This window comes from Chiloscyllium punctatum, chromosome 27 (assembly GCF_047496795.1).
Source record: "Chiloscyllium punctatum isolate Juve2018m chromosome 27, sChiPun1.3, whole genome shotgun sequence".
Lineage (NCBI taxonomy): Eukaryota > Metazoa > Chordata > Chondrichthyes > Orectolobiformes > Hemiscylliidae > Chiloscyllium > Chiloscyllium punctatum.
This window is the reverse complement of record NC_092765.1, coordinates 6,312,648-6,456,826: the sequence shown is the minus strand read 5'-3', so window position 1 is coordinate 6,456,826 and position 144,179 is coordinate 6,312,648. Positions and strand designations below refer to the sequence as shown.

Genomic DNA, 144,179 nt, shown 5'->3' with positions numbered 1-144,179 from the left:
TGTTTTGGGGCAAAGGATCCTTTGATTTCTCAACCTGAAATTGTCATGTTTATAGGGATATTTCCTGTAGCTATATATTACTTTTACTGCAGTATACTGCCAGCTCACTCATTCTCCGTTAGACAAGACAATCCATACTAGGGTTGACAATTATTTTTATTCAACTGTACAACACATGCCAATACTACTGTTACAACATGTTAACTCTCCTGCTTAATTTACAATCAGCAATACAGAAAAGACTTATCCCATGCAGTAATCTGTGAAAATTCAATAAGCCAAGAACTAGTTAAAGTGAAAATTAACAAATTTATTTCTTAAAATATAACAGCATAATTAACGAACAACTATTTACAATTCTAATCTTCCCTTCTATAATACTAGTCTGATAAAATTCCAACTATGATTTCAAAATAAAACTTCTTATCTCAAAACTAGCCAGCTTTTATTTTTTCTGAATTCTGGTCTTCTTTTCTTCTACTTATGGATTTCTGCATCTCAGGTTACTGATCGATAAAGGTACCGTTAAGAGAGCTATTTTTCAGGCTGTCTTTTTACATGCTGGGGCTTGGCAGTTCACCTCTTAACTGTTCAATTTTCCCCAGCCTTATACCGTCAAAGCATTGGATCATGTCATGGACTTTTAAGATTGCCATTTTGCAAAATTCAAACTGGATTGGAGTTTAGTATTTTTTTCAGGGTATAATTTAAACTGATTGGCCTAATTTGAATCTGTTTTGTTGTCTCCAGGCAACCAGCTAATCGAGTTGTTCGACCAAATGTTAGATTTTATTTCTTTTCAGAACACTTAGTTCCATCAGGTAGTTCTGTTGTTTTTAACTCTCTTAAAGGTAGAGTACACCCACATCTTCATAACACTACTAATATTGAACAAGTAAACTATTTAGAAAATAAACATTTTCTCAACAACTCAAAAAATAACAGTGTCAGTCTTTGTTGGGCTTTGATTGATTGCAGATCAGAGATGGGGCAAAAGCCTTGGGGCTCCAATTTTCTGATCCAATTTTCTTATCTGATTTTCTGTCTATTCAAGCGTCACTTTTGTGGAGGAAGATGTATTAAACCTCAAAATCGCAGCTATTATACAGTTTGGAAATTGACATTTATCATACCAAGCTAAAGATCATGGGCAAGATACAGTGTTCTGTTTTAGCCCTTTTTTTCTGTCAGTTATAGATGCAGATCTAAGTATAATTCCACATTTCTTTCTTTGTTAAATATACAAATTAAAAGTGTTCTGAGCAAAATGAACATGTTATTATGCAAGTTATTGTAAAGGATTTCACAGCTTAACAGGGACAGAGATTTATTGCATTCACTTTAACAACAAGTACTCAATAAAGAGATGGGTCCACTGGACAAGAGGATGAGCTTTTATCCTGATTGACAGTAAGCCAAAACTCAAAGAAAGAGATTACATTTTTTTACATTTATCTTCTTCAGTAAACAATAAATGTCCTCAAAGTTCTCCTCCTTACGCAAGGTAACTAAATTCAGGATTCTTTAACTTAAATTCCCTCATTCCTCACTTGAATACTGACATGGCCATTCCAGGAATCATTTTCAACATTAAACTGAAAATGTTCCTGCTTTTAAACCAAAAGAACTGCAGATGCTGTAAATCAGAAACAAAAACAGAAATTACAGGAGAAGCTCAGCAGCTGTAGAGAGAAGTCAGAGTTAACGTTTCGGGTCCAGTGACCTTTCCTCAGAACTCCTAGTGATTTCTCTCCACAGATGCTTCCAGACCTCTGAGCTTTTCCAGCAATTTCTGATTTTGTTTTTCCAGCTTTTGTTGGTTTTATGTTCTTGCTCAAGATCAGAGATGAATACAACAAATTCAAGGAGACCCAGCCTTAAAGAGTAGATTCTAAAATTTTAACAAAGGCAATAAGAATATGCAGTAGCAAAACATTGGTTCGGGTGATTCAGCATCCAAATTAATCAGCTGGAGATGTGAGTTCAAATCTCACCATAGTAGCTGGGAAATTTAAGTTGTGAACATTTAGTTATATTTCATGTTTTAGGATATGACATTTTGTTTTAGGAATTAAGTTTGGAATTGGAACTTTGGTAAAGGAACTGGTAAAAGCACTCCTCAAGTGAATTCGGTTACAGTATACCTGGGCTTTATTACACATAACAGTGTGGGAAATTTTGCATTCAGAGGTTAACATCTAGAAATGTAAGATCATAAAACAGTATCATAAAACTTAGCTCAAGTACAAGATACATAACATCTGAAATCCTCACAATAATAGCAGTCCTAAGAGATGTTTTTGTTTTGGGATTTACAGAGAAATCAGTTTAAAGTATCTTGAAATGTGTAAGTATTGTACAATCCATTATTTTCAAACAGGAATTTTAAATGAGGTATACTTAACCACATGAACTGTTCAAGGACTTTCTAGAGAATGTTCCACCATTGTGTACATAAATAGATGTTAGCAAAATGTTCTGGTCTCAATTTGTCAGGGTGTTTGCTGACAGAGTTTATTTGCAACTTAGACCTGGTGTGTATAGTTTGCAGCTCACTTAGAGAAGATAGCCAAAGGGAAATTATTGTCAATAGGCCTGCAGCATAAGCAGAGAAAGTGCAAACTTCATTATTTTCAATGTGGGTTGCAGAAAGAGCTTAACCTCAAGATGGATTACAAGAAGGTAAAATACCTGAAAGACTGTCTAATTTGAAGCTAGCATAAACATCTACAATGGTCCTTACAGACTCTTGTGGGAAAAGGAAACACCCAGCAGATTGGTTTGGAAGTATTGAGAAAGTTACCAACGCAAGGCACTGAGGCATCTGCTGTCAAGCTGTAGTAAATGGAAGTGTGAGAATAATTGGAATTAAGGAGAATCAAAGTAGTTTCCAGAGAATTGGTGTTCCAACAATAATCTGAGAAAGCTTATGGGCGTGCATGTTGCAGACATGTAATTGAAGATGGGCAGTGGAACTGTGTGGAGATTCTGGCATGCAGACCTTTGTGGGAATTGGCAGAGAAATTTAATCTTGTCATAGATGATTCCCCTGCTCTTCAGTACCATCTGCAAATATCTCCTACTCTGAATTAGAGACTTTAGATAGTACCACAATATTTTCCTTGGTTGTTATTAGATCCTCGTTGAATTCCTGAGTAACTTCACAACTAGCTCCCTGTCACCACCACCCCACACCTCCAAGCTCCTGCCTGCTACCTTAACACCCCCAACTACCCCCCGTCTACCTTTCCAACATGACTAGACCCCCTTCACCTAACAGTACACTGACAGACCTGTCTAATGACCTAACCTGATGATCCTTCCCCAGCCAATTCAACCATGCACACTCCCAATCGATCCCTCTGCATTGTTTACCTCAAACCAAAGTAGAAGTGATCTCAATGCAAACAAAATAATAAAACTAAAAATAAGCTGTAAGGGCTTTAAAGGTGGTTTCATGGCAATAAATTTCCAAGTTCCACTCTTACAATTTCATTAGAACTTGGGGCTGAGACAGGTCTACAACAGTAAGATATAAGTGGCTTATGAAAGATTTTGCACAGCACCTGAGTTTCTTACCCATTACCTTCAATTGCTGGGTGTCTGGGTTGATATTCATCAAGCAATCAACACTGCAGAAGTCTGGTCAGTGTCACATTAATGCTTGTGGGAGCTTCCTGTGTGCAAATTGACAGTTGAGTTTCCCAAATAAGAACAATGATGCTACCTCAAAAGAATTTTATTTGTGGTAAAGGGCTTGAGATTACCAAAGTGGTGAACATGCTTAACAAATGCAAATTTTTCTGATAAATTACCAATTTGCTCTGAGCCAATATTGACCAGTTTCATCTTCATTGCCCCTTCACAATCATCAAACTCATTTAGTGTCCTGTGCATATTTTTCTGTTGCATTTTTCTTTTTGATTTCACAACAGACAACAAACCTGTGGCCACAGTTTATAATAAAATTGTATCGTTGCCATGGTTTTAGAAAGAGGTATGACACCTGAGTCTTGGCAGTTTTTCTTCAGAAAGACTATACCTTGTGACGGAAGTGAGAGTAAGTCATTTGCATATCATATTCATTGCTAGATATTTTGCTCAGAATATTGGCTCACAAATTGGCTAGTTGTCAAATGTTAAAGGCTCGTTATTTTGTAGTTTGGTCATGTGGTTATACAGATACAGACACATGTATCATTAGCAGACACACCTAACATGGATATTGTTCCTTGTCTGTCATCGTTGAAGTTGGTATGATGACATATACTTTGCATTGTGAGCTTGATTAGGATTTTAAAAAAGAAAATTCTCTTTGCCAGCAATCTAAGTGCACCATTTTATAACAGTATCCCTCACATAGCTGAGTGCAAGTCTTGGTTTCAGTGAGACAAATTAATTTGTGATTAATTTGAACAGAGGTTGGTTCAGCATTGAACAGATTACCTGCGAATAATTATAAAACTACAATCTGATTGATGTATTCAGTTGATGTCACAAATTGCAAGACTGAAGCTCAGCATCTTCCAAACCCCTAAGGTTATATTCTGTCTTAAAAACAGTGCTGCTCATTAAATAATACCTACTGCAAACGTATGGGATAATTTTATTCAGTTTTAGGTCATCTTTGTGCTGTCAGAATCTATCACACTGAAGAATTAATGATTAGCATTAGGTCCTGTATTAGAGTATTTGACAGAGAATTAATCAAAGCTTCAGTTGATGGTTAAGCATTTGAATCAATTCAAGGTCTTCTCTTTCACTACTACATTCCTGGAAACAGTTGGAATTTTAAAGCATGCAGTTCCTTTAAAGAGATTATAAGATAGACATTTTGTGACTTGGCATTGAGTTCAGCTCATTTTTAAGAATTTAGCTGAGTGGCGCGGCAGAGGGAAGACCTGCCAAAGTTTAGTCAGTGAGATGACTCCAGTTTTAATTCTTAATACAAAAGATAATTGGTTTTATCTTTGTAAATTGTACGGAGTATGGTAGGAACCATTTTGGTTCGGCAAGTAGCGCTCTCATGTCAAAAGATTCTGGGTTTGAAGTTCACTCCTGGACTTGGAAGCAAGGGTCAAGGCTGATACTGCAGTGAATTATTCAGGGCAGTATTTAGGTAGAGTTACTCTGCTGGAGGTGTTAGTTTTTTGATGGTGATAAACTGAGATGGTAACATGAAGTGAGAAACTGAGGTCCTGCTTCCTCTCTCAGATGGATGTAAAAAAGTCTTGAGACCCCATTTTTAACACAAAAGCTTTATAATTCCAATATCTGGCTGATATTTATCACTCAATCAATATATACAAATGGATTATCCCATAGCCTTTTATTTTTCTGGAAGCTCACCCTTCTTCCCTTATTAAATAGTCTGTTGGGATCGAGGATGTCTTGCTTCCACTCTGGTTCAATGGGTTCCGAGATGGTCAAGAAGTCCAATGTGTTACCACTTGAGCAATTGGTCTTTGAAATACTGGGGTGAGAAGGTATTTGGAGATTTGTACATGCTTTCCAACACTCAATGGAGTATCTCCATCTCAAAGCAAGGTGAGATGATGGCATTGTTGTATTGCCACTGGACTAATAAAACAGAGACCATAGCTAATGGTCTGAGGACACAGATTTGAATCAATGAAAACCTGGAATTAAAAGCTAGCTTAATGATCGCCCTATAACAAACATGAATGGTTGTAAAATCACATCTGGTTTACTCCTGTACTTTAGGGAAGGAAATCTGCTATTCTTACTTGATCTGACCTACATGTGACTCCAGACCTTTGGTAATGTGGCTGCTCTCTGAAATAGCCTAGAAAGATCAAGTAGCAATTAGTGATGGATAATAAATGAGTCTGGATGAAAGGCTGTGACCTAAAATGTTGACTTCCCCTCTCCTCTGATGCTTCTTGGCCTGCTGTGCTCTTTCCAGCTCCTCTCATTATCCACTTGAATAAATGCTGGCCCAGCCAGTGATGCTGACATCCTATACATGAATAAATAAACAAGAAATGTCAGTCAGTTGCCAGTCAGGTACTCTGATGTGTCAGTGGGGATGTTTGATCTCTTCTGAGACGCTTTGAGGACATTCCTTGTGTTTTTCCACTGTTCTCCTTGGAATCTCCTGCCTTACTGGGTCCCATGTAGAGCATTGGCTTCAGGAGTCCAGTCTGAACACATGACTAATTTTCCCACTAAGGAGAGCTGGCTTCGAGTGATTAACTCTTGTTGTTAGCAAGTGGTTTGGGAAAGGACACGACTGTTGAATTGTCTTCCTAGCCACAAGATTTGCAGGACATTCCAAAGACATCTCAGGTGATATGTCTCCAGTCCACAATCTATAGCAGGCATCTTAAAGCTCTGGGAGCTTGCTCTGTGTGTCGACAGCCATGTTTCCTACATTACACAGCGGTTACACTTCAAACATATTTCATCAGCTGTAAGGTACTTTAAAATATGTATTGTGAAAGATTCTATATAAATACAAGTCTTTATTTTTTAACCTAAGATAATAAATTAATGCAATGCAGGTTTTTATCATAACTTTTTGGGTAAAAGTTTTAACAATGGTTCAAGTGATGATTAATTGATGTTTATAGCACCAGTTCTCACCTTCAATTTGCTCCCTCTACAACACGTTATTTGACCTCTGTATGTCATTGCTTACAATAGAGAAGGGTGGAGAAAAAACAATGCTAACTACAAAGAAGATACTAACTGACCCAAAGTCTTTGATCAACCTATTGATGACCTGGGCTCATTTAGCTCAAGGCAATGATAGCCAATTTTCAGACACAGGTTTCATAATTCAGAAAAATGATCAGATACATTCCTAGGATTACTATTAAATTCAAGGAATGTCAGTCCCTCTTGCAGCCTTAATGATTAAAATCATTGTCCAATCTGACACTACACTGTACATATCTAGGATTTCAAGGTAGGAATCTTGGCCAGTCTTATGTAAACTAATAAGACCATAAAATGGTACAAAATGGGAACAGGAGTACGCCATTCAGCCCCTTGAGCCTGTTCCACCATTCAATATGATCACGGCTGATCCAACATTCCTCGTGTCCATTTCCTGCCCTTGCCCCAGGACCTGACTAATCAAGAATCTATCTATCTCAGTCTTAAATGTATACAAGGATTCTGTCCCCACAGCTCTCTGTGTCAATGACTTCCAAAGATTCACAACCCTCTGAAGGAAGAACTTCCTCCTCATTTCAGTCTTAAATTGGCACCCCTTTGTTCTGATTCTGTGTCCACTGGTCCTAAGACTCTCCCATGAGGGGGAAAAAAAATCCTCTCAGCGAATAAACTTTCAAGCCCCTGAAGAATCCTATATGTTTCAATGAGATCACTTCTCATTCTCCTAAACTTCACTGAGTACACTCCCAATCTGTTTAGCCTTTGCTCACAATCCCTCCATACTGGAAATCATCACGGTGAACATTTGCTAAATGGCCACCAATACAATGATATCTTTCCTTATATAAGGGGAACAAGACTGCCCACAGTGCTCCAGATGTGGTCTCAGCAGCACCTTGTACAATTGCAGTAAACATTTCCCTACTCTTAATCACCAACCCCTTTGTAATAAAGGCCAACATTCCATTAACCTTCCTGATTACCTGCTGCACCTGTGTGCTAGCTCTTTGCGTTTCATCCACAAGTTCCCCCAAGTCTCTTTGTGTTACCGGTTTCTGCAATTTTTCTCCATTTAAATAATATTCTGTTCTTTTGTTTCTTCTTCCAAAATAAAGAACTTTGCATTTCCCAAATTATATTCCATTTGTCAACTCTTTGCCCACTCACTTAACCTAAATATTTTTTTCTGTAAACTGTTTTTATCCCTCTCACAGCCTGCCTTTCCACATTTTAGTCATCTGCAAATTTGGCTACAGTACATTCTCTTACTTCCTCGAAGTCATTAATATATATTGTGAACAGTTGCAGTCCCAACAATGGTCTTGTGGAACCCCACTGATCAAGAGTTACCAACCTAAAAAAGATACTCTACCCCCACTCACTGTTTCCTTCCCGTTAAGAGAATTAGATTAGATTAGATTACTTACAGTGTGGAAACAGGCCCTTCGGCCCAACAAGTCCACACTGCCCCGCCGAAGCGTAACCCACCCATACCCCTACATCTACATTTACCCCTTACCTAACACTATGGGCAATTTAGCATGGCCAATTCACCTGGCCTGCACATCTTTGGACTGTGGGAGGAAACCGGAGCACCCGGAGGAAACCCACGAAGACACGGGGAGAACGTGCAAACTCCACACAGTCAGTCGCCTGAGGCGGGAATTGAACCCGGGTCTCAGGCGCTGTGAGGCAGCAGTGCTAACCACTGTGCCATCGTGCCGTCCACGCCAATGTACTACCTCCAAGATTGTTGGAACATACTTTACTACTTAACCTTTTGTAAGGTACCTTGTCAGACGCTTTCTAGAAGTCCAAATGCAACACATCTGCTGGTTCACCTCTATCCATTCTGGTCGAGATTTCCTCAATAAAACTCTAATAAATTAGTCCTTTTCATAAAGTCTTTCTAACTCTGCTTGATTCAGTTTCACTTTCCCAACGTTATGCTATTACTGCCTTAATATTGATTCTAATGCTTTTCCAACAATAGATGTTAGGCCAAGTAGCCTTTATTGCACACTTTTTTTTAACCTTCCTCCTATTGCTCCATTGGCAGTTTTCCAATCCTCTGGTACTTCTCTGGAATCCAGCAATTTTGAACAGTTAAAACCGATACATTCATTATCTTTGTCGTTATTTTGTTTAGGATTCGAAGATGTGAACCTTCAGGAGATTTATCTGCCTTTAGCCCCATTAATTTGTCTGATACTACATTTCTTGTAACATTGATGGCATTTGATTTCTACCCCAGATTCTTTAGTACTAATTGAATGCTTGAAGTATCTTCCAACATAAAGATTGGTGCAAAATATCTGTTTAACCCTTCTGGTATTTCCTTGTTTCACAAAATTGTCCAGCCAGATTCATTTTCTTTGTCCCCATGACTTGTCCAGACTTGTCCTACCTGCCTATCTCCTTTTCCACCTATCCACTCCACCCTCTCCTCCCTGACCTATCACCTTCATCCCCTCCCCCACTCACCCATTGTACTCTATGCTACTTTCTCCCCACCCCCACCCTCCTCTAGCTTATCTCTCCACGCTTCAGGCTCACTGCCTTTATTCCTGATGAAGGGCTTTTGCCCGAAACGTTGATTTCGAAGCTACGTGGATGCTGCCTGAACTGCTGTGCTCTTCCAGCACCACTAATCCAGAATCATTTTCGAAGGGGTCTATGTGTATTTTGAACTCTCTTCTTTTGGAGATGTTTAAAGAAGCTCTTATTGTCAGTTTTTATGTTCAATTCTAGTTTCTTTAAGCCCTTAAGGCTTATTTTGACTTGTCTCTGTTAACCTTTTAGTCCTGCTTTTAAATTTATTCTAGTTTTCAGCACTGTCACTGACATCTGCCTCCTTATATGCCTTTTCTTTCAACAAAATACCTTCCTTTACTTCCTTAGTTAGTCATGGTTGGTTTATCCCTCTCTTAGGGTTTTCTCCCTCCTTACTGGGATGTATTGGCTTTGGCAGCTATTGGTCTATTACAATGGCTCTCAGCAACCTTAGGCTTGATGGGCCAAATGGCCTTATCCTGTTCCAAAGTCCTGTTGTCACATGCTGGTAAATAGTGAAAAATTTGACCAGCACTTCCTTTTGTGGTTTTCAACCACCAGCAGACTCTGAATCTCATCATAACACAGGACCTAAAACAGAGCAGATAACCTAACTGTCTGGGAATTAATGCTGGGATCACGATGCTATTTTGCTGACTCAGTAGGTTTTGTCAGGTGAGAAGCTGAGTCATTTCACATAGTAAGATCCCAGGATGGATCTCCAATCTGCAGTCATTCATTTCAGCTGGAGGCCGTGCACTGAATTTGGTGATGGGAAGGGAGCAGTTGGCATATTCTTGATCTCCTCAGTTACTAAAGAGATAAAGAAAGACTTGCATTTATAATGCACCTTTCATGCCATGAGCAAAAGTTCAAAGAGTGTATTCAGGATATATTCCTAGAACAATTTGTTGTGGATCCAACCAAGGACCAGGCAGTTTTGGATCTGATAATGGGTACTGAGGCAGGTTTACCAGGGAAGTTCATGGTGGTGGGGTGGGGGCGGTTTGGGGGGGCGGTGGGAAAGGGGCTAAAGGTTGGTCATCCCTATCGACCTGAAGCATTGCATATTTGAATATTAAAGAAAGTAGTTACAGAAGTAGGGGATGACTTAGGAATCTTCCAAATGTCCTTAATTCCTGGGATTAGAGATGTAACACCTTTATTCAAAAAGAGAGGGATACGGAAAACAGCGAAATATGAACATCTGTTATGGGAAAATATAAGAGTCTACTAAAAAGGATGTAATAGCAGAGTATTTAGAAACATATAATATGATCAAGTGGAATCAGCATGGCTCCAGGAAGGGAAATTCATGCCCGACAAATATATCAGAATTCTTTGAAGAGATAATAAGCAGAATAGATAAGAGGGAAGCATCAGATGTAATATATTTGGAATTTCAGAAAGTATTAGATTAGGTACCAAACATTAGGCTCCTACCTCATTAAGTAGCCTATGTAGTTGTGGGTAGTATATTAGCAAGAATTGAGAGGATATGCTAACTAATAGTAGACAGAGAGTTGGGGTAAGCGTAACATGAATGGAAACCTGTGACTAGTGGAATGCCACAGGAAAAAGTGACGGGGCTTTAATTATTTACAATATATGTTTGTGACTTGGATGAGGAAAATGAATGTACAATAGCCAAGTTTGCAGAGGATACAAAATATTGGGGAGGCAAGTAGTGGGAATGACAGAGTCTATAGAAGGATCGAAACAGGTCAAGTGAATGGCAAATAAAATTTAATGTGGGAAAATGTGAGGTTATGTACTTAGACAAAAAGAACAGAGGAGCCTGAATATTATATAAACAATGAAAAACTGCTGAAAGCTATAGCACATAGTGATTTGAGTGTCTTGATGCACAAAACACAGAAAGCTAGGACACGAGTTCAATCGGTAATTCTGAAGGCAAATGCAATGTTGGTCTTTATTTCAAAGGGAGTGGAGTATAAAAATAGGCAATAAGAACAGAACTTGCTGAAGAAACTCAGCAGGTCTGACATTGTCTATGGAAAGAAAAAATGGTTTTAATGTTTTAGTCCAGTACAACTCTTCTGCAGAACCAAGGAAGCAAAGTATTAACTCTGTTTCTCTCTTCACAGATGCTGCCAGACTTGTTGAGTTTCTCCGGATTTTGAACAACTACAATATTTTTCTTTTGTAAAAATAGAGCTGTTTTGGCAAAACTATACAAAGCACTAGTCAGACCATAGCCTGGAGTACTATGAACAGTTTTGGTCATGATATGTAAGGAAATATATCCTGGCATTGTAGAGCAGGCTCACTAAACTGATCCTTGTTATAGAGGGATTTTCTAATGAGGAGAGGTTGAGTAGATTGGCCTGTACTGATTGGAGCTTTAAAAACTGAAAGGCAACCTTATTGAAACAAACAGAGAGGTTGTTTCCACTTGAGGGAAAGTCTAAAACTAGAGGCCATCACCTCAGAATAAGGGGAGTACATTTAAAACAGAGATGAAGAGGAATTTCTTCACTGAGAGGGTATTGGATCTGAGGAATTCTTTGCTGCAGAGTGTTGTTCAGTCTGGGTCATTATGAATATTCAAGGCTGAGATAGACAGATTTTTAATCTATAAAGGAATCAAGGGTTATGGGGAAAAGGCAGTAAAGTGGAGTTGAGGATTATCAGGTCACCCATGATCACATTGAATGGCAGAGCAGATTCAATGGGCTGAATGGCCTACTCCTGCTCCTATAACTTCTGACCAATGACCACAGATTCTCAAAGTGCTTTATAGCCAGTTAACTATGTTTGATAGTGTAGCCATTGCTATAACATATGAACCAAGGAAAGCGTGTGAATCCAAGGAAAGTGATGGGACCAGATGGTGTACCAGGCTGTGCACTCAGAGCATGAGCAGATCAACTGGCAGAGGTTGTCTCAGACATCTGCAACCTCTCCCTGCAGCAGACCACTGTCCCTGCCTGTTTCAAGAGGGTCAACATCATCCCTGTGCCTAAGAGGGCTCATGCAGCATGTCTCAATGACCACCGCCCAGTGGCCCTAACTTCAGTGGTCATGAAGTGCTTTAAAAAGCTATTCATGGCATTAATCAATTCCAGCATCCCCACTACTCTTGACCCACTCCAATTTGCCTATCAAACCAATAGATCCATGTCAAATGCCATATCACTTGCCCTTCACTCCTCCCTCGAACATCTTGACACCAAGAGCAGCTCCGTAAGAACCCTATTCATTGACTACAGTTCAGCTTTCAACACTATTATCCCCTTGAGACTGATTACTAAGCTTAGTGATCTCAGACTAAGCCCCACTTTCTGCAATTGGATCCTCAGTTTCCTGACCCACAGGCCACAATCAGTGAAGATTGGGGACAATATTTCATCCTCACTAACACTCAACACTGGAGCTCCCCAGAGGTGTGTACTCACCCACTACTGTACTCACTGTATACACATGAATGCATCACCAAATACCAGACTAATGCCATTTACAACTTCACTGATGACACCACCCTGGTCATTCGAATCTCAGTTGGCAAAGAAACAGACTGCCAGGAGATGGAAGACCTGGAAGAATGCTACACTGAGAACAACCTAACTGTCAATGCCGGCAAAACCAAGGAGCTCGTTATTGACTTTCAGCAGATGTTACTCATGCCCTCTACACATTAACAGCACAGAGATGTAACAAATGGAGAGTGTCACCATCCTGGGAGTGGTCATCCACAACAAGCTTTCTTGGACTCTTCATGTGGACACACTGGTTACAAAGTCAAGATTAGAGTGGTGCTGGAAAAGCACAGCAGGTCAGGCAGCATCCGAGGAGCTGGAAAATCGACACTTCAGGCAGGAATCCTTCATCAGGAATGAGGCTAGGACCCTCTGGGGTGGAGAGATAAATGGGAGGGGCGTGGAGCTGGGGAGAAGGTAGGTAAGAGTACAATAGGTGGATGAAGGCGGGGATAAAGATGATAGGTTGGAGAGGAGGGTGGAGTGGATAGGTGGGAGGGAATATTGGCAGATAGGACAGGCCATAAGGATGGTGCTGAGCTGGAAGGTTGGAACTGGGGTAAGGTGGGGGAAGGGGAAATGAGGAAACTGGTGAAGTCCACATTGATGTCATGGGGTTGAAGTGTTCCGAGGCAGAAGATGAGGTGTTCTTCCTCCAGACATCGGGTGGTGAGGGAGCGGTGGTGGAGGAGGCCCAGGACCTGCATGTCCTTGACAGAGTGGGAGGGGGAGTTGAAATGTTGGGCCACAGGGCGGTGGGGTTGATTGGTACAGGTGTCCCAAAGATGTTCCCAAAAGCGCTCTGCGAGAAGGCACCAGTCTCCCACATGTAAAGGAGACCGCATCGGGAGCAACGGATACAATAAATGATATTGGTGGAAGTGCATGTGAAACTTTGATGGATGTGGAAAGCTCCTTTGGGGCCTTGGATGGAGGTGAGGGAGGAGGTGTGGGCGCAGGTTTTGCAATTCCTGCGGTAGCAGGGAAAGGTGCTAGGATGGGAGGGTGGGTTGTTGGGGGGCTTGGACCTGATCAGCTAGTCACGGAGAGAATGGTCTTTGCAGAAAGGGGTGAGGAGGGAAATATATCCCTGGTGGTGGGGTGCGTTTGGAGATGGCGGAAATGTTGGGGGACGATGCGGTTTATGTGAAGGTTGGTAGGGTGGAAGGTGAGGACCATGGGCATTCTGTCCTTGTTGCAGTTGGAGGGGTGGGGTTTGAGGGCAGAGGTGCAGGATGTGGATGAGATGCGTTGGAGGGTATCTTCAACCACGTGGGAAGGGAAATTATGGTCTTTAAAGAAGGAGGCCATCTGGTGTGTTCTGTGGTGGAACTGGTCCTCCTGGGAGTAGATACGGTGGAGGCAGAGGAATTGGGAATACGGGATGGCATTTTTGCAGGAGGTAGGGTGGGAAGAGGTGTAATCCAGTTAGCTATGGGAGTCGGTGGATTTGTAAAAAATGCCAGTGTTTAGTTAGCCATCGTTGATGGAGATGGCGAGGTCCAGGAAGGGGAGAGAGGTGTCAGAGATGGTCCAGGTGAATTTAAAATCGGGGTGGAATGTGTTGGTGAAGTTGATGAACTGCTCAACCTCCTCGCGGGAGCACGAGGCGCCAATGCAGTCACCAATGGAGGAAGAGGTGGGGAGTTGTGCCGATGTGACTACAGAAGATGGACTGTTCTACGTAGCCAGCAAAGAGTCAGGCATAGCTGGGGCCCATGCAGGTGCCCTTAGCTACCTCTTTCATCTGGAGGAAGTGGGAGGATTCGAAGGAGAAATTGTTAAGGGTCAAGTTTCCTGCTCCTCGGATGCTGCCTGACCTGCTGTGCTTTTCCAGCACCACTCTAATCTTGACTCTGATCTCCAGCATCTGCAATCCTCACTTTTACACTGGCTACAAAGGCCCGACAATGTCTTCTTCTTCAGGCAGCTGAGGAAATTTGGCATGACACAAATATCCTCGCTAACTCTTATAGATGCGCCATCGAGAGCCAATGTATCACCTGGTATGGCAACTGTCCCATTCAAGATTGGAGATAGTTACAGAGAGTGATGAACTCAGCCCAGACAATCACAAAGGCCAACCTCCCATCTGTAGAATCCATCTACCAGGCCCTCTGTCAAGGAAAGGCCGCCAGCATTCTCAAAGATCCCTCACATCCTGGCAATGTTTTTCTACAACCTCTACCATCGGGGAGAAGGTACAGAAGCCTGAACACATGCATCAGCCGGTTTTGAAACAGTTTCTACCCTACTGTTAGAATACTGAATGGACTCACAAACTCTTAGCAGTCGCCTGTACCTGTGTTTTTGTTTTTGCTGCTGTTTACCTATTATTTACTGATCTATGCGACTTAACTCTGTGATCTGCCTGTATTGCTCGCAAGACAAAGCTTTTCACTTTGCCTCGGTACACGTGACAATAAATTCAATTCAATTCAAATCAATTCAGAGGTTGTGCACAGCAAGCTCCCACAAGTAATTGTTCACAGAGGCTTTTGTCCTTTTATCTCAGTGATTCATAACCATTCTCCGAGCCCTTTTGAACAAGCAACCACATTACTGAGACTTTCAGGAAAAAGATAATTATCAGGTACAAAATTATTGGCGTTCTGCTGAATAGAATAAAGGTGTCACAGAAATAGATAACATAAAAAATAGGAACAATAAAGAGAGGGCAATAAATCATAAACCATTGTGCATCTGAACCAATAAAATGTATCCAGCCTCTGACTCATTGTGCGACTGCAGTGCTGAGGTAGCTTTGCTTTATTTGAAGAATATAAATTCGTCAATTTTCAGCCTTTTATAACACTTTCCCTGCTTGTGGTTTGTAATGTGCAGCCACAATGATACTGAGAAGCTACCCTAGGCCTTTCAACAGTGTCTTGAGATGAAAATGTTTGAGAATATGCAGGTGATCTCTCACAATGCAATAGCAATGATTCATCAGACAGCTGACAGGTAGAGATCATAAAACACCCAAATTAACCAAAATTAGTTCATCAAATCTAAAAGAAAACGTAACATAGTCCTACAGGACCATGGAGCTGCTCTCTCATTCAAGAGAGATGATTGGTGGTGGCTCAACCTGGGGGTCACCACGCCCCATGTGAGGGGTAAGGTTGAGAAGGAGAGTCCTTCTTAGTGACCTCAGCCAGAACAGGAATTGAGCCCACTGGGTTAGCATCACTCTGCATTGCGATCCAGCTGTCCAGCAACTGAGCTAACTGACATTAATGGCAACAAAGATGGCGTAAGCGCAAAAGAGCAAACCACTGGGATGTTGTAGACCAAGTAGACAGAAATTCATGGAAACGATCACATGACTAACATCAGTAAGAGAGAAATCACCACTCCCGACTGAGCATGTGAAGAGAGGCGTCTTAGACACTGCACTAGAAAGCTACATTTGATAACCAAGTCTGCATAGATGTAAACAAAGGAGTGTTACAGTACATAAGGAGTTGAAGAGGCTTATTTAGTAATAAGGAGCAAGCAGCCTCAACGACAGTGTATGTTTAAACACCAAGCTGTGCTAAACTGACATTCAATGTACAGGTAGTGGCATTGGCTTCAAACACAAGATAATTGGGGATGGCTAGCATGAGGGGACATAGTTTTAATTTGAGGGGTGAGAGATATGTCCAGATTACAGAGGAGGAAGTGCTGGATGTCTTGAAATGGTTAAAAGTGGATAAATCCCCAGGACTTGATCAGGTGTACCCGAGAACTCTATGGAAAGCTAGGGAAGTGATTGCTGGGCCTCTTACTGAGATATTTGTATCATCGATAGTCACAGGTGAGGTGCCAGAAGACTGGAGGTTGGTAAACGTGGTGCCACTGGTTAAGAAGGGTGGTAAGGACAAGCTAGGGAACTATAGACCAGTGAGCCTGACCTCGGTGGTGGGCAAATTGTTGGAGGGAATCCTGAGAGACAGGATCTACATGTATTTGGAAAGGGATAGTCAACATGGCTTTGTGCGTGGGAAATCATGTCTCACAAACTTGATTGAGTTTTTTGAAGTAACAAAGAGAATTGATGAAGGCAGAGCAGTAGATGTGATCTATATGGACCTCAGTAAGGCGTCCAACAAGGTTCCCCATGGGAGACTGATTAGCAAGGTTAGATCTCATGGAATACAGGGAGAACTAGCCATTTGGATACAGAACTGGCTCAAATGTAGAAGACAGAGTGTGGTGGTGGAGAGTTGTTTTTCAGACCGGAGGCCTGTGACCAGTGGCATGCCACAAGGATCAGTGCTGGGTCCTCTACTTTTTGTCATTTACATAAATGATTTGGATGTGAGCATAAGAGGTACAGTTAGTAAGTTTGCAGATGACACCAAAATTGGAGGTGTACTGGACAACGAAGAGGGTTACCTCAGATTACAGCAGGATCTTGACCAGATGGGCCAATGGGCTGAGAAGTGGCAGATGGAGTTAAATTCCGATAAATGTGAGGTGCTGCATTTTGGGAAAGCAAATCTTAGCAGGACTTATACACTTAATGGTAAGTTCCGAGGTAGTGTTGCTGAACAAAGAGACCTTGGAGTGCAGATTCATAGCTCCTTGAATGTGGAGTCATAGGTAGATAGGATAGTGAAGACGGCGTTTGGTATACTTTTCTTTATTGGTCAGAGTATTGAGTACAGGAGTTGGGAGGTCATGTTGCAGCTGTATAGAACATTGGTTAGGCCACTGTTGGAATATTGCATGTAATTCTGGTCTCCTTCTTATCGGAAAGATGTTGTGAAACTTGAAAGGGCTCAGAGAAGATTTACAAGAAAGTTGCCAGGGTTGGAGGATTTGAGCTACAGGGAGAGGCTGAACAGGCTGGGGCTGTTTTCCCTGGAGTGTCGGAGGCTGAGGGGTGTCTTTATCGAGGTTTACAAAATTATGAGGGGCATGGATAGGGTAAATAGGCAAAGTCTTTTCCCTGGGGTCGGGGAGTCCAGAACTAGAGGGCATAAGTTTAAGGTGAGAGGGGAAAGATATAAAAGAGACCTAAGGGGCAACGTTTTCAGACAGAGGGTGGTACGTGTATGGAATGAGCTACCAGTGGAAGTGGTGGACGCTGGTACAATTGCTTCATTTAAAAGGCAGTTGGATGGGTATATGAATAGGAAGGGTTTGGAGGGATGTGGGCCGGGTGCTAGCAGGTAGGACTAGATAGGGTTGTGATATCTGGTCGGCGTGGAAGGGTCTGTTTCCATGCTGTACATCTCTATGACTCTATATAGAACAGATGTCAGAGGTAGTTTCTCTACTCAGAGTAGTAGGGGTGTGGAACACACTGTCTGCAACAGTAGAAGACTCGCCAACTTTAAAGGCATTTAAATAGTCATTGGATAAACATATGGATGAAAATGGAATAGTGTGGGATTGATGGAATTCAGATTAGTTCTGGAGATTGGTGCAGAATCAAGGGCCGAAGGGCCTGTACTGCACTGTAATGTTCTATGTTCTAAAACAGTTAAGCTTTAGGTGAAACATTCTGCAAGACTCTGGATTCAGTGTTAATCCCTGTTACTAAGCTAACACCAAGTCAGGATACCTAAAGTGGAATAAGGGACCCAGTCACTACATTTCTGTTTCAGTCTAACCAACAATAATTTTATCTGGCAAACAGCAAGGATACTCAGCCCAGACTGGTGGATCATCCTCTTTAAATATGTAAAATGGGCTTCAAAGATGACACCTGAAGCCCAAGAACAAGTCAGTAATGGGTCCCCCACCAGCCAAAAATTGCTTCCAACAGTAACCAGGGTCAGAAGAAACCAATTACTCTCATTTTGTAAAGCTTGCCTGTGAATGACAAGGAGGAGTCTCTCCAAACTGCATAAGGAAATCTTGGACCTCTGCCGTTTTCCCCACCTTTCCAACCCTCAACTCTCCTCTTGAGTACACTCTCTCACCCTGACCCAAAGCCCTTCAGGCTGGTTCACCATGCTTCAGTTCCCACTGCTGGATTTTGCCAATCAGACAATTGCTTCACCCTGAGATTTCAGAGCAACGACCTCAAATAAACTCCAAAAATTAAACAAAGGACTGCAGATACTGGAGATCTGAAACAAATAGAAATTGCTGGGGAAATTCAACAGAGCTAATTAGGTGTCACAGGGCTCAAAACTAACTGTTTTTTTTAGGTAAAAATAAGGACTGCAGATGCTGGAAACCAGAGTCTAGATTAGAGTGGTGCTGGAAAAGCACAGCAGATCAGGCAGCATCCAAGGAGCAGGAAAATCAATGTTTCAGGTTCTCCCCACCCTGCAGGCACCCTGCCTCTATTCCTGATGAAGGCCTTTTGCCTGAAACCTTGATTTTCCTGCTCCTCAGGTGCTGCCTGACCTCCAGCACCACTCTAATCTAGATTCTGGTTTTTTTTGCCTAAACTGCTAAATCTCTCCAACAATTTCTGCTCAAATGAACTCTGCTGCAGTTGAGAACCCAAAAGATAGGGATTCAAAGGGCATAGGAAAAAAGAAAGACTCGAATGTTAACAGCTAATGAAGTATTTCTGAAGAATAGTCATTGCTGTAAAGTAGGAAGAGGAGACAAGTTGCTTGACATTTTCTGAAGGCATGTAAGCTCAGCAGATGTTGTCCAGAGAGACAATTGGACTTTTACAATGTGTGGTAAGCAGTTTCTGACACATATGTGGTGAAATCATGTCAATAAAGAATAAATTTGACTACAGAGCTGCTCCAAGTGAGCCACAGAGACTGTCAGTATATCTTTGGAGGAGAAGGAGATCTTTTCAAGCATATTTTGCATTCTTTCACAGCACTATAGGAGTTTACCTCCATCACCTATCTGTTCTGGGATTCAGAGATAAATTATTGAGCTGCCAGTAAGAAAGATTTAATTTCACAGTGCTGCCTTTCCACATATTAATGTGTCAAATGAAAACATTTTACCGAGAAGGATTTATTGAGTTGTCTTTGACCAAGGGATAATCTGAAGCTTTTTGGAAAAACTGAGACCCCACTTTACATCTTTTTTGAGTCCAGCAGTGCACCCAGTAAATAGTTATATCCTTCAATGCTGTATTAAAAAATGAATATGTTTATATAATTCTATGTCTTCATTTGAATATTTTAAAATGAGGAGCAGATATCCCCCCCCCTTATTTCCCTCTTGAGATGCTTGGCGCAGAGCATCCCAGGCTTCAGCTCTTAGGCTGTCACAATTAGATGTCTTAAGAATGACACTTTGCAAATAGACTACTAATTGTGTGAAATGTGCTTTTAAGTGCCTAGAGCTCAAGTTGATTCTGATTATTTTAGAACAAATGCAATCTCTATTGAAGGGAAGCTTCACTGTAAGAAAGAGAAAGAGAGAAATAACTGCATCAATTATGCTGTTGTATCACAACCAGAATATAATCACTCACATCAAAGTGAACCATAGAAAATTTAAGGTAGAACCTATGGGATTCTGATCATGCTCTTTATCTAGGTAGAATTTTCTTAAATTCTAAATAAAAGATTTGAGAGTACAATTGATTGTGCCACAAATCTCACCAAATGTAACGGTTACGTGATCTAAATCAATGACACAGCTGCAGTTTTGTTTAATTCCTGACAGTTGGCAGACATCTTTTTAGCATTAGCATCAGTTTATGTGCTTAGAAGTTTTTAAAAAAATCGAGAACCTACTCCCTACCTTTGTTACCAACATCATCTTCTTCCTAATTGAATTGGCTGAGATATTGATTGAAAGATCATCCATCCTGTTCATCACATCCATTTGAAACACTGTCACTGAACCATTACAATTAATAACTGGCCCTGAATGATTAATGAAATACAGACAGAACTTCCCCCAGCACTCTGAGAGCTGGGAAATACTCAATAGAGAGAGAGCGGCCAGTTCGCATGTTCCTGTCTCGAGGTGTGGGCAAGGACTGAGAGTTGCCAACAATCATGTTCGCCCAGAAGGTCAATCATCATTGTTGAGGGGGCATTTGCTAACCACCATGGAAGTTTTACCAGCTTTGCATTACCCCAGCCCCCACATCCACATCCCACCCATCCACCCAAATTATCTCAACACTTCTATAAGACAGGGTTGACAGCTGGGCAGCAGGAAGTGGGAGTCATGTGAGATTGCAAGGATGTGTTATGTTTGCCATCAGAAAATGGCAAGGCTGGTGTGTCGCCACTTGGTTACTGAGTGAGGGTTTTCAGCAGAATGATGTCTCCCCTAGTGCTGGGACTGATGCAGTGGTAGGCACTTCTCTGATCAGCATGGCCCTGCCATTTCTGCTGCCTGCCCCCACAGCACTCTCACCTTCCCTATTGAAGCTGCCACCCCACCTCACAGTGGGCCATGCTGTTTTCATCTCCAGCTTCATTAGACTCGGAATTCCAGATTTTGATTGAATTCAAATTCCATCATCTGCCATGGCAAGATTCATACCTGTGTCCTCAGGACATTACCTGGGTCCCTGGATTAACAGTCCAGTGATCATACCACTAGCCCATCACCTCCCTTAAAAAGGAAATAGACTCCAGTGATATACCTCAGCTCCCTCGATAGCACCTTCCAAACCAGTTGCCTCTACCACCTAGTGCTCAGGCAGCTGACACATGGGCACACCACCATCTGCAAGCTCCCCTCCAAGTCATACACCATCCTGACTTAGAAATGCATTCAGTGTCATTAGCTTAAACTCCATAACCTTCCTATGTATAAACTGTGGGTGTAACAGACCTACGGCAGCTCACTACCGCCTTCTCCAGGGCAAATAGGAATGGACAATAAATGTTGCACTTTCCAGCGATACTCACATCCCATAAATAAATGCAACAGTTCTAAAATTCCACTTTACAACACCAAATTTAAATCCATCGAAAAACAGGTTGCAATAAATTCCAGTGTATAGATTCAAAATTTTAAATCTAATTTTCACATTTGCATAACCATTTATAGGTTCCTCGTGCAGTTAAATTATAACTTTTTTGTTTGGATGCTACATGCACTATTTACATGCCTACTTATGTATTCAATGCTTTAATTGCAGTTTTGTCTTTAAGTAAGCTATTTAAATGTAAAAAACGGCATATCTTTACATGGATAAATTATAATTAGCTGTTTTGATATGCTGTAAATCCATAAACCACTCAAGGGATTAGAATACAAACCATGCAAATGAATCTGGAGTTAGAACTTGCTTTACATATTTGAATGAACACAATTGTTTCAGAATTAGATGGAAAAGGTACCTTCTTAATTACAGTCTCATCTCCTCTCATGTGGAAGTTACAGGTCTGGTTTTTGTGAGAAAATAATTTGCATCAGAGGTCACAATGAACTGCCCCACTCTTTCCTGTCTACTCATACAGCAAGTGTAGTGTTTATAAGGAGGTCAGTCAACTGGATCTCATAGAACATGAGCTCCCTGATTGCAGCTGCTGATCCGGTCCAATCAGGGAGCCCTGGCTGACAGATATAAACAGGAATGTCAAAGGTTCTGTTCACTCTGAGAGCTGGCTCTGAGGACACCAGACCAGTTTCAAGTACTATGCACTAGTAAATAAAGAGTGACATAGTGACAGGAAATCGACTTCCTGTCGAGAGAAAAATATGCTCCTGGCGAAATTCACCCTCAATAGTCGTCTTTGAGTTGGGGTAAGCATTTCTGGCATTGTGCTGTAATTTGGGAAGTTTGACTTGTTTGATCCTGCCTTCGAAAGCTCGGCCCAGTATGTGGAAAGAATGCATTATTTTTTCAGGGCAAATGACATCAAAGCAGATGAAAAGTGACAAGTAATTCTGCTGACAGCTTGTTGACCTTTTTCAGTTATTAGTAGCCTAATGTTTCCTGAGGTATCTGATAATAAAATCTTTCAGGAGTTGACGGATTTAGTTAAGGAATATTAAGACCCCCAAGCCTCCTCTAATTCTGGGACATGATCATAGAGATGTACAGCATGGAAACAGACCCTTCAGTCCAACCCGTCCATGCCGACCAGATATCCCAACCCAATCTAGTCCCAACTGCCAGCACCCGGTCCATATCCCTCCAAACCCTTCCTACTCATATACCCATCCAGATGCCTTTTAAATGTTGCAATTGTACCAGCCTCCACCACATCCTCTGGCAGCTCATTCCATACCCACACCACCCTCTGTGTGAAAACGTTGCCCCTTAGGTCTCTCACCCTAATCCTATGCCCTCTAGTTCTGGACTCCCCCACCCCAGGGAAAAGACTTTGACTATTTACCCTATCCATGCCCCTCATAATTTTGTAAGCCTCTGTAAGGTCACCCCTCAACCTCCGAAGCTCCAGGGAAAACAGCCCCAGCCTGTTCAGCCTCTCCCTATAGCTCAAATCCTCCAACCTTGGCAACATCCTTGTAAATCTTTTCTGAACCCTTTCAAGTTTCACAACATCTTTCTGATAAGAAGGAGACCAGAATTGTATGCAATATTCCAACAGTGGCCTAACCAATGTTCTGTACAGCTGCAACATGATCTCCCAACTCCTGTACTCAATACTCTGACCAATAAAAGAAAGTATACCAAATGTCATCTTCACTATCCTATCTATCTGCGATTCCACTTTCAAGGAGCTATGAACCTGTACTCCAAGGTCTCTTTGTTCAGCAACACTCCCTAGGACCTTACCATTAAGTGTATAAGTCCTGCTAAGATTTGTTTTCCCAAAATGTAACACCTCGCATTTATCTGAATTAAACTCCATCTGCCACTTCTCAGCCCATTGGCCCATCTCAACAGTTCAAGAACCAGGGGAATCCAAGTCAGGATTTTTGACGGGATAAGAAGAATGGCAGAGACATGTGACTTTGATTTAATGCTTAATAAGATGCCGAGAGACATTTGTTTTGTGGGATTAATGATGTAACTAGGCAATAGCACTTGCTAGCTGAAGCCCAACTGATCTTCAAACAAGCACTACAACTGGTTTTTTCAGTAGAAAGTGCAGAAAGTGGAGCATATGAGTCACAGGGTATGCCGATGGAAGTGGAAATCCTCATCAGGCTGACTGAGCTTGGGAAACACCACTTGAGTGAAGGTAATTGCACAGCCTCAGTTAAGACATACCCTGAACAGAGGGGCTCTAGGTCAGCCCACAGCAAAACTCCCAAAAAAAGCCAAGCTTCAGCCAAATGATTAAGGTTTTCTCCAGGATCAGGGCCAGCAAAAGATGATAGTTGTTGCCAGCTTATGGACTCAGAACAGCAAAAGAGTCCCACGAAGCATAAATTGAGTAAGGGAACTCATGTGCTGGTATCCAGGAGAATGCACACCATGGAATGTTCATCTGCATCTGGTTCGGAACAGTTAAGTCGCTTTGCAACATCCAAACCAGAACTAATCAGAATAAATGTCTGGTGAAACAGCCACCTTGTTCCCATGGAGGGCAATATTGGTGCAACTGTGTCAGTGAGCATAGAACCAGTCTTTAACAAAATTCGCTCTGACCTCCAATCCTTAAGTTTGTGTAAGATCTCGGCTAGACTGAGAACATATACCGGGGAATCTTTCCAGATTAAGGATACAACTTCAGTTCTGGTCTACCCCAGGTTTCCATTTATCTGGATGATGTGCTAATAATCGGGAAGATCAACAAAGAGAATTTAGAGAACTTGGACAGAGTGTTTCTTCCAGGTGGGTGAATACCTTAGAAGAAAAGCATGTGTGTTTTAGGTACTCCAATGACTCTCTTGGGCCACAGAGTCAGGAAGACCAGGTCACACCCATTGAAAGATAAAGTGAGGGAAATCAAGGGTGGTCTGCCTGGCTCCCACTTCCCTTACTGGAGCTTAGGTCTTTCCTTGGGCTGTGAATTATGACAGAAAATTCATACATAACCTGGCCTCTGTCCTGGCACCCTTACATCTGCTATTGGAAAAGGGTCAGCCTTGGAAATAGTTTTGTCGCCAAGATGCAGCCTTTAGGGAATTGAAGAAGTAGCTATCACCCTCTAAGGTGTGTGATCCCAAGCAAGATCTGGTGCTGACAGGTGATGGCACCCCATAGAATATCGGGATAGCTTTGGCTCACAGATGGCCCAATGGAGAGAACGCCCAATAGCGGAAGCTTCACAGACTTTGGCTGTTGCAGAGCACAAATAGAGAAGCAAGGTTTGGTGGTCATCTTTGCTGTGAGGAAGTTTCCCGCAATGCCTTTACGGCTGCAAATTTTTAAAAGAAACAGACGACAAACACCTGCTCAGGCTACTCAAAAAGGTTAGGGGTGTGCTACCCACAGCTTCAGGTCAAATTCAGCCGTGGGCTCTCACTCTAAGTGTGAACAATTCCAGGTTGGAACACTATGACCATGCGTTCAGGCAGCATCCAACGAGCAGCGAAATCGACGTTTCGGGCAAAAGCCCTTCATCAGGACTTTTCCCGAAGGGCTTTTGCCCGAAATGTCGATTTCGCTGCTCGTTGGATGCTGCCTGAACTGCTGTGCTCTTCCAGCACCACTAATCCAGTATTTGCTTTCCAGCATCTGCAGTCATTTTACCACTATGACCATGAGGCCAAGTAGTAAAAGCGGATGCTTTGAGTCGTGTTGCGATGGCAGATACACAGCAATAGTACCACCACTGGAAGGACCTGTTCTGGTTTTAAACCTTCTGGACACCCTTCCGGTCACCACTGACAATATCAGACTGTGGACTCAAAAAGATCCGGTCCTGACAAAACTAAAACAGCTGGTGGTGATGGGGGAAACCAAAGAGCCATCATAACCAGAAATCAAACCTTTGTAGATCTGGAGAGACCAGATTACGTACTATTATGGGGAGCAAGAGTGATTGTCTGAAGCAAACACCACCCTCAGATACTGGCTGAACTCCACTAGGATCATCCAAGGGTGTCCAAAATGAACATGTTGTCAAGAAGCCATTTCTGGTGGATTGGACATAGCCACCTTGCTGGGGTAGTGCCCAGAGTGCCAATAAGGACAAAAATTACTGCCAGTGGCTCCCCCACATTCGTGAGAATGGCTGGGTGCACCCTAGTTATACATTGACTAATCAGCTCCTTTTGTAGGATTAATGCACTTAGTCATCGTGGACAGCCATTCAAAGTCATTGGATGTGCATAGATTTCATTCATCAAACATAGAGGCAACAATAGAAAGGCTGTGTGCATCTGTTGTGATATGTGTGCTCCCAGAAATATTGCTCACAGATAATAGGCTATCATTTACCAGCAGGGACTTTGAATATTTCCTAAATGTCATTCGGCATAAAAGGATAGCTCCTTATACCAGGCATCATCCAATGGTCTGGTGGAAACATCAGTCCCAACATTTTGAAGACAGGTTTAAAGAATAAACCTACGCTTCACTCAATTCCAAACTGTCCCAGTTCCTGTTTGATTATCAGACCACACTCATGCAACCGCAGGGATAGCTCCAGCAGATTGGCTAATGGGGAGAAGACTCCGCACCAGGTTAAATCTGATCTTCCTGAATCTTGGGGAGACAGTGAAACAGTATCGGGAACAGCAATGCTGGGCACAAGACTCCTTTACGAGAGAGAGAGCTGATTTAATTCAGTGTTGAAACCATAGAAATGGGTAACAGGCATGGTAGTTGTGAGATCATGTCTTGTGATGTACAAAGTTCAGGTAGGTGAGGCAGTCCTGAAACAGTACGTGGACCACATGGAAGCTGCAAACGTACAAACAGGACAGAAGGAAAACACACCCAGCCCTACAGAACAGCCAGGAAGGCTGTCCAATCCTGTGGGATCTCCCCCTCCAGCTCATGTTGAAGAAACTTCTGAGATGGACATGACAGATGTCACATCCCTGACCCCTCTACTACCTGAAGAAGAGGATGAATTTCTTTCAGGGTGCTCTGACAAGTTACAGTCAAGTTCACGGTGCCCATATCTGAGGCTGAGTCAGAGAAGCTGGATCCCAGGAGATGCTAAAAGAGACAAATCAGGCCCACATCCCTGGACCTAGAGGGGGAAGGATGTCATGATTGTAACAGGGTCAGCCAGCTGGACTTTATAGAATCTGAGTTCCCTGATTTGGAGCTGTAACCTGGTCCAATCCGGGAGCCCTGACTGACAGATATAAACAGGAGTGTCTGAGAGAGCCTGATCAGTGCGTATGTGTAACTAAAGAGTGACTTGGTGATGGAATACCAGCATCTGTAATTTCTTCAGAAAGAAAACATAATGCTGGCAGAGCATATGTTCTCGCTAAAATTACTAGTCAAGTCTTTTTACAAAGTGTTTGACTAAGAAAACAATAGCTGCAAATATGCAATAACACCACAACTTATTGTGTTAAACTTGCTCATGGTCATAATGGACTAATCAATCATTCATCAGAAATTCATGAACTTCATGAGCTGTTTTTTTTAAAAGTAAAGCACATTGTAAGTCACAAAGCAGACATGATATTAAACTATCTTATTTCTGAGTGTGTACTTTGCAAATAGAGAGCAGTCTAACTGCCAGGCAGAGTCATAACGTTGTATACACACTGCATGTGGAGTTCTTAAAGGTGAACTCACTTAAAGGCAAGGTACACATGCAACACATACAACTCTTTAAGCAACTTCCAAGGATAATATCCATTTCAGGATATTACACTAAACCTTTGTCGGTTGTAATGTAAGTACTGCAGTTTATGGACCCCTCTAAAAACCTGCCAATAAGGTTTTAGATCAAATAGTAGAATCTTACATATTCCACTTTCTGAGAAAATCTAGAATTGGGAAATCCAGTGGCAAAACAAAGGTATTTAAGCTGAAAATGAGGAGAAATGTTTTCTCCCAGAGGGTTACAATTGGTGGATTGATGAAATTCTCTTTCCCAGAGAGTGGTGGAAGAAGAAGAATTAAACTGTGACTTAACAGCAGTTCTGAGATTTACGTATTAATCAATCGAAACTTGACTCCCCCATTCTAAGTGTTTAAAGACTTAACGGCAATCTCGGTTTGTTCAATACATTGCATCAGTTGTATGACACTTTGATCTTTTAGTATAAATTCTGTGTCCTATGATTCTGCCCCACTAGCTACCTGATGAAGGAGCAGTGCTCTGAAAGGTTGAATTTCCAAATAAATCTGTTGGACTATAACCTGGGGTTTTGCGAATTTAACTTTAAACATTTTAAGGAAGAAGTAGATAGATTCTCAACCAACAGAGGAGTCAAAGGGAGTATGTAGGAAAGTGGAGTTGGGGCCAGATGTGGATCAACCATGATCCAGTTGATTGGTGGCAAAGCTTGAGGAACTGAATGGCCTAATTCAACTCTTAACTGGTGTGTTTGTACGTACATTAGTAGTAGCCCAGCCATTCTTCATCCTGAGCCTGTAGCTGGGCTGGCAGTTGTCCTATGTTTACTAATTGTCTGAAAACTCACTTTGGTAACTCACACATGAGCCCAATACTTTTCTTGCTTTTCATCCTCTCCAAATTCACTGTTGCATGTAAGTCACTCATAGAGTCATAGAGTCAAATAGGACAGAAACAAGCCCTTCGGCCCAACTCATCCATGCTGACCAGGTTTCTTAAACTGAGCTAGTCATATTTGCTTATGTTTAGCCCATATCCCTCTAAATCCTTCCTATCCATGTATCTGTCCAAATCTCTTTTAAATGTTATATTTGTACCGCCTCCACAACTTCCCCTGGCAGCCTGTTCCATATACGCACCAACATCTGCATGAAAAAGTTTCCCCTCAGGCCCCTTTTAAATCTTTCATCAATACTTTCACTCACGACTTGACCCATGAACTGGGGCTGCCCAGTGATTTAGAACCTACGGTTGCACCATTCTGTTGGTAGCCTGGAAACAAAAATGGTGCCCCCACTGCTATTACAAACATTATTTACATTTCTAGTGCTCTGGCCTCCAGAGACAAGACCATACCTTCCAATGGGTTTTAATCCACCAGGCCATTTATCTTCTAGCACCATCAGTGAAATGAAGAGAAAGTGGGGACTGCAGATGCTGGAGAGTCGAGTCAAAAAGGGTGGCGCTGGAAAAGTACAGCAGGTCAGGCAGCATCCGAGGAGCAGGAGAATTGCCCTTTTGGGCCTAAGATCTTCATCAGGAAATGACTCACACCCTGATGAAGGTCCTATGCCTGAAACGTTGATTCTCCTACTCCTGACCTGCTGTGCTTTTCCAGCACCACACTTTTCGATTCATCAGTGAAATGAGCATTCCAATAGGGCTGTGCTATAAAGGACATGCACCAATGCTGCCTTATCAAATAAAAGAAAGACTGAATGGTTGCTGTTTGGCATGGAAGTTCTATCTGCTACTCACTTAGCCCTTCTTCAGATTCAGGTAAATCAATTTAAAAGCTCTTATCCTTAATCAATCAAGCCCTTGAGATTGCTGTTTTGCTCTCTGTTGCCTGTCATTCTGAGTTTGCTTATCGCACACTGTGCTGTTTGTATAGGCTCCATCTGCCATTCACAACTGCCTATCAAGAGGTCATCAGCTGGTTTCAGCAGATCTTGCAATGAGAGTTCACTGATACCTACCAGCTTATCAGCTTTCAGTTAAACAGAAGGTAATCATCACCTGACACATCCTGTCGCGTTTAAAGGTGCTCAATTTCCCAAAAGGCAATACCTTGACAGCTACAAAATAAAGAATGGAATTTACAACAGCAAGAATTCAAATCTCCTGAATACACATCTCCCACGCTTAGCAACACAAAACAAATAATCGTCAACCTCCTACAGATGTGCTGACGGAAACATCAATTGCATCAGAGTCATCCCGCCTCCTCTCCCAGTAAGGGTTAACATTGTAGGTTTGTAAAATTTGCCTTTTTTGAATATTTATCTAAATCAGGAATGAAATTACCAGTGTAAGTGATTATTTTGAAAAAGATAGATGATGTGCAAGTCTCACAGTAGCAGAAGGTATAATTATCTGTGCATGTTTCAAATGAGACACCTTGAGGGATTTTTGCAACAGAACTGGAATCTTAATTGGTTGCTAACTTTAGCACTGCTTGGTATAGCACCTTTTTTTGGATTGACTGAAGAGAGCAGAGAAGCTGCATGTCAGTGGCAGTTTGAATCACTTTGGACCAATTTATGTTATAGTAATTGACCCTGGGAATGAAATATTATGATACTGAACTGTCAGACCTACTTTATCTGTGTGTTGAATACTTAATATAATATCCTCTGCCGTCAGAAATGATATCTTGTAGAAGGCTTGTGAGTCCTAAAAATGAATTTATGACCAATCTTACTTTTTTGTATCAAATTGCTGCATTGTTCAATAATTTAAATGTTGAAGTCCACTTGGTTAAAAATTAGTTTTAAATTCTGTATAAAATCTCAATAGAAGAAGAAAGTATTGGCCGTGCATCGTGTTTGCCAGCATTTGAAAGAATAGAGTAGGTTAGCAGTTCACATTGGATGTGAAACCATCATCAGTCAGAATCTTATGTAGGGTTACAGTAAAGATATTAACCTACTTTTGTCGACAGGTATTGAGGGATGTCTCAAATCATATTATTTTTCGTGTACTTTCGATAAAAAAAAACTGTGAGACAATTATCCAGATCACTCTCTATTCTCATTAATAAAGTCCCCCAATCTAATTCCCCAGATCGCAAGTTCAACAAATGCTTCAGACCCCAGTGCCCTGAGATGTCCTTTGATAGTCAACAGCATTGTTTTTTTGTCACTTCAGCAGCAGGATTCTAAAGGAGAACAAATACAAGCTTCCATTCCTGACTTAAAGTCCAGTCTCCTCTGGTTTGGCACCAGTCTAGTTTCAACTTAAGCTGTACTCTACAGGGAAGAGCAATAGAATAATTTATTATGAGCACACATTTACATAATTTGATTAATTGGATCATATTTGACCTCCAGGAAATCCAAGCATGGAAGCTCTGCTACATTTAAATCTATAGAAGGCAGATCTCAACCAACAAATTTGGTGGTATAGTTGACAGTAAAGCAGGTTATTTAAGTGTAGAAAGGGATTGTGGTCAACTGGACCAATGGGCCGTGGAATGGTAGATGGAGTTTAATTTTGATTAATGTGAGCTGATGCACTTTGGTAAGATAAACCAAAGCAGGACCTACATAGTCAATGATAAAGCCCTGGGGGGTATTCTCCGATAGACCCGAGGGTTCAGGTACATAGTTCCTTGAAAGTAGCAACACTGGTAGACAGGGTGGTTAAGAAGGTATTCAGCACATTTGCCTTCATTGCTCAGACCTTTTGAGAATAGTAGTTGGGACATCAGGTTGAAGATGTACAGGATGTTGGTGAAGCCTCTTCTGGAGTATTGTGTACAATTCTGGTCATCCTGTTTTACAAAGGGTATTATTATTAAATTGGAGAGGATGGAGAACAGATTTACAAGAATGTTACCGGAACTGCAAGGTTTGAGTTACAAGGATAGGCTGGATAGGATGGGACATTTTTCACTGGAGTGTAGCAGATTGAGGGGTGATCTTATAGAGGTTCATAAAATCATGAGGGACATAGATAGGGTGAATAGCAAAGATCTTTTCCCTCGCACTGGTGAGTTCAAACCTAGAAGGCATAACTTTAAGATGAGAAGAGAAAGATTTAAAAGGGACCTGAGAGGCAATGTTTTCACACAGGGTGTGGTTTGAATGTGGAATGAGCTGCCAGAAGAAGTGGTGGATGAAGGTACAGTTAGAATATTTAAAAGACATTTGGACAAGTACATGAATAGGAAAGGTTTAGAGGAATATGGATCATATTCAGGCCAATGGGACTAATTTAGTTATGATAGTTAGTTGGCATAGACAAGTTGGGCCAAAAAATCTCTTTCCCTGCTTTATGAGTGTATGACTCTCTGACTCTATGTCATGACCTCTCTAGTGATAACTGAGCTATTAGGAGCGTTGCACTGCTGAACACACTAATGTGCTCGTGTGGGTTAGTACACACAGTTTCAATGTCAAACACATTGGAACTAATTTACACCTTCACTACCAAATCAGTTTGGAAGGAAGGCATGATGGCCTGTTATATTTTCATTCAATTAAAAAGCATGAATCAGGCAGATTGCACAATGGAAAGGCAAGCCAGCTTACCAAAGTAGTAAGTGGAAAACGCAGCCGTAGCTGCAATATTGAAAATCATTTTGACAAGTACAGGAATAAGAAAAGTTTAGAAGGATATGGGTCAAATGCAGGCAAATGGGACGGTTTAACTTGGGAAACTTGGTCAGTATGGACGAGTTGGACCGAAGGGTCTGTTTCTGTGCTGAATGACTCTATGACTCTATGGCTCTTGATGGGAGCACCACCACTGCAGTGTAAATACAGGAAAAAGGATGAGGATCACCCAGCCAGTCTCTGCTTTTTCTCACAAACTAAACATGTGTCAGCAGAAATATTCAACAATAGGGCAAGTGTCTTTGAGTCTGGGAAAGATTCTGCAACATTTCGAAGGTTATAATTCTGGAGGTGCTATTGTTTATACAGCTCATAATCCTCTCACTTTTCTTGAAAGATTTCATACCAAGAAATTGAGGCTGTTTCATCAGAGTCCAAAGCCACAAGGATATCATTTGAAAATCATTCACATTGCAGGAAAAGGCAACTGCATTATTAAGAACAAATATGGAAAACCAATGTCAGGATCAAAATTGGCTTCTGTAGATTATGATCGTTCTGGAAAGTCTTTATGCCTTTAATATAAACATTATTACATGTAAAATCTGTATAAATAGAACTGATATTGTCATGAGGTAATTGTAACAGAGAATTGACAACCTCTTAAAAATTCATTTCTTTTTTTTCTTCAGGGAGATATGATGAAGACTCATGATGCTGTATTATTATTTGGAAACTCAGCTCCTAGCGTAGACACAACTATAAATAGCTTAGCTTGATTTATATATCTGTATTGTTATAATTCCAGCTGATGTTACTACTGGAGAGATCAGATCCCAGAATGAAATTTGGACTGTTAGCTCACATTTTGTTTTTTTTTCATTAACAAGGGAGGTTTTTCACTGAAACATAAGCACACAAGGCAACAGATTTGGTTTTAACAATGAGACAGAAGTTTACTACACAGAAGGAATAAAGTTTTTTTTTTAAAAATCAAGCTATCCAAATATACCTAAAAACTGAGTAAAGAAGTAAAAAACAGATGCCGGGCCAGGTGATGTGTTGTAACTGCATGAAGCGGGAGCTGGTGGACCCATTGTCGACTCACTGTCTCAGCCTGCTCCTGTCCCACTGAACTCACCCCTGCATACCTGGAAACCGTCCTGTCCCCCTCGGTCCGGAAACTCCCAACCTACGTTCAGGACACTACACACACCCATCACCTCCTCCAAGACTTTCGTTTCCACAGTACCCCAATGCCTCATCTTCACCATGGACATCCAGTCCCTGTACACACCTATCCGCCAGGACGACAGCCTCTAAGCCCTCAGTTTCTTCCTCTCGTGCTGTCCCAACCAGTACCCTTCCACCGACACCCTCATCCACTTGGCTGAACTGGTCCTCAACCTTAACAAATTCTCCTTCCAATCCTCCCACTTCCTCCAAACCAAAGGGTTAGCCATGGGCACCCACATGGGCCCCAGCTATGCCTGCCTCTTTGTTGGGTATGTGAAACAGTCCATCTTCCGCAGTTATGCCGGCAACAACCCCCACCCGTTCTTCCACTATATCGATGATTGTATAGATGCTAACTTGTGCTCCCATGAGGAGGTTGAACAGTTCATCAGCTTCACTAACACCTTTCATCCCAACCTCAAATTCACCTGGACCATCTCAGACACCTCCCTAACCTTCCTGGACCACTCCATCTCCATCTCTGGTGACCAACTAACCACGGATATCTACTATAAACACACAAACTCCCACAGCTACCTGGACTACACCTCTTCTCACCCTACCTCTTGTAAAAAACGCCATCCCTTATTCCCAATTCCTCTGCCTCCGACGCATCTCTTGCCAGGATGACCAATTCCACCTTAGAAAATCCCAAATGTCCTCCTTCTTCCAAGAACACAATTTCCCTTCCCACATGGTCGACAATGCCCTCCAGCGCATCTCCTCCACTTCCTGCACTTCCACCCTTGAACCCCACCTCTCCAAACACAAGGACAGAACCACCCCTGTCCTCAACTTTCACCCTACCAACCTCCACATACAACGCATCATCCTCCACCACTTCCGCTACCTACAAATGGACCCCAGCACCCGAGACATATTTCCCACGCCACTCCTATCAGTATTCCAGAGAGACCATTCCCTCCACGACTCCCTTGTCAGATCCACACCCAGCTCCCACCAGTGCATGCCCCACTCCCAGCACCTTCCCCTGCCACCACAGAAAATACAAAACCTGTGCCCACATCTCACCCTCATTTCTGTCCTAGGCTCCAAAGGATCTTTCCACGTCTGACAGAAATTTACCTGTACCTTCTCCAATGTCACCTACTGCATCCGTTGGACCCAATGTGGTCTCCTCTACATTGGGGAGACAGGACGCCAACTTGCGGATCGTTTTAGAGGACATCTCTGGGACACCCACACCAACCGATCCCACCGCACCGTGGCTGAATACTTCAACTCCTCTCCCACTCCGCCAAGGACATGCAGGCCCTGGGCAGCCTCCATTGCCATCGCCTTTACCAACAGACGCCTGGAAGAAGAACGCCTCATCTTCCGCCTTGGGAACCTCCAACCACACGGGATCAATGTGAATTTCAACAGTTTTCTCATTTCCCCTCCCTCCACATTATTCAAGTCCCAAGCCTCCAACTCGGCACCACCCTCTTGACCTGTCCATCACCTTTCCCATCTATCTGCTCCACTCCCTCTCCTCCGACCTATCACCTTCTCCCTCACCTTCATCCACCTATCGCATTCTCAGCTACCTTCCCCCCCCAACTCCACCCCCTCCCACTTATCTCTCAGCCCCCCGGCCCACAAGCCTCATTACTGATGAAGGGTGTGTGCCTGAAATATCGATTCTCCTGCTCCTCGGATGCCATCTGACCTGCTATGCTTTTCCAGCTCCACATTCTCGACCCCCATTGTGACTACATCTGTAGCAGGTGTTAGTTACTGGAGGAAATCTGGCTCAGAGTTGATGAACTGGAATCTGAGCTTCAAATTCTGTGACACATCAGGAAGGAGGAGAGTTCCCTGGATGCTGTGTTTCAGGAGGCAATCAAATGCCTTCAATCAACTAACTCGAATTCGGTCCGTGGTCAGGGACAGGAGAGTGTGAATACGAGGGAGGCAGGTGAAGGGATTCAGGAGGTAGTGCTGAGAGAGCCTCAGCCCTTGAGCTTGTCTAACAGGTTTGAAATGCTTGCTCCCTATAGGGATGAGAGTGTGGTCTGCAGGGAGGATGAGCAAACTGACCAGAGTACTGTTCAACAGATAGCCATTCAAGAGAGGGAAGAAAAGAGACATGTTATTGTAAACAAGGATTGTATCATTAAGGAAATAGACACTGTTGTCTGTGGCCAGAGTTGAGAGTCTTGAAAGCTGTGTTCCCTCCTGGTGCCCAGATTCAGGATATCCCATCAAGGCTGCAGAGGAACGTGGAGTGAGAGGGGAAAGATCAGGGACAGGTCAGGAGTGTGATGGAATATGCTGCACTTGCTTGGATGGGTGCAACTGTAGCAACACTCAAGAAGCTTGACACAATCCAGGACAAAGCAGGTCAGTTGAATGGCACCACATCCAGAAGCATTGACTCCCTCCACCACAAACACTCAGTACCAGAAGTGTGTCCAACTTACAAATGCATTACAGAAATTCACCAAAGATCCTTCCGAATCTGTAACCATCTAGAAGGAAATGGGCAGCAGATAAACGGGAACACTACCACCTCAAGTTTCCCTCTAAGCCCCTTACCATCCTGACTTGGAAATATATTGCCATTCCTTCAGTGTCATTGAGTCAAAATCCTGTAATTCCAAAAGGGTATTGTACATCTATCTACAGCACATGCACTACTGTTGTTTAAGAAGGCAGCTCATAATTGCCTTCTCAAGGACAACTAGGGATGGGCTATAAATTCTGACTAACCAGCAACACCCATGACTCACGTGTAAGTAGAAAAATTGAAATATTTAAATGGAGAGAAACTGCAGAAAGATGCAACACAAAGGATCTTGGAGCAACTTGTGTACAAGACACAGAAGCTAGCACACAGGTACAGCAGGTAATCAAGAAGGCTAATGGGATGTTGACTTTTATTTCAAGAGGGTTGGAGTATAAGAGTAGGAAAGTCTGACTGCAACTGTTCAAAGTGTTGGTGAGACCATATCTGGAGTGCTGTCAGCAGTTCTAGGCTCCTTATTTAAGGAAAGCCATCATTTCCATTGGCAGCATTTCAGAGAAGGTTCACTAGGAGGATCCCTGGTGTGGAAGGACTGTCTGATGAGCAAAGGTTAAACAAGTTGGATTCGGCTCACTGGAGTTGACAGGATAAATATTGAGAGGATGATTCTCAACCTGGGAGAAGCTAGGATCAGAGGTTGTAGTCTCATAATTAAGACTGAGAATGTGGAGAAATTGTTTCTCACAGAGTTATGAGTCTTTAGAACTCCTTGCTACAGAGAGCTGTTGGGGCAGAATCCTTGTGAATATTTAAGGCTGAGATCGATAGATTCTTGATCAATCAGGGAACCAAAGGTTACAGAAAAAGAGCTGAAATGTGGATATGAGAAATGTCATATCAGCCAAGATTCCATTGAATGGCTTACTCTTGTTCCTATGTCTCACAGCCTGAAAACTCACTTTGAATGTTAATCTTGCTTTGTGTACCTCCTGTGCAGTGTAACTCTGTCTAAGCACCCTATGATCTGTATGTCCTTGTTTACTACGATTTACCTGTACTACTCGCAAAACAAAGCTTTTCACTGTACTTGGGTACACTTGACTACAATAAATCAAATCCAATCAAAATACAAATTGAATGATTTCAAAACTCATGGCACAATGAAATTCCATCCATTTCCAAACACCATTACATTACAGATGATTGAATGCCTCTTCCCAGTTCCTGTTCTATGAGTTGTGAAGTATTTAACCTGGAATGCTTATACACATGAGAGCTCAGATTTTCTCAGTCTTTCAATAATCTGCAGAGTTCTAACCAAACACTCCTGGCTCAGCGGTTAGCACTGCTGCCTCACAGCATCAGGATACCAGGGTCGATTCCGGCCTCGGGAAACTGTCTGTGTGGAGCTTGCACATTCTCCCTGTGTCTGTGTGGGTTTCCTCCGGGTGCTCTGGTTTCCTCCCACAGTCACAAAGATGTGCAGACCAGGTGAACTGGCCGTGCTAAATTGCCCATAGTGTTAGGTGCATTAGTCAGAGGGAAATGGGTCTTTGGAGGGTTGGTATGGACTTGTTGGGCCGAAGAGCATGTTTCCACACTGTAGGGAATCTAATCTTAAAAAAAGCAGAAGGTTTTGCCTGAGCTAGTGATTGTAAACAATATCCTTCCTGGGTAAGACATACCTGCAACTGACATTAAATCAAACTCCGAAGTTACACAACACCAGGTTGTGGTCCAACAGATTTAATTCAAATCACAAACTTCAAACAAACCTGTTGGACTATGACCTGATGTCATGTGACTTCTGACGTTGGAGAAAATGAGGGCTGCAGATGCTGGAAATCAGGAATTCCTGATGAAAGGCTTATGCCTGAAGCATCGATTCTCCTGCTCCTCAGATGCTGCCTGACAGGCTGTGCTTTTCCAGCACCACTCTCTTGACTCTCTCTTCTGACTTTGTCTGCCCCAATCCAACAGCAACACCTCCACATCATGACATTTAATCAGGTTTCCTTCAAACTGAAACAGAGTTTTTGAACTTTTTTTTATTGCTGATCATAGCTTCTGCCATAGCTGATGACTTAATGCTTTCTCTCTCCTGTCACAGTCTGCCCAATTGTCAACAATTTCTTTTAACGCTCCAGAGGCATTTCCTGTCAGCTACTCTCTAACACATAATGATATAAAATCATGTTTATCTGTTTCTGTGCTGTGACCTATCTCAAACAGATTTCTCCAAGATTTAGTTGTGAATTTCACTGTTCGTTAATTTTCCTCGATGCAGTCCGATATTCAAACAGCAAAGGCAGAGACTGTGCAGGTTCAAGGCTATGTCAGGGAGCAGCGTGGAAAAGATTCACAAAGATGATGCCAAGGTTGGAGGATTTGAGCTACAGGGGGAGGTTGAATAGGCTGGGGCAATTTTCCTGGAGTGTCAGAGGCTGAGGGGTGACCCTGTTGAGGGTTTATAAAATCATGAGGGGCATGGATAGGGTAAATAGACAAAGTCTCTTCCCTGGTGTGGGGGAGTCCAGAACTAGAGGGCATAGGTTTAGGGTGAGAGGGGTAAGATATAAAAGAGATCTAAGGGGCAACGTTTTCACGTAGAGAGTGATATGTATATGGAATGAGCTGCCAGAGGAAGTGGTGGAGGCTAGTACTATTGCAACATTCAAAAGGCACCTGAATAGGAAGGGTTTGGAAGGATGAGGCTGGGTCTGGCAGGTGGGACTAGATTGGGTTGGGATATCTAGTCAGCATGGATGATTTGGACTGTGCTAAATGGAAATAAAGGTTCAGTCTCACTCAAGTCACCATCCCTCACAGTCAGGCTGTGATTATTTGAGAGAATTTTCAAAAACATCACCCATCAGCACTTTCTAACCTGTACTTGGTTTTCGAATAACTGAGAGTGATGACACTTTGAGGGAGTGCAGTGCAGACAATGGTACCAGTGGGCAAGGAACTGCATAAGGATAACAGCGAAGATTGGAAACGTGGTCATCTCAGGAGATTCCATAGCTGCGGTTCAGATGGTTGTTAATGTAACTGCCATGGTGTATCACAGTATCACAGAATCAGACAGCACAGATGAGAGCCTTCAGCCTGTGACCAGTGGTGCGCCACAAGGATCGGTGCTGGGTCCACTGGTTTTGTGTCATTTATGTAATTGATCTGGATGTGAACGTAGGAGGTATAGTTAGTAAGTTTGCAGATGACAGCAAAATTGGAGGTGTAGTGGACAGCAAAGAAGGTTACCTCAGAGTACAATGGGATCTTGATCAGCTGGGCCAATGGGCCAAGGAGTGGCAGACGGAGTTTAATTCAGATAAATGTGAGATGCTGCATTTTGGAAAGGTAAATCAGAGCAGGACTTATACACTTAATTGTAAGGTCCCAGGGAGTGTTGCTGAATAGAGAGACCTTGGAGTGCAGGTTCATAACTCCTTAAAGTGCAGTCGCAGGTTACTAGGATAGTGAAGAAGGTATTTGCAGCAGTGTGCTGGGCGGAAGTGAAGTCGGAGCACAAAGCCGGTCAGGAAGGTAAGTGATTGTTATTTAAGAACTTACCTCGACACCAACGGTCTTTTTGCAGCAGAGAATGGCGGGAGCTGGGCGGAAGTGAAGTCGGAGTGCAAAGCCAGTCAGGAAGGTAAGTGATTGTTATTTGAGTAGGTGTGTTCAGACCCCAGGTCCTACAAAGTAGGGCCTCCCTCCCACCCTCCTCCTCTAACCTAAATTAAAAGTCCATAGACTTGCCCCAAAAAGAGGGTCCAAGGAAGTTCCTGTGGAGTGAAGAGTGAGGCTATAGCTCAGGAGTCTTTGACAAGGAGGTTGAGTGAAGTGATTACGCCACAGTTGAAGAGGGTGAAGACATGACTGCCCAGCTGGTTCAGTGTGCTACGTGCTTGATGTGGGAGGTCAACGACTCCGGTGTGTCTGGCTCGTATATGTGTGGAAAGTGTGTGCACATTCAGCTATTGACCGAGCATATTGCAGCGCTGATGAAAGAACTCGAGGACCTTAGGCTCATCCGAGAGAACGAGATCTTTCTGGACAAGACCATCAGTGAGGTTATTACACCAACCATACCAGAAGAGAGCAGAAGAGAGCAGACGATGAGGAAGGCAGAGAGGAGACAGGTGCAAGAGATCTCGGGGGAAGTACCTGTCAGGAACAAGTTGAATCTTTTGGAAACAGTAGAGACAGATGACACTGCCAGTCCGTGAGGCGGCCAGGTCTGTCAATCAAAAGGTGGCGTGGAGGCAGAGCGGAAGAGTTGGACATCGCACAGAGCCGTGGTAATAGGGGACTCCATAGTGAGAGGAACTGACCAGGGTTTTTGTGGCAGCAGGTGGGACTTAAGGGTGGTGTGTTGCCTTCCTGGTGCCAGGGTTAAAGACATCACTGACAGAGTGCAGGAGTGTGGGCGGCACGGTGGCACAGTGGCTAGCACTGCTGCCTCACAGCGCCAGAGACCCGGGTTCAATTCCCGCCTCAGGCGACTGACTGTGTGGAGTTTGCACGTTCTCCCCGTGTCTGCGTGGGTTTCCTCCGGGTGCTCCGGTTTCCTCCCACAGTCCAAAGATGTGCAGGTCAGGTGAATTGGCCATGCTAAATTGCCCCTAGTGTTAGGTAAGGGGTAGATGTAGGGGTATGGGTGGGTTGCGCTTTGGCGGGGCGGTGTGGACTTGTTGGGCCGAAGGGCCTGTTTCCACACTGTAAGTAATCTAATTCCTCAAGGACGAGGGTGAAGAGCCAGAGGTGGTGGTACATGTCGGCACAAATGATATTGGGAAGAAGAGGAGGAACATACTACAGCGGGACTTCGGAGAACTAGGAAGAAGGCTGAAAAGCAGGACGTCCAAGGTGGCTATCTCTGGTTTGCTTCCAGTTCCTCGGGCTGGTGAGGCAAGATACAGGGAGATAATGGACTTGAACGTGTGGCTAGGGTGAAGCAAGGATTTCAATTCTTGGATCTTTGGGGTATGTTTTGTGGTAAGCATAAATTATACAAGAGAGATGGTTTGCACCTTAATAGGTTAGGGACCAGCATTCTGGCAGGCAGGTTTGCTACTGCAACACAGCTACGTTTAAACTAAGTAGCGGGGATGGGAGGGGACAAACTGGATGTTTAAGAAGGAAATTGAAGGGAAAGTTAGAACAAGGGAAGTCAAGAAAGACAACTGTATCGATGCGGCAGAAAACTCAAAAAGGGATCATGCTGTAAGGTTGAGTGAAATAGGAGTTGATGGGAAGGGTCAGGGCAGTAACAAATTACAAATACTATATATGAATGCACGAAGCATTAGACATAAGATGGATGAGCTTGAGGCTGTTTTGGAAATTGGCAGATACAATATTGTGGGGATAACTGAGATGTGGCTTCAAGTGGACAGGGCCTGGGAAATGAATATTCAAGGCTACACGTGCTATCGTAAGGACAGACTGACAGGCAGAGGGGGTGGGGTGGCCATGTTGGTAAGGGATGATATTCAGTCCCTTGCGCGGGGGGACCTAGAATCAGGGGACCTAGAGTCAGTGTGGATAGAGCTGAGAAATTCTAAGGGTAAAAAGACCCTCTTGGGAGTTATCTACAGGCCCCCAAACAGTAGTCTGGATGTCGGATGTAAGTTGAATCAGGAGCTGAAATTGGCCTGTCGCAAAGATGTTACTACAGTTGTTATGGGGGATTTCAACATGCAGGTAGACTGGGAGAATCAGGATGGTATTGAACCTCAAGAAAGAGACTTTGTGGAGTGCGTCCGAGATGGATTCTTAGAACAGCTGGTGATGGAGCCTACCAGGGAGAAGGCAATTCTGGATCTGGTATTGTGCAACGAACCAGAATTGATCAGGGACCTTGAAGTGAAGGAGCCATTGGGAAGTAGTGACCATAATACAATAAGCTTCAATCTGCAATTTGAGAGGGAGAGGTTACAATTGGTAGTGACAATATTTCAGTTGAATAAAGCGAACTATGGAGCTATGAGGGAGGAGCTGGCCAAAGTTCAACAGTGCAATACCTTAGCAGGGATGACAGTGGAGGAACAATGGCGGATATTTCTGTGTATAATGCAGAAGTTACAGAATCAGTTCATTCCAAAAAGGAAGAAAGATCCTAGGAGGAGGCAGGGGTGGCCATGGCTGACGAGGAAAGTTAAGAAACATATAAAGTTAAAAGAGAAAAAGTATAACATAGCCAAAGATAAGTGGGAAAACAGAGGATTGGGAAGCTTTTAAAGAACAACAGAGGATTACTAAGAAGGAAATACGCAGAGAAAAAATGAGGTACGAAGGTAAACTGGCCAAAAATATAAAGGAGGATAGTAAAAGCTTTTTTAGATATGTGAAAGGCAAAAAAATGGTTAAGACTAAAATTGGGCCCTTGAAGACAGAAACAGGGGAATATATTATGGGGAACAAAGAAATGGCAGAAGAATTGAATTAGTACTTCAGATCTGTGTTCACTGGGGAAGACACAAGCAATCTCCCTGAGGTAACAGTGGCTGAAGGACCTGAACTGAAGGGAATTTATATTTGCCAGGAATTGGTGTTGGAGAGACTGTTAGGTCTGAAGGTTGATAAGTCCCTGGGGCCTGATGGTCTACATCTCAGGGAACTGAAGGGGGTGGCTTGAGAAATCGTGGATGCGGTGGTGATTATTTTCCAGAGTTCGATAGATTCGGAATCAGCTCCTGCGGATTGGAGGGTGGCTAATGTTGTACCACTTTTTAAGAAAGGTGGGAGAGAGAAAACAGGAAATTATAGACCAGTTAGTCTGACCTCAGTGATGGGAAAGATGCTGGAGTCAGTTATAAAGGATGAAATTACAACACATCTGGATAGTAGAAACAGGATAGGTCAGAGTCAGCATGGATTTATGAAGGGGAAATCATACTTGACTAATCTTCTGGAATGTTTTGAGGATGTAACTCTGAAGAGGGACGCGGGAGATCCAGTAGATGTAGTGTACCTGGACTTTCAGAAAGATTTTGATAAAGTCCCACATAGGAGGTTAGTGAGCAAAATTAGGGTGCATGGTATTGGGGACAAAGTACTAACTTGGATTGAAAGTTGGTTGGCTGATAGGAAACAAAGAGTAGTGATAAACGGCTCCATTTCAGAATGGCAGGTAGTGACCAGTGGGGTACCGCAAGGATCAGTGCTGGGACCGCAGCTTTTTACAATATATATTAATGATACAGAAGATGGTATTAGTAATAACATTAGCAAATTTGCTGATGATACTAGGCTGGATGGCAGGGTGAAATGTGAGGAGGATGTTAGGAGATTACAGGGTGACCTGGACAAATTAGGTGAGTGGTCAGATGCATGGCAGATGCAGTTTAATGTGGATAAATGTATGGTTATCCACTTTGATGGCAAGAACAGGAAGGCAGATTACTACCTAAATGAAATCAATTTAGGTAAAGGGGCAGTACAAAGAGATCTGGGTGTCCTTGTACACCAATCAATGAAGGTAAGCATGCAGGTACAGCAGGTAGTGAAGAAGGCTAATAGCATGCTGGCCTTCATAACAAGAGGGATTGAGTATAGAAGCAAAGAGGTTCTTCTGCAGCTGTACAGGGCCCTGGTGAGACCATACCTGGAGTATTGTGTGCAGTTCTGGTCTCCAAATTTGAGGAAAGACATTCTGGCTATTGAGGGAGTGCAGCGTAGGTTCACAAGGTCAATTCCTGGAATGGCGGGACTACCTTATGCTGAAAGACTGGAGCGACTGGGCTTGAATACCCTTGAGTTTAGAAGACTGAGAGGGGATCTGATTGACACATATAAGATTATTAAAGGATTGGACACTCTGGAGGCAGGAAACATGTTTCTGCCGATGGGTGAGTGCCGAATCAGAGAACACAGCTTAAAAATACGGGGTAGACAATTTAGGACAGAGATGAGGAGAAACTTCTTCACCCAGAGAGTGGTGGCTGTGTGGAATGCTCTGCCCCAGAGGGCAGTGGAGACGCAATCTCTGGATTCACTTAAGAAAGAGTTGGATCAAGCTCTCAAGGATAGTGGAATCAATGGTTATGGAGATAAGGCAGGAACAGGATACTGATTAAGGATGATCAGCCATGATCATATTGAATGGTGGTGCAGGCTCGAAGGGCAGAATGACCTATTCCTGCACCTATTGTCTATTGTCTATTTGGTATGCCTGCCTTTATTGGTCAGTGCATTGAGTATCGGAGTTGGGAGGTCATGTTGTGGATGTGCGGGACGTTGGTTAGGTCACTTTTGGAATATTGTGTACAAGGATGCGGTGAAATCTGAAAGGGTTCAGAAAAGATTTACAAGGATGTTGCCAGAGTTGGAAGGTTTGAGCTATAGGGAGGGATTGAATAGGGTGGGGCTATTTTCCCTGAAGTGTCAGAGGCTGTGGGGTTACCTTATAGAGTTTTATAAGATCATGAGCGGCACGGGTAGGATACATAGACAAGGTATTTTCCTTGGGGTCGGGGAGTCCAGCATTAGAGGGCATAGGTTTAAGATGAGAGGGGAAAGATTTAAAAGGGATCTAAGGGGCAACATTTTCATGCAGAAGATGTGCATGTATGGAATGAGCTGCCAGAGGAAGTGATGGAGGCTGGTACAATTACAACATCTAAAAGGTGTCTGGATGGTTCCATGAACAGGAAGGGTTCAGAGGGATATGGAGGAAGTGGGTACTGCAGATGCTGGAGATCATAGTCAAGATTAGATTGGTGCAGGAAACCTGATGAAGGGCTTATGCCCGAAACGTTGATTCTCCTGCTCCTCAGATGCTGCCTGAATTGCTGTGCTTTACCAGCACCACTCTACTCTCAGAGGGATATAAGCCAAGTGCTGGAAAATGGGACTAGATTAATTTAAGATATCTGGTTGGCATGGACGGTTGGACTGAAGAGTCTGTTTCCGTGCTGTATATCTCTATACTATTTGACTCTAAGGCTCGTACAATTGTAATATTTAAAAGGCATCTGGATGGATATATGAATAGGAAGGATTGGGAAGGATATGGGCCGGGTGCTGGCATGTGGGACTAGATTGGGTTGGGATATTTGGTCAGCATGGACGGGTTGGGCTGAAGGTTCTGTTTCCATGCTGTACATCTCTCTGACTCTATGTTTCTGGATTGACTGACCTAGTTACTTTTAGATCTCTTCAGCAAAAATAAACTAACACTCACATGCCACTAATTTAAAATCCAAGCTCAAGCAAAAAATGGCGTTAACTTACATTAATCACACAAACATTCATCACAATATTCTGTGTGTTAATAGGGGGAGACATAATTTTAGTTTCATTTTTGAGTTCTGTGAGTCAGGGCAGTTTGGCTGGAATTTGTTTCCAAGCAATTGAATGAGCTTCTAGATCACTGGACATAAATGGTCGGTGCTTAAGAAACAAAATAAAAGGTCTATTGCCTCACAGTAAGATGTCCTGTGACACAGGAAGATAGAAATAAAATCAAGTTATTTTTGATTAACAATATCATCCAGAAGCACAAACAGTATGCAGGTTTCTTTCAGAGACAAAAACTGTTCATTTGGAGAGAGAAAGCCTTGTAACAACAGCAAGGCCGTTTTCAAGTGTCCAGAACAGTTAGGACAGAACTAAAGAAGCAAAGAAGTAAAGAAATGAGTGGTTTATTATCATTCAGAGAAAAATCTCCAGAATCAGACGGCTGTGGAAGTGGAATTTAAGGAACCCATGTAAGAATTAAGTGAGCTGTGTTAGCAGTTTATTTAAAGGTCGCAATTCATTTACATCCACATCCACTGAACAGGTGACCCTGCACTGAGGTTTGAGTATCTGTAAGATTGTTGTTGAGGGTAAAAGGAGAAAGTGAGGACTGCCGACGCTGAAGATCAGAGCTGAAAGTGTGTTGGTGGAAAAGCGCAGCAGGTCAGGCAGCATCCAAGGAGCAGGAGAATCAACGTTTCGGGCATGAGCCCTTCTTCAGGAATGGGTAAAAGGTTTGAAACTTTATTTATGACCATTGAATTATGATTATTTCAATGAGCTCTTGTTGAGTGTAAAAGAGTTTTTTTCTTTTTGTGCGTAATATTTTTTATAATCACTCATGGGAACATTCATGCACTTTAGCAGTCAAACTGGAGAAATCCCATCTTTTGCTGTGAAAATTGATAATTACTGTCTATTGCAAGTAGAATCAAGGATTCCCATTTCTTGTGAGTGAAATTTGTACTGTTTTTTATATGCAGCTTCTTTGCATGAATCCTGCTAATCATGGCCTTAATAAATAATTCCTATTCTCTGTGCCTCTATAAAAATGAATCCTTTCATTTAATGGTTTTACAGTGGGCTCAATAATCTCCCAATTTCTTAGTATTTTAATTTACTCATGGAATATGGGCAGTTCTGACTGGGTTGCTTGTATTGCCCATCCCTATTTGTTTCTGAGAAGGTGATGAGCTGCCTTCTTGAGCCTCTGCAGTCCACCTGCTGTGGGTTGACCCACAAAGCCCTCAGGAGAGAATTCTGGGATTTTGACCGAGCGACAATGAAGGAATGCGATATATTTCTAAGTCAGGTTGCTGAGTAGCTTGGAGGGCAACTTGAAGGTGGTGGTGTTCCCATGTATCTACTGCCCTTGTCTTTATAGATGGAAGTGGTTGTGGATTTGGAGAGCGCTGTCTAAGGCTGTTTTGTGAATTTCTGCAGTGCATCTTTTAAATAGTACACACTGCTGCTACTGAGCATCAGCGATGGAGGAAGTGGATGTTTATGGATGTGGTGCCAATCAGGCAGGCTGCTTAGTCCTGGATGGTGTCAAACCTCATGAGGTTTTTGGAGTTGCACCCATCCAGATAAGTGAGAAGTATTCCAATACACTCTTGACTTGTACCTTGTAGATGGTGGACAGGCTTTGAGGAGTCAGGAGGTGAGTTACCCACCACAATATTCCTAGCCTCTGACCTGCTCTTGTAGCCACTGTGTTTATGTGGCAAGTTTGGTTGAGCTTCTGGTCAAGAGTAACCTTAAGAATGTTGATAATGGGAGATTAATAAGCTTTGAAGTTCTTTTGTTCGAAGTCTCTTGGAAATATATTCAGTGATTGAACAAATTGAAGATGTCTCATGGTCTATACACCAGGTTTGACTCTAGGATCAGATTTTTCCAGTATTCCCAATAGCAGAGATCATAACCCTTTCGGAACTTCCAAGCAGTGAGCTCCAGATCTCAACAATTAACTACATTGAAAAACAATCTCCTTGTATTCCCTTTGCCACTTTTACCTTAAATCCATGTCCTTCCTTTATTAGCTGTTCTACCATGGGGAACAATTTATTCTTTTTTAATCTAGCAAGCTTAAGAATATCCTTTATTGTCACATGTACTCCAGTACAGAAGTACAAGAGTACAGTGAGACATCTCTAAAATGGCTGCTTGTGATGGCACCATCTTAGGTACAAGTACCTCAGTACAAATCTTAGATACATAAGGGGAATAAAAGGAAAAGTAGTAGCATTATCTATAGTATTTAAAAAATGAATTTGGTTCTTAAACACTTCCTTTAACCCTTTAACCAACTTAACCTTTTCCACTCTGGGGGGAGCAAAAGTGAAGTTTGTGAGTCTTAAATGTGAACTCACTTGTTGATGTTTTCCAACTTCAGAATTTGCTGCTTTCTTGTCAATGTAGCAATTATCTCTAATTCCATTTTCCTGGCTCCAGCTGGATTATTCTGACCGACCAACTTTGTGAACGGCTCAGGCACAGAAACTGCTGCTCTCCCTCCAGTCTTAAGGCCATCAGAGGCGGAAGGGGCATCCAGCCTAATTCTTCAGGCCCGTAAAGTTCAAAATGTCATGTCCAAAGAAGGAAGCGTGGTCACAGAAACGTACAAACAGTAAATAGTCAGCGTGTATCATTGAGGCACATGTGAGAGCTTGTGAATTACATCAGGCCTACAGCCCATGTTCTGGACATCTGAAACCTTAAGGCATGCTTTTGTAATGAAAAAGCTTGAATCAGATTGTGCATTCCCCACAAAGCACTGCAGGAAGGCTGCATGACCCATCTTCATACAACCCTGCAGTCTTCCCATTGCAAAATGTAATTTTTTCTTAAATGTTTCCAAAGATATTGAGAAATCAACTCCAAATGTTGATATTATCTGCATCTAAAAGATTGTCCAAAATTATCTTTATTTAATTTATACATGTGTCCACTTGTGCTGTTCCCACTGTTTACATTAAAGTAATAATCCACATGATTTGATGTCTTATATGCCTCTTTTTATATTGTCACTCCTCAGATGGTTCCTTTAAAGGATACATCCATTTTTGTCTGATACTGACTCCTGTCATTAGGATCAGTTTTTTTCCACAATGCCTCCAGAACTTCAATGCCTCTGTTGCATCTGTGGAAATCAGAAATAGGAGAAGCACTGGCCAGAACATTGTACTGTTTGATCATGTCTTATTGTGGCTAATGGCCTGCTATTTTGGCTATGTGAATTCAACACTATCAGTTTTAATTGGTTGCAGTTTTAGATATTGTTCCAATCAACCTGTTCAGAGATTCTGTTACGCATCTCTGGAGTATGTGGGATTTGAACCCTGATCCAGAGGGAAGGATATTTGCAGTGCACTACAAGATGTCCTTTGGTACCTGGTTGACACTGTTTGGACATATTAAGCTTTATTAGATCAGAGTGGTGCTGGAAAAGCACAGCAGGTCAGGCAGCCTTCGAGGAGCAGGAAACTCGACGTTTCAGGCAAAAGCCCTTCATCAGGAATATTCTAAACTCTGATCTAAACTCTGGTTTCCAGCATCTGCAGTCCTCACTTTTGTTTATACTAAGCTTTATTAGTTGAGTGCGTCATTGAGAAATGAACATGTGTGGTGGTGTCGTGGGACTAGTAATCGAAAGGCCTGACTAATGAGATACAAAGGATGAGTTCAAATCCTTCCACAGCAGCTGGGGAAGTTAAATTCTGATAAGCCAACCTGAAGTAAAAAGGTGACGTCAGGAATGCTGCCAATGGGTGGTACCGTGGGGAGAGTTAACGGTAAATTTGGTGTCAAAATGTGACAAGGAATGAAAAATTCGTGAAACAGTCCCACAGAGAGTAGTAAGGGTATGGAATGCTTTGCCTGCAACGGTAGTAGATTCGCCAACTTTAAGTGCATTTAAGTCATCGTTGGACAAGCATATGGACGTTTATAGAATAGTATAGGTGAGACGGGCTTCAGATTGGTATGACTGGTCAGTGCAACATTGAGGGCCAAAGGGCCCGTACTGCACTGTAATGCTCTATGTTCACATTTCTTCTCTTAAGCTTTTAGTGCTGACATCAGAACACTGCACTAAAGCGGCAACAAGCTTCTATCCAGCAACTTGAATCTCATTAAAACCCCAGCACCCCCTTACTTACATCCAATTCACCTCTCCCCTACTGAGAAACAAGCACAAAGCTATCTCAATAGGGTCAGAAGAATAGGGGGCTGCAACTGACCACTTGCTGGCCCCACTCTCCCCACCCCACCCTCACTCCCCATCAGACATCTTCTTCAGCACAACATCCCCTACAGGGCCAACATCCTACTTGACCCTTCACCCACACAACATCAAATTGGCAAGCCACCAATCTTATTGTTCCTGCTCTTGGACCCGCTCAGTCATCCCCTCAGACCCTTAACACTCTGGAACTGGCCAACACCTATAAGCTGTATGGTTTTGCCAGAGCACAGAGCACACTGACATGGGCATGTGCATCTTATAGATTGGGGCTTGTTTTCTTAGCTCATTAACTCTTGTGCTAACTTGACATCTAGCAGCCTCCGTCCAGGTCATTTTGCTTTCCTAGATCAATCTGACCTTAGCACTGAGTGACAGGCTGCTAACCCCTCTGTATGGGGCGGTTGTTAGGCAGAAGGCTGAAGTTAGGCCATGTGGATGCTAGCAAGATGGAGAGAAGGATGTGGAATACTATTAGAGAGTAGCACTTTGTAAAACAGTATTTCAGGAATGTAACTATAAGATAAGCACCTGGAATATCCGTGATTATCATTGCAATAAATATTGCAGCACTTAATTATAAAATGTAAGAAATAGTGTTGTAAAAAAGTCATCTTACCTTCTCCTTGACCAGTCTGAACCCAAACTTTTGGTTATGGGCATAAAATTGCATAAAGAAATATGGTGGGTCAACAAAATTTATTGTTTAGAAAATTGTGGCAGAATCAAAGAACAGACCTGGAATTGTTTGGAGAAGGGAATAAGTCAAAAATAATTTTCATTTGTCCAGGATATAACTGCTTCTTTCTCGATGTTGTTAACATTCTGAATGGATCTCTCAAACCTTAAATTTAATGTTGATCTCACTCCTTGTGCATCTTCTCTCTGCAACCATAGCATTGTAGTCTTTGCTTTGTTCTATTACCCTAACGCACTTTGTATGGCATGATCTGCCTGTGTTGCATGCAAAACAAAACTTTTCACTGTAACTAGATACATGTGACAATAATGAATCAAATCAAATCAAGAAAAAAAATAAAGTTTCAGATCCATTAGCAAGCATGGAAATCACGTTGGCAAGAGTTCAGACAGCTTCAGGATTGTATGCCAGATCATGTTAGCACCCTTCTCTAGTACATTAGATTAGATTCCCTACAGTGTGGAAACAGGCCCTTCGGCCCAACCAGTCCACACCGACTCTCCGAAGAGTAACCCACCCAGACCTATTTCCCTCTGACTAATGCACCTAACACTATGGGCAATTTATCATGGCCAATTTACCTGACCTGTACATTTTTGGACTGTGGGAGGAAACCGGAGCACCCGGAGGAAACCCACACAGACATAGGGAGAATGTGCAAACTCCACACAGACAGTCACCCAAGGCTGGAATCAAACCTGGGACCCCGGTACTGTGAGGCAGCAGTGCTAACCACTGAGCCACCATGCGTATATAGGAGGGACATCAGGTCATGTATTGAATGAACAACAGATCAATGAGAAATAAATAACTTTTGACAGCCTCCTAATAACTTTTGATCAATATTTCACTTCAAGAACAAATGATATTTCATTGGTGGAAACCAATGCCCAGGCATTTCAGTAGGTACCTTCATTGATGACCTGTATGTACTATCTGAACCATGCAACAATAGAAACTTACAACAAGGGTTCATGTGCAACAGAACTGTCATGGCAAGGATGCTACAACTGCACCATCAGATCTCCCACTGTTGTTGCACAGATAGCCAGTAACTCAAGCTAGCAACATAGCAATTGCTAGAAGTTAAACCACTAAAGGTCAACCCAGTAGACAATGGCTCATTTATCTTCCTGGTAGTTGCATGATACAATTTCAATGTCTCATATCAATTGATCTGTATCAATGAATTTGGAACATATCTCAAAAAACACAGGGAACATCACATCAAGTTTAAAAGCCATAAATCCAAAGTCACCATTTTCCTCCAAAACTACATTGACCATACATCACATTTCAATTTAGTTCTGAAGAACATTAACTAATTTCTCTTCACAGATGCTGTCAGACCTGCTGAGTTTTTCCAGCGATTTCTGTTCTTGTTTTTATTTCAGTGTAGCCATATTCCATATCCCAATATGGCAGCTTCTGAAATAAATTAACTTAATTTGCATTTGAATGAACCAATATCGACTGCTCCCACTGTCTTCCCCTGGAGTCCAATCCATTGACCACTCACTCATTGAAATGTTGCTTCCATTGATTAGTTTTAAGTTTCACAGGCCTCTTCCCCTTGGTTTGATCTTTATTTCTGATCATTGACCCCATTATTTTACATGAACTGAAGTAAGACAAATGAGTCTGTAATTGACTCTGTCTGTTTTGTCACCCTTTTCAAATATAGATACTACATTAGCCTGTTTCAAATCGACTGATCCATTCACAATGTTCTTGATTCTTTCATAATGGTTGTCAATGCCTCACAAATCTCCTGAATAATCACTCCCAAAGCTGTGGAGTGATTTCCATCTATTGCTGTGAATATGTTTCTTTTATGTGCTTGGAATGTTCATCTCAGTTGTACATTGTCTTTCATGTTGGCTTGCTACATTTTTTCAGGGACAGCTTCTTTCTCATAAAGTGATTGTCCAGAATATTCCACTGTGACATTTAAAACATGATTGCAAGCTCCAAGTTAATATAAACGTGCATGCTCATCTTCAAAAGATTTATTGATGGCAATGCTGTACTGAAGGAATTAATTGCTCACTGCACTAATTCTCTGCTTCATTCCTGGTTTTAACATTTGCTCTCCATGTTCTAATTTATTCATATGAGAACAAATGCAAGTATTTTGCTCCAATTCCACGCGTTCATATGGAGTTATAGAGTCATACAGCACGGGAAACAGACCCTTTGGTCCAACCAGTCCATGCCGACCATAACCCCAAACTAAACTAGTCCCACCCGCCGGCACTTGGCCCATATCTCTCCAAACATTTGCTCGTCATTAACTTATTCAAATGTCTTTTAAACATTGTATTTGTACCCACATTCCTGTGAAAGTTCATTCCACACACTGACCATTTTCTGTGTAAAAGAATTGCCCCTTGTGTCTTTTTAAAATCTTTCTCCTCACACCTTAAAAATATGCCCACTAGCCTTGAAATCTCCCACCCGAGGGAAAAGACACCTTCATCACCTTACCTATGCCCCTCATAATTTTATAAACCTCCTACACTCCGTTGAAAAAGACCCAGCCTATTTTTGTAATCCAAATCCTCCCTTCCCGGCAATGTCCTGGTAAATGTATGATTATAAATTATAAATTATATAAAAAAGTATGATTCCACTTTGGTTTTGTGGTCCCACTGCTGAGCACCAGAACAAAAGCAATGTGCATTTGTAGAGCAAGTTTCACGCAGTAGAATTATCCAAGGCCCTTCACCAGAGGATTACCTTGACAAATTTGACATTGAGGCATGCAAGGAATTACTGGGGCAGATAAATGATGAAAAAGATCAGTTTTACAGAGCATTTTAAAGGAGAAAAGACATGTAGATAGTTAAGTAGGGAATTCTAGACGTTTGGGCCCAAGCAGTTTGTAAAGTTTTTTTCCCCTTTATTCATTCTGGCTAGGCAATATTTATTGCCCATAGAGCAATGAAAAGTCAACCACACTGCTGGAGGTCTGAAGTCATGTATAGGCCAGAAAAGGATGGAGTTTCCTTCCCTGAAGGACATTAGTGAACCATATGGGTTTTCCCAACAATCACTAACAGATTCATCGTCATCATCAGACTCTTAATTCCAGGTATTTATTTAATTCACATTCTGCCATCCACCATGGCAGGATTTGAACCCAATGTCCCACAGCATTATCTGGGTCTCTGATTTAAACGGGCCAATGATAATAACTGGGCCATTACCTCCCCTATGGTGATTAAAATCAAGGATGTGAAGAGCACAGAAACCTCCTTAGTCCAGGGGTAGGGAAATGTTGTACCCCAGCAGCTGAACTGAACAGGGGAGTACAGATTGGTTCAGGTCAGGTCAGGGCAAGTTGCATTTTAGCTGATTTCTACCAGCTCCAGGTTTGGATGGGACAGGACAAAGTAGCCCCATGGAAAATTCTGACACTCAGTACTGTTTTGGCGAAATAAAAACATTTTAGATTAGATCATGTACAGTGCGAAAACAGGCCCTTCGGCCCAACAAGTCCACACCGACCCTCCAAAGAGCAACTCACCCAGACCCATTCCCCTAACACTACGGGCAATTTAGCATGGCCAATTGACCTAACCTACACATTTTTGGACTGTGGGAGGAAACTGGAGGAAACCCCACAGACACGGGGAGAATGTGCAAACTCCATACAGTTGCCTGAGGCAGGAATTGAATCCAGGTCTCTGGCACTGTGAGGCAGCAGCGCTAACCACTGTGCCACTGTGCTGCCCCTCAATTGATTTTCATTTATAATTTATCTTTGACTTCTACTTTATAATTCATAAACCAAAACGTTTTCTGGTCTGTGTCTTTTTAATTCTGTTATTTTATCATAAGTGGTTGTAGATAACGTCAATCAGAAAACTGAAGCATTCCCAGGGAATGGCTGAGTGTTTGTTCTATCGCCTTATATTCTACTGCCACCTGCTGGAAATCTGCTCATACAGCAAGTGCCCTTCTGGTGTAGTTGTCAAATGTTTCTAATTTGCAAGAGACAATTGTATTTTACCTCATAAAAAAATACAAAGGGTGTAATCTTCCTAGACCTTGAATGATATGAGCTATAGCAAAAAAGGTTGGGAAAATTGATTCAGAAGTTCAGTGAGGATCTTCTTAATAGTGAGAGCAATTGGTCCCGTAATCCCATCAATTGTTGAACAGTAACATGAGATTCTCATTGGTGAGCAGAAAGAGAGCATTGGCATACATTAACATCCTCATTATAACATCACCCCTCGTTATTGATATGTAGTTTCCCATTGTCCCAAATATACCGGCCACTACAGCGGACAGCTCGAACTGACAACCGGAAGCGGCAGAGACAAGCCACTATAAATGCCGGAGGAAACAACACAGAAGCGCTTCACAGGAGGCTCCCAAGCACTGAGGATGTCACCTAGACAGGGGACGAAACGTTTGCAAGACAAATTCCCAGCTCGGCGAACAGAACCACAACAACTTCACTAAGACTTTCAACAAGGTTCCACATGGTGGACTGATTAGCAACATTAGATCACATGGAATTCAGGGGCAATTAGGTACAAAATTGGCTTGAAGGTAGGATATAAAGGGTGGTGGTAGAGGGTTGTTTTTCAGACAGGAGTCCTGTGACCACAAGGATCAGTGCTGAGTCCACTGCTTTTTGTCATTTATATAAATGATTTGGACGTGAATATAGGAGGTGTGGTTAGTAAGTTTGCAGATGACACCAAATTTAGGAGTGCAGTGGACAGTGAAGAGGGTTATCTCAGAGTACAATAGGATCTTGATCAGATGAGCCAAAGGGCTGAGAAGTGGCAGATGGAATTTAATTTAGATAAATATGAGGTGCTGCATTTTGGAAAGGCAAATCAGGATAGGACTTATATATTTAATGGTAGGGCCCTGGGAGTGTTGCTGAACAAAGAGACCTAAGTGTGCAGGTTTATATTTCCCTGAAAGTGGTGTTACAGGTAGACAGTGTGTCTTCATTGGTCAGTGTATTGAGGATAGGAGTTGGGATGTTGTATTGCAGCTCTACAGAACACTTGTAAGGCCTTGTTTAGATTACTGCATTCAATTCTGGTCTCCCTGTTCTAGGAAAGATATTGTTAAACTTGAAATGGTTCAGAAAAGATTTACAAGGATGTGGCCGGGGTTAGAAGTTTGAGCTATAGGGAGAGGCTAAATAGGCTGGGGCTTTTTTCTCTGGAGTGTTAAAGGCTGAGAGGTGACTTATAGAGATTCATAAAATCATGAGAGACATGGATAGGGTGAATAATCAAGGTCTTTTGTCAAGGGTGGAAGAGTCCAAAACTAGAGGGAATAGGTTTAAGGTGAGAGGGGAATGATTTAAAACAGACCTATAAGGCAACGTTTTCATATGAGGGAATATGAATAGGAAGGATTTCAAGGGATATGGGTCAAATGTTGGCAAATGAGACTAGATTAATTTAGGCTATCTGGTCAGCATAGATGAGTTGAACCAAAAGAATTGTTTCTGTGCTGTATAAGTCTGTGTAACTATGATTCAGCATCAGAACAGTGGTCACAGGTCTCAAAACATTAAGTCTGCTTTCTCTCCATAGATGCTGCCAGGCCTGCTGACTTTCTCCAGCAATTTCTGTTTCTGTTGTACGTGGAAATTCTAGCTAGCTGTAAGCTCCCATGGATCTCCATCAGTCATCAACATCTCAGGACACAATCATGGGCAGTAACCATATGCACAACCCCACCACTTCCCCAGACTGCAGGACTCCCCAGAAGCCCCTCAGCAAAGCAGGGTGCCAGTTACCTTCTATCCCGGGCAGATTGGAACAAGGTGGACCTCAAAAAAATGGGTTCCCTGACTGGGGCTGTTAATCTGGTCCAATCAGGGAGCCCTGTCTGACAGATAAGAGAACCCTCTCAGAGCTGCCTCTAAAGGAGCTGGATGAGTGTCAAGTACTGTCCATGTGTAAGTAAAGGGAGACTTGGTGAAGGGATACTGACCTCTGTTATTTCAGTGGCGACAAGAGAAAAGCACACTCCTGAAGAAATTCTCTGACAATGGTCAGCTTTGAATTGGGGTAAGCATTTCTGGCATCCTGCCATTATTTAGGAAGCTTTACTCATTCGATCCTGTGATCAAAGACTGGGCCCAGTATGTGGAAAGAATCCGTTATTTTTCCAGGCATGTGACACTGGGGCAGATGAAAAGCAATGAGTAATTTACCGGACAGTTTGTGGACCTGCAGCTTTTTCAGTTATTAGGAGCCTAACTTTCCCTGGGGCACCAGATACTAAAACCTTTCAAGGGTTGACGGATTTTGTTCAGGAATATTATGACCCCAAGGCCCCTCTAATTCTGAGATACTATTGTTCTTACTCAGTAATTCAAGAACTAGGGGTATTCAAATCAAGATTTTTGATTCAGTTAAGACAACTGGCAGAGTCACAATGTATGTGGCTTTGGTTCAACCCTTAATGAGATGGGAACTGGATCAGTGTCAAGGAATCTCCACGAGTAAATAAAGGGAAACTGGGTGATGGGATACTGGCTTCTGTTGAGTTATTTCATGTCTGAATTGTCCGGACCAAATAAAACAAACTATGCGGGGCAGCTGCAAACTGCCATCATCTGACCGGGTGCCCAGCTGTGCTTTCAAGATGGTATCAATGTAAGGAATCCTGGGAGGTCCAGGGAGCAGCCAATATTTCCACCCATGGCGAGTGAGATAATACAATAAGCAGAGTACCATAGCGGCATAGTGCATTGCTAATAAGGCAGGTTCGAGACAATAGCATGAGGAATCACACTCAGCCTCATGGAGAGAAAGCCTCATTGAAAGGCAATGAAAACGACACTTAGCTAATGTTTTGTGAGTTTCAAAGCAAAGTTTTTTTTCTGCTTCTCAGCCTTGCCTTAATAAATACTTATCTGGAAGCAGCAAACTGTAATTATGTACAGAGAACATTTTACAATTGGGGGCAGGTCTTTACTGTATCTGGTTAACAGAAAGTTTGTTCGACTTGGCTTTGCTCTTTAATTTCTGCAGGTTTTGCAAGTTGTTGTCAGTGAGAGCTAGAATCAACACAGTGCCCTCTGCCCAACACCAGGGACCTGCCAAATTTATAATCCCCTTAACTAACCAAACCACAGGATTGTTCAGGAACAGCATAGCATCTGGTCAAAGATGGGCACTTTGAGCAACATACTGAATGTCAAAATGCAGAAAACAGTTAAGTAGAGAAAAAGAAGAATTGTGTTAAGAGAAAGGGATAAAAATAACAATTTTTAAAACAAGAAATCTCCAATAATTGAAATATGAAGAATTGAGACTGCCCAACGTTAGAACTTAATAATCAGTGACAGAGAGTTTGCTTGGCATTAACTAAGGATTGTCACATCATTAAAAAGAGGTATTTGACTGGAATGGATAAACCATTACATTCTCAGTCGTGTTGATGGTATCAGTCCAATAAGTTTACAACATTCCGTCCATTCGAGCACCAAGCAAGATGGTGAAGTGTTATTTCCACACAGCTTACTGAGTGAGAGTGAATCATGGATTGTAACTTTGGGATCTTTGCTTCTAACTAGAAATTGCTGTCCAATTTGTGTCTAAATAATTGTGATTGCTGGTCACTTCACTGTCACTTTTGCATTAAACCTCAGCCCTTTATTTGTTATTACTTGATGCCGATTGCCAAGCAAGCAGCAGCTGGATATAAAGTTGAACACTTGCTCCATGGGTAAAGTGAGGCGAAATTCTTCTATAATCTGTAGTCAACTACATCTATCTGCAGTAGATCCAATGCTGTGATGTTGTAGAATATTAGATGTATCACTTAATGAAGAAATACATTTACCAAATACTTTTGGCATGTTTGCAACACAAAGTTACACAGATTCTTCTCATCCTGCCACAGCCGACTCCCCATCAGGAATTTTATAGATTTTGAATGTCTACTACTATTATCAGTTCTGGATATTTGGCTAATAGTCTGAGTTACACATAATGCATGAGTCTGGTTGGAAGAGCACTTTCCAGTGTTAAATTGTGGCCATTCAGAAAAAGAAAGTTTGATGCTAATTAAATACGCTGATCGCCAGTCGAGCAGTGATTGAAACACTAACAAATACCTTTGAATGCTTCTTGGTTAGGAACAAAATAAATCATTTTCTGATCAGTGTCCAAAATCCTCTGCTGAGATCTAAGCACGTGGCTGTGTGGTGAAGACAAAATAAGGTTGAACACTGAGGTGTCCCATGGTTAAATACACTGCCAGAATACACTGTGGAGAGGTTTGTTTGGCTGAAGTGAAGGTTTGGGGAAGCCAGTCGGTCAGTGGGTGTGTAATCCCCCCCCACATGAGTCAATAAATTTAGGAAAGAAATGTGGAAAATTGGGAAGTGGAGGAAATGAATTCAGAAGAAATGAGTTGGTGTTGGTTTGAGTACAAACATAACAAATGTATCTTATTAAAATTACATCAATCACTACTGTACTCTAGAGACCAATAGCTAAGTGCAAGTTAGTGGCTGCCATGAAAATGTTGGCAGATGGTGTGTTGTGACTCTAAAGTTACTACTTTTGCAAATAGATTTGCATCATGCAGTGCAGTAATTTGGAATCCCAATGCAATTCAAAAAGTGAAATGTAGCCAATTAATGATGTTGGCAATTTAGAATTACTGCTTGACAGTAAATGATGTATCAATCTGAGCATGAGAATGTAATAATGTGATCTCAATATCTGTTAAGTGGTCTTTCAGTCAGTTAGTCAGTGTACAAATTGGAGCCCGGCATCTAAAAGGACCTGCTAAATGATACTGTATCTTAGCAAAAAGAAAACTCTGCATCTATATCACACCTTTGACACGCTAAATAACTTCAGGATTTTCATTGGATCATTGGGAAATAAAGAACTTACGTCAGACCAAAAAAAGAAATAACATTTAGTCAAAGAAGCAGATTTTAAGCTAAAAAACAGAAGTTGCTGGAGAAACTCAGCAACCTAGGATGAGGGAATTTCAAGATGAGTACCACATTTTTAATGCGAGAGGAGAGAGATTTAAAAAAGACACGAGGGGCACATTTTTTGCACACAAGATTGTTCATGTATGGAATGAACTTGCTGAAAAGTGGTGGATGTGGGTACAATTACAACATTTAAAAGACATTTGAATAAATACATGAATAGGAAAGGTTTGGAAAGACATAGGCCAGGAGCAGGCAGGTGGAACTAGTTTAGATTGGAGTTGTGGTTAGCGTGGACTGGTTGAACTGAAGGGTCTGTTTCCATGCTATGTGACTCTATGTCTGGTAGCATCTACGGAGAGAGAGAAAAAGAGCTAAACATTTGGGTCCAGTGACTCTTCATCAGAACCTGGATGCAGTGATGGAGCAGATAAAAGGTCAGAAACTCACCTTAGGGCAGATGAGAGTACCCAGGTTGAAAAAAACCCCAAAAATAAAAACAGGAAGTGCTGGAGGAACTCAGCAGGTCAGGCACCACCTGTGGAGAAAGGGACAACGTTTCAAGGTCAATGTGAAAAATAGCAGTAGGAGTTATCTACTCAGCCCTTCGAGCCTGCTTCACCACTCACTGTGATCATTGCTGATCATTGAGCTCAATCCTCTGTTCCCAATTTCTCCACATTGCCTCTTGTCCATATCCAAGCTGAGGTTTTCCAGCACTTTTTATTTCAATTTCAGATTTCCAACTCCAGTGGCATGTCACCATTATTTGCCAAAAGGCCTTGCTCCACCTGAAAGAATGGCCAATGAAGAGAATGGAGTCAGTGGCTACGGTGTGGAATTTATTATCCAGGAAATGGAGAGGTTATAGAGGAGTGGAGGAGGTGTCAGTATTAGTGTTAATGTTGGACTGATCTTGGATGGATTTTCAGTTACTATAGTGGCAGAAAATGGGCAAGAGCCAGCCAACCACTTGTTACATCACCTGTTTGACCTTCTATTCCATCAATGTCAAAACGCTCCATTTCCTGCCACAGGAGAAAGAGAAACTGGCCCATTTCTGTGGATGAGAGTCTAAGCATAGTTTGTGTGATGGCAGGACTGTCCTAAGAAGAGAGATTGTACCAACTGGGCCTCTATCCTCTAGGGTTTTGAAGAATGAGCAGGTGATCTTATTGAAATTCATAAAACCAGGAGATAAACAGGGTAGATACATCCTCTCTTACGAAAGCAAAATACTGTGGATGCTGGATGAAATTTGCAACAGACACTGAAATTATTGGAGAAATTCCGCAGATCTGGTCCGGCAGCATTCGTGGAGTGAGAAACAGAGTTAACGTTTCGAATCCTAGTAAGACTCTCCTTCAGAACACTCTCTCTTCTATACCACGTGTTCTATGGTTTTGAGTGCCAATAGAATGTGTGATTATAGGAATGGGGTGAATAAAAGGCATTAAAGATTTCATTCTGATATGATAGTAATGAATTTTGGGACAGACTGGTTGGGCTTATTGGTCTACTCCTGCTCCTATGTTTCTATGTCCCTCATGTGTAGATGTGAGAGAAGGTCCTGTGACTGAGTGAGTGTAGCCTCTACCTCTGAACAAGAAGCTCTGGGTCGAGCCCCCGTCAAGAACCTTGATGAGCATGACGATGTGTCCATGACTGACCATTAACCTGTAACTATTGACACCACAGCAGTGGCATGTGGGAAGAAGGGAAGAGATTCCTGGTCAGTTGTACTTGGTGCAGATTGATGCCCATCAAGCGATAACCTCTGATGACAGACCAATGACCTAGTATAGGAAAAACATCTGTGCAAAGCAGACATAATCCCAGTTCTGAAGAAGGGTCACTGGACGTGAAATGTTACATTTCTTTATCCCACAGATGCTGCCAGGCCTGCTGATGGTTTTCCAGCAATTTCTGTTTGTGTTTCAGATCTCCAGCTTCTGTAGGTCTTTGTCTTGTTTTAGACATAATCACATGTTTTGCTTGCCCCATTCATGTCTCAGCGTGGGAAGTCAAGTTGGTGTAAATGAGGAAAAGGCCAAGAATGATCCTTGGAGAGTGGTAGGGTGCTAGGGAATTCAGAAGAGATTGAGTTGAGAATGTGATAGCACTTGTTAGTTTACAAGTGGATCAGGAACAATGAAACCAAATGAAGGCAGGTAGTGTCTCCTCTTTCTAACCAGGGGAAACACCTTTCTTGTATCTACTCTGTCTACCCCATACATACTTTGCACGCGGAAATGTGATGGCTTTGTGGTACTATCACTGGCCTGTTAATCTAGAGACCAAGATGATATTCTAAGGACCCAGTTTCAAAGCCTGCTACAGCAGAGAATGGAATTTTAATTCAGTAGAAATCTGGAATTAAGGGTCAAATGATGACTTGAATCAATTGTTGGGGAAAAACCCATCTGGTTCATTAATGCTCTTTAGGGAAGGAAACTGCCATCCTTGTCCGGCCTACATGTGACCCCAGACCCACAGAAATGTGATTGACTCTTAACTACCCTCTGGGCAATTAGGGATGGGCAATAAATGTTGGCCTGGTCAGTTATGCTGGCATACTGTGAATGAATTTTTAAAAGTTTGAATAAAATCCCTTCCCATGCAAGTCCAGACCAATGGAAAATGATTCATGGCCTGCCTTTGGTTTGGAGATGTTCCATGTGAGAGTTTCCTGGTTGGCTCATTGCCCCTGAAGAGGGATTGTCCTAAACTGAGTGTAAACATAATGTGGGTGGAATGTAGCTGGGTTTTGAAGCTCTGTCTAATGTGCATAATATGCTTGAGGCAGAAAGTATTTCAGCAAGGGCACACATAGAGAGCAGTGATGTAAGGTCATGGCTCTGAAAGGGTTAATGTGGAGATCGTATTAACCTCCATCCACTCCCAAGATGTCGTTCAGACTTGGATAAGACAGTCAGAATCTCATAGGATCTTGTAGGTTGAAAACTTAAATCCACTGGTCTCTCAACAAAGTTAAAAATCACACAACACCATGTTATAGTCCAACAGGTGCTTCCAATTAAACCTGTTGGACTATAACCTGTTGTTGTGTGATTTTTAACTTTGTACACCCCAGTCCAACACTGGCATCTCCAAATCAGTCTCTCAACAGACTGAGTAAAGTATGGTTCTACCTGATTACAATCATGCAATACATCTGTTTCAGACAAGAGTCTCTTCTGATTGAGTCTCATCAGGTGTTCTTGTACTGGTATAAACCCAGCAAATCCTTTGACCTAGTCAAGGAAGGAGGGTAATGGCAGCAAACAGTCCCAACCAGGAGTTGATGACGGTTAGCCTGATAAGCTCATAGGACAAGAACACGGGAATCAGATATAGGGAGGGTTGGTTTAGCAGAGGACATGCAGCCAGCTTTTCCACATCTTCTCACAATCCACTCTTCCACTCATTGCCAACTGCCATGTCAACTACATCTGAACTCTCTCTCCACCAGAATCAAAATTAGATTCTGGGCTTTTAACGACCACAGGTCAGATGTGTAATATCTGTTCCAATTTTTACTCCATGAAAGATTGCATGCATTGGAGGGAGTTTTCTTAAATCTTTTCATGTTTTGTTCTATGCTAGGTTGGGCTCAGTTTGTAACAGAGTCGAGAGTGTGGTGCTGGAAAAGCACACCAGGTCAGGCAGCATTTGAGGAGCAGGAGAATCGACATTTCGGGCATAAGCCCTTCATCAGGAAGGGCAACATTCCTGATGAAGGGTATTATACCTGAAACGTTGATTTTCCTGTTCCTCAGATGCTGCCTGACCTGCTGTGCTTTTCCAGCACCACATTCTTGACTCTGATCTCCAGCATCTGCAGTCCTCACTTTCTCATGGTTTGTAACAGGCTGGCACTGGAATCAGAAGCTAATGGCTCAAACTGAACCAGTGATCTCAGCTGACCTGGGTGTGAAACAGAGAGTCTGTTCCCTGGCCCATTCACCCAACACCCCCATCCTTACTGACCTACATTGTTGACAATGCTTCAATTCTAAACTTCTGATTTAATTTGATATGATGCATCTATAAAAATCTGTTAGTGTTTATGTACAAGCTGAATTTCCTTAGCCTCCTGAGGATGGAGAGACATTGTTGTTCTTTCTTGACCATAGTGTCAACCTGGTTGGACCAGGACAGATTGTTGGTGATTGTCACTCCCAGGAACTTGATGCTCTCCACCATCCCACCTCAGCACCATTGATGCAGACAGGGGTGTACCCCCCCCACTTCACTTCCAGATGTCAATAAGCATCTACTTCATTTTATTATCATTGAGGCAGAGATTGATGTCCTTACACCAGGCCATTAAGCACACTATCGCCATCCTGTACTCCACATCATTGTAGGTCGGATCTCAAACAACAACGTTGATGTCGTCATTAAACTTGTAAATGGAGTTGGTATGGAATTTGGCCGCACAGTCATGAGTGAGTAAGGAGTACAGTAGGGGGCTGAGTACACTGACTTGTGGGGGCGTTGGTGTTGAGGATTATTGTCCAGGAGGTATGGTCGCCTTTCCTTATTGACTGTGGTCTATTGGTCAAGAAGTCAAGAATCCAGTTACAGAGAGGAAGGAAGAGACGTAGGTCCTGGAGTTTGGAGATGAATTTGTTTGGAATTGTGGTATTGAAGGCAGAGCTGTAGTTAATAAGTAGGAGCCTGAAGTAGGTTTCCTTGTTATATTCCAGGAATGAGAATAGGGCCATGGAGATGGTATCTGCCATTGACCTGAGAAGATGAGCCACAAAGGATCAAGCCAATCTGGGAGGGTGGAATTGATGTGAGCCATGACTAACCTCTTCATAACAATGGAGGTCAGAGCCACCGGGCGATAGTCATTGAGGCACATTGCGTGATTTTTCTTTGGCACTGGGATGATGATGGTCTTCTTGATGCCGGCGGGGACTTTAGATTGCAGTAAGGAGAGGTTAAAGATGTCAGCAAATACTCCCACCAGCAGGTCCGTGCAGGAGTTGAGTGCATGGCCAGATCCTCCATCTAGGCCACCAGCTCTCTGTGGGCTTACCCTAAAGAAGGCTGATCTGACCCCTGCAGCGGTGACCGTGGGTACAGAGGCTGTTGGGATACATGACATCATTTCACTGCCCTTCTGTTCAAAGCAGGTGTAGAATGCACTGAGTTTATCAGATAGGGATGCGCTGTTGCCTGCGATTCTGTTCAACTTCACTCTGTAGCTCATTATATTGCCTAAACCTTGCCATTAATGACGGGTGTCCGTGTGGTTAGTCTGGGTCTCAAGCTTAGTTTAGGCTTGCCTCTTGGCATCTCTGATGGCCTTGTGAAGGTCATACCTGGATTTCCTGTACAGGTCAGGATCGCTCAACTTGAACAGCTCAGACCTGGACTTTAATTGGGACTGGATCTCCCAGTTTATCCATGGTTTCCTGTTGGGGAATGTTCGGATTGATTTCTTCAGCACGCAGTTCTCTCCACACTTACTGATGAAGGCTGTAATGGTAGTGGCATACTCATTTAGGTTGGTGGAGGTGAACTTGTGTGGTAGGTAGGAGGGACAGCATTTCATTATTAAACATTCTAGGTTCCGGGAGCAGTAACTCATCAGGGTCGCCCTGTTTAAGCACCAGGAGGTATTGATTAGGAGGCAGATCCCAATGCCCTTTGCCTTGCCCGAAGACACCAAGCGATACATCTGGTGGATTGAGAGGCCCTCAGGGTGTAAGGCACAGTCAGGTGTAGCAGGAGTGAGCCATGTCTCTGTACACTGGAGCATACAGCAGTCTCTCAATTCATTTTGAAAGGTCAGTCTAGCTTTAAGTTCATCCATTTTGTTCTCAATGGCTTGGATGTTTGCCAGGAGAATACTGGGGAGAGGACATCTTGAAACCCTCATTCACAATTTCAAATCCCTCCCTGGTCTAACCCTTTACTATCTCAATAGCCTGCTCCAGGCTCACAACTCTCCACAATGTAAGTCTGTAAGACAATAAGAGCAAAAGGAAGTCATTCGGCCCATTGAGTCTGCTCTGTCAAACAATGAGCTGATATTTCAGCTCCTCTACTTCTGCAGTCTGATGCATCCTAATGTTAATCACTTCGCCCATTCCATGGTCTTACCTTCAGCTGCTGAGACCATAAACCCTGGAGTTCCAGGCCACATCCTAAACTCCCACTCCTCCCTTCAAAACTTTCAATTACCTTTTCTGATACTTCTATAAATGATCAGTGTCCAATTTTATTTGGCTATGTTCCTGTGAAGTGCTTTGGGGTGTTTTACTTTGCCAGAGGTGCTACACAAATCCAACATGTTGTTGCTGTTACAGAAGTCACTCTGCCAACTTTGTGCCCATTTTATTTGCAAATTATATTTCTCCTCAAGTGGGTCCCCAGCACTTTCTGTTCAAAAGTGATTTGGAACAAAAGGAAATTAAACTTTGAAGATTATGAGATTCATGGCAACAAGTTACTACACATTCCATATAATAGATCTGTAGAATTTTACCCTCTTGATATTAACAGGTATTGTTTCCTCATTCTCTCTTTCTAACTGCATCCACTGTAACATTTGCAAGATAACAATGTTGGATCTATGTTCACCACAACAGCTGCCCAACAGCCTGACTACAATTAGTGAAGTTAATAATCACACAACACCAGGTTATACTCCAACAGGTTTATTTGGAAGTGCATGTTTTCGGAGCGCTGCTCCTTCATCAGGTAGCTAGTGAAGGAACAGTGCTCCAAAAGCTTCTACTTCCCACTAAACCTGTTGGACTATAATCTGGTATTGTATGCGTTTTGACTTTGTACACCCCAATCCAACACTAGCTTCTCCACATCATGGCTACAATTAGTGAGATAGGGAGCACCAAGCTACAATCACATCTATGGCTGGATAAAATGCATGTTATATATAACAAATTCTTTATTAGCACTTCAGTCAAAAGGATGTTATTAAACTGGAAAGGGTATAAAAACTATTTACAAGAATGTTACTGAGACTGGAAGGTTTGAGTTATAAAGAGAGGCTGGCAATTTATTTCCCTGGAGCATAGGAGGCTGAGGGGGTGACCTTATAGAGGTGTATAAAATCATGGGGGACATGGATAAGGTGAATAGCCAAGGTCTTTTTCCCAGGATAAAGGAATTTCAAAACTAGAGGGTGTAGATGTAAAGTGAGAGGGAAAGATTTAGAAGGGGCCTGAGGATCAACTATTTTCAAACAGGGGTTGGTATGTACAACCTGCCAGAGGAAGTGTAGAGGCAGTTGCAATTACAATATGTGAAAGACATTTGGACCAGTATATGAATAGGAACAGTTGAGAGGGATATGAGTTAAAGGTAAGCAAATGGGAGTTAAAAATAGAACTTGCTGGAAAAGCTCTTTGGAGAGAAATCAGCGTTAACATTGCAGGTTGAGTGACCCTTTCTCAGAACTCAGGAAAATGGAGTCAGATCAGTTTTGGAAACCTTGGACAAGTTGGGCTGAAGGGCCTGTTTCCGTGCTGTATGAGTCCATGGCTCTATTAGGAATGTCACCTGATTATTCTGAATTTAACTATTGCCGGGTTACCGTTACTTAAACACACAAATCATAAAATTCAGGGGAGATTGAAACAAATTTAATCTAAAAAAAAAGCTTCATTTTGGTTAATCCTATGTTTCCGATCATTGGAATTCTTAAGCAACAGATTTCCCATGATTATCCTGACTTGCAATTAAAGCTTTATCTTCTGATGATTTGATGATTTGTTATTATGTACACAGTGACCTTCATTTGATAGAAACTGTTTAATGTTGCACCAGCATCTAACCAGAACGTAGCTGTCTGGAGTCGGGGTTTATTTTTCTGAGTACACAGCTGTCTCCAGTGATGACTTTAGGAACTATATGTGAAAAGTGAAAAACACAGATGGATGAGGTCATCCTAGTCACATGAACAAAGACTTTGGTTATATTCTCCAACTACAAACTCACATGTTTCACTGTAAATGGAGATGTTACCAAGACAAATTTATGTCAGTCACATGACTGTTAATCCAGAGATTGGAAAAACTCATCTGGTTCACCAATGTCCTTTAGGGAAGGAAACTGCCATCCCTTCCTAGTGTGGCCTACACGTGACTCCAGACCAATAGCAATGTGGTTGGTTCTTAACTATCCTCTGGGCAATTGGGGATGGGTATTAAATGCTGCCTAGGTGAAAGTGAGCACTGCAGATGCTGGAAACCAGAATTTAGATCAGAGTGGTGCTGGAAAAGCACAGCAGGTCAGACAGCATCCGAGGAGCAGGAAATCAACGTTTCAGGCAGGAGTCCTTCATCAGGTATTAAATTTTGCCTAGCCAGCAATGCCCTCATCCCATGATTGAGTAAAAAAAAGTCATATCATATTTGTCTTTAGCCCTAATTCTTTGGGGTAATGAATCAAAATGCATTTTGGTTGTAATAGAGTGTTCGATGGGAGGTGCAAGGGAAAGATTTAAAAAGGGTCTGAGGAGTAACTTTTTCAAATAGGGTTTGTTCTGTACAAGGTGTCAGAGAAAGTGGTGGAGGCAGCTACAATTACAATATTATCAATGGCAAGTTACAACAATTGATATCAATATAGCACCTTTAATTAATTTATATTCATTCATGGGATGTGGGTGTCACTGGCTAGGCCAGCATTTATAGCTCATTCCTAATTGCCCAGTTGGCAATTAAGGCTCAACCACATTACTGAAGCTCTGAAGCTCTTATCAGCCATTATTGAATAGCCAAGGAGACTCAATGGGCTGAATGGTCTAATTTCTGCTCCTATATCTTATGGTGTCAGTCACATGTAGGCCAGTCAGGTAAGGATAGCACTTTCTTTCCCTAAAGGATATTAGTAAACCAGGTGGGTTTTTACACAATCAGCAATGGTGATGTTGTTATCATTAGGACCATCTTATAATTCCAGATTTTCACTGAATTCAGATTTCACCATCTGCCCTTGGTAGGAATCAAACCTATATCCTCAGAAACCTAACCTGGGGTTCTGGATGTCAAGCCCAATAACATTACGGAACCGACTGACCCTGCATGGACTCCGGACTATGTAAAAAAGAGTCCATCTCTCACTGCACCCCCCAGGTCATCCCCTCTGCCCTAAAGCTCTTCAGCCACGTCCTCAAACAGACTCGCTACCACAGCCACATCTCCTTCCTCAGCACCTGTCTACGGAACCGACTGACCCCACATGGACTCCAGACTACATAAAAACTTCGTCGGATATGTGGAACAGTCCATCTTCCGCAGCTACACTGGCACCACTCCCCACCTTTTCCTCCGCTACATCAATGACTGTATTGGCGCTACCTCATGCTCCCATGAGGAGGTTGAACAGTTCATCCACTTTACTACCACCTTCCACCCTGACCTCAAATTTACCTGGACCATCTCAGACTCCTCCCTTCCCTTCCTAGACCTCTCCATTTCTATCTCGGGCGACCGACTCAACACGGACATTTACTATAAACCGACCGACTCCCACAGCTACCTAGATTACACCTCCTCCCACCCTGCCCCCTGTAAAAACGCCATCCCATATTCCCAATTCCTTCGCCTCCGCCGCATCTGCTCCCAGGAGGACCAGTTCCAATACCGTACAACCCAGATGGCCTCCTTCTTCAAAGACCGCAATTTCCCCCCAGACGTGGTTGATGATGCTCTCCACCGCATCTCCTCCACTTCCCGCTCCTCCACCCTTGAACCCCGCCCCTCCAATCACCACCAGGCCAGAACCCCACTGGTCCTCACCTACCACCCCACCAACCTCCAGATACATCGTATCATCCTTTGTCATTTCCGCCACCTCCAAACAGACTCCACCACCAAGGATATATTTCCCTCCCCTCCCCTGTCAGCGTTCCAGAAAGACCACTCCCTCCGCAACTCCCTCATCAGGTCCACACCCCCCACCAACCCAACCTCCACTCCCGGCACCTTCCCCTGCAACCGCAAGAAATGCAAACCTTGCGCCCACACCACCCCCCTCACATCCCTCCAAGGCCCCAAGGGATCCTTCCATATCCATCACAAATTCACCTACACCACCACACACATCATTTACTGCATCTGCTGCACCCGATGTGGCCTCCTCTACATTGGGGAGACAGGCCGCCTATTTGCGGAACGTTTCAGAGAACACCTCTGGGACACCCGCACCAATCAACTCAACCGCCCCGTGGCAGAACACTTTAACTCCCCCTCCCACTCCGCCAAGGACATGCAGGTCCTTGGCCTCCTCCATCACCAGACCATGGCAACACGATGTCTGGAGGAAAAGCACCTCATCTTCTGCGTAGGAACCTTCCAACCACAAGGGATGAATGTAGATTTCTCCAGTTTCCTCATTTCCCTTCCCCCCACCTTGTCTCAGTCCCAACCCTCAGAGTCAGCCTTCTTGACCTGCAATCTTCTTCCCGACCTCTCCGCCCTCACCCCCTCTGCGACCTATCACCCTCACCTTAACCTCCTACCACCTATCGCATTCCCAATGCCCCTCCCCCAAGTCCCTCCTCCCTACCTTTTAGCTTAGCCTGCTTGGCACACCTTCCTCATTCCTGAAGAAGGGCTTATTTCCGAAACATCAATTCTCCTGCTCCTTGGATGCTGCCTGACCTGCTGCGCTTTTCCAGCAACAAATTTTTCTGCTCTAATCTCCAGCATCTGCAGTCCTCACTTTCTTCCAATAACATTACCACTATGCCACCACTTCTCTAATGTAATAACATGTTCCAAGACACTTCACAAGAGCATGATAGAACAAAATATGGCAGTGAGCCACATGAAGAGATGTTAGAGCAGGTGGCACAAAGACTGGTCAAAGAGGTGGTAATAACATTAATGAGACTATAAGAAGGTGGGTTTTAAAGGTGCATTTTAATGAAGGAGAGCAAGGTAAACAGGCAGAGAGGTGTTGGGTGGCAATTCCAAAGTTTCACGCCTAGATGATTAAAGACAAGGAAGAAAATGGTGGAGGGATTAAAATCACTGATGTTCAAGAGACCAAATTTAGAGGCGTGCATGGGTTTCAGAGTATGGGGTGTCAAAAGAAATCACAAAGATAAAAATGGGTGAAGTCATGGAGTGATTTGCCTATAAGGAAGAAAATGGTAAAATTGAGGCCTTGTTCAACTAGAAACCAGAGTAGATCAGCGAGCACATGGGTGATGGGTGAATAGAATATGCAACCAGTGAAGATATGGGCAACAGAATTTTGAGTATCTGTAAGTTGTCAGAGGGTAGAATGTGGGAGGATCTCAGGCAGTGCATTAAAATAGTCAAATGTGAAGGTAATTGAGGCAAGGACTGAGGATTTCACCATCAGGAGCACTGAGCCAGACGCAGAAGACAATGTTGTTGCAGAGATGGAGACCGGTGGTCTCAGTGTCAGCGTGCATATTGGGAGGTCACCTCAGGGTTCTTCTTCTGATCTTACTGATATCTGTGAGTGAAGTGACCTCTCTGCTTATCCAAAGATAACTGAAGGGCTCTTCTAACAGTGACTATCATAGGACTTGAACGTTGCTGGAGAGTGAACATTTGTTGCCTTTGGCAAACCACCAGTTTGAATTACCGCAGTCTGTTTTGCTTGTACACCCATAGTACAGCTAAAGAGAGAATTTCAGGGTTTTGACCCAATAACAATGCACATAAAGTGAAATAGTTCCGAGTCAGGAGGGAAGCTGGTTGAGCTGGAAATTTGCCAGTGGCGGGGTTCCCATTTGACTGCAAGTCATATCCTTCTGGGTAAAATTAGGTGTGGTTTTGAAAACTGCTCTCAAAGGAGCCTTACCGCAGGGCATTTTGTAGATGGTACCTCCTGCTGCCATATCTGCTGGAGGTGGAAGTAAAGGATGTGGGAGTGATGAATGGGATGTCGATCATATAGGTGTTTTGATTTGGATGGTGTCAAGCTTTTTGCATGTTACTAGAGCTGCATTCGTCCAAACAAATAAAAAGCATTCCAATACACCTGTCTTGTGCATGAGAATTGTGCTTCAGGAGTCAGCAGGTGAGTTACTCACCACAGAATTCCCAGCCTTGAACCCGCTCTTGTGGTCATAGCTTTTATCTGGCTGGCCAAGTTCAACTTCTGGTCAATGTGAACACCCAAGATGTTGATAATGTAGGATTCTACTATGATAATGCCACTGAATGTCAAGGAGAGACAGTAGGATTCTTTCCTGTTGGAGTTGATCATTGCTTGGCATTTGTGTGACATAAGACTTTTATGGTGCAAATGATAACAAAATACTGAACATTTTCTGCACATTCTCCTTGCTGAAGACAGGAAAAGACAACATGCAATTTGATGTGTTGACTTGTAAAGTCTGAATTTTGGGCACACATAGCAAAACAGGATACTGTGGTTTGCAAAATTACTCCAAATGATCAGTCTACCCTGTGAAAATTGTTTAAATATTACCTTTCACACAACCAAAATTAGCTCAGAGTGAATACTTTGGATCATTTTTATCAAAGATTACCATGAAACACAAAGAGCAAAAATTCATAGAATCAGTGGTGGCCAACCGCTTTGGAGGGGATCAACTAGGGTGGTGGATCCTTCGCCTAGTCTCGCAATTGATTGGTCAAGAATTCTCTTGAATTTCTTTACAGAGATTTTATGAGGCCTGTGCCCATTGTTGGAAGACCAACCGGGGGCTAGGCAGACTTGACCTGATTGTCAAATTTTGCTTTTAGATTTTCATCCCTGCTCTTTTACTCTTCCATGGTAGCTCTTTGCTCAGTCTCAAAAATGTCTCTTGTACTCCCAATGTGGCAAATCCAAGTACCACCACCAATTGGCTGCACTTCCCACTGGTAAAGGTCAATGTGGTACACCAGAGGATTTCTCCAGGGAGTCCTTGACAAGTTTGCACTGCCCCCAATCACCCCCCATCATTCTATTTGCCAGTGATCAGAAACTACTGCTGGAGTAGGCCACTAAGCCCTTTGAGTCTGCTTCCCCATTCAATATGATCATAGCTGATCCTTGAACTCAGTGCTATGTTTGTGCTTTCTGTCCACCTTGCTTCATGCCTTTAAAATCCAAAAATGCGTCTCAGAGTCATAGAGTCATAGATATGTCCAGCACGGAAACAAACTCTTCGGTCCAACTCGTCCATACCGACCAGATATCCTAACCTAATCTAGTACCACTTTCCAGCACTTGGCCAATTCCCTCTAAACCTTTCCTATTTATACACCTATTCAGGTGCCTTTTAAATGTTGTAATTGTTCCAGCCTCCACCACTTCGTCTGACAGCTCATTCCATACACGCACCACCAGCTGGGTGAAAAGGTTGCCCCAGGCCCTTTTAAATCTTTCCCCTTTCGTCCTAAACCAATGCTCTCTCATTCTGGACTCCCCTAACCCAGAGAAAAGACCTCGTCTATTTATCCCATCCATGCCCCTCATGATTTTAGAAACCTCTATAAAGTTACCCCTCAGCGTCTGACGTTCCAGGGAAAATAGCCCCAGACTATTCAGCCTCTCCCTATGGCTCAAAATCTCCAACCCTGGCAACATCCTTGTAAATCTTTTTCTAACCCTTTCAAGTTTGACCACATCCTTCCGATAGGAAGGATCTATCTGAATATATTCAGTGGCATGGCCCATACAGCCTTCAATGTAGAAAATTCCACAAGGTCACTGTCCTTTCAGTGAAGATATTTTTCCTCAATCCTAAATGGTCTACCCATGTCCTGAAACTGTGTCCCTTGTACATCTCTATGACTCGATGACTCAAGACTCCCAAAGAGGGAAAGTATGCTTCCTTATCTAATCTGCCCAGTCCTGTTAGAATATTGGAAATTCGGGAGCACATCGGGAGCAACGGATACAATCAATGATATTGGTGGATGTGCAGGTGAAACTTTGATGGATGTGGAAGGCTCCTTTAGGGCCTTGGATAGAGGTGAGGGAGGAGGTGTGGGCACAGGTTTTACAGTTCCTGCGGTGGCAGGGGAAAGTGCCAGAATGGGAGGGTGGGTCTCAGGGGGGTGTGGACCTGATCAGGTAGTCACGGAGGGAACGGTCTTTGCGGAAGGCGGAAAGGGGTGTATCCGTTGCTCCTGATGCGGTCTCCTCTACATTGGGGAGACTGGGCGCCTCCTAGCAGAGCGCTTTAGGGAACATCTCCGAGACACCCGCACCAACCAACCAAACCGCCCCGTGGCCCAACATTTCAACTCCCCCTCCCACTCTGCTGAGGACATGGAGGTCCTGGGCCTCCTTCACCGCCGCTCCCTCACCACCAGACGCCTGGAGGAAGAACGCCTCATCTTCCGCCTCGGAACACTTCAACCCCAGGGCATCAATGTGGACTTCAACAGCTTCCTCATTTCCCCTTCCCCCACCTCATCCTAGTTTCAAACTTCCAGCTCAGTTACTGTCTCCTTGACTTGTCCGACCTGCCTATCTTCTTTTCCACCTATCCACTCCACCCTCTCCTCCTTGACCTATCACCTTCATCTCCTCCCCCACTCACCCATTGTACTCTATGCTACTCTCTCCACACCCCCACCCTCCTCTAGCTTATCTCTCCATGCTTCAGGCTCACTGCCTTTATTCCTGATGAAGGGCTTTTGCCCGAAACGTTGATTTCGCTGCTCGTTGGATGCTGCCTGAACTGCTGTGCTCTTCCAGCACCACTAATCCAGTACCTTGTTAATAGTGGTCACCACTTCCTCCAAGTGGGGTTGTCTTCCTTGGCAGGCTGTTATTGTTGCAGGAACATGCCTTGTGCACTTGGAGCTGAAAAATATTTCAAAGTGATCTGACCATCGATCCAAAACTGATGCCTTTTCAGTGTGTACCATCCAGCCATTGGTTTTCCTCAGGTTTCTTGTTTGATATACTCGTCCATAGATTTTAGTGGTTCATAGAAGCTTCTTATGTTGCCAGTAACAGTGTAGTTGAGTTCTTTTGCCAGCACAATTCACCAATCATTTTGAATATTCCTCAATTTGCTTTCAATAGCGCATAGTTGGCGGAAGGTGGGGTTTTTATTTGACGGGCTGAGCCAGGTAAGACTGACAAGCTGACCTTTTTATCATGAATAGATCATGGATTTCCTTGCTATTTTCATCAAACAATTTCCTTTTCTTCTTGTTGCTTGGACTGATGGCCTCATTGGATGTATCCACTACTGCAGCTTTGATTTATCCCCAGATATTTCAGGAGTGGAATCAACAGTATGATTAAGGTTCTCCAGACTGCTCTGAAAGGTTGCTTGATATTTATCTCTGCAAAATGAAGTTCTGAGCTTTTTTTTTAAGATTACTTACAGTGTGGAAACAGGCCACCAACAAGTCCACACCGACCCGCCGAAGCGTAACCCACCCAGACCCATTCCCCTACATTTACCCCTTCACCTAACACTATGGCCAATTTACCTAACCTGCACATCTTTGGACTGTAGGAGGAAACCAGAGCACCCGGAGGAAATCCACGCAGACACGGGCAGGAATTGAACCCGGGTCTCTGGCGCTGTGAGGCAGCAGTGGTAACCACTGTGCCACCATTGCTGACTTGAAATTTATTTGGATTGTCTCTAGATCTGTTCTTGGGTTTGGGATTGTAATGGGCATTCATCATTGAGTGAATGAGCCAGGGGTCTATATGACAGTCGTGATGTGGAAGTGCTGCTGTTGGACTTGGATAACAAAGTCAGAAGTCACGCGATACCAGGTTATAGTCCAACAGGCTTATTTGAAATCACAAGCTTTCGGAGCACTGCTCCTTTATTGGGTGAATTAGAGGGAAGTGCATAGGCATGGAATTTATAGGTGGAGAGGTCATTGCAAGATAATTCCAGGTAATTAAGAGTGTCAAAAGGTAGTACAAATGGTGTGAGTGGAGTGTCAACAGGCTTAATGAAAAGTCTTTGCAGGTGATCAAAAGTGTCAGACGGTCTGAGTAAAGTGTCAACAGCTGAATGCCAAGTGAAGGGATGGATTATGATCCGATTAATTGAGGCAGAGAGATAATGACAAAAAAAAATCAAAAATGAGGTGGTGCTATTTTTGATTATTTGTAATTATTTCTCTGCTTTAATTATTCTTATTGTAAGTCATTCCTTCACTTCATATTCAGCTGTTGACATATTACTCACACTAGTACACAAGACATACTGTGGTCACACTAGTGTACCAAATGTGGTCTATCAAATTCTAGGGTTTAGAGAGGAGGTGCATCTTGAAGGAATCTTTCAGTTGAAAGGTATGACAGTTCTGAGGAAGGGTAACCGGACCTGAAGCATTAACTCTGATTTCTCTTCACAAATAGGTCTTGCCAGACCTACTGAGCTTTTCCAGCAACTTCTGTTTTTTGTTTGTGAGCCATGGACAGTTCCTTTACCATACAAAGTCCCAAGAGCAGAAGCCCAAATTCATTTTGTTTCCAACTATATGTTTTCCAAGCCGTCCTTTCCATGTCAGGCTATGGTGTTGATATCGTCGAGGATGACAGTTTTGTCCTTAAGAGGAGTATTCTGGATGAGTCATGGAGATCTGTGTCACGTCTATCTTTATCAGCTGGGGTAGCCTTCAGGGTTGAAGTATAAACACTGATGAATTGCAACAGGGAGGTGATACATTTAAAATTCACAGCTTGAAAATGTAGTGGCAATAACTTTCTTCATTGTGAGCCAACATTGAAGAGGCATTTTTCATCTCATGACCCATAGTGGGAGGGTGTAGCAGCACTGTGTCCTATCAGGCTGCTTTGCCCCAGAGTTATTCTGGGCCTGCTATATCAATGAGTACTGATTAATAAAGTTGATTGATAAAGAATTAGGCAACTAATTGTAGTTATTTTTAATGGTTTGTGTACTGAACGTATGGAAATCATTAACATTCAAATGACTAATGTATGACTAATAAATGTATTCTTAATTGTAATTGCTTCACTGTGGGTTGCTGTTCAGTCACCTCAGGACCCCACAGTTCCGGAGGGGAAGGAAGTGACCATCAATCCCAAGTGACTCCTTAAGAGGGAGAAGTCGCTTAAAAATATCTCCGTCTCGGAATGGTTATGTTGCAGAATGAGGCCTTTTGGCTTCTGGTGACCGCACACCTCTCTGCACAGTGTGAACAATCTTTGACACCTGTTTGGTCAAATTCACCCAGACAGCGTGGGCCAATAAATCTACAACTGTTCCCCAGATGATTCACATTTTTCTTTGCAAGTCTTGGAAACATTTCCTAATGCCACATCCACAGGGAAATATTTTGCCAAACAGAAAGTTTTTAAAAAAATTTTATGCATTGCTGGATGGTCCAACATTTATTGCCTGGCCCCAGTTGCCCCTTGAAAAGGTGGGGGTGAGCTGCCTTCTTAAATCGTTGCAGGCCATGTGCTGTACGTAGACCCACAATGCCCTTAGGGAGGGAATTCCAGGGATTTTGATCCAGAGACAGTCAAAGAAGGGCGATAGATTTCCAAGTCAGGATGGTGAGTGGCTTGGAGGGTAACTTGCAGGGGGTGGTGTTCTCATGTATCTGCTGTTTAGATCAGAGTGGTGCTGGAAAAGCACAGCAGGTCAGGCAGCATCCGAGGAGCAGGAAAATCGACGTTTCGGGCAAAAGCCCTTCATCAGGAATAGAGGCAGGAAGCCTCCAGAGTGGAGCGATAAATGGGGTGGAAGCTGGGGAGAAGGTAGCCAAGAGTACAATAGGTGAATGGGGGTGGGGATGGAGGTGATAGGTCAGAGAGGAGCTTGGGGGAACATTTCCGCCACCTCCAAACGGACCCCGCCAGCACAGATATATTTCCATCCCCACCCCTTTCTGCTTTCCGCAAAGACTGTTCCCTCTGTGACTACCTGGTCAGGTCCACACCTCCCCAACAACCCACCCTCCCGTCCTGGTACCCTCCCCTGCCACCGCAGGAATTGCAAAACCTGTACCCACACCTCCCCCCTCCCCTCCATCCAAGGCCCTAAAGGAGCCTTCCACATCCATCAAGGGCGGCACGGTGGCACAGTGGTTAGCACTGCTGCCTCACAGCGCCAGAGACCTGGGTTCAATTCCCGCCTCAGGCGACTGACTGTGTGGAGTTTGCACATTCTCCCCTTGTCTGCGTGGGTTTCCTCCGGATGCTCCGGTTTCCTCCCACAGTCCAAAGATGTGCAGGTCAGGTGAATTGGCTATGCTAAATTGCCCATAGTGTTAGGTTAGGGGTATGGGTGGGTTGCGCTTCAGCGGGGCGGTGTGGGCTTGTTGGGCCGAAGGGCCTGTTTCCACACTGTAAGTAATCTAATCTAATCTAATCTAATCCATCAAAGTTTTACCTGCATATCCACCAATATCACTTATTGTATCCGTTGCTCCCGATGCGGTCTCCTCTACATTGGGGAGACTGGACACCACCTCGCAGAGCGCTTTAGGGAACATCTCCGGGACACCCGCACCAATCAACCACACCGCCCTGTGGCCCAACATTCTGCCAAGGACATGCAGGTCCTGGGCCTCCTCCAATGCCACTCCCTCACCACCTGATGCCTGGAGGAAGAACGCCTCATCTTCCACCTCGGAACACTTCAACTCTAGGGCATTAATGTGGATTTCACCAGTTTCCTCATTTCCCCTCCCCCACCTTACCCCAGTTCCAACCTTCCCGCTCAGCACTATCCTCATGACCTGACCTACCTGCCTATCTTCCTTTCCACCTATTCACTCTACCCTCCTCTCTGATCTATCACCTTCATCCCCACCCCCATTCACCTATAATACTCTTTGCAATCTTCTCCCCAGCCCCACCCCCCCATTTATCTCTCCACCGTGGAGGCTTCCTGCCTCTATTCCCGATGAAGGGCTTTTGCCTAAAACGTCGATTTTCCTGCTCCTCGGATGCTGCCTGGCCTGCTGTGCTTTTCCAGCACCACTCTGATCTAAACTCTGGTTTCCAGCATCTGCCGTCCTCATTTTTGCCTCAGGTATCTGCTGCCTTTGTTGTTCACGGGCTTGGGTTTGGAAGGTGTTTTCTAATGTGTCTTTCCACAGTGCAGTTCAGAAACATTTAATATAAGAGCAGGAGTAAGTGAGTTTGCCCTTCACACCTATTGCACCATTCAGCATGATCATGGCTAATCATCTAACTCAGTACGTTGTTCCCATTTCTCCCCATATCCTTTAATCCCTTTAGCCCTAAGAATTATGATTAATCTTTTCTTAAAATATTCAATGCTTTGACCTCAACCCCTTTCTGTTACAGAGAATTCCGCAGGCTCACCACTTTCTGGGTGAAGACATTTCTCTTCATCTCAATCTGAAAAGGCCTAGCCAGTGTCTGAAGATGGTGAGCCCTGTTTCTTTAGTGTTAAGGATTTTAAGTAAACTTTTAGTTTGGCTGCATTTAGAAGGGATTAATTGAGATGTTGAGGAGAAAGGTCTTTGGCCCCTCAACGCAGACTGATTGTCTCTCTGCACAGATGCTGGAGGCACTCAGCAGGTGTGGCAGCATCTGCAGAGAGAAAGCAGAGTTCTAGAAAGGCCACTGGACTCCAGCTTTTAATTCTATTTCTCTCTCTACAGGGGCTGACAGACCTGCTGAGTTTCTCCAGCAATTTCTATTTTTGTTTTGGATTTCAAGTATCCTGCAGTTCTTTGTTTTATCTGCTTCCAGACCTGCTGAGCTTCTCCAGCAACTTGGTAAAAACTGAAAGAACTGTGGATACTGTAAATCAGAAACAAAAACAGAAATTGCTGGAAAAGCTCAGCTCCCAAAAATTCAAGAGAGTGAGGGGGCAGAGCTGAGTATGGTGGCCATCACCAGGAAGAAGGTGCTAGAAAAACTGAATGGTTTAAAGGTGGATAAATCACCTGGACGACATCCTAGAGTTCTAAGGGAGATAGCTGAAGAGATAGTGGAGGCACTAGTGGTGATCTTTCAGGAATCACTAGAATTGGGGAGGGTCCCAGAGGACTGGGAAACAGCAAACGTGACACCCTTGTTTAAAAAGGGAGCAAGGTAAAAGATGTAAAATTACTGACTGTTTCGCCTGATATGGCCTTGCGTAAGATTCTGGAATCTATTGTGAAGGATGAGATTTCTGAATACTTAAGTGTTTGGTAAAATAGGGCAACGTCAGCATGGTTTCATGCAGGGATGTCATGCCTGACAAATGTGCTATGATTCTTTGAGGAAGTAAGGAACAGGTTAGGCCAAGGAGAGCCAATGGATGTTATCTACCTGGACTTCAGGAAGGCTTTTGAAAAGTTGCAGCACAGGAGGCTACAGAATAAGGTAAGGCCCCATGGTGTCAGAAGCAAGGTGCTAACATGGATAGAAGCATGGCTGTCTGGCAGGAAGCAGAGAGTGGGGATAAAAGGTCCTTCTCTGGATGGCAGCTGGTGATAAGAGGCGTTCCACAAAAGTTTGTGTTGAGACCACAACTTTTCACTTTTTACATTAACAATCTAGATGAAAGAACTAAAGGTATTCTGGCTAAGTTTTCAGATGATACAAAGGTAGGTAGAGGGACAGGTAGCATTGAGGAGGTGGGGAGGCTGGAGAAGGATTTGGACAGTTTGAGAGTAGGCAAAGCAGTGTCAGATGGATTACAACGTGGAAACGTTTGAGGTCATGCACTTTGGTAAAAAGAGTAGAGGCAAGGACTATTTTCTAAATGGGGAGAAAATTCAGAAATTGAAGTTCAAAGAGACTTGGGAGTTCTAGTCCAGGATTCTCTCAAGGAAGGTAAATGCAATGATGGCATTTATTTTGAGAGGAATTGAATATAAAAGCAGAGATGTACTTCTGAGCCTCTATAAGGCTGTGGTGTATTGTGTGCAGTTTAGGGCCTTCTACATCAGGAAGGATGTACTGGCCCTGGAGCATGTTCAGAGGAGGTTCATGAAAATGGTCCCAGCTAAACATATGAGGAACATTTGAGGACTCTGGGTTTATTCTGGATGGAGTTTAGAACGATGAGAGGGGCTCTAATTAAAACATACAGAATAGTGAATGGCCTGGACAGAGTGGATGTTGGCAAGATGTTTCCATTGGTAGGATAGAATGGGACCCTTAGAGTAAAGGGAAGACCTTTTAGAACAGAGATAAGGAGAAGCTTCTGCAGCCAGAGAGTGGTGAGTCAATGGAAATTATTGCCACAGAAGGCTGTGGAGGCCAGGTCATTGAGTATATTGAAGACTGAGATAGATTCTTGATTATCAAGGGGAGAAAGCAGGAGAATAGGGTTGAGAAACTTATCAGCCATGATTTAATGGCACAGCAGACTTGATGGGCTTGAATGGCCTAATTTCTGCTCCAATGTCTTTTGGTCTTATGTCTAAAAGCGTGGCGCTGGAAAAGCAGAGCAGGTCAGGCAGCATCCGAGGAGCAGAAGAATCAATGTTTCGGGCAAAAGGCCTTCAACAGGAATGTGGGGGGTGTGGCTGAGATATAAATTGGAGATGCTGGGGTTGGGGGGGGAGTTAGCTGGGAATGCAAATAGCCCACCTATCTGCTTCACCCTCCACCATGACCTATCACCATCAGTGCCCACCTGCATCTACCTTCCCACAAACCACAATCCCCCTCCTATTTATCTCCCAGCCCCTTCCCTGACCTCCCCCCCATTCCTGATGAAGGGCTTATGCCCGAAACATTGACTGCCCTGCTCCTCGGCTGCTGCCTGACCTGCTGTGCGTTTCCACGCCAACCTTTTCGACTCTGACTCTCCGCCACCCGCGGTCCTCCCTTTCTCTTCGTGGGTCTTGTGGTCTAGCAGCATCCGTGGAGAGAAAGCGGAGTGGACCTTTTGGGAGGGGGGGGGGGTGGAAGAGTCGAGTGACCCTTTGTCAGAGTTGTGAGGGAGGGTCACTCAACCCCTCAAAGCTACCTCTGCCCGGATCTGCTGAGTTTCTCCAGCGCTTTCTGGTTTTGTTTGGGGGATTTCCAGCACCCCCTTGGTTTTGTGTCTGTGTGTGTCTTTTGATCCCTCCAAAGACTGGGGCAGTAACATTTTAGGACGGAAAATGTTTTGAGTTTTGCAGCAGCTGTGAGCAAATTTTTTTTTAAAAAAAAGCCCCTGACTGAGAGTGGAGCAGACACAGAGGCAGCCACTAGGAGCCTCTTTCTGTCCTGTGTCTCTGGTTGTATTGAGGGCCTGTTCTGGTTGCAGACAGGGACACGTGTGCCGGGTGAGTGTTGCAAACTGATGTTGCCAGTTTCAGGGAGAATTCTCCGCAATTTCCAGAGGCTGCGACTGACTCGCTGCAGCCGGGCTCAGGGCGGTGAGTGCCCGCGGGGCTCCGGCTGACCCTCTCCCTCCCCGCCACCCCCTTATTTTGGGGAAGAGGGACATCTTAAACCGGTTTTATTTCTTTTGCACCAGCGAGGCCCCGCTGCAATGGGAGAGAGCCCCGCTTCTTTTTAACGGAAGGCAGTTTCTGCCGCCAGGGACCGGGGCGGGTTTTTGTAGGAAAATCCCAGGCTCCGGCTCCGGCTCCTGGTCACTCTCCAGCTCCGGCCCCTGGTCACTCTCCGGCTCCGGCCCCTGGTCACTCTGCTGGACTGGATCCGGCCGCTGATTTTTTGGGGAATTGTCTTTTCGGGATTCCCCCGCTCACTCTGCGGCGTGGAGCCCAGGGTGATCTTAGAGATGTACTGGTGATTTTGGCGGGATCCCTGGTAATTTTTTGGGGGGAAATACACCCAGGTACATTCAGGATGATTATAGTGGATCCCAGGTGATTCCGGGTTGGTTTTAGTGGGATTTCAGGATGTTTTTTTTAGTGGATTTCTGGGTGCTTTTAGTAGATGATAGGTGATTTTTAGGGTGGCCTCTGTGGATTCCTGGTGGTTTCAGATATATTATGTGACTTCAGCACAGCTTTGAAGGGCTCCAACTCGTTGATTTTGGGGGTACTTAGGGATATTTTCCATTCAAACATTCTAATTTGTCAGTCAGATAACTGAGTCATCAACTGGGTGATGATAGTAAGCTGTCCTCCAGCTGGATTTTGTGAAAACAAATTAAGACCCATTTAATATTTGCTCATCCTAAATTGACTGGCCATAATTCAGCACTCTTTCACATGTACTCTTTATTTTAGCCTCTACTTTTTACTTATTCATTCATGAGATTTGTGTATCACTGGCTAGGCCAGTGTTAGTATGTCAGTAAAGGTACTCTGGCTTAAAATAGTCCAGTGCAAAACATGCTTTTTTTTCTGGAGTTGATACTGTAGTACAGCAGAGTGCAAGATTTCATAAAATCCTTACAGTGTGGGAGCAGACTATTCGGCCCATCAAGTCCACACTGGTCCACTGCAGACCATTCCACCCAGACCCAGTCCCTTACCTTATCCCTGTAACCCTGCATTTCCCGTGGCTAACCCACCTAACCTGTATATCCCTGGACACTATGGGGCAATTTAGCATGGAGAAAGTGAGGACTGCAGATGCTGGAGATCAGAGTTGAGAGTGTGGTGCTGGAAAAGAATCGATGTATCAGGTATAAGCTCTTCATCAGGATTTTAGCAGGCAAGTTAGCATGGCTAATCCACCTAAACTGCTCATTAGATTAGATTACTTACAGTGTGGAAACAGGCACTTCGGCCCAACAAGTCCACACCAGCCTGCCGAAGCGCAACACCCCCAGACCCATTCCTCTACATTTACCCCTTCACCTAACACTATGGGCAATTTAGCATGGCAAATTCACATAACCTGCACATTTTTGGACTGTGGGAGGAAATTGGAGCACCCGGAGGAAACCCACACAGACACAGGGAGAGTGTGCAAACTCCCGACAGTCAGTCGCTTGAGGCGGGAATTGAACCCGGGTCTCTGGCGCTGTGAGGCAGCAGTGCTAACCACTATGCCACCATGCCGCCCATATCTTTGGATTGTGCGAGGGAACGGGAGCACCCGACGGAAACCCATGCAGACACTGGGAGAACGTGCAAACTCATTACCTTGTCATGGATCTGCCTCAGTAATGAACAGCAATTAGTTGGCAGATTTGGTCCCAGCTCCATATTGATATGTTTCTGGTCACAACACCCGTTGATTGAAGAAAAGAAAATTGACGAATCATTGTATTCTTAAATCAATGCCATATTGAGTGGATAGGAGTGAACATCATAGATATAAACTCCCCTTTTGTCTGTCCACCTGTTACTTCAAAATTCTGACTGTTGTTTTTCAAAATTTTCCAAAGCCTTCCCCCTCCCCCACCATTATTGTACTCCCAACCTACAATCCTCCAATATCTCTGCACTCCAGTTTTAGCCTCTTCAAAATGTTCTGTTTTAATTTGGTCAGTTTGCCTTCATTGGTCAGTGCTTGAGTATAGGAGTTGAGACATCATGTTGTGGCTGTACAGGGGTGACCTTATAGAGGTTTATAAAATCATGAGTGGCACGGATTGGGTCAATAGCCAAGAACATTTTTTCCCAGGGCAGGGGAGCTCAGAACTAGAGGGCATAGGTTTACAATGAGAGGGGGAAGTTTTAAAAGGGGCCTAAGGGGCAACGTTTTCATGCAAACGGTGGTGCGTATATGGAATGAGCTATTAGAGGAAGTGATGGAGGCTAGTACCATTACAACATTTAAAAGGCATTTAGATGGGTATATAAATAGGAAGGGTTTAGAGGGATATGGGCCAAGTGCTGGCAACTGGGACTAGATTAATGGAGGATATCTGGTTGGCATGGACAAGTTGGACTGAAGGGTCAGTTTCAGTGCTGTGTTACTCTATTCTAATTGGTTAAATTGAACCATTTGTGGGCGGCATGGTGGCACAGTGGTTAACACGGGTTCAATTCCCGTCTCAGGCGACTGACTGTGTGGAGTTTGCACATTCTCCCCGTGTCTGCGTGGGTTTGCTCCGGGTGCTCCGGTTTCCTCCCACAATCCAAAGATGTGCAGGTCAGGTGAATTGGCCATGCTAAATTGCCCCATAGTATTAGGTAAGGGGTAAACGTAGGGGTCTGGGTGCGTTGAGCTTCGGTGGGTCAGTGTGGACTTGTTGGGCCGAAGGGCCTGTTTCCACACTATAAGTAATCTAATCTAATTAGTGACCATACCATCACATATCTGGGCCCTAAGTTCTGAAATCCTTCTCTAAGCATGACTGGATCCCACTTTCCAAAATGTCTTTCCATAAATATAACTCTCTGGCCAAGCTTTTGCTCACCTGTCCTTATACCTCCTTACCTGACTTGGTTTTGTCTTTGTTTTGCGACATTAAAGGTGCCAATACGGATATAAATTGTGTGTGTTTCCAGTTTAGAGGGAGGGAAGTGAGAAAATTGGAAATTGTTTTGTCCACCAAATTTTCTACACTTGAAACAATTTAGGGGTGCTGGGTGTTTTGCTTTTTTTAAAGACACTTCCTTGTTTAACATGGGGAGGCGTTCTTGAGTTGGCGCCTGGCTTTAGTGGTGTACAGGTCGGTGTACCAAACTACCACTGCACCCCCCCTTTGTCCACTGGTTTGGTGGTGTGGTTGGGGAGGGAGTGGAAGGCTGTGCATTGCGAGGGTGAGAGGTTGGAGTGGCTGAGAGGGATGGACAGGTTGAGGTGGTCAATGTCACGGCAGTAGTTAGAGATGAAGGTGAATAGCTGTTTTGTTGAGGCATTCCAAAGCACGTCAGAAAAAAGACTTGAAAAGTGAAGTCACTGTTGTGCTAAAAGAAAACAAGGAAGTCAATTGTCACACAGTAAGCTTCACAAGCAACAGTGAGTGAATAACCAGGTATTCTGCTTTTGTGGTGTTAACTAAGAATTAACTTAGGCCAGGAGACCTTCCTTGATCTTTTCTGAAGAGTACCATGGGATCTTGCACCTGCATCTGAGAGAGAGATCAGGGGTCTTTGTTTTAAGATTTCATCAGCACGACCAAGAATGTACCCGGGAAAGTGGAGCTTTAGCTCTGAGCTCATCAACTCACAAATGGGTTCAGAGATCCAAATGCCCTACCTCCACTTTTGCTTCTGTAACTTACCGTCTTATCAGAAAACTGTTGTTTCTTTAGTTCAGCATTTCTTCAGTGGTGCACTGAAATACCAGCTTAGATCATGTCCTGAAAATTAAAATGCTTGTAATTATGACAGAAACTGAGCAGAAGCAAATATTTTGCATGATTTCCTTTTTCCTGAACACCAGAATCATCTGAGACTTTGTGAGAAAGCTATAATTTTGAGAGTCCAGATCTGAAATGTATAGCAGAATGAAATGAAAATGTAGATGGAAATCTATTTTAGTGCTGTTGCATTACATCAGATTTTTTTATTCCTTCTACAAATATAAGGCGAGAATGATTCAGAAACATAAGAAAATAGAAACAACAGTCGAACCATTAGATCTATGAGCCTGGTCCACCATTCAATATAGTATCCAACCCAGTATAGTTTCCACTTTCACCTATATCCTTCATCCCTTACAATATCTGACTCTTTCTTGAAAACAATCAGTGTTTTGGCGTTAGCTGATTCCTGTGACAGTGAATTCCACAAGCTTATCACTGTCTGGGTGAACAAAGTTTTCCTCATTTCTGTCTGAAATAGCCTACCCCGTCTCTTTATCCCAGGTTCTAGACTCCCTGGTCATCAGGACTTTCTGCCTTTACCCTGTCCAGTCCTGTTAGAATTTGAAAGAAACCACCCCATAATTTTCCTAAACTCCAGCAAACATAGTCCTAACCATTCCAATTTTTCATTATACATCTGCCCTGCCATCCCAGGCATCTGTCTGGTAAACCTTCATTGCACACCCTCCACAGAGCTAGAATTGAATATGTTACTGATTATTGTTGTGTGTTGAATTTTGCTAAGAGCTGATGGCTCATGTTGTTCTTTGTTTTTGTGTGCTGTCTAGAGACCAAAAGACAAATGAAGTACATTTTGGTGACTGGCGGTGTGATCTCAGGGATTGGCAAAGGCATAATTGCCAGCAGCATTGGAACCATCCTGAAGTCTTGTGGGCTCCATGTCACCTCAATCAAAATCGACCCGTACATTAATATTGACGCCGGAACATTCTCCCCATATGAACACGGTAAAGGATTTTGGACCCTGATTGTACATCCTTCCCTAATCTGAAAGCTGAATTCTGTGCTCTATTTTTCCTGAAATAGTTAGAAGTGTTTAAGCAGTCGTTTATTCTTCAAGTGGTGATTTTTAATGGTGGTAAAATCACAATTATAGAAGTTATGCAGTCCTCTAATTACAAAAGCAGGTCAGATGGTGGGAATTCTGAAGTGAGTAACTCGCCTCCTGACTCCCCAAAGTTTGTCTGCTATCTACAAGGCATGGGTCAAGATTGTGATGGAATACTCCCCACTTGTCTGGATGGATGCAGCTCTAACAACACTCCGGAAGCTTGACATCATCCAGGAGAAAGCCGGCCAATTGATTGACCCCCAAATGCATCATTTTCAACAATAATTCTTTCCATCTCTGACATGCGTTGGAAACAGTGCGTATCAGTTACAAGACATACCACACCAACCGTCACCCAATCCAGGGCAGTTAGAGATGGGCAATAAATTCTTACTGAACAAGCAAAACCCATTTCCTGTGAATGTGTAAATTACAAAGTCAAAAAAGGTAACAACTAACTGCGGTTATAATGCTTATGGAGTCATACGACACGGCAACAGACCTTCCAGTCTAAATGGTCCACGCTGACCATGTTCCCAAAGTAAACTAATCCCACCTGCATACATTTGGCCATATCCCTCTAAACTTTTTCTCTTCATGTACTTACCTATTATATGTTGTACATTCATCACTTCCTCTAGCAGTTCACGCCACACACGAACCACTCTGTTTAATAAAATAAAGATCCTCCTCATGTCCTTTTTAAATCTTTCTCCTCTCACCTTAAAAGTAAGCCTTCTAGTTTTGTACTCCCACACCTAGGGAAATGCCCTTTGCTCTTCACCTTATCTATGCCCCTCATGATTTTATAAATCTCTATAAGGTCACCTCTTGACATACTCCTGCAGTCCAGCGAAAAAATTCCCAACCTATTTTTATAATTCAAACCCTCCATTTCTGGCAACAGCGTCATAAATCTTTTCTGAACTCTCTTCAATTTAATAACATCCTTCCTAAAACAGATCAACCAGAATCTCATGTGATATAACTGTACTAATTTTCAAAGACTTTACTAAAATCCAAGTGCATAATGTCTACCGCTTTGCCCTCATCAATCATCTTGGTTACTTCCTCAACAAACTCCAATCAAGTTTGGAGGTAGTATGGGCTGAAGTCAGAAATAGGAAAGGCGCAGTCACCTTGTTGGGTGTTTACTATAGGCCCCCCAATAGCAGCAGAGATGTGGAGAAACAGATTGGGAAACAGATTTTGGAAAGGTGCAGAAGCCACAGGGTCGTAGTCATGGGCGACTTCAACTTCCCAAATATTGATTGGAAGCTCTTTAGGTCAAGTAGATTGGATGGGGCGGCGTTTGTGCAGTGTGTCCAGGAAGCATTTCTAACTCAGTATGTAGATTGTCCAACCAGAGGGGAGGCCATATTGGATTTGGTACTCGGTAATGAACCGGGACAAGTGATGGGCTTGTTAGTGGGTGAACATTTTGGTGATGGTGACCACAATTCTGTGACTTTCACCTTGGTTATGGAGAGAGATAGGTGCGCACAACAAGGTAGATTTTACAATTGGGGGAAGGGAAATTACGATGCTGTAAGACAGGATTTGAGGAGCATAAGTTGGGAGCATAGGCTGTCAGGGAAGGATGCAGTGGAAATGTGGAACTTTTTCAAGGAGCAGATACGACGTGTCCTTGATATGTATGTACCTATCAGGCAGGAAAGAAATGATCGTGTGAGGGAGCCTTGGTTGACGAGGGAGGTTGAATGTCTAGTAAATAGGAAGAAGGAGGCTTACATAAGGTTGAGGAAACAGGGTTCAGACAGAGCAGTGGAGGGATACAGGATAGCCAGAAGGGACCTGAAGAAAGGGATTAGGAGAGCTAAGAGAGGGCATGAAAAATCCTTGGCGGATAGGATCAAGGATAACCCAAAGGCATTTTATGCGTATGTGAGAAACCTGAGAATGACGAGAACGAGGGTAGGTCCGATCAAGGACAGTAGTGGGAGACTGTGTATTCAGTCGGAAGAGATAGGAGAGGTCTTGAACAAGTACTTCTCTTCAGTATTTACGAACGAGAGGGACCGTATTGTTGAGGAGGAGAGTGTGAAACGGACTGGTAAGTTAGAAGAGATACTTGTTAGAAAGGAAGATGTGTTGGACATTTTGAACAACTTGAGGATAGACAAGTCCCCCAGGCCTGACGGGATATATCCTAGGATTATGTGGGAAGCAAGAGAGGAAATTGCAGTACCGTTGACAATGATCTTCTCGTCTTCACTGTCAACAGGGGTGGTACCAGGGGACTGGAGAGTAGCAAATGTTGTGCCCCTGTTCAAAAAAAGGGAATAGGGATAACCCTGGGAATTACAGACCAGTTAGTCTTACTTCTATGGTAGGCAAAGTAATAGAAAGGGTACTGAGGGATAAGATTTATGAGTATCTGGAAAGACACTGCTTGATTAGGGACAGCCAGCACGGATTTGTGAAGGGTAGGTCTTGCCTTACAATTCTTATTGAATTCTTCGAGGAGGTGACCAAGCATGTGGATGAGGGTAGAGCAGTGGATGTAGTGTACATGGATTTTAGTAAGGCATTTGATAAGGTTCCCCATGGTAGGCTTATGCGGAAAGTCAGGAGGCATGGGATAGAGGGAAATTTGGCCAATTGGATAGAAAACTGGCTAACCGGTCGAAGTCAGAGAGTGGTGGTAGATGGTAAATATTCAGCCTGGAGCCCAGTTACAAGTGGAGTTCCACAGGGATCAGTTCTGGGTCCTCTGCTGTTTGTAATTTTTATTAATGACTTAGATGAGGGAGTCGAAGGGTGGGTCAGTAAATTTGCAGATGATACGAAGATAGGTGGAGTTGTGGACAGTGAGGAGGGCATTTGTCGTTTGCAAAGGGACTTAGATATGATGCAGAGCTGGGCTGAGGAGTGGCAGATGGAGTTCAACCCTGCCAAGTGTGAGGTTGTCCATTTTGGAAGAACAAATAAGAATGCGGAATAGAGGGTTAATGGTAGGGTTCTTAGTCAGGTGGAGTAACAGAGGGATCTTGGGGTCTATGTACATAGATCTTTGAAAGTTGCCACTCAGGTGGATAGAGTTTGTAAGAAGGCCTATGGTGTATTATTGTTCATTAGCAGAGGGATTGAATTCAAGAGTCGTGAAGTGATGTTGCAGCTGTACAGGACTTTGGTTAGGCCACATTTGGAGTACTGTGTGCAGTTCTGGTCGCCTCACTTTAGGAAAGATGTGGAAGCTTTGGAGAGGGTGCAGAGAAGATTTACCAGGATGTTGCCTGGAATGGAGAATAGGTCGTACGAGGATAGGTTGAGAGTTCTCGGCCTTTTCTCGTTGGAACGGCGAAGGATGATGGGTGACTTGATAGAGGTTTATAAGATGATCAGGGGAATAGATAGAGTAGACAGTCAGAAACTTTTTCCCTGGGTACAACAGAGTGTTACAAGGGGACATAAATTTAAGGTGAAGTGTGGAAGGTATAGGGGAGATGTCAGGGGTGGGTTCTTTACCCAGAGAGTGGTGGGGGCATGGAATGCGCTGCTCGTGGGAGTGGTAGAGTCAGAATCATTGGCGACCTTTAAACTGCATTTGGATAGGTACATGGATGGGTGCTTAATCTAGGATAGAAGTTTGGCACAACATCGTGGGCTGAAGGGCCTGTTCTGTGCTGTATTGTTCTATGTTCTATAAGTTTGTCAAATGATTTCTCTCGCACAAAACCATGCTGACTATCCCTAATCATGCCTTGCCTTTCCAAATGCATAGAAATCCTATCTTTCAGAATCACCTCCAACAACATACCCAACAGACTCACAGGTCTATCATTCCCAGGCTTCTCCTTACAGCCTTTCTTAAACAAAGGCATAACATTAGACATTGCCCAGTCCTATGGCACCTCACCTGTGGTTATAGATGATATAAATATTTCTGCAAGAGACCACGCAATTTCTTCCCTATTCTCCCACAACGTATTGGGATATACTAGATCAGGCCATGGACGTTTATCCACTTTTATATTTTCTAAGACCTCCAGTACTTCCTCTTCTGTAATATGAACTTTTTTCAAATCATTAATATTTATTTCTTTGAGTCCTCTATCCTCCATTTCTTTCTCCACAATAAAAAATGATGCAAAATATTCATTTAATATCTCTCCCATCTCCTGAGGTTCAACATAAAGATGACCTCTTTGATCTTCAAGGGGCTCTACCCTCTCTCTAGTTGCTCTCTTGCTCTTAATGTATTTATTTGAACCCAGTTGTCTATATCTAGTACATGATCCTTTTTTATTCTTGTCTAGAATCTCAATATCTTTATTCATTCATTGTTCGCTAATCCAACCAGCCTGACCTTTCACTCTAACAAGAACATAATGACTTTGAACTCTCGTTGTCACACTTTTAAAAGCCTCCCACTTATCAAACGTCCCTTCACCTGTGAACAGTCTACTGCAATCAACTTCTGAAAGTTCTTGTCTCAAGCATTAAAATTTGCTTTACTCCAATTAAAAACTTTTAATTTTATGGAAGACTTATCCTTTTCCATAACTACTTAAAAACAAATAGAATTATGATCACTGGACCTAAAATGTTCTCCTACTATCACTTCAGTCACTTGCCCTGTCTTAATACCCAAGCGAAGGTCAACCTTTGCTCCTTCTCTTGTAGGAATGTTTACATATTGGTAAAGAAAATTTTCTGGAACACTTTTAACAAATTCTTCACCATCCACACACTTAACACTAATTCTAGCCAATGTTTGGAAAATTAAAATCACTTAATATTATAACCTTATTATTACATACATGTGAGATCTCTCTACATATTTGTTCCTCAATTTCCCTCTGACTATTGTGGGGCTTATAGTACAATCTCATCAACATGATCATTCCTTTCTTACTTCTGAGTTCAAACTATATATTTTCACTGGATGATTTTTCAGAAATATCTTCTGTAGTTAGAGCAATAATATTTTCCTTAATAAAAATCACTCTTCCCCCTTCTTTTGCCTCTCTTTCTATCATACCTATAGCATCTGAAACCCTGGAACATTGAGCTGCCAGTCCTATGCATCCCTCAGATAGGTTTCCGTAACAGCTATGGCGTCCCAATCCCATATATAGCATAATGTTGCACCTATCATTCAGGGAATGCTATGCTACATAGCATTGCAGGATTAAGGCAATTTGTAGAGTATCTCACATGCAGTCTTGTTAGACTAATAAATACAAGGTTAATTAATGATATATTATCTAGGGTGGGTCAGTTAGCTCAGTTTGCTGGATGGCAGGTTTACAATATAGGGTAATGCTAACAGTGCAGGTTCAGTTCTTGTATCAGCTGAGGTTACCATGAAGATATTGACTTTGCCCCTCATCTTTGGGTTAAACTATTACCAGTTGGCTCTCTCTCCACTGAGAAAGCAATCCAATAGTCCTCTGGTAGTCTGGCAACTTTCCTTTTAATATACTGGTGGGCAGATGATTGTGATGCTCTAGCTTTTTGGAAAATGACATGAGAAGGATAGTTTCAAGTGATAGTGATATAGGGAACTGGGACAGTCCATTCTCATACAGCAAACCTCCACAAACATCTTGGAGTTCATGACCTAATGATCCGCTGATAATGTTGTTTGAAGTGTTAATATTGGTTGAGAGACCTTTAACTGATCTGGATGACAGTAGTGACTGAAGCTAATCCAGTATCATGTGATATGATTTAAGTTGCAGTATAATTCAAAGAGCATCTCACTGCCCACGAATCTAAGTGCATGTGCTGGCAGGTATAGCTAATAAAGTATTGTTTAGCCTGTCTGACAAGTCACACCCACAGGCATAAGAGACAAAGTCAAAACTTGTTTTGCAACTTTCCAAAAGACATGCAATTTTTTTTCTCTCTTTCCCATCCAATGCCACAACTCTATTTTATCAGAACAATATATAATTCCTGAAAGTAGTGTTCTCAAAGTATGTACAGAATTTCATATATACAAGGAGCAGGATTAGGTTATTCAGCCTCTCCAGCCTGCTTTGCCATTTCTTAAGGTCCTGGCTGACCTGAATGTAATTTCAAATCCACGCTCCTGCCTACCTTGATAAACTTTCACCACCTTGGTTTAACAAGGATCTCCACCTCTAATTTAAAAATATTCAAAGACTCTGCATCCACTATTTTTGAGGAAGAGAGATTAAAAGACTCATCATCCTCTGTGAGAAAAATATTTACCTCCTCTCCATTTTAAATGGATTTAAAAATAAGGGTTATTTATTTTTAAGCAGTGATCCCTAGTTTGTGGATTCACCCGTAGGAGGAAACATTCTCTCCATATCTATGTTCTCAAAACCTCTTCGATCTTATGTTTCAATCAATTTGCCTCTTACTTCTTTGAACCCAGTGGATACAAGCCTAGACTATCCAACCTTTCCTCATAAAACAATCTGCCCATTCCAAGTATTATTCCAGTAAACCTTTTCCAAACTGATTCCAGCACTTTCATCCTGTCTTAAATAAGATATCTGAGACTGTACACCATTCTGCAGATGTTGTCCTGTATAACGGACGCATTACCTTTTGTACTAAATTCCCGTTGGAATAAGTAATGACATTTTATTAACTTTCTTAGTTATTTGTTGTACGTACACATTAACCTTTTGTGATTCATGAACCAGGATGCCCAGATCCCTCTACTTCTTAGATTTGTGCAAATCCTTGCTAGTCAGGTAATACGCGTTTTTATATTCTTCCTGCCAAACTGGACACCCTTCCACGTTATCCTGTATTTGCCACATCTTTGCCCACTTGCTTAACATCTGTGCATCTATTTGTAGCTTCCTTATGTCTTCTTTGTAATCTACTTTCTGACCCTGTTTGTTTCTTCAACAAATTTGGTAAGGATGTGTTCGGTTTCTTCATCAAGTGTTTTATATACATTTTATATACATCCTAGCTCCGATTCCCTACAGCACACGATTTGTTATACCTTGTCAACCAGAAAAATTCGCACTTGCAGTTACTGCCTGCGAGCTAGTATTCTCTCTCTGCAATGTGCTACCCCCAACATCATGAGCTTTAATTTTCAATTATAACCTTTGACATGGCACTTTATCAAATGTCTTCTCGAAACCTAGGTCCTGGAAATCCAATGGTTCCCTTTTATTTACAGCACACATGACATTCTCGAAGAACTCCCAAATAGATTGGTCAACATCATTTCCCTTTCACAAAACCATGCCCCGATTACCTTGAACGTATCTAAAAGCTCTGCTGCACCTTCTTTTATAATAGTGTCTAACCTTTTCCCTAGATATTAAGGTAAGTGGCTTGTAGTTACCTACTTTCTGACTCCATTGCTTTTTGAGTAAAGATGTTACCTACTATCTTCCAATTTAATGGGACCTTTCCCGAATCGAAGGAAATTTTAATTTGGAAAATTAAAGCCAATGCATTAACTATCTAATTTGCCTCTTTTCAATCACAAGGATAAAGTCCATCAGGATCTGGGGACTTGTAGACGAGTGGGTTGCTCTTCGGAGGGTCGGTGTGGACTTGTTGGGCAGGAGAGCCTGTTTCCACACTTTAGGGAATTTAATCTTTAAAAAAAATTTATAAACTAGGTATTACTGCTTAAAAATAAATAACGCTTATTTTTAAACTCATTTGAAACAGAGAAGAGGCAAATATTATTCTTACAGATGGTCATGAGTCTTTTGATCTCTCTTCCTCAAAATGCAGTGGATGCAGAGCCTTTGAATATTTTTAAGACAGAGGTGGAAATCCTTGTTAAATCCTTGTTAAACCAAGGCAGTGAAAGGTTATCAAACTCTCACTTCCAACTATTTACTCATCGCTCCTTCTATCGTGATTTTTATCTGATTTGGTCCTCCTTTTCCATTTGCTGATTTATCACTGCTGCTGATGAATAGAAAATTTCTGAGTGAACAGTTTGAAAGGATGCTCCTTTTGTTGTGCAGGTGAGGTGTTCGTGTTGGATGATGGTGGAGAGGTAGACTTGGATCTGGGAAACTACGAGCGGTTTCTGGATATCCGTTTAACGAGAGACAACAACATTACGACAGGGAAGATCTACCAATCAGTGATTAATAAAGAACGAAAAGGAGATTATCTGGGCAAAACTGTACAAGGTGAGTAACTTTCAAGTATTGCCAAGGATACAAAGTGGTTTTTCCTTATGATTGTTTTATCCATTTCATTCATTTCTGTTCACTTTCTTCCTGCCCCTTTTTTTAAACAATGACCCCTAATTCTAGATTCTTTCACAAATGGAAACACCCTTACAACATGCCTGTAAGCAATTCTCTTCCTAAACCATGCAGCTGATCAGAAGTCCCATATCCTCCAGTCAGTGTTCTGATGCTTTTGCTTCCAATTCTGGAAGTCATTGCTGCACCCAGACAATGACAAAAAATTGCATTGATATAGCACCTTGATTGTAGATAGATCATATTTTATTAAACAGAGGTATTAAGGGATATGGGTCAAAGGCAGATGCATAGAGTTAGGCCATAGATCAGCCATGATTTTGTTGAATACTGGAACAGGCTTGAGGGGCTGAATGGCCTACTCAGGTACATTGGAACACCACCATCTACAAGTTCTCCTCCAAATTACACACCATCCAGACTTGGAAATACTTGGAAACAATTTTTTCATTATTGTTTGGTCAAATCCTGGAAATTCCTCCATAACAGCACATAGATGTCTCTACACCTCAAGGACTGCAGTTCAAGAAGGCAGCTCACCACCTCCTCAAGGGTATTAATGGATAGGCAATAAATGCTGTTATAGCTGGTGACACTCACATCTCATGAACAAATATTAAAAGTAAACTTGCCATTTCTTTTCCTTTACGTGTTTATTCAGTTTCCTTTCAAAAGCTACTCCTACGCCTATGCATTCCCCTAACCTGCAGGAATAAACCCTCTGAGTTTAAAACAATAGATTCTTCCCCATTTTGCTTGCTTTTCTTTCCCCATTCACCTTAATGTGCTGGTTCAGAACCTGCAATGCTCATCTGAGACATTCAGGGGTTCCCAGAGTCAATAACAATACAGCTGCCAGAGCATTTTTATAATAGAGCAGTTTCAAGTAGCTGTGACCTTGGGGAGACCTTTTTGTGTGGAATCAATGTACCAGCATTCAGGAATGTTGCTGGCTGCAGTTTTCTGGATGCATGCATTTTTGCTTTTTCAAGTTTTATCCTGCTGCTGGCTACATTAGATTTTTGCTTGCAGCATTCAGCAAGGGAAGGAGAAACTAATTAGGTGCATTGAGAATAAATTATGTCACTAATGTTGATGTTTGTTGTTTTCTTGTAGTTGTCCCACACATCACGGACGCCATTCAGGAGTGGGTGGTCCGGCAAGCACTCATTCCAGTCGATAGTGATGGCGTCGAGCCTGAAGTGTGTGTTATTGAGGTAATTAAAAAATGTTTGCATTCTGTCGCATTTACCATACGTGTGCTGTTGCGAAGTGTTTCATGGTTGGTCAGCTGCTTCTTTGCAAGTATTCTGCAAGCAGTTAGCATCCAGAAGGCCCCACAAACAAGGAATGACTGACTTGTTATATTTCTGGGGCTGATGGTCGTGAGCAGAATGCAGGCCAAAGACTCCGAGAGAATCATCTGGAGCTTGAGTTCCTGAAAAGGGATATGTGGCTCCTCTGAAAGACAAGGAGAAAGTGAGGACTGCAGATGCTGGAGCTCAGAGTCAAGAGTGTGCTGCTGGAAAAGCACAGCAGCTCAGGCATCATCTGAGGAGCAGGAGAATCGATGTTTCGGGCATAAGCCCTTCATCCAGAAGAGCAACATTCCTGATGAAGGGCTTATGCCCAAAACGTTGATTCTCCTACTCCTTGGATGCTGCCTGACCTGCTGTGCTTCTCCAGAGCACCACACTGTCCTCTGAAAGACAGCACCTCAGGCAATGCAGCAGCCCCTCTGTGTTGCTCTGAGGTCTCAGGTTAAATTTTATCCTGGGTAGAAGTTGATTTGGCTGCCTTCTAACTTCACCTGAAGCATAGATAATTGTGATCAGGCTTTGAACATCAGAATAAAAAATATTAAAATAATACCAGACCACAGAGCTGCTCTCTCGTTAGAGAGGATTGGTGATGGTTAAACCTGAGGGTTTATTTGTAACTTCAGTGAATGAATTATAATTTACCTTTTGGCCACCACACACCACCCCCTGGTGTATGCCAGCAGTTAGTCAGTGTAGTTGTAATGACAGCACCAGCCTTGAGGTGCCTTCTCCAAATAGCAATCCTTTGCAATCCAGATGATGCTATACACTGGTGCCTTCCAGATTTTGCCTACAGTGGCCCCCCCTAAAACCCATAAATGTTTGGTTTTCAAAAGCAGTGGAAGGGATAATACCAAGAACCAGTGGTCCCCTTTCTGAGGATATGTGTGATTGGGGGTATGTGCTAGTGTTGTGTTTGCACTCACGTGTAGATTGACTGGTGCCAAGGATAACTCTGAGAGGAAAGTACATCTGAGTTGTTTTCCCAAACCCTCTGTCTTTCTGACCTGCTCTTCACAGGGTAGGATTCGGAGACACCTGAGAATAGGGCATCAGAGAAACAAAGGGAGGCCATACTGATGGAATGGTTGCAAAACAGAAGAGATAACAGCAATAGTGGGTCTGCCTTATTTTAAGTGTGTGTCCCTTAATGTGACTCTGCTAACAATCTCCTCTCTGTATTTAGCTGGGTGGTACAGTGGGAGATATTGAGAGCATGCCTTTCATTGAAGCATTCCGTCAGTTCCAGTTCAAAGCCAAAAGAGAGAACTTCTGCAACATTCATGTCAGTTTAGTTCCTCAGGTGAGTCCTCTGCTTTAACATTGACACTGCATCAAACACATTCTCAAAGTACAGCACAGTGTTTCTGAACATCTTTTTATTCATTCATGGGATGTGGAGTCAGTTGCCCATCTCTAGTTGCCCTGAGGGGGTAATGAGTCAACTGTGGGTCTGGAGTCACATGTAGACAGACCAGGTAAGAATGATAGTTCCCTTCCCGAAGGACATTAGTGAGCCAGATGGGTTTTACCATAATCAAAAGTTGTTTATCATTATCATTAAGCAAACTTTCATTTATTTCAGATTAAATCAAATTTCACTGACCCCAGAACATTAGCCTGTTCTGGATTATTAGCCTAGTAGCATAACAGCTATGTCACTACCTCCCTGTTTATATTTGAGTCTTGGGAGAATCTTGATGTTGTTACTGGACTGCATTTAGCTCTGAATAGCTTTAGATTTGCTGTTACCCAGAGACAGCCAGTGAGCTTTACCATGACAGGTTAGTGTCTCGAGCCAGCCAAACACCACAGTGTCCTCTACAAGCCACACAGGAACTGCACGAAAGGGGAAAGCAACTGGATCTCCTTAACGAAACAGATTGAAGAGTCATTAATGGGCAGCACATTGTCAGGAAGTGTTTGTTAGAATCGTGACAGCAACGTTAAAGCTGGTACAGAAAACAATACAAAGATAGGCTAAGAAATATTGTGGTAAGAATGCCAGTGATTTAAGAAGAAAAATAATATAAATTATTATTTTTTAAACTTATTAATCAGCGTGAGAGTATTTTGCAGTAATTAATGAGCTTAGGAAGGTGCTTGGGCTGGAATAGACAAACTTTTAAGGTTTTACTGAATTTAATTCATACTCATGATGTCGATAAGACCATAAGACAGAGGACCAGAAATTAGGCCCTTCAGCCCATTGAGTCTGTTTAGCCATTTAATCATGGCTGATAAGTTTCTCAGCCCCGTTCTCCCACTTTCTCCCTGTAACCCTAGATCATCTTGATACTCAAAGACCTATCTATCTCTGTCTTAAATATACTCAGTGACCTGGCCTCCACAGGCTTCTGTAGCAATGAATTCCATAGATGCACCACTCTCTGGCTGAAGAAGTTTTTCCTTATCTCCGTTCTAAAGGGTCTTCCCTTTACTCTAAGGATGTACCCTCGGGTCCTAGTTGCTCCTACCAATGGAAACATCTTCCCAACATCCATCCACTCTGTCCAGGCCTTCCCCACAGTTGCCTTCCCCTTTCGTACAGCTCCCATGTGGCTTGTAGAGGACACTGCGGCATTTAGCTGATTCAAGGCACTAACCTGTCATGGTAGAGCTCATTGGAAGTCTCTGGGTAACAGCAAATCTAAAACTATTCAGTGCAAGAAATTCACTCTGTTACACTTGACAGGGGAAACAGATGGTGCTTTGCTTCTTTTGCACAACCTTTGTGGGAGAGGTGAGTCTTAGGCTCAAGTTCTGGATTTTGCTTTTAACTGTGCCTTTGTGGGTTCTAGAAGTTCCTGTGTCACTTGTTAATAATGACCAATGAACACTGAACCTTACCATTATTTCTGAAGCAAATTCACCTCCTGAGCTGTTTCCCTTAATAGAAAACATTGATATGCTGGGAAAAAGAGTTGGTTTTTCCAGTGTAATTATAATTGTTCTTTTCCTTCCTGCAAACTGTCCCTGACTGGCTGAGACTGGGCCATCCCCTTCCAGGTTCCTGGCAATGCCTCTCTGATACAGGTATGACCATTAGGTACATGCACCGTGGGTGTTACAAAGCCTGCCTTTGTTCCTCAGCTTCTCCAGTAAGAACAAATGGTGAAACTGACTTGAAACACTGCCTGAGAGTGTGGTGAAGGCAGGGATTAGATTGTCATCTGCAAAGGAAATTATTGACAGTACAACAAGGAGGAGACAGGGGAATAACACAAGTTGAATTGCTCCTTTGTAAATCAACATGGAAAGCTGGCTGAATGGCCTCCTGCTATAAATGTGCTATGATTCTATGATAATACAAACTGTACTTTTATTCATTTAACTTTCCCCTTGCGTTTGTTCCTGAATTGTTACCTTTAGTGCCCCTCTTTAGCCTTCTGATAGAAGCCGTGTATTTTTTATGTGACTGCAAACTGTCTCATCGTGATATTCCAGCTGTAGGTGATTGGAACACTCAGTCCAGGAATGTGACATACTCCTAAAGATGGCAGATCAGACCAGGCTGAAATTCCACATCTAGCAATGGGGTATCAGACCCAATCCGAAGTAGCCATCTATCGTAAACAGCAGTGAATTGGGAAGGTCACAGTTCAACTATTTCTCTCCACAAGGTTTTCTAGAGGGGGTCGGTTTTGAATTTTGGAATTGTATACCCAGGAGGATTATGAAATATTTTTAAGACTGGGACAGTCAGATTTTTGGTCTTGGATAATTTAGGGATGCTGGGAGCAGCTGGGTACGTGGAGCCCAAGATCGTCCACGATTGTACTAAATGTGTCCTTCTTCCTTAAATTCTTAAGAAAGAGTTAGAGGCCAGGCTGATATATTGGCATTCCATAAACAAACAAGCACCTGAGAGAGGTAAACCTGTAGAACCATAGGACTGGAATGAGGGAATGGGACTGACTGGATTGTTTTACAGAGCGGTGTCACGTAACAGCAATGATTCTGAAATCCATCAGTATATCTTATTTGATCTAATCCAGCAGACACTCGCAATTTGAGTCCGAGATGAGTTTGTTCTAATGTGCTGTGTGTATTATGAAGTGATGTGGCTCTTTTCTGTATTTCAAAGCACAAAGGGCAGTATTATTCATAGTTATCTGATTGGGATGACGTGTCAAAGCAGTTTCAAAGTTTGCTGAGTCCACTTTGGTTATTTTCAGCAATTAATGTGAAAATAAATCCATTCTGTGTTACAACATCCAGTATGTTTGTATTCTCACTCAGTTAACATGCATGTTGTTGACTTTACTCTGGGTGACAAACTGCACACGCACAAACCAGTTGACCTTTTCTTTTGTAGCCAAGTACAACAGGGGAGCAAAAAACAAAACCAACCCAAAACAGCGTTCGGGAGCTTCGTGGTCTAGGACTGTCGCCAGATTTGGTAAGTGGAAAATAATGGCCTGCTTTAAGGAGTGTACCGAATGGAAATGAAAAGTAGGACCAAGGGTTATGGAGAGAAAGTGGGCAGACAGGGTTGAGAAACTTATCAGGTGTGATTGAATGGTGGAGCAAACTCGATGGGCTGAATGGCCTAATTTCTGTTCCTGTGGCTTATGGTCTTATAGTCATTGCAAATAGTTAGGTGCAAAGTTTTGCAGGCTTTAGTTTTGGAAACATCAGTTCAATTGTCAGCAAATTACCTCAACTCCATCGCTTTCATGAACTTTACTGATCAAAAGTAAGATGTCCATTTTCAAAGGTTTTGAAGTTCAGAATTATCTTTAACCCTGTTGTTTCAGAGAGAGATGAGCTGTTAGTTAGTGGACAATAAAGATTGGACCTTTGTCCTATGTGTGGCTCTTTGAAGCAGAGGAAAAGAGCAGTAAAGACAGGCTACTCACTATTGGCTGGAGTTTGAATTGAAATAATTGGTAAGACAAAATTTAAACATTGCCGCAAGGAAACAAGCAGTTGAAGCTTTTTGTCTAAGTACAAAACTTAAAGAAACGCTTGAACAAAGGGACACCATTTGTACAGCGTGAGATGGGGGTATTGATTGTTTGAACTTTTGTTGGCATGGCGATACAGCATGAATCTCCATCCTCAAACTGGAGGTAAATTCTGATTGGTCAGGGAGTTGCCATGGGGTGCAGCAGAGACTGGCTGTGCCCACGGCCCGATTTAAAGAAGCAGCATAATGTATTTACAAATTTCTTTTACCCACATAAAACAGGGTCCTATGCTTTACTACATGTAGTTTTTAGCAAAAACATCATACTGTGAACCTGACTGATCTTAAATTGCTTTTTGGTGTCGGTGTCAGCACAGTCTGAATTATTTGATAAATTATTTCCAATAACAGAATTACCTCTAATATGGGATAGACTGTTCTGAGCCCTGCAAGCAGGGATTAGTTGAGTGTGACTAGTATGGTACCCATTTCAAATGATTGACAGGACAGCTTGTTGTCTATAGCCTGCCAGTCAATGGAATGTAAGGCCTACAGTCCTGGCATCACTCCAGTACTCAAACTCATATATCACATTATTCATTTGTACGGTAGTCAAGACGTCATTTTGGCTGTACAATAGCATCTAGTTGGTGGGGAAAACCACTCAAGGGTTTTCTGCACAGGTTTAAAAAAAACTGGAGTGTGAGGAAAACTAAAACAAAAAGCATGGGAAAGTCAAAAAAAATGAGAAAAGGGCGATAACGAGGCAAAAGTGGAAAGAACTGGGAGAGCAATCTGAAGAGAGGCATGCAACATTAACAGAGTGGAACACAGGAGAGGGCACACAGAAGGAGGAGGTTTGCCTGAGAGTGCAGATGTGAAAGGAAGAATACAAAAACAGAAGGATTCCTGATGAAGGGCTTATGCCTGAAACGTCGACTCTCCTCCTCGGATGCTGCCTGACCAGCTGTGCTTTTCCAGCACCACATTCTTCGACTCTGAAGAGTACAAGCCACTAGATAAATGAAGGAGTCTAATCAAAGAGGGAAATATGCGCAGAAGTGAAGAAATGAAGGTAGTTCCACACAAAATTTGACTTGTCAATATTCATAACTCAATTTCTTTGGTCTTTGATGTTTTAATTGTTACCTTTTTTAAACATTACCTTTTTTTAAAAAAAGCTGCAACTTTAGTGTTTATTTTGTAACAATGGGGTTCAGTCAGGGGGTGGTAAGTGATTAGACCTTGATGTTGATGAGATGCATTGAGAAATAATTTCTAAAACACAATTATTTAGATGATATTACTATGAAAGTAACATTTATGTATGAAGTTAGATTGTTCTTTCTTCCAAAGTACAGCAGTATCCTGTGTCTAATCTGTTCCTTTTTGCTGCTTTTAAATGTTTGTTTTCTTTTGTTCATTAAAGTTGAAGCATGTCTTTGCTGCAAGATGTCGAATATCGAACAGTACAGCACAGGAACAGGCCCTTTGGCCCATCATGTCTGTGCAAACCATGATGCAATTCTAAACTATTCCCATGGTCCACATTTTTAATTCAGTTGTATTAATTAATACATCAAACAATTTGTCTTCCAGCAGAGCACAGCACTACTCCATAAGTAGAGTTTTCTATTAATAGAAGTTCAAATGAGGATTTTTATTATATTTCATTGTTAACCAGCATTAACAGCAAAATGTGAGACTTGAAAGGGTTCAGAAAAGATTTACAAGAATGTTGCCAGAGTAGGAGGGTTTGAACTATAGGGACAAGCTGAATGGGCTGGGGCTGTTTTCCCTGGAATGTTGGAGACAGAGGGGTGACCTTACAGAGGTTTATAAAATCATGAGGGGCATATGATTTATATTTAGAGTGTAAATAGACAAGGTCTTTTCCCTGGGGTGGGGGAATCCAGAACTAGAGGGCATAGGTTTAGGGTGAGAGGGGAAAGATTTAAAAGGGACCTAAAGGGGCAACTTTTACACGCAGATTGTGGTGCGTGTATGGAATGAGCTGCCAGAGGAAGTGGTGGAGGCTGGTACAATTACAACATTTAAAAGGCATCTGGATGTGTATATGAATAGGAAAGGTTGAGAAGTATGTGGACTAAATGCTGGCAAATGCGACTAAATCAATGTCGAATGTCTGGTCAGTATGGACGGTTTTCGTGCTATATATCTCTATGACTGTAAGTGTATAAAACATCTTCTGTTGATTTGCCATCCGTCTACACATATGCTGCAATGGAAGCAGCAATATTTACTTTTTGTAAAGTACATTTATCAAGCTGTATATATCTGACCTTGTAATAAACTCTTTCTAAAGTTGCTCTCACTTTCTTTGTAGATTGTCTGCCGCTGTACAACGCCCATGGAGAAATCTGTCAAAGAAAAGATCTCTATGTTCTGCCATGTAGAACCCGAACAGGTAAAATTTAAAAGCAGGCATTATTTAAGGAGTAAAAATATTAAAGCAAAAAGCTGTGGGTTTTGTAAAGCTGTAACTAGGTCAAAAAATGTTGGGAATCCTCTGACCATGTCTGGAGAGAGGGAATCAGAGTTAAAGTTTCATTCTGATCAGTGACTGTTTTTTCTACAGCTCTCATTTTTTTTTGCTTTTCTGTTTATAGTGATGTTTCCTAACCCGCTGAGGGTTTTAAGGTTTTGGTCAGACTACAATTGTGGTATTGTGTTTTGGTTCTGGGCACTATACTTAAGGACGGGTATTAAAACCCTGAAGAAATTTCAAAGGTGTTTTATTGGAATTTTGGAAACAAGAAAGCTGTAGAGAAATTGGCTACATTCTCCTTGGAGCAGAGAAGGTTTAAAGTTGATCTGATTGAGGTGTTCAAAATTATGAACAGTTTGACAGGATAAGGAGGATGCTGAAAAATGTGTTGTTGGAAAAGCGCAGCAGGTCAGGCAGCATCCAAGGAATAGGAGAATCAATGTTTCGGGCATAAGCCCTTCTTCAGGAATCCTGAAGCCATTCCTGAAGAAGGGCTTATGCCCGAAATTTCGATTCTCCTGCTCCTTGGATGCTGCCTGACCTGCTGCGCTTTTCCAGCAACACATTTTTCAGCTCTGATTTCCAGCATCTGCAGTCCTCACTTTCTCCTCGGATAAAGAGGATGTTGTGTTTTCATTAGTTTGTATGGAAGTAACTAGGGCTCACAAGATTATCAGCTAGAGAGTGAGAAGTGAGGTAAGGAGAAACTTAAGAGAGTTGGGTTTTTTTTCTATTTGTTTATTGGATGTGGGCATTACTGGCTAGACCAGCTTTTATTGCTCATCTCTACTTGCCCAGAGGGGAGATAAGAGTTGTTGTGGATCTGGAGTCACATGTAGGCCAGACCAGGTACGAACAGCAGTTTCCTTCCCTGAAGGACATTACTGAACCCGTTGGGTTTTTCTGAGAGTTACCAGTGGATTCGTGGTCATCATTAGACTCTTAATTCTGGATATTTATTGAATTCAAAACTTAACCATCTGCCATGCTGGGATTCAAGCTTGGATCCCCAGAGCATTGGTCTCTGGATTAATTGTCTAGTGCTTCCCCTTTGAGTTTGGAATGAGCTTTGTGCTGTGGTAATGTCCCAACCTTGGGCTAGAGCACCTGGGTTCAAATCCCACCTGTACTGAAGGGTTGTTGTAACTCGAGGTTAGTTAAAAATATTTCTAAAAAGCAAAGAACTGCAGAAGCTAAAAATCTGCAACAAAAACAAATTTCTGGAGAGGTTCAGCAGGTCAGGGAGCATCTTGGAGAGAAAGCAGGGGTAATGTTTCAAGTGTCCCTACTTCAGAACCTTTGCTTTCTCTCTCTACACGCTGCTAGATCGGCAAAAATTCTCTTTAAAAGAAATTTGCGTATGGGAACAAGGAATCAATGAGGTTGGAGTGTTGTAGCGTATAAGTTGAAATAAACTTTGACTAGGAAAGTATGGTGTAGACTTTGCCTAACGAAACTCAGTGTTTAAAAGTTCTGGCAGCCTTCAGAATTAATATAATGTTTGGTCTGAGTGAATTTGGATAACTTACTATTGGACAGATGAACATCATGAAGTCATTCTTTGATACCACAAACTTAAATAGAAACAAGGGGCAGTTTGGTTTGAGTTTCCTGAAAGTCAGAGACGTTAACAGCACTGTGTTTATATTTGCCTTGAAGTATTTTGGAAGGTTTTGTTACATTAAAGATGATAGATATTAGACAGTATCAGTGAATTCCCCACATGTGAATTTGCCTATCCATATCAATAAAATTCAGCATCTGTGGGCAAATTTGCACATCCAGGATTTTTACTCTATTTTTTACCTGCATTTTTATCACACTCTGCACTTACCAATTTCATCATTTGTGGCAGTTCTCAGAAACGGCACTCTCTCACAAAGCTTTGCGAGAAATGGATTAGATTAGATTAGATTATTTACAGCATGGAAACAGGCCCTTCAGCCCAACAAGTCCACACCGCCCCGCCAAAGCGCACCCACCCACACCCATTCCCCTACATTTACCCTGCACCTAACACTACGGGCAATTTAGCATGGCCAATTCACCTAACCTGCACATTTTTGGACTGTGGGAGGAAACCGGAGGAAACCCACGCAGACACGGGGAGAATGTGCAAACTCCACACAGTCAGTCACCTGAGGCGGGATTTGAACCCGGGTCTCTGGCGCTGTGAGGCAGCAGTGCTAACCACTGTGCCACCGTGCCGCCCACGATGTTATCAGGATGCCTGAATATTTAAGAATTTTATTTTGGTTTCGTTTATTTTTAAATCTTGATTCCGAGTTGCTTTGTGTAGAAATAGAAACAGTGACTTTCCCACTGTAGGGATGCTGTGAGAGGTGATATCGATCAGGGAGCCCTCCCTGATGTGTGGTATGATTGTGCATCGGGTTACTTCGACTTTGGTTGGAGGAGGTGCAAAGTGAGCACCCACCAGGAAAGTGATGCCCCAAGCTGCAGCACCCACCAGGAAAGTGATGCCCCAAGCTGCCTTTACATAGCACAAAAACAGGCTATTCGGCCCAAGCAGTTGCTACATTCAACCCTCCTCTGTCTCCTGTCTAGTAAATCCGCCAGCATTACCCTCCATTTGCTTGCCCTCAGATGCTTGTGTAGCGCACTCTTGAATTCATCCCAACTATTTTCTTCAACCACCCCCTGAGTTAACAAGTTTCACATTCTCACCACTCTTTGGTAACATGATTTCTTCTGATTTTCCTGCTTGGTTTCTTGATCATGATTTTTATATTGCTGATTTCTGGTTCAGCTCTTCCCCACTACTGAAATAATTCTCTCTCAGTCCTCTCTATCGAAACCTTTTACAGTTTTGAAAACTATTGGTCATTCCTCAAGCATTTTCCAAAGGGAAGGAGACCCAGCCTGTATCTCTTTTCTGATGTGTGCACCCACCCATTTCTGATGCACCCTGGTTGGCTGTGTCCAGGAAGCAGTTGAAAGGAAGAGGAATCTAGTTCAAGACAGAACAACTTGTAGAGAAACCTATCTCTATATTCTGCCTCAAATGTTTTTAATTTTGCCAGTGTGATCAATCTGAAGGTAAATATGGGTTTTTAAAAGAAAGATTGCCTTCCACCATCATTTGAAAAGGTTGCTTTGAAATGGTTGTATAATAAGAGTTCAAGGGGCTCCCTATCTGCCAACGACTTTTCAACATTTTTCCCATGTGTTCTACAGTTTTGCATTTCCTAGTTTGGGGCACATTTACATGGTTTTCCCTGTGGTGATGTTTCTCTTGAAATAGCTTACATGCTGTCCTTGATTGCAGGTCATCTGTGTGTATGATGTCTGTTCCCTCTACCGAGTCCCTTTATTACTTGAAGCAGAAGGTGTGGTAGGCTATTTTAAGGAGAGGCTGAACCTCCAATTTGAAGCCAATTCTAGAAGACTACTGAACAAGTGGAAAGAGATGGCAGATAGGTACAGTAACACTCGCTCGGTGTGTAACTCTCACGGGAAAGGACACTTTCATTTCAGCCGCCAATATTAGGATAATTCCACCATAGTGAAACAGGCATGTCACTTATCAGCAAGTGCAGCACGGTGGTTCAGTGGTTAGCACTGCTGCCTCTCAGTGCCAGGACCCAGAATCAATTCCACCCCCAAGCCGACTGTCTGTGTGCACATTCCCCCTGTACCTGTGTGAGTTTTCTCCGGGTGCTCTGGTTTCCTTCAGGTATGTGCAGGTTAGGTGGATTGGCCATACTAAATTGCTCATAGTGTCCAGGGATGTACAGTCTAGGTGGATTAGCCAAGGGTAATGTGGGGTTCCAGGGATAGGGGACAGGTTGTGGGCTTGGTGGGATACTCTTCAGAGGGTTGATGGACCGAGTGGCCTGCTTCCACACGATAGGGATTCTGTGAAGTGCAGGAATCTAGGGCTTGTTTCTTCAAATTTTTACCTTTTGGTATACTTGCAATACCTTGGTGTGCCTGAGGCAAATTAATATACCTATTTGTGATGAACTGGAGGGGCTCTTGTGCAGTAGTAGTGTCCTATCTCTGGGCCAGAAAGTCTGGGTTCAAGTTCCACCTGCACTGGAGTGTATCCTAACGTTCAAAGGGTTATTTGAATTTCATTTTAGATGATGAATGAACTTCAAGAAAACATAAAATTTAACCCATATCTCACATGCAAAGGAAGCTCTGTGTAATTAGAACAACAGTACTGGTATTTTTGAAGGTGTAATGTGAAGTCTGTTTTTGTCAGTTAGGGAGTGAAAGATTGTTTTTAAATCCTCATTTTTTGGTCTGGTGTCACTGTCAGTACCTTTTGATTTTTTTTGTGTTTTATCAGTCTGAGAGCTGATGCTGATGGAGAAATAGATTGTAAATATTTACAGACTGGGCCACTGAAACACCTCACACCTCAGGCAAGGTATATTTGCCTCAGAGTGAGACAGCATAGTTTTACCAGGACTCTGACTGCCCTGAGAGCTGCTTGCCCATTGACTTATACCCTGCTACAGATGGTGGGAGTTTGTGTTCACTAACAAATCTGGAATTAAGAGTCTAATGATAACCATGAAACTGTTGTCAATTGTTGGAAAAACCCAAGCGGTTCACTAATGCTATTTATGGAAGGAAACTGCCATCCTTACCTGATCAGGCCTACACCTTACCTGATCAGGCCTACATGTGACTCCACATTCACCAAATCAGCCGTGTTATAATGGAATAACAGATCAGGCGGGACGGCATCTTGCAGTCTGTTTTTCTTGTGCTCACTGCAAAAGGTAGTACGAGTACATCTTGCTGTGAACTGAACCATAATCTTGCATTTATGTTCACAGAAGTGAGGTATTTCTTAGGGCTAATAAGATAATAATCAGGCAACAAAATACTTGTTTAGTATGTCCCTTACCTCATGCTGTTCCACACATTGGCACCTTGCTGATCTTTTAAGGGGTCCTATTCTCTCCCTCGTTACCTTTTGTCCTTAATATATTTATAAAATCCCTTTGGATTCTTCTTAACCCTATTTGCCAAAGCTATGTCTTGACCCCTTTTTGCTCTCCTGATTTCCCTCTTAAGTTTATTCCTACTGCCTTTATACTTTTCTAGAGATTCACTCGATCTCTGTGGTCAATACCTGACAAATGCTTGCTATTTTTTCTTGACCAGAACCTCAATTTCTCTGATCTTCCAGCATCTACCACCTATACCCTTCATCTTAACAGGAACACCTATACCCTTCATCTTAACAGGAACTCTCGCTATGTCATTTTTGAAAGCTTCCCATTTTCCAGCCATCCCTTTAACTGTAAACATTTGCCCCCAATCAACTTTTGAAAGTTCTTGCCTAATAACAAGTTGCTTCTCTTCCAATTTAGAAGTTTAACTTTTAGATCCGGTCTAAGCTTTTCCATCATTATCTTAAAATCAGTAGAATTATGGTCTCTGGTCCCAAAGTGCTCCCCCACTGACACCTCAGTCACCTGCCTGCCTATTTTCCAAGAGTTGGTCAAGCACCTTCTCTAGTAAGTACATCCACGTACTGAATCAGAAAGTTTTCTCATGCGCACTTAATAAATTCCTCTCCATCCAAGTCTTTAACACTACAACAGTGCCAGTCTATGTTTGGACTGTTTCTATGTTGCTACCATAACCATCCTATGATTCTTCGAGATAACCGATCTCCTTACAAATTTGTTTCTCAATTTCCCGCTGACTACTGAGGGGCCTATAGTACAGTCCCAGTAAGATGATCCTCCCTTTCTTATTTCTCACTTCCACCCAAATAATTTCCCTGGATGTATTCCCAGGAATATCCTCCCTAAGTACAGCTGTAATGTTATCCATAATCATAAACGCCACTCCCCCTCCTCTCTGCCCCCACCCCCTTTTGATCCTTCCTATACCATCTATACCCTAGAACATTAAGCTGCCAGTCCTGTCTATTCCTGAGCCATGTCTCTAATTCCTATGATATCCTAGTCCTATCTTCCCAACCATGCTCTGAATTCTGCCTTACCTGTTAGGCCTCTTGCGTTGAAATAGATAAAATACAGTTTAATTTACCTCATTCTCTATTTTGTTCCTGCCTGCCCTGACTGCTTCACTTGTTCCTTTTTACAATTGTACCAATCTCTGACTGATCTCTTTTCACACTATCTCCCTGGGTCCCCTGGCCATTAGTTTAAATCCTCCCGAGTAGCTCTAGCGAATCTCCCCACCAGTATATTAGTCCCCTTCCAATTCAGATGCAATCCGTCCTTCTTACACAGGTCACTTCTACCCCAGAAGAGATTCCAATGATCAAAAAATGCGAATTCTACTCCCCTGCGTCAGCACCTCAGCTGCATGTTCATCTGCTCTATCCTTCTATTCCTACTCTCACTGGCTCGTGAAATCAGGAGTAATCCAGATATTACCACGCTTGAGGACCTCCTTTTTAGATTCCTGTCTAACACGCTGTATTCTTTCCTCAGAGTCTCATCCTTCTCTCTTCCTATGTCCTAAGTTTTAATGTGTACAATGATCTCCTGCTGGTCCCTCTCCCTTTGAGAATGTTCTGCACTCTATCCAAGATATCCTTGACCCAGGCACCAGGGAGGCAACGCATCATTCTGATTTCTCGCTGTTGGCCGCAGAAATGCCTGTCTGTGCCTCTGATTAGAGAGTCCCCTATCACCATTGATCACTTAGACCCTGATGCAGCCCTCGTTAACTTAGAGCCAGTCTCAATACCAGTAAGCTGGATGTGTGTCTGCATTCCCCTGAGAGTGCATCACCCCATACGTTTTCCAAAAACAGCATACCTATTTGAGATAGTGATAGCCACATCAGACTCCTGCATGTCCTGCCTCCCTGTCCTACCTTTCCTGGCAGCAGCCCATCTACCTGCCTGTATCTGTCACTTTTCTCCCTTCCTATAATTGCCATCCATCACACCCCCTACCTCCTGTAAACTCCTCATTGCCTCTGCCTCTAACTGCTGCTCCAACTGATCCATTCGATCTGATAGGATTCGCAGCTTCAATTGATCATGTGAATTATTGGAATAAACAAAAACTATGGAAGTTTGGATTTCTAGTTTTCCGAATCTTAGGTTGACCCTCCCATGCATTAGTCGAGGGAATGCTTCATTGTTGAAAGTGCTGTCTTTGAGAGGAGCAATTAGGCTGAGGTCCCTCTGAATGCCATGATGCTCTTTGAGAAACGGCAGGGGAGATCTCTAGATTCTGTGACTGGTGTTTATCCCGAACTAAAATCAATGTTTTAATCATTGATCTCATTGTAATGGAACCTTGCAATGGGAAACTGTGTTTCCTGATGCTACAGTAGTAATTGCATTTTGAAAGTAATTAATTGGTTGTAAAATGCTTTGGGAAAGTCTTAACTCAGTACACCTCTCTCAAACTATGTGTGCAAATCCTTGCTTTGTTTGGCCTGAGCATGAATGTTATTTCTTCAATACTTAACGTCCTCTCTCAGGTGATGTGGTACAAGGTTTTATTTATTCACATTAACGTGTAAAAATTACACATTTTGGGAATTGGTTTATCTCAGTTGGCTGGATTGTTGGTTTACAGAGCAGTGCAATGCCAACAGCATGAGTTCAATTCCCATCACTGGTTTGAGGTTACCATGAAGGACTCTCCTTCCCAACCTTTCCCCTCGCCTGAGGGCTGGTGGCCCTCACGTTAAATCACCACCCGTCACTTCTCTCTAATGAGCGAGCAGCCCCTATGGTCTGGTAAGACTATGGCAACACAACAACTTACACATTTTATTCAGCTTATCGATTTTTGTGACATGTCCTATTCTCTTCCTTTCCAATTGCAAAATCTAAAACCAGGTATGATCGCACACTCGAGACATGCTCCATTGCGTTGGTTGGTAAATATACCAAACTCTCCGACTCCTATGCCTCAGTCATAAAGGCTTTGGAACACGCAGCTCTGGCTATTAATCAGAAACTGGAAGTCAAGGTGAGTGGAGTAACTGCTGATTTACCATCTCTTAAATTACACGTTGTCAGTGTATTTCTTTCCCACACGCTAAACTGTGCTGAATGCATTTTTAAACTGTGTCCAGCAAACCTTTTAAAACCAAATCAAATTTTTTCGGTGTCATATTACCAGATGGTCAGTAGTTGTTTCAGGTGAAATTTATAAATGATCGAATCTGTCTTCAAACAAAAATGAAATCTTATTTGATATGAACTGCCTCATAATTTATGACGTGTGCCATGATAGTCACGATGGATATAAAGGTATCTAAAAATAGAATATTTTCTTGATATCATGGGTTACAGCACGGAAGAAGGCCATTCTATGTAATTCTGTGTTAGCTCCCTGAAGAAGCAATTCACCTTGTCTGTCCCCATTTACCTGTCAACTACTTCTCTTTCAATTAATGATCTAATACCCTCTTGAGAATTTCAGTCAAGCCTGCCTCCACCACACTCTGGCAGTGGTTTAGTTGAATCTTTCACTTGTGGGCGGCACGGTGGCACAGTGGCTAGCACTGCTGCCTCACAGCACCAGAGACCCGGGTTCAATTCCCGACTCAGGCGACTGACTGTGTGGAGTTTGCACATTCTCCCCGTGTCTGCGTGGGTTTCCTCCCACAGTCCAAAGATGTGCAGGTCAGGTGAATTGGCCATGCTAAATTGCCCGTGGTGTTAAGTAAAAGGGGGTACATGTAGGGGTCTGGGTGGGTTGCGCTTCGGCGGGTCGGTGTGGACTTGTTGGGCCGAAGGGCCTGCTTCCACACTGTAAGTAATCTAATCTAATTTCATTTGCATTGGAGAAGCTTAGAGAGGTAATCTGCATGCTACAGGAAGGAAAAGAACAATTAAACAGGTAAAGCCTTTTTTTTCCAGCACTTCAAATTTTTCCAACAGGAAAGTGGCTTTGGAAGGGATTCTGCTTTAGAAATAATAGTAATGTTAACAGCACTCACTCCTCACCATTAACAAGTCACACAGAAACTTCCAGCCAAAACACATGCACAGTCAAAGGTGAGAAGGTGCAGCGGGAATTTAATTTATTTTCCAAAAGCCAAGCTCCATCTGGCTCAAAAGTAGCAAATTTCCTGTCAATGCAAATTTTAGAGTATGAGTCTTCCAGTCGGAGCATCTCCTTAAGATCATGCCAAGACTTAATTGCTGCCAAGAAAATATTCTTGCACTGATTATTAACTTCCATAAGTGTGGAGTGAAATTCCTCCCACTTTTCAATATTGTTGAAGACTTGTCAAATGATTTTTTTTTAACTCATTCTGTAGCATTCTTAGTTCAACCTTTCATACACTTTGTATTGTTTTCTGTACCAGCTTTAACGTTGCTGTCATGACTTTAACAAACACTTCCTGACTATGAGATGCCCACTAATGACTCTTCAATCTGTCTCGTTAAGGAGATCCACGGTTGCTTTCCCCTTTCGTGCAGTTCCTGTATGGCTTGTAGAGGACACTGTGGTGTTTGGCTGGCTTGAGACACTAACCTGTCATGGTAAAGCTCATTAGATGTCTCTGGGTAACAGCAAATCTAAAGCTATTCAGACAAAAATCCAATCCAGTGACAACATATAGATCCTCCCAAGGCTCAAATATCAGCAGGAAAGTAGTGACATAGTGGTTATGTTACTGGGCCAGTAACCCAGAACAACAGGCCAATGTCCTGGGGTCACTGAAACTTGAATTCAGCAAAGATCAGGAACACAGGAAAGCTAGCGTCATGACAAGTATGTAAGAACTGTCAATTATCATGAAAACCTATCTCGTTCACTGATGTCCTTTAAGGAAGGGAATTGTCGCTTACCTTAAAAAAAACAGAAAACAGCAGGTCTGGCAGCATTTGTGGAGAGAAAGCAGACTGAACGTTTCAGGCGCATTTCTGAAGAAGGGTCATTGGACCCTAAACTTGCAGCTTTCTCTCTACAGAAGATGCCAGACCTGCTGAGTTTTCTCAGCAATTTCTGGGAGATATTGAGAGCATGCCTTTAATTGAGGCATTCTGACTATTCCAGTTCAAAACCAAAAGAGAGAATTTCTGCAACGTTCATGTCAGTTTATATCCTCAGGTAACTGTCTTCTCATTCACGGGGTGTGGGGTATCTCTGGCTGGGCCAGAATTTATTGCCCATTCCTAATTACCCAGAGGGCAGTTAAGAGTCAATCACATTGTTGTGGGTCTGGAGTAATGTGTAGGCCAGACCAGGTAAAGATGGCAGAAACAAATAAAAGCAGATGATTGAAGTCAGAAAGGAAAATAGAAATTGCTTGGAAAAGTCAGTAGGTCTGGCAGCTTCTGTGGTGAGAAACGAGACTGAACATTTCAGGTGCATTTCTGAAGAAGGGTCTTGGAATCCTAAACCTGCAGCTTTCTCTCTGCAGAAGCTGCTGAGTTTTCCAAATCATTTCTATTTTCCTTTTCTGATTTCCAGCATCTGCCTTTGTTTGTTTCTGTCAGCCTTTCCTGGTCTGGCCAACATGTAACTCCAGACCCACAGTAATGTGGTTGACTCTTAACTGCCCTCTGGGTAATTAGGGATGAGCAATAAATGCTGGCCCAGCCAGAGATACCCCACATCCCATTAATGAGAAGACAGTCACCTGAGGATATAAACTGACATGAACATTGCAGAAATTGTCTCTTTTGGCTTTGAACTGGAATAGTCAGAATGCTTCAATGAAAGGCATGCTCTCAATATCTCCCACTGAACCACCCAGCTAAATACAGAGAGGAGATTGTGAGGAGAGTCATTTCAAGGGTCGCACATTTTAAGCAAGATTAAGACCAAAATGACTCTTGCTGTCAACAACCATTCCATCAGTAAGGCCTCCCTTTGTTTCTCTGATGCCCATTCTGTGCCCCATTCTCAGGCCTCTCCCAATCCCACCTGTGAAGAGCAGGTGAGAGAGAGAGTGTGTTTGGAAAACAACTCTGATGTACTTTGCTCTCGGAGCAGTCCTTGACACCCGTCAATCTACATGTGAGTGCAGACAGAACCTTGGCACACACCCCCCAATCACAAAAATCTTCAGAAAGGGGACCTCTGTGTCTCACAGCTGTTTGGTAAGGGAGAGAATATTCAGCCAGGATTCCTGTTCTTGGTCATTATCCGTTTCATTGCTTTTCAAAAAGAAATGTTTAGCAAGATATGGAAGGCATCAGTACCGTCACCTTCTGGATTGCTGTTTGGCCAAGGCACCTCAAGGCTGACTCTGTCAATATAGTTACTCTAACTGAATAACCACTGGTGTCTGCCAGGAGGTGTTGCTTGGGTGGCTGAAGGTAAATTATAATTCATTCACTGAAGTTACCTTTACATAAACGTCAAGGGCTTGTTGGAGAATTGAAATGCCGAGGGCAAAAAAGCTCAGGGCTGCTGTTTGTAGGTTGAACAAAGGTGGTCACCCCATTCTATATTTGATCTCCCCATTGTAGGGGATAACCTGCAAACTGTGGATATGGTGCACAAAATTAAAAGAAGTAAATTTTTAAGAGATATGAATGTTGCTTTCTTAAAGACATGCCACAGATTTTTAAATGTCGCTAATCTGTGAACTCGTTTCGGTGTATTGTGTAAGATTCAAAGTGATAAAAGCACATCATTTTATTTCACAGTACATTGACTCCGCAGACTTGGAACCTTGTAGACAATTGGATGAGCCGGTCAAGTACCATGAAGCCTGGCAGAACCTGTGCAGTGCCAAGTAAGCTCTTTAAAGTGTTTTATCTATCATGATTTGTCCAGAATAATAAGAATTTTATCCCAGCAAGATACTCTCCACGCACATTTCTGGTGAGGTGAATAAATATGTTAGCCTTTGCAATCTGCACAAGTCGCTTTGTTGTTCCAACATTTTGCTTTGAATATTCTGACGGTAAATTAGCAGCATGTATAAAGTTAGAGCAATGAAGAATGCCTAAGGAATGTTGCCGCTCACACCAGGTGTCCTCACAGTGGAAATGTGAAGTTATTAAACATGTTGTGAAACTTGAAAAGGTTCAGAAAAGATTTAAAGGATGTTGCCAGGGTTGGAGGGTTTGAGCTACCGGGAGAGGCTGAATAGCCTGGGGCTGTTTCCCCTGGAGCATTGGAGGCTGAGGGGTGATCTTAAACGTGTATAAAATCATGAGGGGCAAAGATGGGGTGAATAGCCAAGGTATTTCCCCTGGGGAGGGAGACTCCAGAACTAGAGGACATTGGTTTAGGGTGAGAGGGAAAAATTTAAAAGGGACAATTTTGTCACACGGAGGGTGGTGTATGTATGAATGAACTGCCAGAGGAAGTGTTGAAGCTGATACAATTATGACATTTAAAAGTCATCTGGATGGGTATATGAATAGGAAGGGTTTGGAGGGATATAGCAAGTGCTGGCAAACGGGAACTAGATTAGGTTAGGATATCTGGTTGGCATGGACAAGTTAGCCTGAAGGGTCTGTTTCCGTGCTGTACATCTTTATGACTCTGATTCAGGGTAAAATTAGTGTTTCGAGAAGAATCTTAGTTTTGGTCAAGATTTTGATGTTAAATCCCAGGAAGACATTGTTTTGAAAACTGAAATGGGTTAAAAGTAGGTGTCAGATAATGTAGGCTGATAGAAAATTACAAAACAGGATAAGAAATGGTGGGAGAATTCTACTTTGTCACTTCTCCCTATTAAATGAAACATTTGATACCAACATTCAATTTTAAAATTGAGAGTTTTTAAAGAGCGAATTCATCAAGTAAAGTTAAAAACTGGATTGCTGTAGTGGCGTGTACTCTTGTTCCTGGAGTGTTGTGACCTCTAAATGCCCATGGTTCCTCACAGTGGAGTCTTGGTTCCTGGTGGTTTCGGTTTTCGAGGTACAGAGGGCAAGATCCTCGCTATTGCTTGGGCCAGAAGACAAAAGAAACCATTTTTAGGTACGTTGGTTCTATCTGTGTTCACTGTTGGTGACTATGCCATTTCCTGCTGAAGCTTTGGAATTTCCACCTTAAACCTCTCTGCCTCTGTCTGCTCCTTTGACACTCCTGAAAACCCAGATCCTTGAAGGCAATTTTTTATCCCGATGCTCCATTATTTTCTTAGTGCCAGTTTGTGGCACAGCACTCCCATAAAGCTCCGGTGAAGCATGTGAAAGGAGTAATTCCTGTTCAGATCTGCAACATCAAATTGTTATTAAATTTTAAACTGAGGTTTGGAATTAAATTTATGATGTGGAACTTCGGAGAGCCACTCGAATATAATTTGTATCTATTTAAATTCTCCATTCGTAAGTAGGTGATAAATCGTGATGCAGACTATCATTTTTGTATCAAATGGTTTTTTTGAAAGACTGGCCTGAAATTCATTGTATAAAGTGATTATGCTCATTGGTTTTTCTTCATCCCTGAGATGTGGGTGCCGCTAGCTGGCCCAACATTCATTGACCATCCACAGTTGCCCCCTTGAGAAGGTGGTAGTGAGCTGCCTTCTTGAACCACTGCAGTCCATATGCTGCAGGTAGACCCACAATGCCCTTAGGGAGGGAATTTCAGGGTTTTGACCAGTGAAGGAACAGCGATGTGTTTCCAAGTTGGAATAATCAGTGGCTTGAAGAGGAACTTGCAGGTGCTGGTGTTCCCATGTATCTACTGCCCTTGTCCGTCTAGATAGAAGTTGTTGTGGGTTTGGAAGGTGCTGTCTAAGGATCTTCTGCAGTGAATTTCTTCAGTGAATCTCGTAGATGGTACACACCACTGTTACTGAGCATCGGTGGTGGAGGGAGTGGCTGTTTGTAGCTGCAGTGCCAATCAAGTAAGCTACTCTGTTCTAATGGTGTCAAGCTTCTTGAGTGTTGTTGGAGCTGCACCCATCCAGGCAAGTATTAACTTGTGCCTTGTAGATGGGGAGTCAGGAGGTGAGTTACTTGCTGCAGTATTCCTAGCTTCTAACCTGCTGATGTCGCCACTGTATTTATGTGGCGAGTCCAGTCAGTTTCTGGTCAATGGCAATACCAAAGGTGTTGACATTGGAGCATTCGGTGATGGTAACACTATTGAATATCAATGGATGATTTTTTTAAATTATCTCTTGTCATTGCCTGGCCCTTGAATGTGGTTCCCTAGAACGTTAGCTGAGTTTCTGGATTAGAAGTGTAGCAATAATACCACTAGGCCATTGCCTTTCTGTCTTTGATCTGCAAGCAGTCATTATATTATCTGGTTTATCCAGTATTTTGACAACTCCATTCCACCTGAACAGCAGCAGAATAGTGTAGGTGGATTTGCAAACTGGCACTCCCATGAATTATAATGTTAGAAAATTGTGGGGTAGATTTCCAACTTGCTAATTTGCTCACTTAGTGTCGGATCATTCCACTTAAATAGTTCACATTCCTGGAAGACGAAAGTTGAGTTAAAATTATTTTTTTTACTAGTTTTGGTGGGATGTTATGGCTTTGTTGACTTTGTTGCTTAAGAAATTAGCTTTGAAAGTTAAGTCGGTCTTCTGTTTAAATTCAGATCATTTTAAAATATTCTGCAATAGGACCTTGGATATTATTAGATTTTGAAATCTTTTTAATTGTCGCACAATTATAACATTCGATGTTAAAAGCCTTGAATTATTTCCCTAAAAAGTAGCGATGTATTAGTGACACAAAAAGAGCAGCATTAACATTATTTATGCTGGGTAAGTAAAATGTTCCAGGCAGCTATTGTCTCATTTTGTGGTGCCTGTGTTGTACTAGGGTGGAGTAGTTCAGAAGTCACACAACACATGGTTATAGTCCCAACAGATTTATTTGAAATCGCAAGCTTTTGGTGCGCTGCTCCTTCATCAGGTCACTTGGAGCAGTCTGTCTCGCTACACAGGGAAGTGCCTCATGGTGAGCTTTACCTGAGGGTGACCATGCCCTGGGTGAGGGGAGAGGCTGAGAAGGAGAGTCCTTCATGGTAACCCCAGCTGGTGCAGGAAATGAACTTGTGCTAATTGCATCACTCTGCCTTATAAACCAGCTGTCCAGCATCTGAGCTAACTGCCCCCCCCCCCTTGTAAACCAAATATTAAAACATTATCAACCTCCCTGTGTGCAGCTGAATGGGGGAGGAGGGGCCTTGAGTCTGACGTCTCTCTCACTGCTACATCTCACTGTATCCCCAGTCAATGCCTCACACTATTGTAAGACAATTTCAACCAACGCTCTCCCCACAACAACCACCGTGCACTTGTCTTGTAAATGATAATGGGATCATTAGGCTTTCTGTTGTCACAAACAAAAACCAAAATGGCTGGAAAAGCTCAGCGGGTCTGGCAGCAACCATGAGGAGAAATCAAAGTTAATGCTTCGAATCTAGTGACCCTTCCTCAGAACTGATAGTGTCTGGGAAACATTAACCTTGATTTCTCTCCACAGTTGTTGCCAGACCTGCTGAGCTTTTCCAGCACCTTCTGTTTTTGTTTCTGATTTACAGCATCCGCAGTTCTTTTGGTTTTCATTAAGTTTTTTTGTCGTGTCTGTTTAGGTGTCTGTCTTGGAATGCAGTTGGCAGTTGTCGAGTTTGCACGAAATGCACTTAATTGGTCAGGTACGAGTCAGTAAATCCCGTCGGTTCAGTGGAATGTTTGATGTTTGTATCAGTTTGTGACTGTCCTATTCCGATTAGTCCTTGCTAACGTAATATCTGCCACGTGACAAGGGGGGGACCAATCGGAACAGTAGCTTGCATTCTGCAGCACAGAAAGCAGTGATGGGGCCTTATTGTAGAAACTTCAAATTTAGGTTAATATAAGAGCTAGCATTTGGATGTTGCAATAACTGTTCTGATCCACAAATTCAAATTATGATTTTTTTTTTAAACTGAAGCCTGATTTGGAATGAAATTTATGACAATCAGGGATTGGAACTTTTTGAGGCTTGGTCAGTTACAATTCATACTTTTTGACCCCATTCAAAAGCTGTGCTGTGGGAGACACATATACTCAAGTAAAAGTTGATCTCATATGAAAGTTGGCCTGCTATTTTTGGCCAAAAGATATGAAAAATTTCAGAAATCTTGTGTAAAAATCAACCCTACTTCTTCACAGATAACAGATCAACATTTGTAAGTCAAGGTATTATCCTGTACATAAATGTTACAATGAGGAAATGCTATTGTGTGATTCCATGTTCAGTTCTCACCAACTCGGCGCAAAAGATTCAGGTGACAATCAACCTCGTGGAATGCAGTCATATATATCTAGTTGAGGTTTTGAAATTTCTTCATCACTTTGTGTAAAAATGCCCTCCAGAAATAACAAAATACAGCATCATTTTTAACTGCAAGTTATTGAAGTTGCAGAGAAGAGAAATAACTGTGAAGCAGCAAGAGAATTTTATGTTTCAGAGAAACTTGTGAGAGATTAGAGAAAGATATCAAATCAACTTCAGACAACGCCAAAACAAAACTGTACCAACAGGGGTTAACCAGCAAGCGGCCGCAGTTGGAGAAAAGTGTTGCTGAGTGGGTACGTGAGAATCGTCAAAATCGAAAATGTGTCAGTCATGAAGCCGTCTGAATCCATGCACAAAACACGGTGGCTCAGTGGTTAGCACTGCTGCCTCACAACAGGGTCCTAGGTTCGATTCCAGCCTCAGGTGACTGTCTGTTTGGAGTTTGCACATTCTCCCCGTGTCTGCATAGGTTTCCTCCGGGTGCTCTGGTTTCCTCCCACAATCCAAAAGATGTGCGGGTCAGGTGAATTGGCCATGCTAAATTGCCTATAGTGTTAGTGTTAGGAGGGAAATGGTTCTGGGTGGGTTACTCTTCGGAGGGTCGGTGTGGACTGGTTGGGCCGAAGGGCCTGTTTCCACACTGTAAAGAATCTAATCTAAAAACGAATCCGAGAAGGATGGAATTTCGGATTTTAAGGCAAGTGCTGGATGGTGTACGAGGTTCATGAGAAGGCATGACTTAGTACTTTGGCAGAGAACTAAGACTGCACAGAAGCTGCCTGCTGAACGAGAAGATAAAGTTTCACCAGTTTGTCAACAGAAATCGGCAGAAAGAAGGCTACAAGTGATCATGCATTGGAAATGTAAACAAGATGTCTATTACCCTCAACTTGCTAGAGAATCGAAATGTGAACTGAAAAGGAGAAAAAAATCAGTTTTGGTGAGATCCACTGGTTATGAGGAAAGTAAGTTTACTTTAGTTCTTTCTTGTATGGCTGGTGGCACTACGTTAAGAGAAAAACTTTGCCAGAGGAGCAATTTCCAAAAGGAGTTGTCATCCACATGCATTCACAAGGCTGGATGGGTGAAGGTGAATGTGGAAAATGGATAACGGAAGTTGGAGATTTGTGACCTGGCAGGCTATGCAAGAAAAAGAGTTTGCACATCTGGGATCAGTTTAAATCACATATAGTAAAGAATGTTGTTGATAAGATTCAATCACATAACATTGATGTAGCTGTAGCTCCCCGCTGACTTACAAGCGTTTTGCAACCAATAAACGTTGGTATCAATAAGCCATTTAAGGACATGATGATACTGAAGTGGAAAAACTGGCTATGTGATGGAGAAAATACTTACACAAAAGGAGGCAGTATGCGGGTTCCATCACTGCCACTGATCTGTGAATGGATCTTTGATTCATGGAAGGAAATAAGAGCTGCACTATTTTCACATCATTCAAGAAATGTGGAATTTTTAAAGCATTGGACAGTACAAAGGATTAATATCTATGGGATGGCACAGTCGAAGAAGTGGTGGATGATGTGCTACTGTTAACCACAGATAGCGAGGATGAAGAATATCCAATGATATCCTGATGCTTATGAAGCTTTATTTGGTGATGAAGATGTTGAACAGTGTGATATTGCAGGATTTTAATGAACCTTTGTATGTGACATGTTTAATTTAAGATGTGGCATGTAATTGTGATTTAAAGCCATATTGCATTTCTGTTTTACATTCTGCATGTATAAGTAAAAGCTTACTAATCCATTTTTATTCCTATTGTTATGATCTGGCAATTATCATAATTCGTTGATTTTTTTATTTGTTTGGAGATCAATTGGGCTTCTGCTAATAATAATGAATTATGGACTGTAGCATGAATTTCAGCCCCTCAAAATTAGTGTCCTTGTATTAGTCGACCCATAAATTTAACCTTAAGAAGTAGTCTAAAATATTTTGACTTTTACAGAAGTATATACAGTATATTAAATTGTGACTTAGACCATGATTTTGATATCCATCAGTTTTTGAAATACTAGCCTGAATTTCATAATCTATGTTGAAAAGTAATAATAGATCACCGGAATAAAGTTGTCACCAAAGGTCTAGTGAGCTCTGTGAATTTCCCCTTTCCCAACAATGATTAAAATCTGGCACCAAGTCAAGACAATCTTGAAATGTCTAACAATAGTACTGCTATCAGGTAGACTAAGGAGCCAATCACACTGACCAGTTAACGAGTTTTGAGAAGATTTGTAGCTCAGGTTGAGATTCTGGATGTAGGTTTGCTCGTAGAGCTGGGAGGTTTGTTTTCAGACGTTTCGTCACCCTACTAGGTAATATCTTCAGTGAGTCTCCAGACAAAGCACTGCTGATGATTCCTGCCTTCTATTTATATGTTTGGGTTTCTTTGGGTTGATGTCATTTCCTGTGGCAATGTCATTTCCTGTGGTGATGGCATTTCCTATGTTGATGTCATTTCCTGTCCTTTTTCTCTCTTTACCTGAAGGAAAAATGGAAATGACATCACCAACCTGAAGAAACCCAGACATATAAATAGAAAGCAGGAATCATCAGCAGTGCTTCGCCCAAAGACCCACTGAAGATGTTACCTAGTAGGGTGATGAAATGTCTGAAAATGAACCTTGCAGCTCAGCGAGCAAACCTACATCCAGAACACTGACTAATTCTCAGAGGCCAGCAAATTAGGAGCTGAAATGTGTTGAGAATACTCCACTTTTATTTCATTCTCTATGAAATATGATGATTGGGCCATAGACACAGAATTAGGTAGCAGGTGAAATAATAGATTTTTAAAAAATATATTCCAATTTTGTTTATTATAATGGAGAACTTTGACATTTCACAAAAGAGAATTTGTTTTCTACGGCCAGAAAGGTTTATAAGAAGTCAGTACAGATTTAGTTATAGTTGACTGAAGTGTGTAGTTTTTTTTAGGGTTTCTTCATAGAAATTAATAAAGGTCATGTTCTCATCAGTTCAGTGATTTCTACTTTATGACAACCTACAAAATTTCATATGCACCTGAATTTACTGAAAACATCTGTTTGTTCCAGTGGATCATTGATGGTAATTTTATGACAAAATCTGGTTTATGTCATTATTTGTGAAGTTTGACTTGAGTTTATATTTTTGGATTACCACATCAAGACCTCATTTTCCACCCTGACCAACACATATGTTATCGTTTATGTTCCCTTATTAATGTTATAATCCTAAATGTGAACTGTGCATTTTTCAACCAAATCAGTACATCTGGCAAACATAATTTAAAATTTTCATTGCTTTGTTTTTGCTGTCAAGCGATTTATTCTTTCAATAGTTGTGCTTTTTAATAGGAAAAGGATAGAGCAGAATATGATCTATTTGCTAAAGTCAGCCCTGTTACCTCTGACCAACATTGCTATTTAATCACTGATCATTTTCTACAGGTTTAAAAAATACATAAAATCTGTTTCAAATGCAGTAAGTTTTATTGTATGCATTTGCTTCTACAGATGCCAATTCCACTGAATTTAATCCTAATACAAAGTATCCTGTGGTATGTATGTAATATCCACTAAGTTAATCGTGTTTTTTGTTTAAGCACTGGGTATGTTTGGAGCTGAGCTGGTCAGTCATTTTCAATGAAGTGAGGAGGAATATCGTTTTGGCCCATTGTTTCACATGTCCCTTGAACCTCTGGTCACTTTGAGAGAAGGTCCACTTGCTTTATCACATGGTGTGTTGAAAAGCACAGTGCTTTGTTCCCTCCATCCAGGAGTTTTCCCAGGAGTTCGTCATCCAGTAGCCCAGCTATGAAAAGTCCATTTGTTTCTGAGGGACGTGGTTAAGGTCAGAGGTCAGACAACACCACGTTATAGTCCAACAGATTTATTTGAAATCACAAGGTTTTTCACACAGAGGGTGGTTCCTATGTCGAATTAACTGCCAGAGGAAGTTGTAGATGCAGGCACAGTTATAACATTTTAAAAGATGTTTGGACAGGTACATGAATAGGAAAGGTTTGGAGGAATATGGGCCAAACACAGGCAAATGGGACTAGTTTAGTTTGGGAAACCTGGTCGTCATGGGTGAGTTGGATTGAAGGTTCGGTTTCTGGGCTGTTTGACTAAATGGCTGAATGTCCTCCTCAGGGCCTGTATTCCTAATGGTGACCATGTTAATCTGTGACAGCGCTCACCATAGAATCTGTTTACACAGCCATTGCTGATTCTCCCAATTACCAGCCAATACAAAGATGGTTGACTTTGTGACAGAATGGGAAACTGATTTCCCAATGGAAGAGAGTATTAAAACTTATTCCTGGTTGTTCATAACGTCGATTTGCATTACAGTTTGTTATTAACCTTAAAAGAGTACAGATTTGTCGAAGTGTGCAATGGTGTCATTTAAGGTATCCAGAAGAAAGTGAGGACTGCAGATGCTGGAAATCAGAGTCGAGAGTGTGGTGCTGGAAAAGTACAGCAAGGGGTACAAGCCCTTCAACAGGAATCACTCCTGATCAAAAATTAAACTGCAAGAGAAGATTGTTTTATGTTGATTTCCCTAGAATTATTTAAGATATTCTGACCAATGTCACCCGCTTTTGTCAGGGACAAGTCTGTCGGATTGAGAAAAAGTGAAGACCTTTTTGAATGGAGATAAGGAGAAGCTTCTGCAGCCAGAGAGTGGTGAATGTATGGTATTCACTGCCACAGAAGGCAGTGGTGATCAGGTCATTGAGTGTATTTAAGACTGAGCTAGATAGATTCTTGATTGTCAAGGAGATCAAGGGTTATGGGAGCAAGTGGAACAATGGAGTTGAGAAACTTATCAGCCATGATTGAATGGCAGAGCAGACTCAATCGGCTGAATGGCCTAATTTCTGCTCCTATTTCTTACGGTCTTATTATGGAAACAGAGCCAAGCCCTTCAAACTGCCAAATCTTTCTAACTGAGGTTAGAGATTTCACTGTGTTTAAAATAGATGGCCAAGGGGCAAAATTGAAGATGAATTTTCTTAATACCTATCTCATAAAACATAAAATCAAGAGATAGGAGTAGGAAGAGGCCATTTTGCCTGTCAAACATGCTCTGCTATTCAACGTGATCTGTCTGATCATGTACCTCCACTACAGCTTCCCACAGAATCCTCACATCCCTTCAATCCCTCTGCATCCAAAATGCCTACATGTAGCCATCCGTTGACCCTTGTATTGAAAATACTGATTGAGCTTCCTGAGGTTGAGAACTCTGAGGAGCTAAAAGATATAAAACCATAACATGCTGCGGGTGTTAGTTTGCAAGTTGCTTTGGTCAAATCAAGAGTTTAATGCTGATATCTTAGCAAGATGAAGATTTTAACATTCTTTGTTACATTTTGTACAGGTGATAGACATGCCCGAACACAATCCTGGAGAGATGGGAGGAACCATGAGACTCGGCAAGAGGAAAACCATCCTGAAAGAAAAGAATTCAGTATTAAGTAGGAGATTAGGTTTATCTTTTGAGTTGCAAACTTTGTTTTGTTTTTACTCATCCTTTTATGGGCATCACTGGCTTGGATGGCATTTATTACCCATCTGTAGTTATCGTTGAGCAGGTGGGAGTGAGCTGCAGGCCATGTGCTGAAGATAGATTCACAATGCCCTTTAAGAGGCAGTTCCAGGATTTTGACCCAGCGACAGTGAAGGAATGGTAATATGTTTCCAAGTCAGGATGGCGAGTGGCTTGGAGGGGAACTTGCAAAGGATGGTGTTCCCATGAACCTGCTGCCCCTGTCCTTCTCTGTGGAAGTGGTTGAGAGTTTGGAAGGTGCTGCCTAAGGATCTTTGGTGAATTTTTGCAATGCATCTTGTACATAGTACACACAGTATGGTGTTGGAGGGAATGGATGTTTGTGAATGTGGTGCTAATCATGCAGTCTGATTTGTGCTGGATGTTGTCAAGTTTCTTGTGTTGGAACTGGCCCCATCCAGACAAGTGGGGAGTATTCCATCACACTCCTGACTTGTGTCTTGTAGATGGTGGACAGGCTTTGGGAAGTCAGGAAGTAAGTTACTCACCACCATATTCTGAGCCTCTGACCTGTTCTTGTAGCGACTGTGTTTATGTGGTGAACAAAGTTAAAAATCACACAGCACCAGGTTATAGTTCAACAGGTTTATTTGGAAGCACTAGCTTTCTGAGCACTGCTCCTTCATCGTGTGGTTGTGTTCAATTGAGTTTCTGATCAATGATAACTTCCCAGGTTGTTCATTGTGGAGGATTTAGTGATGATAACAAAAAGAACATCTCTTTTCTAATTTAAAATGAATATGATTCAGCAAAGATAACAATAGTATCATCAGGTATCAGGCTAATACATCGAAACCTTTGCTCCAAAACCTTTTGGCCTGAACTGAAGCTTGTTTTTTGATTTGCTTTGATTTATCGTAGTCACATGGACTGAAGTACAGTGAAAAGTTTTGTTTTGTGAGCAGTACAGGCAGATCATAATAAACAAGGACATTTGGATCATAAGGGGCTTAGACAGTGAGGCACACAGGATTACAGCTGCACAGGAGGTGCACAAAGAGAGATCAACATGAGATTTGAAATTAGAGAGGTCCATTCATCAGTCTAATAACGGCAGGGAAGAAACTGTTGCTGAACCTGTTTTTCCATGTGTTCAAGCTTCCACAGAACACTCCAGCGCAGTACAGGCCCTTTGGCCCTCGATGTTGCACCGACCTGTGAAGCCAATCTGAAGGCCATCTAACCTACATTATTCCATTCTCTTCTGTATCTTCTGCCTGAGGGATGAGGTTGTAGGAGATCATTACCTGGGTATGAGGGGTCTGTAATAATGTTGGCAGCCCTTCCATAGCAGCAGGAAGTGTAGGTGGAGTCCAAGGATGAGAGGGTTGGCATCTGCGATGGTCTGGGCTGTGCATACAACTTTCTATAGTTTCTTACAGTCCTGGACAGAGCAGTTGCCGTTCCAGGCTTTTATGCACATGGATGGTATGCTTTTAATGATCCATGTGTAAGAGTTGGCGAAGGTCTTTATGGACATGCTGAATTTCCTGAGTCGCCTGAGCAAGTTAAGGCATTGTGCCTTGTTGACCGTCACATCTACATGGGAGGGTCAGGACAGATTGTTGATTATCATCACTCCTGGGAACTGCTGTCCACCCTCTCCATTGATGTAGATGGGGCTGTCACCTCCTCCTCCTTTCTTCTGGAAGTCACTGATCAGTTTTTTTGTTTTGCTGACATCGAGACAGAGAGAGATTGTTATCATTGCACCAGGTCACCAAGCCCTCCATCTCCTTGCTGCATTGTGACTCGTTGTTTGATATCCATCCACGGTGTTGCCAGCAAACTTGTAGATGACGATCATTCGTAATTTGGCAACACCGTCATGGGTGTACAGGGAGTACAGTAGAAGGCTGAGAATGTGTCCTTGCAGGGTGCCCGTGTTGAGGATTATTGTGGAGGAGGTGCTGTTGTGTATCTTCACTGATTTTTCAAAAAACTAATTGGTGTGTTTTTCTGTGCTGCCTTCAGGGAGGTTGTATAAGGATTGTGACTACATTGAAGAACGTCACAGACATCGATACGAGGTACAAACCGCTTTGTTTTATTTGTCCCCACGCAGGCTTTCTGCATTCTTTGTCTGGGCAAATGAATCCATGAACAATAGTTTTCTCAGTATAAATGTATAAATATTCTCTCAGGCCTGTGAAGAATGTCGAGTTTTTCCCCATCGAGTTTCTCCTTCATTGTGTTTTCTCAGTTTTAAGTCTATATTGAAGTGTTTTTCTAATTGACACTACTTTTGTGAAGTTGTGTTGGATTCTTTGATGGCCAAAGCGTTTTACCTAATCCACCCACAAGTTCCACCTTGAAGCACCGAACGAAAATGCTTCAAACCTGTTGTATTTCAGGTAAACCCTGAAATGAGAAGTAACTTTGAAGAAAAGGGATTTCGTTTCGTTGGTCAGGATGTGGAGGGAGAACGAATGGAAATCATTGAACTTGATGGTGAGTGAGGAGATCTTGCAGTCAGAGGGAGTGAGATAACGCGAGTTACTCTTTAGAAATTATTCTGAATCTCATAGCTCTTTAAACCAAAAGGTTTACTATTTGTACAGATATTTTGGAGAAAGCGTTACTGTGTTTGCATTGTTAAGGGAATGATTAACTCGGTTTGTTAAGTGGCTAGTGTGTGGGTCAGGATAACACAACAGTGTGAGTTCAGTTCCAGTTCCAGTGCAGAGTCATTCTCCTCCAGCTATATCCAGCAATGTGTAGGGACAATTGCCCCCTGCTCCCCGGTTATCTGATAGAGTGACATGCTAACAGTCCCTCATGAATTATGGCTAACTACCTAGAATATTAAACGTTTGAATAAATCTGCAGGCTGCTTAAATATGCAAGCGTGACACATTCATTGTTCAAATATTATTTTGGGGTAAAGTTTTGTAAATTTTAAAATGATGCCATTTAGTTTGGAACGCCACTTTTTTGAGTCTTTTTATTCATTCTTTGAGTGGGCAAAGCCACTTTGCTGTGGGTATGGGGTTATTTATAGGCAGATTTCCTTACCTTAGTGAATCTGCTGGGTATTTACAATAAAGGTTATATGCCCCAACCAGCTTTTAAAATACTTTTTTTAATTGAATTCAAATTTAACTATTTACCATGGTAAGATTTGAATCCATGCCCCCCATGGACATTAGTCTTATTAACCTTGTGAAATTACCCCTATGCCATAGCCTCTGTTACAGTCAGTATTTTTGCCATTAGGTCAGTGAATCATAGATCCCTGCAATGTCGATGCAGGCCATTTGGCCCACTGAATCTGTACTGACCCTTCAAAGAATATCCCACCCGCCAACCCTGTATTTACTGTGGCTAATCCACCTAGCGGGCTCATCCCTGGATGCAGTGTGGGTTCTTTATGCTGTGTGTAGCCTACAACCCATCAGTCTGGTTTATAGGTTAATGTCTGCTTCATGGAGAGCACAGAAATGAGCAGGTGAGCGGAGGACCCCACATTAGGCAGTCAGCTCACCGACATGAGCTGGTCTTGTAAAAGTAGTCAGTGGTGGAGGCTGGGTCATTGAGTATTTTTGTTGGGCAAAAGGAGTAGATGGGAATGTGGACTTCAAAATGCCCAAGAGATGAGCCATGATTGGATTGATTGGTGGAACAGGCCTGAGGGAGTATATGGTCTACTCCTGCTCCTATTTTGTATTTCATGCCAGCTCCTGTTTCCCAGAGTGATCAGGAATATTTTGAACCCCGCCTTGGTCTTTGTGAATGTGAAAGTGTTGGACGATAAGTGTGATTCTGCCTATTGTTTGTTTGACTTTCATGACTAATAAGATATGCTCCAGGTAATCGGAAGTTTTGTAGTGTAGTGCAGATCTTGAGGAAATGTTCTCACCACTGTCTTTTTCAGAGCATCCCTATTTTGTTGGCGTCCAGTACCATCCAGAATTCACCTCCAGACCAATGAAACCATCGCCACCTTACTTGGGCCTGATGTTGGCTGCTTCAGGAAAACTTCAGCGTTACTTGGAAAAGGGTTGCAGACTGTCGCCCAGGTAACTAACTAATGCAAGATGCACATATTTCTGTCTGTTTGTTCTACCGTTAATATAGAGACAATATTAAGATAAAATGGTCCTTCTCTGGATAGCACCACAAGTGGTGTTCTGCAAGGCTCAGTGTTGGGACTGCAACTTTTCACTTTATATTTTAACAAACTAGATGAAGGAACTGAGGACATCCTGGCTAAGTCTGCAGACGATATAAAGATATGAAGAGGGACAGGTCACAGTGAGGTGATGGGGAAGCGGCAGAAGGTTCTGGACAGGTTAGGAACGTGGGCAAAGTAGTGGCAGATGGACTACAACATGGGAATGTGTGAGGTCATGCATTTTGGCAGGAAGAATAAAGGCATGGACTATTTTGAGAAGTCTGAAGTGCAAAGAGATTTGGGAATTCTAGTCCAGGATTCTCTCAAGGTAAACTTGCAGGTTGAGTCAGTAGTTAAGAAGGCAAATGCAAAGGTGGCACTAATTTTGAGAGGACTTGAATATAAAAGCAAGGATGTACTTCTGAGGCTGTATAAGGCTTTGGTCAGACCACATTTGGAATATTGTGCACAGTTTTGGGGCCATATCTCAGGAAAAATGTACTAACCCTGGAGCATGTTCAGAGGAGGTTCACAAGAAAGGTCCCAGAATGAAAAGCTTAATATGTGAGGAACGTTTGAGGACTTTGGGTTTATACTGGATGGAGTTTAGAAGGATGAGAGGGGATCTAATTGAAACATACGGAACACTGAATGGCCTGGACAGAGTGGATGTTGAGAAAATATTTCCATTGGTAGGAGAGACTAGGACCCGGGGACACAGCCTCAGAGTAAAGGGAAGACCTTTTAGAACGGAGAGAAGGGGAAACTTCTTCAGCCAGAGAGTGGGGAATCTGTGGAATTCATTGCCACAGAAGGGTGTGGAGGCCAGGTCATTGAGTATATTTAAGACTGAGATAGATAGGTTCTTGATAATCAAGGGGATCAAGGATTACTGGGAGAAAGCTGGAGAATGGGATTGAGAAACCTATCAGCCATTTTTGAATGGTGGAGCCGTCCCTATGTCTCTATGGCCTGAGTTCTGCTCCTGTATCTTATGGTCTTGTTACCATCTTTCTAATTGATTCCGTTTTGAAAGGTACGTTGCAAAGGTGACATAAGGATAGGGATGGGTCGAGGGAATAACCAGCCATATCTCCAACAGAGTATAATGTGGGAAAATGTGACTTTGTTCACTTTGGCTGGACGAATTAAAAGCAGATATTACTTCAGACTGCAGACCACTGCAGAATCCTGAGGTGCTGTGGCATTTAAATGTTTTGGCCATTTGTGTTCACAACTGAGTTTTTTTTAAATTTCCATGTATTTCTACTATCTGTGGTTGGTTAAGGAAAGATTTTTTCTTATGGAACAGCCACTGTAATCGGTCTCACATCGTTCACAGGAACACAGGAGTAGAAAGCAAGAGAGTGCTATACTGTTAGATTTGGAGGGTCCATGATGGAAAGCTGCACAAATGCTCGCATTGAGTACTCTGGCTGAATGGACTGTTTCCGTGCAGTGAATTTGATGTACTGACAGTGGGACAAAACTGTAAAAGTAAAGTAATAACTCTTATTGCATGTCAGTGGGTTCTGTACTTCCCTGACCCTTAAGAAAATCAGAAATTGCTGGAAAAGTACAGCAGGTCTGGCAGCGTCTGTGCAGAGAAAGCAGAGTTAATGTTTCGTGTTTTGTGACCCTTCTTCAGAACACGGTTTACCATTTCCCACTGCTCAACATTCTCACCCAAGCCTCCTGCATCTTTCCCCTACTCTGACATATTCAGCACTTCCCCTCTGCTCCCTACTGTCCACACCACCCATTACAATTTTCAACACCTTGACCTGAAAGTAATGGTGCAGATATTAAATGATTAAGTGTCTGTTTAATCTTCATATTTTTGTGGATGTTATTTGGTGAGTCAATCAGATTTGCAAAGAAAAAGCTGGATACATATATACCTATAATTTTCATGCTGATATAACTGAAAATGGGATTGGATTACTGTCAAATCTATCAGCGATGTGAAACTATTGCTTCCCTGAAAGTAGGCAGCCTGCCCATTATAAGTGTATTGGGAATAATATTACACGTATATCCATTTACATTACAGTTTAAGGTACCCAACTGGTCAAAAATATAATTATTATAATCTTCAAAAGCTGCATTTTCAGAACAGAAAAGAAATTTGTGCTTTTGACATGTTATAGTTCCTCCTGTCTGAATATTAAATATTGATTGTCCTGCATTACAAATCGCTGTCCTAGCTGGTTGAACCACTTAGAATAGGACTGACTGCTGAAAAGCAGCAGAGTGTTAATTTCTCATATTCATCAACATTTAGAATTTAGTCTTAAATAAAATAAACGCTTTACATGGCTAGAATGCAATAGCCATGATTAGATAAACAGCCTGCTGAGGTGGTATAAGGCACTGGTCAGACCACATTTGGAATATTGTGAGCAGTTTTGGGCCCTGTATCGAAGGAAGTATCTGCTGGTGTTGGAAGGGGGTCCAGAGGAGGTTTACAATAATCATCCCAGGGATGAAGGTTTTGTCATATGAGGAAGGGTCAAGGAATCTGGGTCTGTTGTTGATGCAGTTTAGAAGGATGAGGAGGTACCAATTGAAACTTGGTAAAAACAAAGACTGCAGATGCTGGAAATCCGAGTCTGGATTAGAGTGATGTTGGAAAAGCGCAGCAGGTCAGGCAGCATCCAAGGAGCAGGAAAATCGACGTTTCAGGCAAAAACCCTTCATCGGGAATAGAGGCAGGGTGCCTCTAGGTTGGAGAGATAAATGAGAGGGGGGGTGAGGGTGGGGAAAAAGTAGCATAGAGTACAATAGCTGAATGGGGGTGGGGATGGAGGTGATAGGTCAGAGAGGAAGAAAGGCCGGTAGGACAGGTCATGGGGACAGTGCTGAGCTGGAAGGTTGGAACTGAGGTAAGGTGGGGGGAGGGGAAATGAGGAAACTGTTGAAGTCCACGTTGATGCCCTGGGGTTGAAGTGTTCTGAGGTGGAAGATGAGGCATTCTTCCTCCAGGCATCGGGTGGTGAGGGAGTGGCAGTGGAGGAGGCCCAGGACCTGCATCTCCTCAGCAGAATGGGAGGGGGAGTTGAAATGTTGGGCCACAGGGTGGTGGAGTTGATTGGTGCGGGTGTCCCGGAGATGTTCCCTAAAGTGCTCTGCGAGGAGGCGTCCAGTCTCCCCAATGTAAAGGAGACCACATTGGGAGCAACGGATACAATAAATGACATTGGTGGATGTGCAGGTAAATCTTTGATGGATGTGGAAGGCTCCTTTGTGGCCTTGGATGGAGGTGAGGGAGGAGGTGTGGGTGCAGGTTTTGCAATTCCTGCATTGGCAGGAGAAGGTGCCAGGACGGGAGGGTGGGTTATTGGGGGGGCGTAGACCTGACCAGGCAGTCACGGAGGGAATGTCTTTGCGGAAAGGGATGGGGAGGGAAATACATCCCTGGTGGTGGGGTCCATTTGGAGGTGGTGGAAATGTCGGCAGATGATTTGGTTTATGCAAAGGTTTGTAGGGTGGAAGGTGAGCACCAGGGGAGTTCTGTCTTTGTTACGGTTGGAGGGGTGGGGTTCGAGGTCTGAGGTGTGGAATGTGGACAAGATGCATTGGAGGGCATCTTTAACCACGTGGGAAGGAAAATTGTGGTCTCTCAAGAAGGATGCCATCTGGTGTGTTCTGTAGTGGAACTGGTCCTCCTGAGAGCAGATACAGTGGAGGTGGAGGAATTGGGAATACAGGATGGCATTTTTGCAGAAGGTAGGATGGGAAGAAATGCAATCCAGGTAGCTGTGGGAGTTGGTGGGTTTGTAAAAAAAAAAATGTCAGTGTCAAGTCAGTCGCCATTAATGGAGATGGAGAGGTCCAGGAAGGGGAGGGAGGTGTCGGAGATCGTCCAGGTGAATTTACGGTTGGGGTGGAATGTGTTGGTGAAGTTGATGAATTGCTCAACCTCCTCGCAGGAGGACGAGGTGGCGCCAATACAGTCATCAATGTAGCGGAGGAAGAGGTGCCGGTGTAATTACGGAAGATGGACTGTTCTATGTAGACAACAAAGAGACAGGCATAGCTGGGGCCCATATGGGTGACCATGGCTACCCATTTGGGCTGGAGGAAGTGGGAGGATTTGAAAGAGAAATTGTTCAGGATGAGGACCAGTTTCAGCCAAACGAAAGAGAGTGTTGGTGGAAGGGTACTGTTGGGGACATCGGGAGAGGAAGAAACGGAGGGCTTGGAGCTCCTGGTCATGGCGGATAGAGGTGTAGAGGGATTGGATATCCATGGTGAAGATGAGGCATTGGGGGCCAGGGAAACGGAAGTCTTGGAGGAGGTGGAGGGCATGGGTGGTGTCTCGAACGTATGTGGGGAGTTCCTGGACTAGGGGGGATAGGACAGTGTCGAGGTAGGTAGAGATGAGGTCATTGGGGCAGGAGTAGGCTGAGACAATGGGTCGGCCAGGGTGGTCAGGCTTGTGGATCTTGGGAAGGAGGTAGAACCGGGCAGTGCGGGGTTCCCGGACTACGAGGTTGGAAGCTGTGGGTGGGAGATCTCCTGAGGTGATGAGGCCTCCTACTGCCAACTCAAAGACACCTCTTCCTACCACCCCCTCGACCATGATCTCACCCCCCCCATCACCAAACCATTATCTCCCAGACCATACAGAACCTCATCGCCTCAGGAGATCTCATACCCACAGCTTTCAACCACATAGTCGGGGAACCCGCACTACCCGGTTCTACCTCCTTCCCAAGATCCACAAGCCTGACCATCCCTGCCGACCCATTGTCTCAGCCTACTCCTGCCCCAATGACCTCATCTCTACCTACCTCGACACTTTTCTATCCCCCCCATTCCAGGAACTCCCCACATACGTTCGAGACACCACCCATGCTCTCCACCTCCTCCAAGACTTCCGTTTCCCTGGCCCCCAATGCCTCATCTTCACCATGGATATCCAATCCCTCTACACCTCCATCCGCCATGACCAGGAGCTCCAAGCCCTCCGTTTCTTCCTCTCCCGATGTCCCCAACAGTACCCTTCCACCAACACTCTCTTTCGTTTGGCTGAAACTGGTCCTCACCTTTAACAATTTCTCTTTCTCTTTCAAATCCTCCCACTTCCTCCAGCCCAAAGGGGTAGCCATGGTCACCCATATGGGCCCCAGCTATGCCTGTCTCTTTGTTGTCTACATAGAACAGTCCATCTTCCGTAATTACACCGGCACCTCTTCCTCCGCTACATTGATGACTGCATTGGCGCCACCTCATGCTCCCACGAGGAGGTTGAGCAATTCATCAACTTCACCAACACATTTCACTCCAATCTTAAATTCACCTGGACCATCTCTGACACCTCCCTTCCTGGACCCCTCCATCTCCATTAATGATGACTGACTTGACACTGACATTTTTTACAAACCACTGACTCCCACAGCTACCTGGATAACACCTCTTCCCACGCTATCTCCTGCATAAATGCCATCCTGTATTCCCAATTCCTCTGCCTCTGCCGTATCTGCTCCCAGGAGGACCAGTTCCACCACAGAACACACCAGATGGCCTCATTCTTTAGAGACCAGAATTTCCCTTCCCTCCTACGCATCTCGTCCACATCCCACACCTCCGACCTCGAACCCCACCCCTCCAACCATAACAAGGATAGAACGCCCCTGGTGCTCACCTTCCACCCTACCATCCTTCGCATAAACTGCATCATCCGCTGACATTTCCACCACCTCCAAACGGACCCTACCACCAGAGATGTATTTCCCTCCCCACCCCTATCCGCTTTCCGCAAAGACCGTTCCCTCCGTGACTACCTGGTCAGGTCCACGCCTCCCCAACAACCCACCCTCCCGTCCTGGCACCCTCCCCTGCCACCGCAGGAATTGCAAAACCTGTTATCACACCTCCCCCCTCACTTCCATCCAAGGCCCCAAAGGAGCCTTCCACATCCATCAAAGTTTTACCTGCACATCCACCAATATCATTTATTGTATCCGTTGCTCCCAATGTGGTCTCCTCTACATTGGGGAGACTGGACGCCTCCTCGCAGAGCGCTTTAGGGAACATCTCCGGGACACCCGCACCAATCAACCACACCGCCCTGTGGCCCAACATTTCAACTCCCCCTCCCACTCTGCTGAGGACATGGAGGTCCTGGGCCGCCTCCACCGCTGCTCCCTCACCACCCGACGCCTGGAGGAAGAACGCCTCATCTTCCGCCTCGGAACACTTCATCCCCAGGGCATCAATGGGGAGTTCACCAGTTTCCTCACTTCCCCTCCCCCCACCTTACCCCAGTTCCAACCTTGCAGGTCAGCACCATCCTCATGACCTGTCCTAACCTGCCTATCTTCCTTTCCACCTATCCACTCCACCCTCCTCTCTGACCTATTACCTCCATCCCCACCCTCATTCACCTATTGTACTCTATGCTACTTTCCCCACCCCCCCACCCCTCCCCCCCCCTCCCCCCCCCCTCTCATTTATATCTTCACCCTGGAGGCTCCCTGCCTCTATTCCTGATGAAGGGCTTTTGCCCAAAATGTCGATTTTCTGCTCCTTGGATGCTGCCTGACCTGCTGTGCTTTTCCAGCACCACTCTAATCCAGACACCGATTGAAACTTGCAGAACATTGAGAGGCCTGAATAGAGTGGACATGGAGAAAATGATTTCACTAATCTGAGAGATTAGGACCTGAGGGCATAGAGTGAAGGGACAACCCTTTAGAACTGAGATGAAGAGGAATTTCTTCAGCCAGAGGGTGGTGACTCTGTGGAATTCTGGGCTATGGAGACCAAATCATTGAGTGTAATTAAGACAGAGATGGATGGGTAGGTTCTTGATTAGTAAAGGGATCAAGGGTTATGGGGAGAAGGCAGGTGAAGGGGATTGAGAAACCTATCAGCCATGATCAAATGGCAGAGCAGATTTGATAAACCAAATGACCTAATTCTGTTCCTATACCTTACAGTCTTATGGACATGCAGGCTGAAGATATGTTTTAGATTCATCTACCCAAATATTTTCCACTGCATTCCCACACTGAGAATTATTGTGAGCCCTCAGTGAGAACCGAGAGAGAAGGGTCTGTCCGTTAGACTATAATATAGCTGTTCCAACACACTCACAGCTCCACTATGGTCCTTTGTTCTTACAGAGTCTGCAGCTCACAGAAACACTTAGGCTCCTTTGGGGAGCCCTGTTTTAGGTGGATCATAGTGACTCACTGGGAGAGGTTTGAGAAACCATTCAGATGAGGCAGGCCCCACTTTGTGCGGGCTGCCGTTTTACGATGATCTTGGCCATGTTAAAAATCACACAACACCAGGTTATAGTCCAACAGGTTTAATTGGAAGCACACTAGCTTTCGGAGCATCACTCCTTCATCAGGTGATAGGATTGAGTCCTCCACTAAGACACAGGATTTATAGTAAATATTTACAGTGTGATGTAACTGAAATTATACATTGAAAAATACCTTGATTGTCTGTTGAATCTTTCATCTGTTTGAATACCATGATAGTTTCACTTCTTTCATATGTAACTCACAAAACGCTTTTTTTAAAAGTTGCATTCTCAGGTTAGCTGTAACAATGGTGATAGCTAGACAATATGTTGAAGGTGTTAGCCCCCTGTATTTTCTGTCTATGCCATGATGTTTAGATTTATTCTAATCTGAAAAGTGAGATAACAGAGTTCTACATGAATGCATGCAGTTTTTGTGCAAAGTACAATGTAACTCTGCAAGTACAAATTCACCCACAAAATATATGTGTGCATGTGGGTCTTTGTCTGTGTGTGTGTGGCTGAATGGGGTTGGGGGTTGAGAGTGTGAGAGAGAGTGTATGTGTGAGTGTAGAGTGTCTTAAGTCTGTGAGTGGGAGTGTGTGTGTGTCTGGGGTTGGGGGTTTGTGAGTGTCTCAGAGAGAGTGTGTATGTGTGTGTGAGTGAGTGTAGAGTGGTCTAAGTCTCTGAGAGGATGCCTATGTGAGTGTGGGAGTGTGTGTGTCTGTAAGGGTCTGTGTGCGTGTCTGTGTGAGAATGTGTGTGTACAGTTCAATGGTGGTCACCTGTAATGTGACATGAACCTGAGGTCCCAGTTGAGGCCCTCCCTATGGGAACCGAACTTAGCTATCAGCCTTTGCTCGGCCACTTTTCACTGCTGCCTGTCCCGAAGTCCTCCTTAGAGGATGGTCACCCGAAGGTCCGAGGTCGAATGTCGTGGACCACTGAAGTGTTCCCCAACTGGGAGAGAACCCTCCTGTCTGTTGATTGTTGTGCAGTGCCCATTCATCTGTTGCCGTAGCCTTTGCTCGGTTTCCCCAATGTACCATGCCTCAGGGCATCCTTGCCTACAACGTATAAGATAGACGACGTTGGCTAAGTCACGTGAGTACCTGCCATGTACAAGATGTGAGGTGTTCCCACACGTAATAGTGGTATCTATGTCCACAATCTGACACGTCTTGCAGCACCTACCATGACAGGGTTGTATGGAGTTGTCCTGACAGCTGGGCAGCTTGCTACGAACACTGGCCTATATGAGGTTTGGCAGTTGTTTAAAGGCAAGTAGTGGAGGTGTGGGGAAGGTCTTGGCGAGGTGCTCACCCTCATTGATGATGTGTTGCAGGTCACGAAGAACATGGCGTAGTTTTTCAGCTCCTGGGAAATAGTGAACAACGAAGGGTACCCTGTCAGTTGCAGCACATGTCTGTCTCCTGAGGAGGTCATTACGGTTCCTTGCTGCGACACTATGGATTTCTTACAGAAACCCAGCACCCACGGACCAGTCGAACCGGGAGCATTCCTTGTCACAATGGATGTTTCGGCACGGTGGCGCAGTGGTTAGCACTGCTGCCTCACAGCGCCTGAGACCCGGGTTCAATTCCCGCCTCAGGCGACTGTGTGGAGTTTGCACATTCTCCCTGTGTCTGTGTGGGTTTCCTCCGGGTGCTCCGGTTTCCTCCCAAAGTCCAAAGATGTGCAGGTCAGGTGAATTGGCCATGCTAAATTGCCCGTAATGTTAGGTAAGGGGTAAATGTAGGGGCATGTGTGGGATGTGCTTCGGCGGGTCGGTGTGGACTTGTTGGGCCGAAGGGCCTGTTTCCACGCTGTAATGTAATCAAATCAAATCACTCTACACCAACATCCCCCACAACGATGGTATCACGGCAACAGCTTCAGTACTCAACACCAACAACTGCCAATCTCAGAGCACCATCCTACAACTCATCCGCTTTATCCTCGATCACAATGTCTTCACCTTTGACAACCAGTTCTTCATCCAGACACACGGAACAACCATGGGGACCAAATTTGCACCTCAATATGCCAACATTTTTATGCACAGGTTCGAACACAGTTTCTTCTCTATGCGGGATCTCCAACCAACATTATATACCAGGTACACTGATGACATTTTCTTCCTCTGGACCCATGGCGAGGAGTCACTGATAAAACTACACAGTGATATCAACGGGTTTCATCCCACCATCAAACTCACCATGGACTACTCTCGACTATCTGTCTCATTCTTGGACACGTGCGTCTCCATCAAGGACGGACACCTCAGCACCACACTCTACCGCAAACCCACAGACAACCTCACAATGCTACATTTCTCCAGCTTCCACCCAAAACATATTATGGACAAGCCCTACGCGTACACCTGATCTGCTCAGATGAGGAAGAACGTGACGGACACCTGGAAGTACTCAGGAATGCCCTCACAAGAGCGGGGTGCAATGCTGAACTCATCGACCACCAGTTCCGATGTGCCACAGCAAGGAACCGTAATGACCTCCTCAGGAGACAGACACGTGCTGCAACTGACAGGGTACCCTTCGTTGTTCACTATTTCCCAGGAGCTGAAAAACTACGCCATGTTCTTCGTGACCTGCAACACATTATCAATGAGGATGAGCACCTCGCCAAGACCTTCCCCACACCTCCACTTCTTGCTTTTAAACAACCACCAAACATCAAACAGATCATTGTTCGTAGCAAGCTGCCCGGCTTTCAGGACAACTCCATACAACCCTGTCACGGTAGGCGCTGCAAGATGTGTCAGAGTAAGGACATGGATAACACCATTACACGTGAGGACACCTCCCATCTTGTACATGGCAGGTACTCATGTGACTCAGCCAACGTTGTCTATCTTATACGTTGTAGGCAAGGATGCCCGGAGGCATGGTACAGTGGAGAAACCGAGCAAAGGCTACGACAACGGATGAATGGGCACCGCACAACAATCAGCAGACAAGAGGGTTCCCTCCCAGTTAGAGAACACTTCAATGGTCCAGGACATTCAACCTCTGTCCTTCGAGTGACCATTCTCACACAGACGTGCACACAGACCCTTACAGACACACACACTCCCACATTCACATAGGCATCCTTTCAGAGACTTAGACCACTCTACACTCACGCACACACACATACACTCTCTCTCTGAGACACTCACAACCCCACACCCCAGACTCACACACACACTCCCACACTCTCACATGCAGCCCCTCACAGACTTAAGACACTCTACACTCACAACGCACACACATACACACTCTATCTCACACCACAACCCCCAACCCAGACAGAGACACACACACACAGACCCACATGCACACATATATTTTGTGGGGTGAATTTGTACTTGTAGAGTTACATTGTACTTTGCTCAAAAACTGCATGAATTCATGTAAAACTCTGTAATCTCACTTTTTAGATTAGAATCAATCTAAACATCATGGCACAGACAGAGAACACAGGGGGCCAACACCTTCAACATTATGGGCGGCACGGTGGCACAGTGGTTAGCACTGCTGCCTCACAGCGCCGGAGACCCGGGTTCAATTCCCGCCTCAGGCGACTGACTGTGTGGAGTTTGCACGTTCTCCCCGTGTCTGCGTGGGTTTCCTCCGGGTGCTCCGGTTTCCTCCCACAGTCCAAAGATGTGCAGGTCAGGTGAATTGGCCATGCTAAATTGCCCGTAGTGTTACGTAAGGGGTAGATATAGATGTAGGGGTATGGGTGGGTTACGCTTCGGCGGGGCGGTGTGGACTTGTTGGGCCGAAGGGCCTGTTTCCACACTGTAAGTAATCTAATCTAATCTAATATTGTCTAGCTATCACCATTGTTCACAGCTATCATGGTATTCGAACAATCAAGGTATTTTTCAATGTATAATTTATTGCTATAAATTCTGTGTGTTAGGATTGATTCCTCCACTATCACCTGATAAAGGAGCGACGCTCCGAAAGCTAGTGTGCTTCCAATTAAACCTGTTGGACTATAACCTGATGTTGTGTGATTTTTAACTTTGTACACCCCAGTCCAACACCGGCATCTCCAAATCTTGGTAATGTTAGCAGTTAATGTGCTGCAGCTGCTGTGGGCAAAGACAGCCAACGTTTGGGTATCCTGCTGTTAATCCCTAAATAAACCTGTGCTCGGGGTTGGGGTTGGACGATTGGTGTATGTGTGTAAAAGGAAAACAAAAAAGCTCCAAGTTAATGAATGTCCCATAACTTTGCTCTCTCCAGAGATACCTACAGTGATCAAAGTGGGAGCAGTTCACCCGATTCTGAAATTGTTGATTTGAAGCTGTCAGCCATTCTAACACAGGAATCATAATTGGTAAGTGATGTGGCCAAGCTTGGATCCTGGCATCTCCTATCCCTTTTAACATCGCCTGTCTCTGCAGATTCCAACTTTTTAGATGGTGCTGTTTTTCGAAAGAACATACATGATATAAAGAAAGTGATCTTAAACTTCTATCCTAAAGTCATTATTTACAAATATGGTGTATAGTAAAAGCAACTCATTGCTTTATAATTACATTAAAGAACTTTGAAAAATTACCTCTGTTGCCCCCTGCTCTTCCCGCAGCGTTCGTTACAGCCTGGGAAGTGCTTTCGAAGTGTAGTGGTGATGGAAACACAGCAATTTGTACCAGCTCCCACATACTGCACAAGGATAGTATCAGTGGTTTGTTGAAGCAGTGTTAGCCGGGGGATAAATACTAACTGGGGCCGAGGTGAAAATTCCCAGCTCGGGAATTCCAACAGTACCATGGAATCTGTTACATCCATGCAAAACCCTGTTTGGATGATTGGGATTGAGTGTAGCAGCGTCTCCCTGTTTTTCTTTTCCAGAGGTGTGTACTTGCTAATGCGCTCACTAAGTTGGTCAGTGTCCAAGTTGGACAGTGGAACTTTGTATTCCAACCATTCTTTTTGCCATTGATGATACTTGAATCAAACCTTCTGCCACTGCTACAAATTGAAGACTGCTGCACTTTAGCAACTATCAGATCTGCTCCCCAGGTGGCTTAGCTGGTAACGGTATTGAGCTGCAAGGATAAAGCAGATCTCAGAAAGTTAGGTCTCGTCAGTGCTGCACTTAGTCAAGGCAGCTGTGCGTGCTATAATGGACTCCTACCATGTGGCTTGAGAAGTGATAAATATGCCAGGATTTTTCATCTTAATCAAGTGGCATTTCCCACACCCCCAACCACCTCCACCACCAAGAGAGTGGACATTGCATGTAGGCAAGTAGTGACTCGATGGAGAAATAATCAATTAACACGGTCTCATGAAGCATGAAAACTTGGTTGAAATGCTGGAGAATGGCAACTGTAAAAATTCTACCCCAGCAAGGAGCTCCAGGGGGAAAAAAAGTGAAGAAAATTGCTTTTTAATTTTTAAACAAGAACAAAGGGTTAAGAACCAGCACAAGTCCCACAGGCCTCAAGCCTGTTCTGTTGTTAGTAAGGTCATGGATGAACTTTTGTGTCAACTTTCCTTTCCTTTCCTGTCCCCATTCCCTTGATTCCTTAGAATCCAGATATATATCAGTCTCCATCTCAAATGTCATTGACATCCACGGACGTCTGGAATATAGAATGCCAGAGAAGTTGCTCTTCATCTTCGGCCCAAATGACTGATCTTTTATTCTAGGATATTGACACTTGGCTCCACACGCTCTGCCAAAGCTTAAATGTTTCTTCCCTCTCTGCCTTTATCCAGGTGTCGCTTCATTCTGCAGCTCTGAATCATTGGTGTTTGAACTACGACATCCACTTGATTTAACAGTATTACATACCCGGTCTGTTGGTCTTGTCCACACAGCACACTGCCTGAGAGACACTGTTTGTTTCATTTTGTGTTACTGTGTGGCGTCTGTGAAAATCCTATCCATTTATTACATAAAAGGAATTATTTTGTGTTCATGTCTCCTGACAGCCTTCATAGATTTTAGAGTTAAGTTCTTGAATCTGGAATTCAGTGACATAAAATCAAAGTAACATATTGTAATGGAATTAGCAAGGATCATGTGTGGCATACATTTGGGACACCACAATGCAACAACAAATGTTCATTTTGAAAAGTTCCCATCTCCCAACATTCTTATGTTTATGACAAACTGTACTTTTCTTTTGACACTACCTCTGCAAAATGTGGTTTGAGCAATGTGCTAGTTCCTTTTTACTCAGAAGCATCCTGTGTCTGATTCAAGCTTCTCCTAATGTTTGTTTTCTTTTGTACCTCCATATGTTGCAGGTGTAGGATGGGAAGGATGCATTTTTCTGTTTAGCTTATGCACTGTTACACTTGGCGTGAAACTGGTTCTGTAAAAGTTTATTTCATGTTGTTGAGAAATGTAACTTCTTATTTTTACACGAGGGTGGAATTACTTGACTTTGTTTAGAAAATGCAGTCACATTATTACCATAAAGAAACAACAGTCAGGCTGTAATTGGGATTGTACTGTTTCATGTTTCCATTCATTGCAATCAAGTGATCTACAGCTGATTTTGGAGATTGGGAGCAGACTTCTTAAAAGAAGCAGCAGCAGCAGCATATGAACTTCAGCCTTGTTCCACCAATTAAATTTGATAAATACCGAGAGCAGAACCTGTATTGAAAGGTTTGACCAGTCCAAAAAGGAGGTTGGAGTTCACCCCATGTTTCCACATCTCGATGGTGTGAAAACTGCTTGCTTTATTCATCGTAAACGTTGGCATTCACATGCGGAAGTGAGAATGATCCCATCATCACCTGGTTTCTGCTTGAGTTCTTTCTCTGGCTTCAAGGCTGGAACAGGATGAAAAAACATCAAAGGGCTGAACCAGCAAGGTCACTTCGAGAGTGTGATTAAATGTGCCTCTTTTCCTCGAGAGTTGTTTTGAGACTCTGTTCCCCACTCATTCCCACGGACTTTAAGTCAGTTTACAAAACGTTGCATTTTCTGTTCTTTTTGTTTGATGTCACCTCAGCAAAATATGGCTCGATGGGGTTGATGCCAGAAGGTAGTTTGCCCAGGATGAGGAGCTAGAAATTAGACGGGACAACCTCAGGATAACGAGGCGACAATCTCGGACTAGGTCCAGTGAAAATTCTTCTCCCAAAAAGTTGTCAATTGTTGGAATTCTCTGAGAATCACTAGACCTCTGTGGTTATTTTTGAATTTCTTCAGGCCGAAGGTTGATATATTTTAGGGATATGGGGATAATCCATGACCGTAGCATAATTTTCAATCTGCCATTCTCTTACTGGGAGACACAGCAAACTTGGCTTTGAATTGTATTTCTTTGGTAACTTTAGATTTTTTTTATTTATTCATGAGATGAGGGCATTGCTGCCCATCCCTAAATGCCCAATTATGTGTCAACCATATGACCGTCTGGAGCCACGTGGAGACCAGACCTGGTGAGGATGGCAGTTTCCTACCCTCAAGGGCATTTGTGAACCAGATGGGTTTTTCCAACTGTCAGCACTGTCATCATTAATTCCAGATTTTTAAAAATTGAATCCAAATTCTGCCAACTGATGGGGTGGAATTTGAGCCCAGGTCCTCACAGCAGTGCCCATGGGTCTGGATTGATAGTTCAGTAATAACACCACCAAGTCTATCACCTCTCCTGGAGATTGATGCTGGAGTAATGATGGTGACTAAAAACTGGGTTCAGTCTGAAACAAGAGTGGAATTGCCAACAAATTAATTTGCCTCGTTGATGCTTACTAATAACCCAAGCGGATGTTATCCAAGAAGCCCAAACTGAATCAGTTTGATTTATTCTCATTTCGGTAAAACAAACATATATTCTGTCCATGGTTAGACCCCTTCCCCAGCACGTTAACACAATAGTCTGAATTTATCAATGCAAGATATCCATTTAATAACGTGCGCTAGGACTCTGCATGCACCTCCCCTCACTCTGGTTAATTAAATTATAGTCAAGTGGGAAGAGCCGTTGCTGGAAAGTGACTTTTGTAGAATGCAAGTGGGTATGTTATCATATCCCCAAGCTATATCAAACTTGAAATAAAACTGTGCCTGCTTTTATAATTCATCATGGAAGTAAACTCTCGATTTATATAATCTTGAAATAAAGATGGATGGAAGTATTATACAGTTTTGAGATCTCTGAATTTATCATCTCTAGCAGCATTTTTCAATCGATATTCTTTTACAAAGTTTGGGAGAAGATTTGTAGCTCGGGTGCTCGTTATTGCGGTTCTGTTCGTCGAGCTGGGAATTTGTCTTGCAAACGTTTCGTCCCCTGTCTAGGTGACATCCTCAGTGCTTGGGAGCCTCCTGTGAAGCGCTTCTGTGCTGTTTCCTCC

The 144,179-nt window shown here is 43.1% G+C and overlaps 1 protein-coding gene across 6 annotated transcripts; it reads left to right on the top strand.

The window, feature by feature from the left end:
- Nucleotides 1-80,680: 80,680 nt before the first annotated feature.
- Nucleotides 80,681-143,963, top strand: ctps1b (CTP synthase 1b). 6 transcript variants are annotated; one of them, XM_072547985.1, is made up of 20 exons: nt 80,681-80,805; nt 85,490-85,669; nt 93,723-93,893; nt 95,088-95,188; nt 96,480-96,596; nt 98,303-98,329; nt 99,612-99,695; nt 102,553-102,633; nt 106,004-106,155; nt 110,537-110,669; nt 114,314-114,402; nt 115,507-115,601; nt 118,185-118,247; nt 122,398-122,441; nt 124,271-124,367; nt 126,434-126,489; nt 126,814-126,910; nt 128,334-128,478; nt 140,094-140,187; nt 141,579-143,963. In XM_072547985.1, exons 2-19 carry the CDS (start codon nt 85,504-85,506, stop codon nt 140,182-140,184), a joined length of 1,809 nt encoding a protein of 602 aa, XP_072404086.1. In that variant the 5' UTR covers nt 80,681-80,805; nt 85,490-85,503; the 3' UTR covers nt 140,185-140,187; nt 141,579-143,963. The 6 variants fall into 6 exon arrangements, with proteins under 6 accessions (XP_072404086.1, XP_072404084.1, XP_072404083.1 ...); XM_072547983.1 differs by having other exon boundaries at nt 80,771-80,898; nt 142,351-143,963; XM_072547982.1 differs by having other exon boundaries at nt 80,771-80,898.
- Nucleotides 143,964-144,179: the final 216 nt, after the last annotated feature.

Coding starts and splice junctions, on each gene's coding strand:
- ctps1b (XM_072547983.1), top strand. CDS start 80,823: ATGTTGCCAGTTTCAGGGAGAATTCTCCGCAATTTCCAGAGGCTGCGA. Junction 80,899..85,489: donor CTGCAGCCGGGCTCAGGGCG/GTGAGTGCCCGC, acceptor TGTGCTGTCTAG/AGACCAAAAGACAAATGAAG. Junction 128,479..140,093: donor GGTTGCAGACTGTCGCCCAG/GTAACTAACTAA, acceptor TGCTCTCTCCAG/AGATACCTACAGTGATCAAA.